The sequence below is a fragment of the Oreochromis aureus genome, linkage group 8, assembly GCF_013358895.1.
Source record: "Oreochromis aureus strain Israel breed Guangdong linkage group 8, ZZ_aureus, whole genome shotgun sequence".
In the NCBI taxonomy this organism is placed as follows: Eukaryota; Metazoa; Chordata; class Actinopteri; order Cichliformes; family Cichlidae; genus Oreochromis; species Oreochromis aureus.
This window is the reverse complement of record NC_052949.1, coordinates 8,018,140-8,162,318: the sequence shown is the minus strand read 5'-3', so window position 1 is coordinate 8,162,318 and position 144,179 is coordinate 8,018,140. Positions and strand designations below refer to the sequence as shown.

The window sequence follows — 144,179 nt, the reverse complement described above, 5'->3', positions numbered from 1 at the left end:
TTTATTCAGTTGTTACATTCTTGAGTTGATGAACATCTATTTAATCTCCACGTGGGGCCAAACTCCAAATAATGAGTGATCCATTAATGAGGTTTCCATTCCAGCTACATTCAGGACCAGACATTCTCAAGGCCATGCAGTGGGACTCTGGGTGAGGAATGGCTGCCTGGTCAAGCCCTCAGAATTACAATAAAGAGCCAAATTAATCCCCTCACCATCATTCTAGACATGCATTATCCTCCACTGTCATAAACTTGGCTGTGGACAAGATTTGCAGCTGCCTTCAGCTTTCTCTCTCCCATGGCTTTCTTTCCTATTTGTGTGCATTGCCAAGACCTTGACCAGAGCTTTTCTCATTTGAAGAATCTGAGATCTTCAGATTGATTGCCAGCGAAGGCTAGTAATAACACAAACTCTTCATCCTTGGTTTACGGAAGGAAGACAAAACTATACTCCTGATGGCAGATTTGCAGGAAAGCCAAAGTAATTAGGTGATTTTCCACTGAATTAAGATCTTTGTTGTGGAGCAAATGCTGAACTAAAGTTAGGCAACCTGGGATTAACATAGAATCTACTGTTATTAGACTGCCAAATTTATACAGAATAATTTCTTTTCCAGAGATAGTCACAAAGACTCTTTCACATGGATAAGTGATAAACTGTTCACACTGTTCAATCTTACAAACAGAAATTAAATCTAAAAAAGAATTCGCACAAAGGGCTCTTAACATTATGCTCTTATGCCAAACAATATGGCGTCATTTGAACAGAATACAGTAGATACTTTGTCTCCGAGTGATTTTGTGTTTGTTGTTTTAATGTTTTATTCACTGCTGCTGCTACCACAGCACATAGATCATATAATGGAAAAGCCCTGCTTTGCAACAATTTAGTTAGTGGGAAGCAGCAGCGGATGTGAACCAAGGTTATAAACCGGAGGACATCATCCCTTCTGATAAAGCTCTGCTGTTGCGTGTCCTTGGCCAAGTCCTGCTCCACCATCAAGGCTATGACAGAGTACAATGACCTAGGCTAACATCGTCATGGTTGAAACACTGCACCAGAACAAAAGAGAGACTAAGAAAAGCAATCAAAGAAAAAGCTTACAAAGTTTTTTTTTTTTTTCCAGAAAGACAGTACTGTTTTGCAAAGAGTCATTAAACAGAAAGACAGCAGACACAGCTATTGCGCTTTGGAAAAGATTTTATTTCCGCCTTTTTATTCTGAACGGTTCAATGAAATTTCATTTTGACTCAGAAATAATGAAAAGCGGGTGAGAGCTGGAACTGTAGAGAGAGGACAAGGAGATTGGCTTCTCGAGTGGCAGGTGATTTAAGTCTGAAGCTCACCACTCATGTATTCACTATAATGTTGATGGGATTTATTTATTTGACTATAATCAGTTATACTTCATAATTACTATGACGGCAGTGAATTTAATTTCAGAATATTTGGATTTGATGATTGACTACAGCAGGGAGAAGTCTGTAATGGATTACACTGAAGATACATCTTTTCAACCAAAACGCTCCTGGACGACTCGAGCTCAGGTGTTACAAGACAGGAGCCAAAACAAAACAGACAGACCTTTTTTTAACAATGAGACAACAGCACACTCTCAATGCCTGATTTGGTGCCATTAAGTAATGTTTCCCAGCAAAGAAAAAAAAACTTCCCCTAAGGCAGAGCGTTCTGCTGCAATTTGGCTGATTAGATGATCTAAGCTGGTATTTATGGGGGGATTTTGTTTGAACTGTTGGCTTCTATACATAAGGATGGTGGGAAAAGGAGGAAAGCGGGCAGGGGGAAAGGCACAGACATCTGCAAAGAAAGCACATAAGTGAAGAGGAATAAATTAAAAGATGGGGTAGCAACCATTATCCATTATCAGACATGAAGAGAGGGAGAATGAGAGACGTTAGGAAGGGGAAACAGCTGAAGAGAGCAAATGTAAAGGAAATAAGTGTGTCCAAATGGAAGAAGAATGAAGGTGGAGTAGGTAGAAGAGCACAGACTCCATTACAAGTCAAGACAACTGCAGCTCCTGTTACAGTTTTACCATGTGTCTGATTGCATGTTTATACAGAGACACTACACCCCCATCCGCATCACTCCCGTCTTCTCCAAATCTGTGTACCTTTCACTGTTTTCATACTTTGTATTCCTTGTGTCCCTCACTGACCCTGCTTTAGCTTCTTCCTTATGCCTTTTCTCCTCCCTCTCACCTCAGTTCCTGAACTTTTTGACTTTTAAAGTGCTATTCTGTTATAGTAGGACAGAATCCAGGATATCGATATGATGTTACGATTCATTTGCAATCCGACATCTTTGCTTTTTCCAGCTCTGCTTTCCTGCGGATAGAACATATTTCCATACCTCCCGCTCTGTGAGACCACTAGCTCTGGTGGTCTCATCAGTGTGTGTCAACTCTGCACAACCACCTCTCTGCCTGCACCAGTCCAAGTGAAACCGCAACCTTTTTATCACAGACCCATACTGTGCTTTGCACCCCTAGTCCCTCTAGACAACATTTTGTTTCCACCTTCACAGCAGCAGAGACCTTGCATAAAACAGCACGCTGTTAAAATGCTAGACACTGGATAAAAACACGCTTCTAATATTGCCCCCGCTAGCCATTTATGATGTATAAATAAGCTGCAAAACACCATTAATTAAACATGGAGTTTACAGCAGCAGCTCAGTTCTGCTGCAGGGTAATAGTTTAAGGGAAGGAGGCTGTTAAAACAGAGCCACCAACAGAGAAGACCCAAGACACAAAGGGGGCCCACACAGGCTGCGAGCTGTCTCCATGTCTGCCCCAAGGACAGCGAATCCCATCGCTAAGCAGGATTGTTTACATGCATTCCAGAATGGGATGCATCTATTTCACTGCTGGGGCAACTAGTGGGAATGAGCAAGTAAAATTCATTTTCTACTCCTTGCTACCTTACTACATCACACAGACTGTGATATAATTCTCATAATTCTTTATTTAATGTTTGGCAATACAGTTCATTTTATTTCATAAAAAATGTAACTAACACAGTTAGAGTTACTAGGGCTTTTCACACATACACTGCAATTTTGAACCTTTCTAGACACCTGTGCACACCATTGCAATTTCTCTTGTATAGTCTTTGTAATTTTTGAATGAAATTTAATTCATAGCTAACAGTCACCCTGTGCCCTGCTTTTTCTCCTGAGCCACCACCCTTGCATATACCATATGAGTATTTCTCATGGTGAGAATGTGAGAATATTCCAGAGTTCGTGCGTAAAAACATCTTAGGATAGCACACAGGAGAGCTAAGCAAAATTCAGAATGACAGACTGGATTAGTATGCGTAATGTAATTACTGTATTTGGATTTGTAATCCCTTACATTTTTCCATCTACCAATACCACCTCCCACCCTTCTCTCCTCTCCTTTCTCACACATACCTACTACTGAAAAAAAAAAAAAACCAAAAAACATCTGCACTGTGACTCATCTGGTTTGCAGGTTTGTCAGATTGTTGAGGGACATAACACTTATCTCTACTCCACATCTAAAGCTTGGTTAGCGGTGAGTCCCTGTTCATGTCCAAAATAGCTTCCAACAGGGCCGAGCTTAGAAGAGAAAGGATACCAGCCTGGCCACAACTAATCATCATGTGATGAATCATTTGAGTCGAAGCCCTTAGCTGTGGCTAAAGGATCACAGATTGCAGCTGTCATCTCTTAAGGATGCAGCATCTTCTTGATTTATATGTATTCTGAGTAAAGACTTTGCTCTTTGATCTGCTGTGCCGTGTTTCCAAATGCATATGTGGACAGAAGTAAAGAAAATAATACAGTTTATCAAATTCAATTCAATTCAATTTTATTTATATACCGCCAAATCACAACAGAAGTCGCCTCAAGGTGCTTTATATTGTACAGTAGATCGCACAATAATACATACAGAGAAAAACCCAACAATCATATGACCCCCTATGAGCAAGCACTTTGGCGACAGTGGGAAGGAAAAACTCCCTTTTAACAGGAAGAAACCTCCGGCAGAACCAGGCTCAGGGAGGGGCGGCCATCTGCTGTGACCGGTTGGGGTGAGAGAAGGAATCAACACAATACTGTGCAAAACTGGTCAGGTTATATCTTTAAGTAGTCTTCATGAAAAGTTCTCCAAGCTTCACGAAGGACATTCAAAGTTCCTCTTTGGATGCATTTTGTTCTCGTCTCTGTCAACATGTTCCCACACTGCTTCAATAATACTGAGGTCTGGGCTCTGGAGAGGCCAGTTCATGACTGATAGTGTTCCATTGTGTGTTTTTGTATCCAGGTATGTTTTTGCTGCATTGGCAGCGTGTTTGGGATCATTGTCCTGCTGAAAAATGAGGCTGTTGCGAAACAGATGCTTTCCAGATGACACTGCATGTTGGATCAAAATCTGATTTACATTACTGCCTTCATAATGCCATCAATTTTAACAAGATTCACAATGCCACTGCCTGAAATGCTGCTCCAAACCATGACAGAGCCTCCACCACATTTTACAATACTTTTAAATGCCTTTTTTATGTGTGAAGGATTCACAGCTCAATGTAAAGTGGCATAGCAAACAAACAAAAAACATTTTTGGCTAGGTACAAACCTTGGGCTGAAAATGAGTGAAAACAGCAGAAAAATCTGAAAAGCCTCAGAAAGCCTGGACAGCTATTGCTCATGACCACTTAAAAATGTGAAGACAATCTGGCTCCTTGGAAGCTAAATATAAGGACTTCTACTGTACTGTGATTGAAAAAAAAAAATACATTTGTCTTTTTTCTTCTTACTCATCTGACCGTCGTCAGGCAGTTTGCTACAATATGTCCTTTCATACCAACTGAAACAATGTTTGATTTTCAAAAGACTACAGATTCACATTGTTGTTGCATAAAGAGTTGTGGTGTGATTAAAAAATTGAGTGTAAAATACAGATAGTGTATTCTATACACTCACATTACTTCAAGTTCTTTCATAAAATACATTTCTCCCATTAGGTGCTATGTTCACCAGACAAGTACGGGTTTAAACTCTGTCAATGTCATTTGCAATGCACTTTTCTCTGTTAATGATTTAGGGACACTGTGATACATACACACCTAACCATTAATTCATAAATGAGGTAATGTGGCATGACAAGGTAAATAGCTACTCAACACAAGTTTACGCAAAACCGCTGTCTTAAGAAGCTCTGGCTATGAACCAGCCTTTGCTGCCGTACCTTTAGTCTGTACCAGCTGCAAGATGGTAGCATTGACGGAACTGAATTCTCCGAACCACTAAGTGGTAAGGTGATGCTGTGCCGCTAGCTGAAATGGAAACTGTGTGCAGGGTAAACATTTACACAGCCTTGATGAAACTTCTAGCATCCGGCACACTGCCTGAGCAATATATTCCAATCACATGCTCCACGCCTGCATGCTCCCACATGCTGTGTGCTGACACCCACTTTGGCTCAGTGTACCCCATTTATTTAACTGCAAATGGAGCAAAACCGTTCAATTGTAGCTTTGGCCATACTTTGGATGTGACAGGCCCCACAGTTAAACAAAATCTAGACTGTTCATTGCCTGAAGACAAAAATGAACTAAGATAGAGCCGAAGCCATGGAAGAATCCAAACTTTAAATGCATGCTCATGTGCATGCACGATGAAGGCTAAAATTGTCATAATTGTTTAATTGCATGGGGAGTGAAGCTCGGAGCAATCTGGCAACCACAGACAGGTGTGTAGAGGCGGGTGGCAGATTGACAAAAACAGACTTTGCAGAAACTTGTGAGCCATATTTATCACCCTTAGGCATTTTGAAAGATTAATTATAAAGATAAGCTTCTTACAATCCAGATCAGATTTGTCAGTTTATGTTAGTTGTTGGTTTGTTCTTCCCACTGATGAGAGGAGTCGAACAATGAGAACAAAACCAAATGAGAATTAAATCTTTTTCACTCTTTCCCAACTGTTTTTAAAGACAAAAAAAGATCTAAATTAAAAAGAATTATTTTCCATCTGTAGCTTGATATCTTGAAAATGAGAAAAAGAAACATGGTGCAAAGGTTGTGCCTTATTTGATTATTTTCAACATGCAGTGTCTGCTGTATCCTTTATGTGGATTCCCACCATCATTTTCTGACCTCTGAAATACAGAGACCAAACCACATTAGTAGGTTTAATTAGGGACGCAGAAAGTTGGACAGCCACCTCACATCTTTCCTCCCTGAAGTAAGACAGCAAAACACATAATCATTGTTTTAAAAAAAGGCAATAAAGCCTCTGCCATCAAATTGAATATTAACGAGGACAGATTGCTAGTTCTTCCCAAGAAGCAGAAAGTCTTACAGAACCTTGCACCAGCCAAAGCCCCTTTTCCTTTCACTTTTTTTTTGGTAAATTCACAATGACAATCTTATTAGAATGGGTGGTATAACATTCTTGTATCACTTTCAACACAGCATGGAAAGTCTGAACTGAAAGCATTCACATTAACTGACTAGCGCGCACAAGGTTGCAACCTCCTCCCACCAAAGGAACGACCAAGAAGAAAGTCCATGCATCAATGAACTCCAAAAGACCTGCACAGGCTCTCTTTAATGAAGAAGAGGATATGTGGATCCTGTACCAGAGGGTATATGAGGACATGATTTGCAACGAGCCAAACAGACGTCCACATGGCAATGTGGAAGTGGAAACGGTAGAACTAGAACAATGTCTTCTCAAGTCTTGAGTCTCTATTTCTGCTAATGCATTCCCTCTTTTACCCTCCGTGAGTATTTACCTGTAAGCAAACAAAGATGATTGGTCATGATTGGTCAACAAAGGTCTGACTACAGTGGGCTATAAATGGAAATACTTTGTTCATATTTTATGGACTATTTACAAAGACTGGCACAGCATAAGTCCAGTTCATTCATGAGCAGCTGTCACTGTTGTGGGTATGTGTGATTAAAGCCATAAATAACATTACAAAAATGGGATCATGTCTAAATGGCAGAATGCTGCATAATTTCCTTAGGGATTAATAAAGTATTCTGATTCTGAAACTTCCGTTGTAATAAATAAGACTACAACTGATATCTGTGAAATAGCTACAAGTCTCCAGTAGATTCAAAAAGTAAATTTATGAGAGACCGGCTCCAGCAGCTTACTGGAGCGGACATTAAATCAGAGAGTATCTTGATACTCGTATTGGCTGCTGTTGAAAATATACTGCAATTCAATGCAAAAAGCATGAGAAATTTCTTTGTTCTGCACAATGAGCTCTTTCCGCATTACTCACTATCTGACGACCAAGCACTGGACCAAGCTTTTATTGGCAGGCAAGACACTGAAGAGCATGCAAATTGAGGCACACTGAAAAAGGAAGTCTGGGAGAGCTAATCTGTCATAGAGCTATAGCACACGGAACAGTATAGCAGTATATTATGAGGAACAGATTGCAGAGGTGTTCTAGTTGAGCCATGATTGTAACTGTAACTGTCATGCAAAGCTTGAGTAGATGAGAGTATCAGAGGAAATGAGATAAGTGGATTTGTGCTGGAGCAAGCACACATGTGCATGTTTGGTTACATGCATGGGTGTGCATGAGTCGTGTGTTTATACATCCCTCGCTTTTGTGAGCTTGAACACAAATACCTGGATAAATGTTAACATTCTAATTAATGAATATTAAGTATATTTAAAAAGTCACTTTTTAGTGAGTATATTAACTTCCCAGATTTTTCAACAGTACTATCAGTATGTGTTTGCCACCAGGTTGAAAGCTCAGGAACCCCTCAATGAGTCTTAGTGGATGGGGCAGATTTATAGCACAGGTCCATGATGGAGGTGCTTTGCTATAACCGTATTAAACCTGGGTAGCAAGAGAAAAAGAGGGGGTTGGGCGCAATCTGATACAGGGCTTCCTCTAATCAGCCAGAGGCTCCACACTACCTCAGGCAAACAGGATGTATAAAGTCCTAAAAATCACTCTATATACAATTGGAAAAAGAAGAGGAAAAAGGTTAGAGACAGAGGAAAAGCGAAAGAGAGGGAGCACAAGAGAGTGATGGAGAAAGTGTGGAGAGAGAGGTGGTGGGGGGTGGTTAGACAGCCAGCGGCATCTAAATAAACACAAACCAGATGCAGAATATGTACAACATGTGTGTGAACAAGGCACTGGAGTGCGTAGATAGGTGCTTTTAGTAAAATGTTTAACTGCACAAGGGGTTGACAGATCTGATGGTGTGTGTGTGTGTGTGTGTGTGTGTGTGTGTGTGTGTGTGTGTGTGTGTGTGTGTGTGTGTGTGTGTGTGTGTGTGTGTGTGTGTGTGTGTGTGTTTGTTTGTTTGTTTATGAAGCCCAAATTTGCTTTTTTTTTTTTAAACTGGGTTGAGTTGCTTTTTGAGCTAAGGTTAGAACTGGGTTAAGGCTAATGTTAGGGTAATATTTGTGGCATGCAACTATGATGGTTAGGTGGTTGGTGAGTGCATAATCTTATGGCACTGCTCAAAAATACAGAACTACAAATGTGTGCTTAACAAGCATGAAAGAAAGCTGAAGCACTAACAGGAGTAAATTAAATGCTTTTCCACAGGTTGCTTACTTCTATTACCCTCCATGACAATTTACCTGTAAGCAAACAAAGCCTGCTCATATAGGATCAGTCAACAAAGATCTGAATACAGTGGACTACAAATACAAATAAATACTATAATTACAATCACTATATTGAATTGATAGGTGCGGATACACTGAGGAGTAGTGCTATATGATATTTATCCTTTGTCAAAAAAAGATGTCAATGCCAGTGGCACATCCTTCCTCAGGTACTGATGTCCTGATGGTATCTTCAATGTGGAAGGATTTAGAAATAAATGTGTGATCAGTGACTCAAAAATAACAATAACACAAAGTGCAACAGCTAGGTCAAATGTTGAAATTGTCATTTCCGGTTAGGTGCAATAATAAATTATGGATGGATGAATGATCGGAAAGTAACAGTAACTCAAAAAAAAACACTCATTGCAATTAACATATGCGGAAGAGCATCTCACAACTTGAAGGAGATGGGGCACAGCAGCAGAAGACCACACTGGGTGCCACTTCTCTCAGTTAAGAACAGAAAACTGAGGATAGATTTTGCATGGCTCCTGAAAATTCAGTCATAGATTGAAAAAAAAGTTGCCTGGTTTGATGAATGACAGTCAGATGATAGTTTATGTAAACAGCATGAACCATCCTCCCCATTTATGATGCTGGAATAACGGGTTGGTGGATCTTGGCATGCATGTGGGCCATAGTACCAACTAAGCATCTTTTAAGTGCCGCAGTCTACCTGAATATTGTTGCTTTATGACCCCATTGTGTTTACATCTTTTGATGGCTGCTTCCACCAGGATAACACACCATATCACAAAGCTCATACTATCTCAAACTAGTTTCTTGAACATGACAATGAGTTCACTGTACTCAAACAGTGTCAATGTCACCCGATCTGTAGCTTAAGGAAAAAGATTTTCTCTTTAAATCCAGATACTTAAACAGTTTAATAGTGAGAGTTAAGAAAATAACATTAACTTATTAACATTTTTGGCTCTAGCACGGAAGACCAGTCAGCTTATTTTAATGTAAAAGCCTCATCCTGCCTTCCCTTTGATGTGTGACTTTAAAAAAATCTGCTTAGAGGTCTAATGCAGGAATAGAGACAATCAAAGAAATGTTTCTAACGTCAGTCCTTGTTGTGGTTCTTGAAACTGAACCAGAGAAGATCTAAGGCCGGGTGAGAGACGGATGATGTCACTTTTTTCCTCTTTTTTTCCCCCTTGGTTTTTCTGTTTTTCATTTTCTCAGATACAACTACTGGTGAATCTTCTGTTCTTGTGCTAATTGATTTAAGTGGAACATTTGATATAGTAGACGATATAATTTTGATTGAGAGACTGCAGCACTGGGTTGGTATATCTGCTGCGACTTAGGTTAGACCTGACCAATGTGACAAAATATTTTTCTAAATTGTGGCGTTCCCCAGGGTCTATGCTAGGACCTATCCCCTTTTTTCCATTATATACGCTTTATTTTATGCAGGGGAAAAGCATTTCAATCTATTCTTTTACCAGTGATACAAATTTCACAGTACAAGTCTTTGATTCAATAAACCCTATAAACTAATTAATATTAAAAAATGAATGTATATAATTAAATAAATAGCTGGGTTGTAGAGGTGGACTGTTCTCCGTGTCTCTCCCATCTGCATGGGTTCTCTGTCTTCCTCCTATAGTCCAAATAAATGTAGACGAATGTTTGGTCAACTGGTGATTCAAGTGTGTATGTGAGTCTCTGTGTTAGCCTTACAAAGATTGGGGATGTGTCCAGGCTTACCCCGCCTCTCGCCTTATGACAGCTAGTATAGGTTCCAGCCTAATCATGACCCTGAACTGGATAAGTGGAATAAAATAGATGGAAAGCAATTACTGATGTCACTGTAAAAGTAATAACTGCTGAGGAGTTAAGGACAAATCTCCTGATGAGTGCTGCAACAATTACAGAGTCACAGCACTATGAGCAGAGGGTGTGGTGTGTGTGTTTTGTGGCACATGTGTTCACCCAACCAATAAGCCAAGCAACATGCTGGCCCCACCCTTTACCCCTCCTAAGAGGCCCATGGTAATGGCCCTCAAAAGTGTTTGAAATAGTTGGAAGGATGACACACGCAAGCAAAAGAATGGCAAAGCCAAAGCAGCATGAAATAAACTGGCTTTGAGGAGAGACAGAGAGCAGAGAGCAATTTGTTTTCCCTTCTGTGAATTACAGGCCGGAGCCAGCCACTGTCTCTAAATGGGAACCAGCTCGGTTCTGCCCAGACACCACTATTTGGGCATAGTAAGTGTTCTGAGTAGAGAAAAACACCATCCAAAACCCCACGTCTCCTTTGGGCTATGAAGCCTGACTGAAAATTCTTGGGTGTTCCTTTTAAAACAATCTCTGAAAAAGGCTTACATAAGTGTACAGTGGAAATATCTAATATGGTGTCAGACCTCTTTGGCATCTGCTTTGTTTTATCAGTATCGTGTTTGTATAATGAGCCACGTGGAATCCCAGGGTATTTTTGCTCTGTCAGACTAAAAGAGGCAGAGAGATACTTTTTTCCTGGCCATTTCTCTTTAGCATAAAAGTCTGTAGATTAATTATTATTGTCTCTCCATTAATTCACATGAATAAGAATGATCTTCTCAGATGGGTGAAGAACATTCCAGTGTGGTAAATAAACTTAAGGACTTGATGTAGAAATAGAACTATCCAGTTAAATCCTTTCATTAGCTGAGCCTTCTTTCTCAAGATATTTTTTAATGCACTGAGTCGCACGGAAAGCCACGTGAGTATGAAGAAGTGCACATTTGTGAGATTTCACCATTAGTGTAATGACTCCTGCACAATTTCAGCGTTCAGCAAGTCCACTCATTTTTGCCTCATTCAAATAATCCAATAAAAAACTTAAAGCAATTGTTTCCACTTAGGGTCAAATTCTGCTGTTGAAATCATACAAAAGTTCCTATCAGAGAACTTGATAATGTTAGGAACTTAAAAAAAACATTTTCCTTGAGCATCGCTGGCCATGGATTCGAATTCAGGCCATGGCATGTAGCTAAGGGGATGTGCACAGAAAAAATATAACCATTTTTAGAAGGGGTAGTAGGGGTAGGTAGAAAAAAAACACATATAGAAAAATACTAAATTGAATGTTTAATAAGCAGAAAGAAGCTAAAAGTGTGTCTAAAAATATTAAATATTAATACCATACCAAAAGTGCTCATCTGCAAGTGTTTTAATTGCCAAGCAGCCCGTTTTGTGGCAAAATAAAGAATGGACTAATATAATCAATCTATATAGTCCCTCATCCTGCTGACGGACTCCACCTCCACAGTCTCGGACTGCAGCTGGCAACAATAGCTCTACTTCTGTTCTGCAGCCTCAGTGAGCCTGGCATAACAGCACGTGGCCTCCTGCTCACAGGAGATCTCCAGAGCAGAACTAGGACTAAGGTCGCCAGCTGCAGTCTAAGACAGCAGACTGGATTCCATCCAGCAACGGACGAGAGAATCAATGGGGAGGCAGCTAAATTATATCAACACAACAGTGACTGGTCAGCCTGAAAAGAGGACATGAGAAGGGCAAGGGCAAACTGGTAAGCGATGACTGAACTTACAAAATAAGAGCTGGGAGAATAAAAGTAAATTGATCCCGATTGCCATCTTGGATATTGGTGTATTATAGCCCTGAAGACTTAACCTCTAATCCTTCACTGTTCTGAATATAGGCAAAGTAAAAACTCACTTGCATTATGAACTGCATTTTTTTCAGTTAAATACTCGTCATAACTACAAAGCCTCACTATTCAAAACATTTTAAGATCTACTAATATAAACAATAGCAGTAGCAATGGTTCCTATTATAATAAAATGCACACACAATAAGTGGTAGCTTATCTTATCTGTAAGTTATAAAGGTGCATGCCGCGTGAATCATTATATCCAGCATGCCTTTTTTTATCTGTATGCAAGTCTAAGGCTACGTCTACACTAATCCGGATAAATTTGAAAACGGCGTTTTCGTCTAAAAACCTTCCGTGTCCACATTATCGTTTTCACTCGTTTTCAAACAGTTGTTCATCCACACTGAAACAACTGAAAATGCCAAGATGATTCAACCTGCCTCATTTCTGTCTGCCGTTTATTTACTTTCTGGCTCTTTGAAACGTCACGGCAAAATGTTGAGGAAAAGCACCGAGTTTTGGACTGACAATGAGGTGGAGTTGTTGCTGTGAGTAACACAAAAGTACAAAGTTGCAAAAGTGAGTTAGAATTAAAGAATTTGAAGAAAAGCTATCTGGAGCATGTACAGACTGATATTAATCTTTAATAGGGCTGTCAAAATTGAGAGCAAACAAAGCAACTGCTGTATAATGCCCTCTGCTATCTTAGTTTAATTGGTCACATGACTGCATCATATGACTAAAATGCGATATCATTTTAAAAAGTCTCCGTTTACGCAGTCTACACTGCACCGCGAAAATGGCGTTCTCAAATGTGTCACTTTGGAGAGCGTTTTGAGAAAGCTCCATTATCCTTGGCCAAAAACACCGTCTCAGTGTGGCTGGAAGGCCAAAACGGAGAGAAAAAGATGCATTTTCAAACGAAAACATATTACTGTGGTCTAAGTTACAATGAGGTTTCATGGAGTTTTTCCTCACAGCTAATGCTATTAAATTTGAATTCATGCAAGGATGGCAAACGCAAATGGTCTGCATTTTGTCTTTAAGGTTAAAACCTTCATTACATAAAAGAACAGTAATTTGGCCTATGACTTTGATATATGTTAGACACTGTTGTGTCATTTCCCACATGCATGACGAAATGTGTTTGCTGTGGCTATTGGGATATGAGTATTAGATGAGTCATCGCCTGGACAGGCCAACTGAACTCCAGTTCTGCTGAGTGGGCAAATCGGTCATAGATTCTGCAAACACATACAAATCATTTAATAAAGCTTGATCAAATGCACGCCAACCAATCATGGGTGCTTTTGTCTAGACCATCATGAGAAAAATGTCCTGTGATTAAAAAGAAAATATATGTGCAGTCTTCGGTCACTGATGTCAACAAGCACAAACCACAGCAATAAAATCAAAGATATTAAAATGACTCTCTACATGCTTTTCTTTTAAATGTGCATCTTTTGCTCTTTTCTTGCCAGTGTTTCTACTTTAGGCTGTGCCATACATTATTTCAACCTGTGACAGCCAGTTGGTTCAGTTTTCTACTCACATCTTGCGCCCCTATGGCCACTTAGCTCATCTTGTCCTGTGGAAAAAGATACTTATTCAAATGGATTAATCACCAGAGGGGTCCACTTTGAAGAAGTGCACAGAGACAAAATGAAGAGGGTAGAAAGACGATTGGAGGAAAGTAGATGTGAGGGGAAGAGATGCTATGTCGTAGCCAAGGCAGCGGGGAGGATTTCAATAGCAAGCTCTTGGCACAACTACATGGCTTAAGATTCCTGGCATTGCCTACATGTCTTCAGGGGGCCATCTTTGCGTGCCCAACATGTTAAGGTGGGCCAAGACCCCTCAGAATTCAGCCCATATGCTCCCCCCATTCCCTACCCAACAACATCCTGTGCCTCCGCCAAAGCGCACAATCTGTCCCGATTACCAAGCTACCCCTTCATCTTTGATACTGGCCTCATGTAAAATATGTATGCATCTGTCTGTCCCTACACTATAATAAGTCAGCTGCACTACAAATCACACAGACCCCAAGTGTCTTTCCCTTTGCCTTCCTTCGCCTACGAAAAATTACAGCAAACGTGCCCAGGTGATTTCAGATGGCTATGATGTTAGTAGAGGGATCAACAAAGTCACCTTGTGGTGTTGCATTTTAAAAATCAGATTTACAAAAAATGAAAAATGTAGCCACAGAGCTTTTATAGGGCACTACCACATTCTAAACGGTCTTTCCATGCCCTTGCTTTTCAAAAAAGGTTTCAATGTGGGCCAGCTTTGCAACTATCAATCAGAAGGAGCGTGACATCAGAGCCCTTCCCCACCCTTGGCTACTCTGTTCCTTCCCACACCAAAGCCAGGATGAGGCAGACTTTAGCTGCTGTTTTCATGCTGCTTACCAGCTATACTGGACATTCCTGGCTTGGTGATAGGTTAAGTGCAGCTGCAGATGATCCAGTCCACAGCATGCTTCTCATGGCTTTCTATTCAGTCAGAGTGCCCTGCTAATGGTCTGCCACATGTTACCAGGAAGAGCCAGAAACACACTGCGGTGGACACATGGTAGACACACGTCTTTGAAAATAATCACTGACAGTCAAATGTGCATTCTCATTATGTATTGAGCCATTAAAACCATTCTCTGTTTCATTAAAATGCAAAGAACCAGAGAAAATCTAAAAATTTTAGTATTTATCATTAACAATGATATTTGACAGCCACATACTTTCACACGTTTTATTTTAAGACACCAAGGTACACAAAAGTAGAAACACAAGGACATAAGAAAATCCTTAAAACATACAAAAGAAATAGGAAATAAATGGCCTTATTGATTGTAATTCAAAGCAATATATAAGAAAACTCCCCACCTAAGAACCTCTGGTGACAAGTTTGTTTTTTTCATAATTAAATTCTATTCCACTGCACATTTCAGTGTGCCAAAGTAATATAAAAGCAAAGTATGACAAATATACCTTGTCAAAAAAAGGCTAATACCAGTTCTCTGCTCGTGTCTGCAAACTTGTTTACTCCTACCGAACATAGCAACGAGAGAAATGTTTGTCTTGCTTTGGAGATGATAATAGTGGCATAACAGACTCCAAGGACAACAAACAGTCAGACAAAAGCAAGTTCAAATGGGCTAATGAGTAACTACTAGTCAAACATTTGTGAAATGCACAGGCCTGGACAGGGTAGTGTGTCATGTTTTTGAGCTCGAATGCAACCACCCGGTCCTTGCTCTTTGCGTGTGCTGTGCCATGTTGACATACTTCCTTGCTTTTACATGCTTTTATTAAGCACTGAGTGGTCATTAATCACAGAAGCGCTGTTAGAAAAGCTTCAAGGAAACAGAGCACGAGGCCAAATGATGGTTTCTAACAAGCAGACACCCAGAGACATTACAAAACAGGTAGGCACACAAACTCATACAGAAATTGTTAAAGGCACTGCTTAAAAACTATCATGTGATTTTCATCCAAGTCATATTGATATGTAGCACAGATTTAATCTGTGTTTTAGTTATTGAAACATTTGTATTTTTCATGTCTTTACTGAACAAAGTAGTACAAATAATCAGTGTCTGTGCAGGCTGTAAAAAGTAATCAAACTTTTGATTGTAATTCATAGATCCTCCTTTACAAGTAAAACCTCCATTAGATGTTTTTCTGTGACTTACTGAGAATTTCCCAATGATAATGAGGATTTTTTAATTAATTCATTCATTTTTAATATATAAATTTATTAAAATATTGTCATCAATATCGTCACGCCACAACATCTCCAGTGTTTTAAGGTCAGTGCTCGAACTTTTCTTTATTAGTGGTATTCTTCCCATAAAGGTCTTCTTATTCAGTGCTTTTCGTATAGTAAACAAACAATAAGTCAAGATTTGTGCAAGTCGTAGAAGAATCTGCAGACCTTTTGCCTGTTGTCACCTCTTTTAAAATTGCATTTTGTGCTCTTTGTGCTGAGTTTTTAAGAGGAAGTAACACAGAGCGGCAACATCTGATCTTTATCTAAGACAGTAAGTGTGGGACTTCCAGTTGTAGACATTTTGGCTTGTTGTGGATTAATGAAGTCCTACTAGGTTATCAGAAGTGCTTTTGCAGGCTATGTGCACTTCTATAATGCTTATTCTAAGGTCATGTGAAAGTTGTAATTTATGATATTTCACACAATCTTTCTTGCGAAGATCAGACTTTATCAGTAACCACTTGTGGAAAAGTCCTTACCCATAAGTTCACAGATTTTTTTCCCCCCATTATCCATTATTATCCAGTGTGTTTGATAACGAAATGAAAAGCTCAACTCTTTTTATGTATTATTAATTTACTCAGATAACCTCTGTCTATTATTGTGTTTTAAAAGAAGATCAGACCACATTTTATCAGTTGTGCTAAATCCCAAGGGTTCACAATGGTTTTTCTTGCAACTGCATACACACAGTCATCTGCTGGATTATATCGCATGGGCCGAAACGATATGAATAGTGATGCAGAAAAGAAAAATGGGGAAAATATACGTCAAAGGAAAAATATGAATACCTCTGACACAGATTTAACCAGAATCGCTGAAATGACAGGTTCAGATTTAATTCTCCTTGGGGAAACCATGAAAGGTACCATTCAATGAGATGTAATCAGTCTTGACACAAGTAAGACAAAAATATAGTTTTCCTGGCCAGCCGGAGAAATTGCTAAACTTTAAAATCTTTTTAGGGAAAGAATAGAAAATGAGCTTGTCTGTTTCATTGCCAAAGCAGTCTGAACTCACACTGACGCGACAAACCATTTCAATTTGAGTGTAGACTGATTGTCAGTCAGTATGACATCACCAGTGACCAAACTTCTTATGGGCCAAAAACGATGAAGGTTGCCTTCTTCTTTTTTGTTTCATAGCTACTAAACTGTTATTCAGTGGAATATTTAATATTGAATTGTCAATTAAGATTTTATTCCCTGCTGCCACGGAAAACCACAAATCTTGAGTTCTTTCTATTATCCATCCGGCCTAGTTTGTGAGATACATAAAGACTTGTGATATACAGCATCTCTAATCTATCCATTCATCACTCAAGCCATATTTTTTAACAGTCTGCAGTAATATCTTAATATCCACTGATTGGATGACCTCTTTTAAGCAGAGGTGCTACCTTAAGGTCACTACTACATATATTGTGTGTGGGTGTGTGGGTGAGTTGTCTCTCTGAGAGTGTTGCTCTGAAATGAAACATAACTAGTTAGGGATTCCAGAGATAAAAAGTTGGAGATGATCCAAAAGAAATCCCATACTGGTTTCAGGAGTCACACCACATCAATTCAGAGCAAAAGTCTGGTTCAAAGCTGATACCTCACAGCTCATTTACCTCCACACTCATTTATCATTCAAGAAATAGATGACAGTCAGTGAGGCACAGGCACGATACTAACCCACAGATGGACACCCTTTGGCATTGAAGGCATCAAACTATATTCTTTTTCCTAACATTGAATAGTATTCGGCTGTCACCCCTTCATAATTTGACCCTGAACAGTGATACTGAAATATGTGTACACAGTCGTGTAAGAAACTGAGCATTTGTGTGGAAAGATTTTCAGTCTGTTAAACCTCTTGAAAATGAAAACACATTCACAACTGTGGAAGGGATACTTTCTAAAAAAGAAACAGAAGTTTGTTCATACTTATTGGCACAGTAGGCCACAGGAAACAGAAACAGAGAAGTTCACATTCCCGTTTGGAATTCACCCCAAAGCCCAAAGCCCATATCCATCCTTTATATTCTCCAGCCATTAAAAATCAGACTGGGAAATAAAATCCAGAAGCAGTTTTTGGGGTGGAATTTGAGAGCAAAGCTGGGTAAAAAAAGTTCCATTTTAATCATTTCTACCCTCCTGCGACAGGAAAATAAAATCTTTATCACATTTTAATAGAATAACACACACATGCACAGTATTGTAGGATGTTGGTTAGGACCTCAGGGAGCTTCTATCACATTTCAACCTGCACAGAATGATGAGAAAAAATACAAATCTGTCTACAGTTAGCATACAGAACACTGGTCAAAATGAGTATGTGGCAATACTCCTCAGACTCGGTACATTTTGGATATCAGATGACGTTTTCAATCAAAAAACAGTAAAAATAAAGCGATTTTCCAGGACAAAAGTAAAAAATACATTCTGCTTTCTGGCACGGTCATGTATGGCAAATTCGATACTCAAACAGGTTGAAGCAAATCCACGAATTGTCTGCAAATACCATTTTCCTCGGCTAGAACTCATGGCTATATAGCACATTAGTGAAATATCTCCACTGGGATAGATCAAAAGTAATCCATAAACATCATGGCTCATATTAAGTGCAAGGTGCATTAAATTGTCTTTTTTTTTTTTACTATGCTTACACACACGCACACACTACAGTTACAGTGTAGTGTGTGCGTGCTGTCTTGTGTCAGTAGGAGAAAGGGCTCCTTGGACCCTTTGCACGGCCATGACATTTCTTACTCTGAAACTGCAGGCTATATATCACTGGCACAGCTAAAACCTGCACCGTAACTCAAGAGATGATCCAACTGCATTACATCCTGGCCACCCAGCACAAATACCCCCTTTTACGATGGAAATGGAAGAAAGGAAAAGAATGATCAAACTGCCATTGGGTTTTAGAGCATGCAGCGCCTTTGATACAGGCCAGTCGACTGTAGCACAGACTGAAAGATCCCATTTTGCTCTAAGGAGAAAATAATGCAATCCAGCCACAGAAAGAAGGGAGGGATGGGAGTTCACATAAGAGTATGGAGATCTGCCACAGTGGAGAGACCCTTCCATGCTTCAGTGTGATGAAGACATGGAGATGTGGCATGGAATCTGGCAAGCGTCAGTGATGACGTGGAGGGGATGTCACGTAATTAATCTCCATTAACTCCTGTTCACCTCTCCTTTGAACTGTCACTTGACTTGAATAGAGCACGTGCGTATGCTGTGAAAGCACTGTGGATCTGTTTATATATATATATTCTGTGTGTGTGTGTGTGTGTGTGTGTGTGTGTGTGTGTGTGTGTGTGTGTGTGTGTGTGTGTGTGTGTGTGTGTGAGAAAGAGTGTGTAAGTGTAAGTGAGAGATAGTAACAGCTACCAGCCATTTGAATTTAATTACAAGATGAATGCATCTTCCATAGAAGACAGATCCTGTTTGAATTTTAAAGGTTATGCAAGACCATCAATAAAATATAATTTTGGCTAATATTTGGAAAATAATGCAGTTTAAAAAATAAAAAACCCACACATTCACAATGAAAACTGTACATTGTAGCTGGTTACACTAAATTATAACTATCCACTACCTGTAGTCTAGGAAATTTAAGCTTATCCAAGTTTCCTTCATGAGTAAAACGCAAACCTGAAATGAACCCTAATGCTTTTGTTGGACCTGAAGTGAGAGCGAATGATGGTTCCTGTGAACCCTAATGGCTTCCTTTTCCCCCAGGACCCAGTGAACAGGAGCCTAATGATCTCTGAGACCAGATGAGGCACATCAGGCTCAGGCCTCCTCTTTTAGATCACGCAAATGCGCACATCAGCATACACATAACAAAACAACCTATTAGATGCATGTGCACATGAGAATATAACAGAAAACTGCATTTAAGCATTTAGACAGAGTATTCAGACATAGGATATAACCTAAAGTCAAAGTTATACTGTAAAACTCAATTTATACACGACTATCTACCACCCAGTTGTCCTGTAAGTTATCTGAAATGATCAGGCATTTTAAGGGTCTAGTGGGTAGTGCCTCGTCTCCAGACATCTACTGTCAGACTGCCCATCCACTTTCCTGACTGTCACTCCATTCATCATCCTACTGCATGCAACACAGCTCCGCTTAGCTGCATTCTTCAGTTACAATACAGCTTTCATACTCATCTTGATGTCTGGCTTAGTCATCAGAGAACAGACAGTAGCTCCTCAGTTGTCTCAATAACCTTATCCTGTATGCAACTGCCAACCTATACATGTAAAACTATCTGTGATTAGGCATTTATCTATGAAATTAATGCTAGTGTGAATAAGTTTTACCAAATCAACGGCCCTGACCTGTGAATGAACATTTTTGATCGTCTATTATCCTAGCTGACAAAAAAAGTATATAAATGACTCAACAGAGAGGTTGGTGAGTTTCGGACCTGAGAAAATCTCACATAACAAGTAACACTTTCAAATTCTATATAATTAATTCTATCCAGTCTTCAAGTCTGACATCATTAGCCATTTCCGTGTCCAAACTCCGCTTCTGGTCCTAAAGTCAAACGAACACCGCGGCATCACTGAGAGTTATAAACTGTCTAAATTCTTTCATTTGTAATAGAATGATCCATGTAGCTGCTCTACAATTAAGTTTAACATCCAGGTATCCATGAAAACAGAATGTATGAAGTTTTACGTAGTTCGAAGTTAGCAGGGAGTTAGCTCGCTAGTTTCCATCTAAAGATGATATACCATGTTCTGAGGGATTTCTGAAAAAATTAAAACGTATAGCTCTGCTATCACTTCCAACATAAATGAAAACAGAAAACTAAACAGTGATGTTTGTAGGGTTATTGAAGTTGGACTAGCTGGTATATAATGATGTGCTACATGGTGGCTAGCTACACAGCTATGGTTAGTATAATATTAGTGCATTAGCACAGTGAAGCTGGAGGATGAACACCAAGTCCACTCAATAACAGTTAATGTGCGGGTTCCCGATGGTTAGGGACAAATGCAATCACATGACAGGATGCTGTAAACAGACCAAACTTCAGTCAGGAGAACAACTGAGATAATCCATCCACAATACGAGGTTAGGCATTAGTATACTGCTGCATGGGCTGGGCTGTAGTTACATCGTAAGGTTTTAAAAATGAGCTTTAAAATGAATAGCGCTAATAAAAATTGAGAGAGGCAGACAGTGATCACTGCCTTTTTTAGGGGCTTTTTCAGATTAAACAGAACAAGATACAAAGCATTAAAACATGTTAAAATCACAACAGCCTTAATAAACGCAGAGTAGTTTGGACCCGGAAGCAGGGTTCATACATCATCCCTTAACAACTGGATAGATGGATGTCTACTCAACTCTGGAGATGTATTTATTCATATAAATATAGAGATGTATTTATTATTTTAACTCAACAAAGGCCTAAATAGTTGCAGAAAATGGAGGGATGGCTGTTAGTGTAATCTCTTTATCACATCCTCTGTTGAAAGTTTTCATATTTACCAAATGCATACATAAGTAATTTTTTGGTGTTGCAACACACAACAGTTAAACAGCTGGCATCTGGCAAAGGTCACGCTAGTGCTCAGTCATTCCATTAATCGAAAACATGCACGTCAAATCTGATAGCTAAGTGAGCTACAGACATGTTGTCAACAAATCAGGACAGGAATGATGTAGTTTGGTGGTAGAAGTTCCAGGAAACACATTAACCATGTTATAAAGATGACTATCAGCACTGATCGTTTAATAGCTGCCACTGATCTGAAAGACACTCAACCCTGGTAGCTATAAAATAGAAAACCTTAGTAGTCAAAACACTTCTTTGGATACATTTCTGTAAAAATATGTCATCTAAAAATTATTGTAAGAGCATTATAATGATAGTGTATGTAAGAAAATCCTTTGATGAAATACCTGCTGTGGCCCTTTCTTTTTTCACACAGTAAATGGAGAAGGAAGCTAAATCCCTTACTTGTCATATTTAGGATCCTCAAAGATCTGAGAATGTGTTTTTCAGAAGGCGATTTAAAGTTACAGAAGCAAAGAGCCTCCTACGGACAAACCCAAACAAGAAGATGATTTACAGATACCCCATAGTTACGGTGAAGTTTCACATGTGGGAGAGAATAAAGAGCCTGGAGAGGAGATCGTTTCTCTCAATGCCGATCCAAAGATTAGAGAAAAAGGACTGGTTTTGAAGCCACATACATTTAGGCCCAACCTCATCAGAGCAGTCTTCAGAGAAATATCTGTGTTGGATCACCAGAAAGATAACAAGTGTAAGTTCTGACTTCTTTAAAGTTGCACCCCTCATATAATAACTATAACTACAGAAACACAAGCAGATAAAGAAGTCCTCAGCAGGTCACTGTATCCCCTAAAGTATGCGTTTTACATAGCAACACTTTTTTTTCAAATCTTATTTTACCAAAATGAATCATACATAGGACTTCAATAGTTGGGAGGTGTGTACAGGGAGTTGGGTATGAGATGAAAAACAAGAGCTGAAATGGCTGAGGGGAATCATTACCAGCTTTGACTTTAGAGGGGGGGAAAAGGGAAACCCACAAAAGAATTCAGAGGAGTTTGCTAAAGGGGCTTATCCGTAATTAAATAATTTGAAGAATATTTTTTCAAGACCAAAGGAAGCCACCTTTTAGTTCACCCCCCCATCCCTCACCCTATTCCCTCCTACACTTTTTCCCTTATTGCCACTAATCATAACTATAATCCCTCAAGTGAAGAGAGGTTTACTTCACTTAGGGAATCGCTAATATCACCATGTGAGAATCTTAAAATCTGAAAATATTTTGGCTTTTAAGGTAGTTCAGCATATCAACAACAGCATGCGGTTTGCATGTTGTTGGAAGCCTAACCCTATATAAAGATTTTTTTTTTAATGTCACAAAATGTATATCAGTAAATACACCTGCTTCTATTTATCCGAAGCAAGTCAAATAGAAGGAGAGAGACCATATAGTACATGTAGTTTATGTAACATTTTCAAATGCAAAGAAATGTCCACTAAGTAAGCGTGCAGTAGGTGTTAACAGTGGAAAGCACTTAGTCTTCATTGCCATACAGATGCACCAGAGTAATATCTGCTGACATCCCAGTCCAAACAGAGCAACAATAATAGAACAGACTTGCATTTCAAATTGAATACAGACTGCCATTTCAGCTCATCTCACCGGCCACTTTCACTTGAAGTATGGCTCACCTGTTTCACTCTTACTTCCTCCACATGTCTGGTAATTCCCAAGTCCAACTTCTTTTTATCATTACCATTTCTCTTTGCTTCTACTTGTCTGGCATTGGGGAAAATGTATCTGGCTCCAATTCCAAATGTCAGAAAAGTGAATGAATGCTGTGTGAAAGTGATGTTAACTCCATGACAACTTCTAATATCATGATTTATTGCAGCTAAACATATGTCTGGGGTACAGTCATGTGCTAGTGCCCCGGCTTTGAGTCTGTGTCAGCTTCATTTACTATATCCATTTCATGATGAAAAAAAGATCTCATACCTTATCAATTGTATTGGTGGGCACATCCACAGAGAAAATGCCTTGTCTGAAAGTGTCCACAACATTAGACAAAATCCATCAATCACTTGAGGAAAATCCTAAATTATCTGTGGGTTTGGCTGTTCCAAGCTAGTGGAACCTCAAAAATCATAATAGACACATTTAAACTTGCTCTGACAGACACGGCAGAGCTCTGTTCCTTCTTTCTAAGAATTTTCACCTTTTTTTAATAAGAAGCCATCCAGAATGCCAAAATGTACTCATTTTTGGTTTGTTATTCTCCCTTTTGTGCCAGGAAAAATAAACGTTAAATAAAGAAATCGCTTTTAAAATATATATAGTCCTGGGAACACTGACATTTGGGATATTTGAGGTACTTTTGACCACTGTGGGATTATTAAATGTCAAGAATTCATCGGTGCAATAGAGCTGTGATCATCCCAGGTAGAGTCACAAGATTTTGCAGGTATGTAGTTGGCATTCAAGTGAAGGGTAAGTATAAAGATGGATACAGCTGAGAACGTTATCCTTTTCAGTTGAGTTGCTACATGACCTCCAGCTTAATGTGACTTTTTAAGTTTGTATGTTACATAAAATAACTATCCTCCTCTGATAATTCCTCCTGTCTTTTCAACATATGCACTTTCTGACAAGCCTGATCACACCCGGCCTCCTTAGTCCCGTTGACCTTCTCTCTTCTCATGTTCATTTAGGTCCTGGAGCAATTGGCTCCTGCATGGGCTTATCAGGCCGATAAGAACCTCTGCCTCCTTTCAGGAAGCTCTGAAACTCTCAGGCCCTAAGGGCTCTGGAGAGGATAAAGACTGCCTCTCAGGGCTTATCTCCCCTTCACCCAGAGGTACAGAGAAGGAACCAAGGCTAGCCAGGTGGGCATCCCTGTAAGGCATGTCAGTATTATGCCAACCAGACCACAGCCCTCAGTCTCTATCCTCTAGGCTCCTTGCCTCCTTCCCTTCCAACACTATCTGCACTTGGCAGCTGTGGGTCATCACCAAACATGAAGCGGATATTAGTGATAAGTTAAAGTTGCCTGGCAAGCCATGAATGCACCAGTTACTCTTTGTCTGTTTTCAGCACTGCTAATAATTAAGCTATTGTTATTATAGTTTATTCGTTTGTTTGTTATTTACCGACAATTTTATTTTAATTTTCTCAATTTCTCCACACAATAAATGTGAATGGAACTTCACTGGTTTCAGCACTGAAAGGGAAAGTGGATAATGACTGAATGGATGGATAGACAAACAAGAACTTCAGTTCAAACTTTACAGTACTCAGTTAGCATGATAAATAACAAAGGTCATAACAATATTCAGTGGAAAACAAACAAAAAACCACTGTATGGCTTATTTGGAATGGTTGCCAGGAGAAATCATCTTCTCTCTAAAAATAATATAGAAGCATGGCTTAGGGTTGTAAAGCTGCTTCTGAACAAACCACAAGATTCTGCAACAGAAGACCAAAGTCTGGCCAGAATACACAGTGCCACGTTTGGTAAAAACCAAACACAGCACATCAGCACAAACACCTCATACCAAATGTGAAGAGCAGTGGTGGAGGGATGATGATTTGGGTTTGATTTGAAACCACAGGATCTGGGCACCTTGCAGTCATTGAGTCGACCACAAACTCCTTTCTATACCAAAGTATTTCAGAGTCAAATATGAGCGTCTTTGTCAAACAGATAAAGCTTGGTGCAAACTGGTTCATGCAACTGGACAATGATCCCAACCACACCTTCAAATATGCAACAGAATGGCTCAAAAAGAAAATAATCAAGTTGTTCCAAAGGTCAAAGTCCAGGCCTTAACATGATTGAATTACTGTGGCACGAACTTAAAAGAGCTGTACATGAACAAATGCTTGCAAACTTCAATGATTTAGAGCAATGTCATTAAGAAGAGCGAGCCAAAATTCCTCCACAGTGATGTGAGACTGATAAAACAATTACTTGTTGTGAAGACTTTTTTTTACATGACTGTACATCAAAACAACACCCTCTTCAGTCCTTTGAGCGAGTCCAGTTTCTGTTGTGCACTACCGTCTTTGCACATTTCCTGGATCCTTGCAAGAGAGTGAAATGGATGATTGTACTTTCACTTGAAACCTGAAAACACACAGCGATGTGTGGCGTAGCAACAACAAAAGGATAACCACTGAAGTAGATGAAGGTGTAGCAATTTCATTTTGGCTGCAAAGTCAGCAAAGCTCACTTCCAGGTTGAAACAGTGTTACTTTTGCTTTTGGGCTACTTCTCTGTCTTCTTTAATTCTACAGAATTTTTTTCCTGCAAGCTTAGCCCTAATCAGATAATGTGCTGAATATCAGATTTTACTGTATAGTGAATGTTTACACATGAGGTATCACCCATTGGTCCCCTGGAGTGACTATTTATGATTAGGAATGAAAAAGGTTCATTAGTGATCATAACCAATTGTTAGTCTTTAGGGCATGAGATGTTTTTGCACTGGTGTCGACTCAGCAGATCGAGAAAGGTAACCATGGGGCGCAAATTCATAAAATATGAAATGTATGTTTTGGGTTTCCTGAATGATACACGAGCTCTCCCTCTCTAAGAAAGTTTTAATATAAAACAGATCCAAGCACACAGGGAAATAGAGTTTCCAAACTTTGGCAGCAACTGTACTAAAATTTTTTAATTCTAATTTTTTTTTATTACACTGCAAATATGTGTGCGCTTGTGTGTGCACTGTGTGAAAATACCTGCTTATTGCAAAGCAACAAAGAAAAAAGTCATCATTCAAAAGTGCATTACAATGAAAATCCTCACTGATGTCATTCTAGAAGACAAAAAGCGTATTAGACAGATGTGTGTAAACATTTTTATGCTGCTTTGTTTTGTGCTTTTCTATAATAAATACTAAATTGTTTTGTTAATTACATTGCAAGACTGATACCCTTAATAATTTCTACTTTTGTCTGATCAACAGTCCAAAACATAGCAGAGATCAGTAATCAGCTACAGAAAAACCAAGAAAATAAGCAAATTCTTACATGGAAAAAGCTGGATCAAGTAAATCTAGGTAATATTTGCCAAAAAATAAATGTAATCCAAATAACATTTTCAGGTATTTAACTCATTTATTTTCCATTATGAGAACTAGAAATGATTATGTTAGTGAATGTCACCCCAGCTGGTCGCAGCAGATGGCCGCCCCTCCCTGAGCCTGGTTCTGCTGGAGGTTTCTTCCTGTTAAAAGGGAGTTTTTCCTTCCCACTGTCGCCAAAGTGCTTGCTCATAGGGGGTCATATGATTGTTGGGTTTTTCTCTGTATGTATTATTGTAGGGTCTACCTTACAATGTAAAGCGCCTTGAGGCGACTGTTGTTGTGATTTGTTACTGTGTAAATAAAATTGAATTGAATGTTAAAGGATAAATTGAAATTTAAACAGCCTTGTCAAAGTGCTTTACTCTAAAATTGACATTCACCATTACATGCACAAATCCATACTATGCTTTCACTGTAAAGGCCATCAATACCACATGTTAACTATCACACAGACTTATGACTGACACATTTGGGGCACTGAAAGACACTTTAGCTGACTCAAGGGGTTTAGGACCAAAACATCAACCTGCCAATTAGGTGATGACTCAGTCTACCTGTTGGGCCACAGCTGCCTGCTTTTCCACTCTCATCTTTAGTTACATTGTTTTCACATTCTGCAATACCCATTATTTGAAACAGAGCACAAATATGAGGCAAAGAGCTGATCGTGTGCCTCTTGGAAAGTCCGAATATCTTGAAATTGGTATTAATGTGATTATTTAGGGAATATCATTCATGTATTTTTGCATGACATACCCAAAATTAACACCATCTGTCTTCATATGCTCCACAAGGCATATGGGGGACACAAAACCTCACATGCAAGCAAGCAAAAATGACCACTACACAACTCTCCGTGCCCGTGCAGCCGAATACTTGCAATGTGCTACTAAACATAATGTAAAGTCAGGCAGAAAGCGATCCGCTGCTGTTTCAACCTGTGTTTACTTTGCTGCCAATCACGTTTTCACTCCGCGGTTTATCGAAACCACATAAACCTGAGAAACAGCTCAGGAGACATAATAGATCATAATGAAGTGGCCTTCTGGTTTGCATATTTCAAGGTTGGCAATGTGTATCAAACAAACTTTCTGTTCTTACTGTACATACAAGCTATAAATATATATTCAGTTCATTTGGTTTGATTTACTTAGTAACATACATACACGCTTGGAATGACATGTGAGTGCAATAAAAAAACATTTTCAGTATTTTCATTGTAAAGCTTGAACAACTTAAACTCCCTGCCAAGTTTAAAAGAACTACTTATGACAGTTATACTTATAAAGGAGTGAGTTTCAAACAAATGAATGTTTTGGCTGCTTTTTCCACCCCATCTCCATACCCATTCAGGCTCTGTTGTTTGTTTACTACAAGTGCTGCCAGGCTCTTTACATGCATCTAACCAATGACCTTTTTTTAAAAGACTTATAAACAACTGGAGGTAAAAGGACATTTTTATGGTTTGTGTTTTTGTGCTACAACAAAAAAAGTACAAAATAAAAATGAAAAAAGGCAGAAAGAAAAGAAAAAGACACTTTACATTTGCATTCAATGGAATTTTTAGGACAAGCCTGCAGGGTAGCATCAAAGCACAGTAACCAATGAAAAAACAACCGCATTATTGTACTGGGACAGAGCTCAAGAGAATGAAATCACTCAGGAATCAACCACTGCCTTTTCCATCCCTTTTATAGATGTTTTTTTCTTCATCTACCACTTTGGACTTCCCAAAAGAAAGCACAGAATACATGATAGGTTATCAGTGGGCGTGTTACAAAATAGCTGACCTCCTCACATGCGTGAGTCTTTCAGGTTCCACTTTGAGGTTACGGTGAAGGTATATCAGAATCATATGAAGGGTGGCGAGAGCGGGCGGTGTTAATGTGAAGGTCGGGCTGCACACAATGTGACACTTCAGGGATTTTGACTGACAGGTGCAGACAGGAAATGTGGCAACAAGTGGAATGCAGTTACCTCAGCTGCACTGTGGAAGGCGCAGGGGGGAGGAAAACAACCTCAGCTGTGACGAATCCATGTGCGTTTGGAGTTCAAAGGCACCGACTCGTAACGGGTGGGGGCAGTCTGTGTGTGGGTTGTATTTGTGTTTCGCCAGGTGTTCAGAAAAGATGTGGGACTGATAGCGATCTATAAAGGAAATCTCAGCAGTTTGTGTAGAACTCATTAATGCAGATTTAACCTGGAAAGAGCTTCCGTTCATTTATAGCTTTAGGTGAAATGAAAAAGGCAGATAATGTCTGTGCATTTCTTCATTTTTTATATTACATTGTAGATTCAATCCACTAATAATTAGTGTCTGCTGACAAAAAAGCTGTTAAAAAGCTATTAAAATATAACTTTAAAGTTCTGAAAAAGTGAGAATCTCAAGTCTGTACATTGAAAATAAATTAAAACTGAGCTAATCCACCAAGATCAATGTAATATCAAGACCTATTTTCTTCAAAAAATCCAATCTGGTCTCAACATATATACTGAGCTTTACCCCATTTGCACTACATTTGCAAACGTTAATATACTGTGATGTTTTGCTGGGTTTTTTCCCCACAATGTCTTTCAAACAAGAGGTTATAAATTTAATTAAATTATCAATATCACGTATATCAGCAGACGCACTCAATTTCTCCTGATATGATCAAAAGAAAAGCACACCAACTCCCGCCCTCTGATAAATCGCACCGCATAGTTCTCTGACACAGCAGTTAACTGATAGGGGGGAAAAAAACATCAAAAAATGCTTGAAAGAAATGAGAATTTGAATTATCTGTTCAGACAGTAAATTTGGATTAGGGTTTTTCCCTTTGTTTTGGTTGGCCGGTGAGTTTTGATCCTGTTACAAAACCGCAAATACCGCTCCACGTTCCAGCAAGGAGCAAACCATCGATGGGGGGGAGAAGGGAGCCAAAACCCCCAAAGGAGAGACACCTGAGCAGGGGAGGTGTGTGCCCTGGAGATCGCTCCAGTTCCAGCTAAAACACAGACTGTTTAAGAAGGAATAATAAAAATGCCTAACCTTGTTAAGAATAAGGGCAAGCATGCTCGTAACATTCACATATAGAGGCATTGGGGAATTCAGTCATTGGCTTGGTTAAGGTTGAGCTCGCATCACAACGATTGCATTCTCCACATGCAGTGCCTGCAGCTACACTGGATTGCCTTTCGTAAGTCCTCCAAATAATATAGGCTAGACGGTGTGAAATGGCAAGAATGTTCCAATCTGATTTGACATAAGGGGCAGATTGTTTCATTTCAATCGCTCTTTCTTGCCCCTCCCCTCTTTCTGTCACACACGCATAAAGACGGACATGGTGCCTGTCCTCTGAGACAGGCAGTAAAAACGGCTGGCAGTTGTTTCATTTTTTTCTTTCTTTTTTCTGTCGTTGGTTTGGAGAGTTGTGTGGCAACTCTGGCCTCAGGATCTTTGAGCAGATAATAACTGTCTGTCTAAGAGGGGTGTCTCAGACCAAATGTGTTAAATTCATTACCTGGGACCATTATTCAATTACTCCACTCTATTAGGACATCAATTATTTGCAGTAGCGCTGCACTTTTGCCAAGACAAAGATGGGCACCCAGCACATGCTGAGAATCTGTCTTCCATAAGGATAGAAGACAGATTGGGCCATGTGAATAACTAATAACGTCTGACAGAGACAAAAGGTTAAAAATGCAGATTCTTTTCCAAGCAAAAGTCACATTTTTACAAAAGTGATGGTGAAATGGCTACAGCTGCACCACATACGGCTGTTAGAGGAAATCACAAATGAGACCAAACCACAACTTGTCACACCATAACAATCAAATAAACCTAACTACACAAACGGGTAAATGAAGGGTTCCTGGAAAAAGACACAAAAATGCTGAAAACCAGATGAAAAAAGGAATGTGTACCACCGTGAAAAATCCAAATGTTTCCTGTGTAGGGAGAGGAAAAAACACAAGTGTCTTTTTTAAAACAAATTGTATGATGCTTAGACGTTTATTTATCTACAATTAGAAACAGAATATGAAGAAATAAGCGATCTGACATTAGAGTATGTCAAAAATGTCTCTGTATTGTGCTGTTGCAGTTTCTTCTCAAGTTCACATGCTATCCAGCAAAGTGCAATAGAGTATGTGACTGCAGTGTCCAGTCTGACCTTGGTCCAACATAGGAAGATGTTGTAGCTTAATATTGTGAGTATAGCCGACAATACAGGGTATGATTCTAAACCCTTGTCAGTCATTATCTATAAGGCACTAGTTTAAAATAAAAGCTAACTTAAGATGTGTACTTTAAGATTAAAACACAGAGAGAAGCCCAAGTATCATAAGATCCTTTATGAGTAATCAGTGGGGAGTAAGTACTCCCCTTTGACAGGAGTAGTCCTCAAGCAGAACCAGTAAGGGAGAGCCACTGGAGTGAGAGGAAAAAAACAGAGGACAGAAAAGAGGAAACCACAAATCACCACACAAACTATGCAAGAAAGCTGACAAAGGTTAATGTCATGTGACTTATAAATGCATGGTTAGTGAAACAAGGGGCGAGGAGGTGAGACAACCTGAGCCTATAGCCACCAGCAAGAGAGGACACTGGGGATGGAGTGGCTGGTTCCAGAAGCAAAATGAGACCAAGCGGATGATCATCTCAGATGAATGTAGGATGGTCTCCTAGGACTAGACACGACAGTGAGAAATGGCTCAGACATTTCTATTTCTTTAGCATTTTTGGAGGTTTTTTTGCTCCCAACCAATGAATCATCTCTGGCAAACGCGAATATCCCTGCCACACACACACACACACACACACAGAGTTGGGTGTTGTGATCTCAGTCAGTGGCTGAAAAGCCTCTCCTCTGGTGCCGTCCTCATGCAGGCAGGTTGATTACAATGGGGATGCCAGAAGGAAAAAAAGCGGGAGGTGGTCCAATATTTGGACTTTTTTTTTTCTCAACATGTTTGAAAAGCATGTAAGGTGTGAGTCACTGCTTTCCACTTTTTGAAGTGTTGTTGCTGGTTTGCTACCTACTGTTAAGATAATGATGCCTGCCCTTTCTATTTTCAGTGAGAATCAATAACATAGCTGATATGTGCATGATCTCTAAAAATCCTAATATAATAAAGAGTGACACGTTTAGAGTCTGCAGGAATTTTTGCGGAAAGTTTTTAACATCAGCAGAAATAAGCACATAATGCACATCAATGATCAAATGTGACAGGGCAAGAGGCAGGCTACAACCTGGACATGTTGCCGGTCTGTTGCACGGGTAACACAGAGAGACAGGCAACCACTCACACTCGCATTCACACTTAGAATGACCATTTAACCTAATCCCACTAACTGCATGTCTTTGGACTGTGGAAGGAAGCCGAAGAATCTGGAAAGAACCCAATCAGATGCAGGGAAAACATGTAAATGCCATACGGAAAGGCTCTGGCCAGATGGTGGAGTGGAACCTGCCACCTTCTTGTTGTGAGGTAATGGTGCTAGCCACTGCCCCAAATGGGTAGTAGAGAATGAAGACTACACCTTTTCTTTTACAATCTAATTTACCTTTGATTAGCGAAATTCTTCTTCGTACTTAAACTACAAAGTGTAGTTTAGTATTTAAACTAAACTACACTTTGTTAAGAAAATTCATTAATTAGCAATTCAGTGAGTAAAATTAGATTTGTTTTATGTTAATTCAGCAATTTGACGCAAAGTCCAACTTTTATGAGTCACTGCCCATTTGTTTAAATCATCCAGTTTACCTACACAGTTAATGCCAAAAAACAAGATTGCACAAAGAATCAACCACAGTAGAATCACCTAAAGATGGCTGTAAGAAATGTAGAATTCTGTTTGAATAAGTTCCACATTAACTTAAGTCCTTCTTTAAAAAAAAGAAAAGAAATCCCACTAATGTGTCTTTCAGAGACCCACAGCCATGTAGTGGACATGGACTGTAGCCAGGTGTGTGTTTAAACTAGTTGGCAGTAATAATATAAGCAACCAAATTGAAGCAAAAGGCTGGGCAAAGCCATCCCACTGTCATGGAGCCCCAGTGAACTGCAGGAAAGAAGGCTGAAGGTGGGAGGGGAGCAGATGGCCCCACTGGTGAAGGAGCCACACAATTTCATGGCGTATTTTCTGCAGATGTGTCTGTGGTAACTCATGCGAGGTTGCAGTTTGGCCACTGACAGGGGTGATGGATAGACCCCCGAGTCCCACTGTGACAAACAAAAATACTTTGCTCTTCATGCTCACTACCAGGGTTTAGTAGGGAAATACTTTCTATGAAAACAAAACAAAAAACAGTAAGCCCATCTTTTAATGTCCTGTCAACAAAAAGTGGCAGTAAGCCCAAAATAGTTTTGGGAAGAACGAACTTGAGACTATGAGGATTAAAGAATAAGACAGTGGAATGAAGACCAGCACCATAACAATGCAGGCACAGCTGCCCAGGAAAATGTTTCACTCAGCCTCAGCTGGAGGACTTGTGGACATGCTCAATTGCCTAATGAGTACATTGATCACGTTTTAAAGCAGGCCTAAATTAGATGCAGGCAACTCACTAAATAATCCATAAAGACTGATGTAAAACCGGGAAACTTGGTGGATTTACACAAAAGCCTTTACAAGATGAATGCAGTAATGTTTGTCATCGGAACACACAAAGTTATGTAGGTGTTGGAAAAGAAAATTCCTGTTCAATGTTTCCCAATATGAATTTTTATAAAATGTAACTAGCTGTTACTGTTTTAAAAAGATGTCCAAGCTCATCGCCTTTAAAAAAAATTAAGTCAAAGAAGTTGTTTACTCTGAATTTACATTACTTTAATTATGTAGTACTTCTAGAAAGTTACCTACTGACTGGTTACACGAACCCTGCTTTAATTAACACTGAAATAGCAACACTGAAGAGTTAAGTTGCAGTCCATGTGACACATTGCCAGCCAAGGCACCAGTCACACGGGCCTGGAGACCAGTTGATGGCCCCCTGCCAACTAACAGTTGACAGGGAAAAATGCATATTAACCACCCATTTGGAAAGTGGTTGCTGAAGGTTGTCACTGGGAGAAATTGGTCACAAGGAAGTTGGTGCTCCAAAAAAACCTTGTTGTGATTGCTCTTGTCACTAGACAGATTGCTTCAGTCAGCTTGTAGTTTGCGTGGAAGATAAGTGTTTACCTCACCAAACAGTAGTATCATCCATGCAAACTATTCGAGTGGCTATGGCAATCTGAAACACAATTACAAGGAGGTTTTTGGTGCAGCGCATTTTTTGTGATGAGTTAAACCTGGTGACAGCTAACAACCACCGTGCAACTGGCTGGAGAATACACATCTTTCCCTAGAAACAAGTGGTTACCAGGTGGTCACTAGGCTAGTGTCTATGCCTGTGTGACTGAGGCCTAAACCTTAATTCTCCAAAAAGCAGATTAAAAAACAACAACGCACACAAACACACACAATCGAATAATCAAATTAATCAATAATCAAAGTTAAAGCACAACATAGTTGAATGATGACATCTTATTTTTTACACAATTTTTATATCGGTCCGCTGAGTTTTGTCTGATCCAAACAACTTAAATATTGTAAATCAAACATTAAAAATATAATTAAAATATGTTTGCAAAAACTAAAGAAAAATGAATAAGAAAAGATTCAAAGACTACGGATTGAGTAAAAAATAATAATAATAATAATTTTAGTTAGCACATTGTAATTACACTGATAAAGTTGGCTCCACAAGTTTGAAAAACTAATTAGGCAATCAGGAATAAAAGTACACATGAATGATTTCCTCGTTCACCTGAAAGTACTGTGCAGTTTCCCTTGAATAGTAGGAATTTCCCTTAGGATGAGCCAATAACATGCTTGTGATGCGTGATGGATGTGATTCAACGGCTGATGAAAATGAAGCAGATGTTTTGAAACTGAAACATTCATCTTGTGTCAGGCCTTTACGACATGCCAACTTTCATCCAGTTCACTTGGAAAGACCAAAAAAAGAGAACTGTTTTGAAAGGCTGATGAAATTACATCATGTAACATGTGAAGGTAATTGCTCCCCAGAAAAGGGTGAACACACTTTATCAAATCAGACACCAGCCCTGCTAATTTGATTAATGGTCACACTGAGGGTTTTAACAGGTCTGCAGGGAGCTGTTCATGCAGTTCATTTTCTGATTAACTTGTGGAAATATATACGCAAGGCAATGTGACACAGATTTACATCCCCTTGTATGCAAAACCCAGAACTAAAGTTTAGAAGCACAAATGGCTGTTTGAGATTTTTTTGCTTTACATTCACATTGTAAACTCACTTATTTTATTATACTGCTACCAGTATAATAAAATACTGGTAGCAGTTATTTTATTATACGGAAAAGCATTATCTATGCTTTTCCGCCATAGATAATGCAGCTGCATTATCTATGGCACTTCTGTCTAGCCTGTCTTGCCAGGTGTGGTGCTTTACAGTACCACCTGTAGAAGCCCTCAGAATCCCCTTCATACCAAAAACAATCTCTGGGATTCCCCAGATTCCCATAACTAGCCCTTTTACCGGTGACTATAATTCCCTAAGGCAAAAGAGGGACAATCCTCCTATGTGGCCTAATGATACCAAACAGCATTAATGGCCAGCTTTCTTCTGGGAGCTCAAAATTCTTCTGCTTCACATGTGCAGCAGTACACAACTTCACAAATTTAAGCTCATAAAAACTAGGAAAAAGTTTATCAGGAGCCATATATATTAAAATCGATCTCTCGATAGATATCTAGATAGATAGATATAGATATAGATATAGATAGATAGATCTATCTACTTTTTCAGTTTGCTTTAGGACTGCACTATCAAGCACAACAGAAAAATTTAGGAGTTAATAAAGTTACTTCATTACACTAATTAAGGGGGGTGGGGGTCTAATTATCTAGTAAGATGTCACCCAAGTCACAAACTTTTGTGTTTGTGTCCTGGAGGCTAAGAAAACCTGGACACGGTACTGTTAATAGGTCTGGTCACAATAATAAGTGGATGTTGTGGACTTGCCATGGTGCTGTACATTACCACTGTTTTGATACCCTCTTTGAGAAGAGCAGATTGATATGAAGGATTGCTAAATTTCAAATCAGAAAAAAAACATATTTTTAGTTTAACACACAGTCAGAGGAGACATCTAATAAATGTCAGACAGATTAAAATTACAAATCAAGCCTGATGTAAAAGTATTTCTCACTGTCAGATGAGATGGATTGGATTGTGTCCCTATGTTATCAGCACAAAGACCACTTACGTAAAGTGTTCTAAAAACATAGTTTCACTGTTAAGTAACCACTAGCAGCTGTGCCGATCTCTTTGCAGGTGGCAGAACACGGCCATGCAGTAATGTAGAAAACTTTGCTTTCAAACTTCTAAATAATACGGTATTCCTGTCAATCAGAAAGACGAACTCAGTTCTTGACATTAACAAGCATGGAAAGTATTGTGAAAACTCTTGATACATATCTTATTTCTTTGTATTTTGCTTTTCAAGGAACTAAACTTGTATTTTAAGTGGTTTTGAGCAATAGGGCTTTCAGAAGGTCTTCCAAAGTTTCGGGGTGAGTCTGCCCTTGTGCTATTCTCCCCTTGAGGCCATTTATTCTCTTGGCTTCTGCTTTTCCGGCACATCTCTTGAGCCTAGTGGCCAGAGCTGTGAGCCTTTGTTTGGCAGTTTCTAGAGCCTCAGTTATGTACATCACCCTGTACCTCTTTTTCATCCAGTACCTGTCTCTCATGACACCCTTCTCCAACTCAATTACCTGACTAACATTCTCTTGTCTGATTTTGGCTTCCAGCCTTATTGTCCATGGGGGGGCTTCCTCTACTTGCATCCTTGATCCAAGTGCTTCTAGGATTACTGTGGCAGTGGCGTATATGAGCTCAGTGGCTTCAGTTACACTGGTTGTATTGATGCTGCAAAGGGCAGTGTTCACATCTGATGGGACTCGCTGAGCTGGGGGAGTGGTGCTCTTGGTTGGGTGCCTACCTTGAGTTTGTCCACAATCTTCATCCACTGCATCTGTCACTGCAGGTGGCTGGGTATCATCTAGTTCAGTTCCCCTGCTCTTTTCTAGCATTGTTGGCTCAATATTTCCACCCTGTATCTCTAACTCAGCAGATGTCATTGCACTGAACTAAAAGGTGTTTCTTGGTCAGTGTGGAGACTTCTTGAACAAACTATTTGTTCAGTAAAAACACCCCTCTGTCTTCAGAAGTTTCATTGTAAATACTACTGTTACCACCACCACCTTATAATTTTATATATCATAAAGCTGTGATTTTTTTTTAAACAAACTAACAAAATCTGCTCTGAACTTTCCATAACATAGTTTCTCCACATCAGTAAGGCTGGATAGCCCACAATTAAAGTGACCCATTAAACCCACACCCCTGCTCCAGCAGGGGTCTAATAAGGCCAGCCAGGAGAGCTGAGGTAAGAGTTCTGGGCTGTGGGGGTAAGATGATGGGGGTCGAAAGGGGGAGACAGCCAGACAGGAGACAGAGACATGCTGTAATCACCAAGAGAAGGCAATGACGACTGTTTCCTCCATTGAGTCTGAAATGATGCAAGAGAAGGAGGGGGAGGATTAAGATGGGAGAATGACAAAGTTTGCTCATGACTTTGGTTGACAGATAAGAGAAGGAGAGACTCAGTAGAACAAGAAGGAAGGGGAAATGTGCAGAAAAGGTTAAAAAAAAAAAAAAAGGAAGACTTACTAATACTAATCAGTGGTCAAAAGGTTCTGTGCAAGAAAGCCAAACTTCCTCCAAGGTTTATCTCAATGCCAGGATTTAAAGTTCAGGGACTGGGAAGAGCAAAGACTTTGAGGAGTTCATAAAAGGACAGTCTGGGAAGATTAGGCGGATCAAAAAAAGTCTGTGTTGCTACCTTACGTAACTCTTAAAATGCAAAGTAAATTTAAATTAAACTGAGTTTATGCTTATTTTCTGAAATCAAACTATTTTCAAAATTTGAAAAAGGAAAACTTCAAAAACAAAAAAAAGCTTACCTATTTCCAGTTATCCAACAGCAGAGAGGATTACTGATACAGGTTTAACATTAAAAAGAGCTTGTAGTGTTCCACTTAATTCTGTAGCTGTTGGCTCACAGATTGCACTACATGGCTAAATGTGCGGGGGGCAAAGATTAGCCCGTGTCCCTCTGCTTTTCCATCTGCACCGTGTTACTTCCTACATGTACTGGCAGGTTGGCATTTGAACCTGTTTACCCTCAGCGAGTTTCATTATCCATATTCTTTGTTCACATTAAATAATTGAATAATCAAAAGAGGGAGAGTTTTTCAACACTGATAATTACAGATAACGTGCTCTGGTTATTATTTCAGAAGATGTCTCATTATGCTGTTAATCTTCATTAATATAAAAATGGAATTGTTTATTTGAAACACATTTTGAGCCTCTGGCTGTTTTTGATCAGTTCTCATTCAGTATACAGGCACGTATGCTTATTTTAATTTGAGTGTAAATGATCCAAGGATAAAACACCAGTGCTGGGAAATTTTATCTTTGTCAAAACATATACCAAAACAAGTGCCAAAAGAGCAAAATTTAAGATCTCTTTTCATTTTTCCCCTCACAGGAATCAAATTCTTTCCCATTACGGTCCCAGTAATCCTTTAGATGATGCAAGCAGAAAGTTAGGTTAAGTTCTGCTATTCTGACCCCCTGTTTGTGTTGAAACCACAAATATAAGGAAATCCATCAACCAAATTACTGTTTATATTATTACACAAGATTATGAAGATATACCCAGAGTTTGCAGAATTTGCAGGTTAAAGTAAAAAAATATCTAATGATTTGTTAGAAGTCTGTTGCTAGGCAAAAATAAAACAAGTTGAAGTTGCCATTATGTTCTCTGGAGTGAGTAAATAAGTATATTTTGGTCCAGTAAGCCCATAGGTGCCTGCAGGCCTGGCCAGATGGCTGTCCACCTTTCAGTAATTTCAGGTTGTGACAGGAAATACTTGCCTGTAGCCAGGTTGTGATCAGTGTCAGTGCGCAGGCCTAACCAGCTGCTCATCACACAGCTGCCTGTCAGGAAACGCCTGACCAATGAGCTGGATAGGTTCTGTTACACCCCACTTTTTTTTTGTTTTGTTTTTTTTGGTCGATTTGGAAGTTTCTCTGTTTTTTCCTTCCTCTTCCCTCTGTTTGTTTCTCATGATTTGCCAACAGGGATCAATAAACTAATATTGGAAGTTAGAAAAACAAACCTATTAAGTTTAAATAAGGACACTGGACACTTAGGAAAGCTGCAAAATATTAAATTCCTATTAAATAATGTGTGAGAATGTACATTAAAGCCAGAAAATAGTCTATGATTTGTTACTTATCATTATCAGTAATGGTCATTTTATGTGAGGAACACAAATACTAAAGTGCTGCATTCACACGAAATCTGGCAGTGGGCTGTGCGCTGATGTAGGCGAGTTTATTTGTGCTTTAAAACTAACAACCGTCAAACACCATATATAGCAGCACGGCGGCTCAGTGGTTAGCAGTCCTGCTTTACAGCAGTATACTGTTGGGTTTCAAAGTGGGCTGGGCCATTCTGTGCGGAGGTGTTTTCACTGTGCTTGCACATGTTTTTCCTCTTGGGAGTGCCAGTTTCTCCCAGAAAATTTGAACATGTCAGTTTAAAATTTCCTATTTTTAGTGAGAAATAATTTATGCATATTTAATGATTATGTGAATGTTTCATGAGATGTATCAACACAATCAGGGACAGGATTTATCGCAGTATGCTAATCTTGGACAAGTGTATGTATGTATGTGTATACTATCATCTGCAATCTTATTAAAGGCGATACTTTCTGCAGTTGCCTCTTGTTTGCTTTTGTTTGATTTGATAAAGGGAATACATGAGAGGCAAAGTGTAAGAACCAGGCCTACTTTAATTAATGAAATTGACTTGCCTCCAGTGAATAATAACATAAAAACGGCTTTATCTAAAAGGAACTGGAAACATGTTAATGGGAAATGCTTTAACTGGCCCTTAAATCAAGAGGATTAGCAGCCATATGTGAGGTTCTCTAATCTCATTTGGAAGGGCCCTAGGCCCACTCTGCTGGTATGCCTTACATTAGCCTCCTCAAACGCTTTCTGCCAGCAAAATGACATACAGGTTTTGGCTTAGCAGATACTCAGCGTGCTTCTTTTAGCCCAAATGTCAAAGAAGTTCAAATAAGAAACTCCTTACGCAGACAGAGAGAAAAGAGCTTCCTTTATTTGCTCCTACTCCATGTTAGGCTTACATCACCTGCCCCCAGTGTCAGACACAACTGAGAGAAGCATTTAAATATTCATAGTATACACATATTAATAGGCAATGTATTTTCTGCTCAAATTAACTGCAACTCATCTTGAAGGGTCCGCTCATGCAGAAGTAACAGCATGCTCTATATAAATATTTCAGCGAGCCTCACTTTCTCTTCAACTTCAAACTTTGCATGGAAATTTACAGAGAAGCCAACAAATTTCACTGACAGGTCTGAATGCAGATGAGGCAATGATGCATCAAAGTAAAGGATGGTATAAGGATACATTTCACACACTCATCAGAACCTTCAAAACAAGGATGGGTATCATTAGTATTTAACTGATGGTGATACTCAAAAGTTCTGTGGATACACTAAAGGGACATAAAGAGAAGTGATTTTCAGCAAAGTTGTTACCATGAAAGTCAATGACAGTAGGTGACTTCAAGTGACAACAAACAAACAGTGGATGGGTCCCGAGTTAAACTGAAGTGACTGAAGCAACTACTCTGTCACTTCCTGGATGACCATCAGTTAGTAGTTGTTGTTGCTGTTATATACAGTGTTTCACCCTCCATTGAGAGTTTTGAAATCAGCATACCGGGAGCAGGCTGTTCTTGGCAGGTATCATGGGCTCCAACTGCCCGGTCAGCTGATAGCTGGTAAGACAAGCTGGCTAATGAGACCTGACATCTCTAAAAACACTGGAGCACTTTTGCAAATAGGCTGTATTTTGACACATCAAGCAGATATCTAAAGACTATGCCACTACATTTTCAGCTAAAAATTAATGATAAATATTTAAGTCAACAGGTATTTAATTATTTTTTAGATTTTAATTAATTATGACACATTTCATGATCTATTTGCTTATTTAATTTTGGCACTTTTGGCCCTCCACATGAAATGAAGACTTAAAGAAATGTTACAAATCAATGCCAACTTTGTCTCATGTTATCAACCACAGAATTCTAACCTTGGTTTGAGGTCAGTTCAGTCACATTTTCTTCAAACACCTTTCATGTTAGAGTTCTGAGGCTGCACTGAAGAGGTCATAATACTACTTGAGTAAAGCGATCTGACAATTTAGAACAGTCTGCACCGCTAGCCATGACCAGAGTGTACACACAGTTACACAACATCGAGTGCCATCACCTCACACAGTCAGCTTCCTTGTTATTAGAATGTCAGAAATGTGAAAAAATTAGCTAAGTTTTAAGAAATTAATCTTGTGTAAATACCAGCAGAAGCACCTTTTCATCGAGGCTTGTATTAATTCTTAGGTATGGTCGAGTCTACAGCTGGTAACAATTCAACACAATTTAGACACTAACGCGAACTTACAAAGAACTAAACTAATTTTATGCTGAACTCTAAGAGGTTGAAAGCAGTATCTTTGCATTCTTGCCTAGAAGAAGATAATGTGACGTATTCTAGCAGCTACAAAACCAATTACACTAGTAGCAAGTACATTTAGGAATTTAGCCTGACAGGTGTATGGCTTTCTCATCCAGATGCATTTTACAGCTGTTGGGAGCCTGACTAGTAATTGGAAGCACACATTATATTCTACTGATGAGAAAAATGCATTAGTAAAATGCAAGGCATCATTAATGCAATCAGCTCAAAGGGAACAAGTTAAGGGTCAGAGTTGAGCTCTTAAAGCTAAATACCAGCACTCTTCCTTTTTCAAATGAACTCACAAACGTTCATACGAAAATAAGCCCATGAACGGATTTGAAGAAAACTTAAAAGCCACGGAGCAATGAGCTCTTCAGTAAGGAACTGATTAGCATTAAGTTCTGTCTATCAACACTCAAATAAATCTAAATGTATTCCCCTTGAACATGAACTGCTTACTCTATTAGTTCCAAGATGTTAAATGAGGTGGAAAATCAGAACCATGCAAAAGTTAAAAAAAAAAATATTTGGGGTTTCCTTTCTTTCTTTCTTTCTTTTTTTTTCTTACTCATGATAATTTAGCTAAAGGCAGTCAGAAATGACCAGTTAATTCCAACGTCTGTGATGGCAAAGTAATTTGTATATGGAAAGTCACAGCGTAGTTAATTCCAATCACCATAAAATAACTTTTTGTGCAACCCTTAGTGATCAATCACACAGCCAGATAGTCATGAGCCACATGAAAGTCGCCTTCACATTTAATGACTGATCTGATTTTAGCTGCTGAAAACACTGTAAATTGACTATGTTTGAAGATGGGCCACATTTTGCGATGGTTTCCTGCTTCTGGCTTCAGATTGCTCTAATAGATGAGATTAGATTTCACCCCACTGTAATGGTGCTTGCAAGGGGGAGATAGCAGAAAAGAACCGGATAAAACTAAAAAGAAAGCATAGAAAGCAACTAAAGATGAGGCATGATAAATGCAGTGAAAGAAGACTAAAGATAATCCAGAAATTATTCAAATAACACAATGTTCCATCGTAAGGTCTTTCTAACTCATAGGTTTTGCCATCTTTCCTGCAAGAGAAAGAAACTGTGAAGAAAATTACTTGTTTAAAGACAATGCCATGCAAAAGTCTTAAGCTACACTTATATTTTTCAACTAAAATGAGAAATAATTGCAGTGATATACTGAAATCTGCAACTATACACAGCATAAAAGGCAAAAAAGCATGAAGATCAAAAAGTGGTATGACCACCTTTATCCTACATCATTGCTTTAACTCTCTGAGATTCTCCGAGTTCTTTAAGTAGTCTTTAGGAATAGTTCTCCAGGTTCTTTAAATACATTCCATAGCTCTTCTTTGGATTTTGGCTGTCTTTGGTTCCATTTTCTGTGTAGATGATTCCACATTGCATCAATCTCGAGGTCCTGGATCTGGGGAGGCCAATCCATGACTAACAGTATATGCGTGATTTTCTATCCAGGTATGCTTTTACCACAATAGCACTGTGTTTGGGTGTGTGGATAATGTGGATAAAAAGATTTTTAGCTGAATAGCAGCCCCAAACCATGACAGCCTCCACCATATGTTTCCAGATGACTGTAAACACTCAGTGCTTCACTTCTGACCTCCTTTGTTAAACCATTTAAGCCAAACATTTCAAATTTGGCTTCATCACTCCATGAAACCTGTTGCTATTGACTTTCAGTTCAGTTCTTATGCAATATGGCATACCTCAGCCTTTTCTCCCTCTTTCCCTTCCTTAAAAATAGCTTCTTGACAGCTATTCTTCCCTGAGGCCATTTTTGATAAGACTTTGGTGAACAATAAATGGATCAACTGAAGAGCCAGATGCATCTTGGGTCCTGTGTCAGATCTTTGCCGTATTTTTCTTTCCTATTTCTTAAGGCCAAGATCTGTCAACTTTTCAGCTAACAGCTCTTTGGGAATCATCTTGTTGGTGCAATAATACTATTTTATGCCTCTCAAACTGTGTTATCCTTGGTGTTTTTTTCAACTAAAGAAATAAGAAAAGAAATCAGCCATTTTCACAACATCTTTGTATCTTTAGTAACAAAGTACCTAAAGCTGCAATTTCAAAATTGGTTCTTTGCAAAGTTATATATTATGCATAGACACAAAACGTATTCATCCCTTCAGTTAGGTGCCCTATTATGTTTGAATGATTCAAAGGTCAGTCTTAAGTAGTTTAGCAAACAAAAGAAAGGAGAACATTTTCTGACAATGGTCAGGTACAAGGACTGGACTGAAAATGAGTGAAAAAGCAGCCAAGCCTACAATATGTGAGAGGTGGCTCAAGACTTTTGCACAGCACTTTCATTCATCTTTACACTGTGATACTGAATACTAGAAAAAGCTTTTTTCCCCCTTTTTTAGACTTAAGATGTCTTAAATTCTGCTTAACTTGTAACTTATGGAAGGCAGAGGAACAAGAACATGAGGAAAAGCAGTTTTTTTTAAAAAAAAAAGGAAAGTATTGTCTGTATGACATACGGGGGATGTTAAAGTTTGACAAAACAGGAAACACTGACTTAAGGAATTCACAGAATACAAAGAGGGTACAGTGAAACACTGGGCCGGGACCTAAACGTCTGAGCCCCAGGGGAGCGCGGATCGGGGGGATGTTCATCAGGTGTTTTATCCATTATGAGAGCTGGAAGACTGGAAAGGTGAAACGGCAGGAATTATAGCATGACTTGCAAATCGGTTGGTATTCCCATCAGGAGTGACGGACATAGTGTGGGAGAAAATCCAGTGGGGCTGAGTGGATCTTTTGTGTTCACATGCAATCACTTAAACATGGAATCCAAATAGAAAGTCCCTGCATTTAAAAATGTTACTTAATGTTTCCTGTTTCCAGTATAATACCAATCATAATATTATGTTACCGACCAAATGAGGGAGTGATAGTATTGTGAAATACTAAATCAACTGGTTTTGAAATTTAGAGTATTTTTACTGATTCTGCACAAACCTACATGGCTTGATAGATGCCAACAATTCATAAATGATTAATCACAGGCAACATTTCTTAAGACTACTCTTTATTTCAAATTAAGTGTTTTCAAGTGTTTAAGTGTTTTTCAAGGAAAAATAGGAAGAAATATTTTTGAGGAAATGATGAGTCATTTCATGATATTCTATCATGCATTTCTGGGTTTGAATGTTTAATCTCACTCTGCATAGCTTCTCTAACACAGTTTCAGGATGTGAAATGATGGTAATTTTATGAACAAAGGGGAAAACAACCAGTTTATGGTGTTAAAAGTACACTTGGACACTTGGTAGATAAAAACAAGAATTCCCACACACACACAACAATGTTTAAAATGAAAATCCTCCATTCATTGTGAAACAAACCATCATGACCAAGATCATCTCCAATACTAAATCTGTTCCCACAACCCCCCCACATCACTGACCACTGTCCATTTTGTTGCATACCAAGAAAGAGTAGGTCACTGATGGCCACTGTCCATTCAAGACACTCCGACCCCACCCCACCCCCCATTGGCTCCACTGGCCAGGACAAGGCTGGCCACAGCCTATTGTGAACCCATTGTAATGGTCTCCAGAGAGGCATGAGATCTGTGTGGCCAACTCTCAGTGATTGATGCTGGCCTGACCTCAGCAGTGCCCTGTCCAAGATGTTCCGGAGGACAATATCCTCAATTTGTCCCTTTAACTATCCTTATCTCTCACCACCATAGGCCACAGACTGAATAGTGAACATTCAATCATCACCAAGTTTTGGGCTGTATTTTTGCTGTCTTCTTCCTTCTTTCATTTCTATTTTGTCCTTTTTTTTTTTTTCACGTCCCCTTTCATAGTTGTTCCTCCTGTTTTCTGTTCATCTTCCTTCATCATATTCTTTTCCCTGGGTTTTATAATTCATTCTTCCCTTTCTGCTCCTCTTTTCCTCGTGTTCTTTGATCTATCGTGTTAGGGCTTTTATTTCTTCCTCCTCTCCTTTATCGTTACATCTTTTGCTTTGTGCTTTTTCTTCCTCTCCTACCAACTTCCCTCAATCCCAATCTGTTCCATTCTTTGCCCTTTCCATTTTTGTCATATTCTGTTATTCATTGTTCCCATTTCTCCATTCTTCTTTTCCTTAACCTTATTTCTTTTCAACTCATTTCTTCTTCCTGTCTTTTTCCTTCTGCTCATTGTCCATGTTGCTTTTCATCACCTTGTATCTTCCATCTTTTTTTCTTGTTCTTTAGCCTCCTCTTCTTTTTAATCAATGGGACTGCAGTGTTATTTTGCTTTTGTATCACCTTTGTGTCATTATTCCTTTTCCTCCCCTTGTAAATCACATATTCCCACCATCCTTTCACTGTTCTTGTGTTCTTATAAATCCACTTAATATCCATTGTCCTATCAGTTTGAGTGATACATTGCATCCTTTTACCAAAGTGAACTTCTTCCTCCAGGGCTTTTTTTGGTAATATGTAATTTCCTTGTAATTTCTAAGACTCTTAACCTCTACACCCCCCACCTGAGGAAGTCCTTAAGGAGAAGCTTCCATCACCTCCTATCTGCTCTGTCTCCTGTCCTGGAGAGAACTGTCACCACTCTTCCCCTTCAGCCACTAATGCCTTTTTCTCTGCGTGCTTAAAGGGGTGACAACACCTCTCCCAGGTCCTGTCATCGGGGCTACTCCACAGGGTACTGCACGGCTCCTTTCTAACTCCATACATGGCTGCAAAGTGATGGAGAAACCCCCGGGCTGTCAACCAGCTTGTAGTTTACTTCTCCCCCATTTCTCTTTGCATCCTCGTTTTCTCACTCCATCTCTCTCTTGCACCCTGTCATACACTCTAGCACCTTTATCAAGGGACACTTCAAAAAATAAACACGAGCTCTTTCCCTTGCCCTCATCGTGTTTCTCTGCGCGTGAAAGAACGAACTTACTAAAGCCACTGAGGATATTCTGGATGGGTTGTGTAAGGGTTTGAGTGGAAAAAACATTCAACAAAAAGATACAGCTCTAATCTTTACAAATTGAACTGAATCAATATGGGGGGTTTTCTGCAATAAAAAAGCAGCATATATATTCATAAACCTATTTTCAGCCAGCCATTTATTACGTTATATTATTTTTGATCTCTTGTGTTTTGCCTGTCCTTTTGTTCTCCTAACAGAAATGACTAGAAAGCCTTCATGTTGGGCCTGTATAACATCCATATCCATCAAAGATCAAGTGGGAGCTCAGGTTTGACATGACAGATTGAACCACTGACACACAAAGCATCGACTGTGTTCCCTCACTTGACCTTCTATTGGACAAAGGTCTGAGCAACGTCACTCAGGCAAGTCTCTATGGGTCACACAAGCCCACTGACATCACAGATCACACACGGTACAGCAAGCTGAGCCCAAATACTTTTTTTCTACATATATTATTTTGTGTTTAGCTTTCCTACAGCTTTTTGGTTGATCATTTCACGCATATACGCAATATATGTGACAATAACAAGGTAATGTGATTGGATGTGTGCGAGGTGTTTTTTGAAGGGAAGTGAGCAAATTAGTAGATGGTGTTCTCTTTCATCAGCTTCCTTTCTGTGTCTCACATCAGACCTCTGTGGTCAGGGTGTCACCCAGTTTGTCACAAGGGGCAGAAGATTTATTTAATTTAAAGATTTATTCAGCATGTCCTGCAGCTTGTTGAGCTCCTTCCTTCCTTCTATCTCTCAGCAACTGTCTTTGTTTGTTTATAACCTGGAGTAGGAAGCTTTCTTTGCTTCTACCAGTGACCTCTTTGCTATCCAATGTAATTGATACACTAAAAACAAGACTTAAAGAATTGTACCTTTTATCTAAATATGCAGGTATTACAGCTTTTGAAAAATATTGGTTCAAGACAAAAATTGACTCAGTCTGCTGTTTGGCCAAATCAGTATATGATGGGGTTTCTTCACCCCTCTCATTCTGCACTATAGGTTCTGTCCCCTATGCAAATATAGCTGTATATTGATTAGATATGTATCTTTCAAGCTGTTAGGAGTCCAGGCTGAAGCTTGCAGGAGCACAAGGCCCCTTGAGGCAAGCCCCCATCCCTTAGGTCAGAGATTGAATCTCTGGTATCTGAAGATGCAAATACAAGCGCATGCACTCACAAGCCTGTTGATCATCAAGATACTGCTGATAAGCAAATATACCATAGTCCATATGTTATGTAAACTCATTACTGAGCAAGTGTTGTAGTAATTTTTGACACTGTATAAACTTTTGAGAATTTGATACAGATTCAGACTGTTGCACATCTAAGATACACATGTGGGGCGTGGTGTTACAGCTTTGAGAGGGAGGCTGGCTCAGTGAACACATGTAGAGAAGTAGGAAAAGCAAGCACATCCTTAGATGAGGCAACCGAGGGGCCTCGACTGTGCTATGGAGATGCAAATGACCCACGAGACAAAGGTACGCTCAATAAAACAAAGTGTAAAATTGAATAAATATGCAAGTGTGTTGCGTGTGAGACAATACACAGGGATGGGCATCATCTGACCTTTCATGCCAAGTCACATGGGAGGAAGCCCTGTGGTCTTTTGACACAACCGCGGCATCTTTAGGGGATTCCTTTGCTGAGTAAAAATAATCAACTCGCCTGCAAATCCTCCGATCTCATATCTACCCACGAAATTATGTCCGGAAGACAACAAAGGGGTAACCGAGTTGGGGAGACGTACAAAGAGGGGCACATGCATCTTCAAGTCCCAACTCAGTGTGACATCCTTTCTAATGATCAGCATGGCAGATGGCACGAGACAGACACATATGTGCCCCGTGCGTCTCAGGCTTGTGTCACCCGCTGCACCAGCGCTCTGTCTTGGCTTCTGAAATTATCCACAGGATTACCCCCCATTAAGTCTTTTACTGTCCTATCATATCTTGCAATCTAGCCTAGACTTTAAACGCCTCTAGTGTCATTAAGCCATGAATGACAGCTGGCAAGGCCATGTATCTCAGGGCCTTGGAAATTATAAACCAACTATAGAAAATGGCAGAAATTCAATGCATGAAACCAACTGAAAAAATAATTGTGTTTAATAGATTAATCAGACAATTAATCAACAATTTTGGATAATATACCAATCCATCATTTATCAAGCAACTGGCTGTTTCTGTTAAATGTCATCACAATAGGAATATACTTGTGTTTGGAACTGTTGCCTGGAAGAAATAAGCAACTGGAAGACATCACTTTAGGTTTTGAGTAATTGTAATGGGTTTTTAATAAGCTTTAACCTGAAGTAGACATGTTTTGCTTTATGTTGAAATGTAGTAGCTGTAACCAATTAAAAAACCCTTACTTCTTCCTGTGTTTGGCAGATCTCATCTGTCCAGGTCCTGCTTATGTTGTCCTCCCTGTTGATTTATTGGTATGCGCTTTGAGTTGGCTGATAAACAAGTGATCTTACATTTGCCCGAATTCTGCAAACTATATAAACATCAAAATGGATAAATTTAAAGCCAATGCATGACTATTTAATCTTCAATGACCATTACAATTAGTATGAACTCTTTCAAAGAACAATAACAAAAATGTTGTAGCAGAACAAAAATGGGTTACTTGTACAGCGCTGCACAAAATGTCTTGAGCCTCCCCTTATTTCTTTATATTTTTCAAGGAAAATGGGAAATGGGTGAGGTGATTTATTGAAATGTGTGCAAACATACATGGAAACATAGCACATAAGGTAAAAGCAAAGTTTAGACATTTCTAATGAGCTCAAAAATAAAAAAAAATTGTCATGATCACCTTTATTCTTTAGCACAACATGAACCGTTTTAGGCCAGCTTTCTTGTAAGTTCTTTAAGTAGTCCTAAGGAATAGTTATCCAGGCTTCTTGAAAGACATTCTGCCTTTTGTTCCATTTTTTGTCTTAACAATCCCACTCTAATGTTGATTTCTGGACTCTGGAGAAGCCAGTTGACTCACGATGTTCCTTTTACTTTAATGGCAGTCAGTTTGGGATCACTGTCATGCTAAAAAAAATTAATTACCAATCAAATACTTTCCAGATGGTACTGCATCTTTTTTTTACAGTTGACTGCGGACTGTTGTACCTCATGCCCAACCTCCTCTGTACAAACTGCTGACAATTTGGGACCATAAGACCTGTTGTCATTGATTTTCAGTCCAGTTCATGTGTAATTTGGCATGTCTCTGTTTTTCCTCCCCGTTTCACTTCCTTTAGAATGGCTTCTTGGCAGGAACCCTTCTACTGAAACCATCTCTGATGAGGTTTTGTTGAACAGTAGATGGATCAACCTAAAGGCCAGTGAAAATACATCGCTCAGGTCCTGTGTCAGTTTTTTGTGAATTTTTTTCCGTTTTCCAAAGGACACGGCTTTCAGATACTATTCGTAGGCCTGTCACTTCTTTTGTCCTCCACACGTCCAGTTTTCTCTGTTTATTTAAGGACACATTTCTCAGCACACCATACTGAGGTAAGTTTTTGGCTAACAGCTCTAAGGGAATCACTTTGTTGCAAAAATACTTTTTTGTACCACCAAATTTTGTTATCATTGGTATTTTTCAGAGATTCGACTTAAAGCGAGGAGAACAAATATAGGTTTTTGCAAAAGGACAAGTTGTTTGTTATTTGTAGACTCATTACTTGTCCATCCCATGAATTATAGGCTTTTTTTATACTTGAATGATTCAATGTTAAGTGGCTTAACAGAACAACCCAAAATATAGACATTTCAGTGAAAATTCTCAGATGCAAGGACTACAAGGATACAAGGATTGAAAATAAATTAAAAAAAATAAAAACAGAGATATGTCCAAAGAAAATGTTTCAAAAACCTACAAAAGCTGCAACAACAGAAAAAAAGTATTAATTAATTATAGATTTGAAGAAGGTGAATTTGAAACTAGAGCTGCAAATAAGTATAAAGTATAGAGGTGAACTGTTTGCTTTCTGTTTACTCTAGGTCACACAAAAGCAGGCAGACAGTAGAAATGGCAAGGGATTGAGTTATTTTATATTTTTATGAAGCTGCTTCGTTCTTTTTATTTCTTCAAAGTTAAACCCAGTAAAAAAGAAGGAGTAAGTGAAGGAAGGATTTCATCTTAGGAGAAGATTTAAATGTGGAATGAGTAGAAGGAATGTTTTCAATACAGCGTGTGAGAAAGAATAAGTTACAGTACAGGGACAGTGGATACACCAAACCAAAAGCCAGACCCTGCACCTGTCCCTTCTCCGCTGGGGTCCCTCTGCCACCAAGGAAAAGCAGACGGTTCCTATGAAGCATGAGGCTAAAGCCTGCCAAACCCCCGCAAAAATCCCACCCCCCCATCCCACATACACACTCACACACACTGAGTGGCAGCTCCGTCTGGGTCAACAGTGCACCCCTTGACATTCCAACAGTGAGAGAGATACGGGGGTGTCATCTCACCTGGTTTTGGCTGTGTGGCATAGTGAAGGACAGTAGGGGAGCAGTGCGGCTGTCCACAATATTTGTTTAGCTGTTCCCCGTGTCAGCGATGTCTTAATTTACCCCAATGTTTTGCAAAATGTTTTTGCCAGGCCACTGCTAACACTGGGACACTGAAATATGAAGGATTATTTTTCTTGTCTTTGGCCTAGCATTTCTGAAAACCACAGTTTCCCCAAGAAGGACACTCCATCAAAGACGTCCTTGCAATTGTAAAGAAAGCGATACGGAAAATTTAAGAGGATTTTCTGTTCCATGAAGTTTCACAAGTTTCACAAAATTCAGCCCCATATTTTTTGGATGATCTTGCTCCCCAAAGGACAAACAAACACCACTGAAAACAATATGTTGTTATTCAGTGATTTATTTTTTTACCCATTAAGTTGTAAGAATGCAATGTAAAAAGCCCACAGCGATTCTTCCAGATACAAAGAACTTCTTTCTTTACTAAAACAGTAAAGCTGAAATAGCCACATGATACATGAAAGTTTGATGTAACGGACACATGATTTTCAGGTCACATGCTCCTAGCTGAAAGCACTGTGAGCCTTGGTATATACAAGCAAGTAGCATTTCAAAATAAAATTACCATATTGTAATTGTATGCCTCCGCCAGCCAGTCGAGTTACAGTCTACACTTTAATTTAGTTTAGTTCAATTATATTAATACAGCACCAAATCACAACAACAGTCGCCTCAAGCGTTTATATTGTAGGGTAGACCTTACAATAATATAACTGAGAAAACCCCAACAATCATATGACCCCCTGTAAGCAAGCGCTTTGACAACAGTGGGAAAGAAAAACTCCCTTTTAACAGGAAGAAACCTCCAGCAGAACCAGGCTCAGGGAGGGGCGGCAATCTGGCGCAGCTGGTTGTGGTGAGGGGAGGAAGACCTCTTTGTACACCAAATATTAACGACCTAATATACCATTAAAATATGGTCGCAATCTTCCCCTTCTGTTCCTAAGCTATGACTCTCAACAATAGTCAGAAAAGTACAGCAAACCTTTTATCACTTCCTCCTTGAATCCTAATCCACATTTGCGTGAACTTTTATCAGAATTAGCAAATGATGTTTGTGATATGGCCAAATTCCGTTCTCACCATCCTGATGAATTACATTTGTGTCTGTTTATTTTATATTTTATTTCACTTTACCCTTCTTATTTGATAAGCACCACTACAAAATCTTGTTATACTGTATCAAGCCAGTGTATCATAAGCATAATGCATAGACGGGTGCCAACAAATATATACTTCTTTCATCACCATATAAATCTTGCCTATCGCGTCCTTCACAGTGGACAACAGTGTGTATACCTACACAGTAGACTGCTGGTTTAGCTCTATGTTATGTATCATCATTAAGGCATTCAGTTCTGTCATGGCACTTTCCCATTATTAGCATAAATCACTTGGTTGAGCTAATTTTCATATAATTGATGCTTGTCATGGCATAACGCTGATTTTTTTTTTATGACACAGCTTTTCGTATAAGATCTCTCTGCCAGCCCCCTCCCCCCAAATTGTAGGCATGAGCACTACCATGTTCCTCATCTTGTCACACTGAGCTTTCACTCTGAAAGCTGAGCAGACACAGAAAGGCACTGACGTGCGAAAGCCTGAGTTTATACCCAACACCATGCCCCTAAGTGACCCCCACGAAGGCGCCGTCCAGGTTTAATGCCAACTGACCGTATTCGCCTGTGCATGTATTGATCTATTTATTTATTTACTTCCAACTCGATTCCTCTTCTCGCCTTCTTCGTTCGCTCTCATCTCATCTGCTCCAGGTCCAAGCACCCAGGGATCTCTCTCCCGGTTTAATAATTCATGAATGTTCGGGCTGCTGCCGTAATCCTGACTGACACTAAAAGTCTGTCTAGATTTAGTGTCATGAAAATTTCATCCGCAAATGTACATTCGAGCTCTGTCTTTCGCCTCCTTCTCTTCTTCTCCAACGGGCCACTTTTGCTTTTACTGTCTCTCTCTACTCTCTCTCTCACTCTACTGGCAATGGTTGCGAAGCTAGCCTCATTCTCTCACTCACATGCACACTTGTAGGAGCATAAACATATACCGGCATGCACAAAGTGACTGGTGACACACAAACACACGCACACATATATTTACAGAGGAATAAATAGAACCCCAGGCAGAAAAAAAGTCAGCACACTGACAGGCCACTCTGCTCCATCTTGATGGGGCTATTTACTGCGTTACATCTGGACTCATTTGTTCATCTCGCTAGCAGCTGAGGAGAGGCGTGGGCCCCACGAGTACAAAGTGACTTAGAACCTTGAGTGGATATTTCAGTGTCAACATTCCCAGTGGAAATCAACATCCTAACTGTCGGTGTCATGTTTAAGCCAGTGAGCGACACTGAAACACAATCCTATCATGCCTGACTCATGAATTACCAGCCCTGTCTGTTCACCAGCATACACTGACAAAGCTTGATGTGATACAGGGAATTTTTAATATCACACTCTTGGTTTTAAATACCTTCTATCATAACAAGCTAGGTCCTGCATTGAGTCCCGAAATCATGTATATTTAGCTTTATTCCTTCTCTATCGCTGGACACTAGAAAGAATGCAGGTTAAAAGACCTTCACACTGACTTTACTTTTCAACCCTGGAGACTGGCCATTCTTTATGGCTGACATAAGAACCCAGCAAAATCCTTAAGAACGGGACCAGCGGGGCAACAATCACTCACTCAGGCAGGTTAGAAATAAATCTCCTTCTTGGATAGTTAACCTTAAGAAAAACTAAACTGAGCTTAAAATTATGATCCAAACTGCAAAAACTGCTCACCAGCATGAATATTTTTCATGTCAAACTCAAACCCAAATGTTGTGTTTCAGTTTATTTATGCAGGTCTATTTCGTTTTAACATTACTATGATAAGACAGAGAGCACATACACAACACAGGCTTGTATGCTGTAATGTTTCACATTTTGCCTTCACCTCAGAATAAGGCATTTAGCCAAAGCCAGATAAATGTATGTATGCATGTATGGATGGATGGATAAAGCATTTAGATTACGCTTGACTTATCTGAATTTTCATTCCCTGCACTCCAGCAGCTAAGTAAGTCATCATAACCAAAAGACACAATGACAGTAACTAATGAATAAAAGTAGGCCTCATATTGTATAATACTTCCCCTAAACCCAATAAAGTTGAGGTCTAGGCTCTGTGGAGACCCATCTAGGACTGATAAGTGTTATATTGGGTCTGTGTGTGTTTTCTGATCAGGCATTCATCTACTGTATTGGCAGTGTGTTTGTGATCACTGTCATGCAGAACAAAAGCATTGCCAGTCAGTTGTTTTCCAGATGATATTGCGTAGTGGTTCAAACTCTGGTTGAAACACCACAGGCTGATATGCAGCCCCAAACCATCACAGAACCTCTACTGTGTTTAACAGGTGGCTGTACAAACTCACTGTTGCACCTCCTTCCTAATCTCCTTTGTACATACCGACAATGATTCGAATGATCCAAACATTTTCCATTACGGTTCATTTAATTTGGATTCATCACTCATAAGGTTCAACTGATTTTCAGTTCAGTTCTGCAGTAATTTGGCACATTTCAACTTTTTCTCCTTATTTCCCTTGCTTAAGAATGGCTTCTTCACAGCCATTCTCAAAGACTGAGACCATTTCTGATGAAGGGGAAGATGCATCTCTCAGGTTCTGTATCAGGTCTTTTCTTAAGGACATGACTTTCAGATACTGCCTATCCACAAAAGATTTTTAGACATGACACTTCTTCCTTCTTCCTAATTTTTTAAGGACACACTACACACCAGTCTGCGATATGTCAAGTTTGTACAAAAACCACTATGTTATGCGACTTGGACTGTGTTACCATTGTCATTTTGTATAGATCCAACTAAAGAAATGGGAACAAATTATATGTTTTTCCTCAACAGGCTGCCAGTAACAAGGTGGAGAATTTAAAAATTAAAAATTAGTTCTTTGCCAAGTTGTCTGTTTTGTGGTTCATCTGCTTTCATGGTTAAATGATTTATAGCTCAGCGTTAAGGGGTTCAACAATAAAAACATCCCTCAGGTACAATCACTGGACTGAAAATGAGTGAAAAAGCTCAAGACCATGAAAGAAATTACAAGAAAGTCTGGCTCTTTGGAAGAAAAATATGAAGAAATGAGAGGTGGCTCAAGACTTTTACCCAGTATTGCAACATGATGTGTGGTGCTGTTCTCTGTATGGATAGACTGCCAAAGGATTCTGTGCTCACGTTTTTTTATTAGGTAATTATTTAGACTGATGTTAGTACTACTTAACAAGTATCTCTTTCTATTTAATGCATCCATGCTGTCTATGTACACTCTAGCAATACATGATGACTAAGCACCCCCTCTCTTATAATCGCCTCTAGCTCTAAAATAAAGTCATCTTCTAGATTAAGCATGGTGACTGCAAAAATGCTCAAAACCGAACTCCACATGACACTGACATTACAGTGGTTCTGTCTGTCTTTTATAAACAGTCGATGCGCTGCATTCAGGATTTGTGCCAAGGTCACCAGAATTTCCACAGACTACTTGTGCCTGAATAGGAAATGCATCAATAAGCAAACAAACAAAACGTAGTTTTAAGATTAAGTGTTTCACCTAAACAAGTAATTACAGTTATATACTAGGGGAATTTTAAATAAAGTCTACAAAATCAAAGAAAATATGTTTAAAGTCACCATTATAGCAATGTCTGTCAAACACAATATGAGCAATATTACTTTTCTTTATTGTGCCAGTAGGATTTGGCATGAACCCAGTTCTCGTGGAGCTATACACTCTCCTACACACCCTTCCTCTTTGGCACAGACCGAACCAGGGAAAGGTGTTTGAGAAAAAAAGAAGTCTTCAAGGAGGCAGTGTGTTGAAAAATCCTGTCCATTCCTGGAGGGAGGGAAAATCCTTCACAAAAGTACATAGTCACACACACACAGTGCCTCAAACCGGCTATTTGAACGAGAGATGAGATTAAAAAACCTCAACACGGTTGTTATAATTTATGACTGAGCTTTTACACTGTTTGCCCGGAGCTATTTTTATATTTCACAGAAGAATCAACTCTTTTCTCTTTTTCCAATGAAAATACACTTGATGGTTTTAGAGTAATCAGCTGATAAGATGCCGGGAGCTTAGCCCCTTGTGGTATCAGTTAATTCTCTCTTTTTACTAAGAAAGAGTTTGAGCCCACGGACGAGTCGATAAACTTTCCGTGCTCATCAACAGCCATTCAGCGCCGGTTAAGAGTCAACCATTGCTGCAATATTAATAGCCCTCTTATCAGAGAGACAGGAAGGGCCCTTTAATTGGCTGCCAGTGTAATTTTGCTTCGTAAAACTCGCCAGAATGAACAAGAAAAAAAAATAACAGAAGAGCAGAAAAGATGGACAGATAACCCTGCCATGACAGTAATGTTTGTAATTACCACCCACCTCTGCATCAATTGCTTCCATCTTCCTCTCCACCTGATGCCTACCCCCCATCCTCCCCACTCTCACATGCTTCAAGAGGGATAAGTCAACCTGAAGAGTGCAGTAACCAGTGTGGAAAAGCACCACTCGCACTAATGGACAGAATATGGTACCAAGGAGGGAAAATGTTCTGAAGAGTCTCTCCTCTAAACTCTCAACCCCATTTCCCATTCCTCCTCTTTTTACTAACGTCCTCACTTTCTTCCAGAGTGATTTTTGCCAACACTCTGGATGAAAAGAAGAAAAAAAAAGCATAAGGCACCTCTACAGTGTCTTCTCACCACTTACACCTTTGTAAGCCGTATGCACTCTCTAGCAGCTGTAAAATATGCATGGCAACATATATTTGCTCGTTGGTTGGGTTTCCAGGGTTTCTTTAATGCACGTTACAATTCCACCATGTGACACCTATAAAAACATAAAAAGAAAGAGGAAAAAAAACACCCCCACCCTTTATCTACCCTTCACCTTTTTAGCCTTGCTGAAGGACAATTGAATGGAAGCCATTATATCACCAGTCTGGCTGTTTGCTTTTATTGGCGCTTATTAAAAAGCACATGAACTTTAGCAGCACTGAGGTTAGCATGGTCTCCCTGGTGTCCTTTCCAAGTTTGCTCCCAGACTCTCACTTGTCACTTTCATTTTTATATTATGTATATATAGACTGTGTAATTCCAACTTTTTTCCTTATTTACATGATTCCTGTGATCTTAAAAAACCACATTAAAATTTTATCAGGCTACTAAAAATGTGACTAGGACCTCCGCATTTATACCGCATGACCTGCATTCCATTGGGAAAAGCTGATGCTTCTTGCTGCTGGTTTCGTAACATCACTTATAACTGTAATGCTGAAGGCATCGAAAAGTAGTGGTGGAAATGTGTGTTTTCCAGCAAAGCCATAGAGCAGATTTTTGGGTCTCATTCGTGTATTGTTTTTGTTTTTCATTATTAGGATTTGAATGAATTCTCTATTTAAAATACATATTAGAGACGAGATAAGCAAGCAAAGGCCAAACAGGTTGCGAACATACTCATTCTCATGTTCAAGAAACCAGTTTAAGATGGGCGTTGTGACTGTCACTGTCATTATAAAGGGATGGCCATGGTCTGCAGCAATATTCAGGTTTTTTAAGGGTTCAAAGTGTGCCAAAAAATTATCCCCCACATCAACAGCCAGCCAGAAAGGTTTCTATAAGGCAGGAAAAATCCATGCTGTCATGTTGTTTATGGGAGTAACATGTGCCTAAAAGTGGTCCAGTCTATCCTTATATGCTATAGAAGAAGAAAGATGGCCATAAGCACGGGTAAAACTGCACTCTGCATGACAAAAGGTCCATATTAGTGCAGCTAGTGTAATAGTGCCAACCTGACTTGTTGTTATTTCTACTATGATTTACATAGGAAAGTGTCCCCTTTCATATTTTTCTCATGCAACATAATTATAAGAATTATATATAAATCAAGTAAACATTATGTTGCAAGTGAAAAATGTGAAAGGAGCCACACTCGTGAGTAAATCACGGTATGAGACATAAATCTTTGAGACATGCAGTATGTATAAAACATAAACACTGACTGCGAGCTTTGTTTCAGTTTCTTTTCCATATGGGAACTTTCCAAGTTATAAAACTGAAACAAACTTTAACATCACCGCAATAGTTTAATATTAATACAGCAAACGCTAGCGGACATTTCTGACTCTGAATGCAGCGTTACCGCAAACCAGTATCAGTTTCTTTTCTCCCTAAGATGTTACACTATTCCTTTGTGCCGGTTTCCTTTTGCGTATCAGCTGTCGCACTTACACATGCACAATGGCATGATTTGATTCTCTGTGATGAAGATACAATCAAATGCATAATCCCCATTCCGTTTCTGTGTGTATATCTTTGAACAACCATGAAGAACTTATTGCCCTGAGGATAAAAAAATGAAACGTTTGAACATGGGTTCAAAACTGGAGTAGGTGAATTTAGTCTGGTGAACTATCCATGACTCTGGCGGTTTGATCAGAATGGTAACTAATGATATAGGGGGAGGAAGAATTGCCTTTTATCTGTGCACTTCACATATAGCCTACAAGTGTCTGCTCAGAAACGCTGCCTGCAGTTTCAATGCAATTATAATGACAGGAAGCAGCAGTGGAAAGATGGGGGATGGAAAAAAGAAGAAATACAGTCTAGCATGTAATGAAGTGATTGCATGTTTCAAATTACTTGTTGATGGCAAGTAACGTGTGTGTGATGGAGCAAAACATGTATTAGAATTCAGTACCATGGGAAGAATCAGTGGGCACATGTGTGAACAAGGCGCTACACACAGGTACGACTGCTTATGGGTGGGAGACTGCTCAATGACTTGAGCTAATGTGTTCATTTCATTTCCGTGTTCCTGGTGCATTGATGGCATGCAGCCAAAAATTACACCCCGAGTATATGTGTTGTTTGGAGACACAATGACAAGCACACACACACATACACACTCCGGGTCTCTGGCCCCCATTTGTGCGAGATGATGCTCAGTGGGCAATCTCTGCAGACAGATGTCAGCGCCTTATTAAAGAGGATGCCCACCAGCCCCTGGGGCTGAGAGACAGCTATGAATAAATTTATTACACTAATGTAGCGACCCTAAAACTGTAAGTGACGTTCAAACGCTGCAGTGATGCAGGCAATTGTTGTAATAGCCATTAAGGAAAGGTTGAATATATGCAGGAAAAATTGCTCGTGATACGTCTCCATTCTTCTCTCACTGAGCATCTTGCCACACACGCTTGCACTGCGTCTGCTTCGTCCGCACGTCTCCGAAGGAAAACCTCAAATGGGGCCCATTTCCATGCCAGGATTGGGAACGCATGGCGGCAAAGGAGTTTCCACCACCTCCATCACCAGCTAACCACCTCAAACAGCCTCTTCTGCCATGTAGAAACGCTGGGCGGTAGGCTGGGCCACTCATCAGGGCTTGATTAGGGCTGTGAGTGGGCTGTTGGTCATGGACCGGCAGAAGGAAGTGGAAAGCCAATGGCTTCCAGACTAAAGAGCGGTAGCTATTCACTTTGCTTTTGTGGAAGTACCACCATTGAAGTCTGAATGTGACATCACCTAAACAGAGATGAAATGCTCTCCTTGAGGCAGAGGTTGTGGTGATGCCATTGCAGCCACATGTGAAAACGATATTGTGCGCACATGCACGTGCCCACATAGCCATGCCCACATTTTTCCTCCGTTCTTTGATGCACACACATACCCATCATTGCAACCGCAGTCGGCTTTGACAAAGAAGAGAATTATCTTTCATAAGATATAAATCAGCCAAGATTTCCACTTCCAAAATCTCCTTTCATATTATTTCGATTTTCTTTGACACTTGACAAACTGAGTAATTCCTGATGACAGAATGATAACCATTAGATATAAGAGCCACTGAAGCTTAAGTGATGTCCTGATCGCTTTCGATTTTCTTTGCTCTAAACACAAACAAATCAACACCACACTTCTGACTTTGTCTCTTCGCCTCCCCACTTTCTCACACACAGCATCCTTCTCTCCCACACATTATCATGCTAACAGCTGGGCTAGGACCCCTAGTGATAAACTCTGAGGTATTGCCTCATCTGTCAGCGAATGCTTTAACCATTACAAGGACCCATTTTCCCCCTAATGTTAATAATCATGTATTAGATGGAATGATGATACTCATTCATAGACTTCGGACAGTCTAGTCTGGCAATGAAAGTTTTTTTTTTTCCTACTTTTCTCCCTCATCAGATAGAAAATTGAAGCCATCCGTCTGTTGAGATGGAGGCTTCCAGCAGGGACAGACCAATAGTCCCTGATGATAACGTGGGTTGCTGGATCCTCCCTCTGTGTGCATTATTGATGGCCATCAGTCGGCGTGTGTCTGACCACATTTAAGTGTCTCAGCAGGGGGGTGGTGCAGTAATCAAAATACACATACACACAGCACTGTCTCCTGCTTGATAACACCCTCTCACGTAGTTCATCATGTAGTGTGCACAACGGATTGGAACTGGCACTCGCAAGTGTTCTGTTCATGCAAACAAATACACACAAGGGATGCGCCGCACCAGTGTGTACCGTAGACTGGTAAACAGTCTCATTGCTTTGGATGGTAACCTATTTTTCTTTACTTTCTGCATCTTATAATCTCAGCAAATCTCACCAAAAAAAGGTCATGTGTCCCCGTGAACCATCACGCAATCATATGCAAGAGAATCTGACAAGACTACATAATTAATACGAGACTTCTTGTGGCATTTAATTAGCACTTCCCACTTAAAATGGCTTTTGTTTTAATTAATTAATGTATTTTTCTCATGTAATCCACATCTACCCTGTGGTGTTTTTAATCAGAAGCTTGATGATGCAGAGGGCGAGGTGCAACGCAACAAGCAAAACCATGTGGAGGACATATGTATGCCCCCGCCCCAGACACGCCAGGCATGTTAAACAGAGGAGCAGCATGACATTAAGCGGGAAAAGAGGCAGGCACAACAATGTCAAGATGTATTAGAGAAGTCTGTTATATCTGCTGTCACTGCATATTACACAAAGCCCAAAGATATTCAATTTGCAATGATCTAAAACAGAAAAGCAGCACTTTGAGAAAATTAAACAGCAAATGTTTCTCTTTTTTGCACAACGGCTGAAAGAATTATCTATATCTCTGCAGGTCTGTCAATCCTATAATCAAGTAATGCTTTCAACTGAAATTACCCAACAAACTCAACTCTTCTTAAGTCAGTCATTTTTCTTCAGTACACAACATTTTTTATTTCGATTTAAAATCCGCTAGGTAGGGAAAAATGTCTATACCTGACTGGTTAGTCTGTGGTTGATGGAGGTTGCCATCTCTAAGCAAAGATGCATACAGTGCTGCACCAAAAACCAGATGTCAGATGTCAGCTTTTCTCCCATCCACACTCACCAGCTAATCACAAACTGCAGCTGTTTTCTCCAAACATAAAAATTGCGCCATTTAAAAATGTATTGATTTGTATTCCAAGGCGAATGACCTCTGTTTGCAAAAAACTTCTTTAGGTTTCACCACTGCTCAGTGAGTAGTTGGTGAACTAGAGCTCCTGGCATTATTTCAGTCTGCCAAATTCATAAATATTATATGTTTAGGATTTACAAGTTGTAAAATGTGTGTTTTGTTTCATGCATTCCTTATTTTTTTCATTTGGGTACCATTTACCCACACACAGTCTACAGAGACAAAAGAAAATTCATATGCAGTGCTTTTGTTTGTTTGTTTTTTAGGATCACATTATACAGATACAGAAAGCAGCACCAACTACTGCATAAGCAGCAAGTCTGCATCATGTATAAATCTACAACCTAACATAAAAACAGCATTACTTATGGACTTGAGTGGTACACTAGAGCTAACATGGGGTAATGGCTATAAAGTGTTTTAAAGGTAACAAAGCAAAAGCAGCTTTCTGAGCTTTGCAACCGACTCTGAGCAGGAGTCAGAATGGACTGCAAAAGACTGTAAAATCAAACACAATCAGAAAATCCAGATGCCATGAAAAATAAGAAAAACACTAGCAGTACTGATCACTGGTACTGAGGCAGCTCTCACAGGTGTATCAGCACCAGTCAAAACATCTGTCTTACATACAGTTGTTTTATTCATTCTCTTTAATCAGTGGAACCCACCTGCCTTCTACTCTGCCTTTACATTTCCTAATTCAAAAAAAAGGGGAAAAAAAAGAAATAACTCCCCTCTTGGCAATCTTGAGACAGACAGGTGCATGAGGCAGCTTGTTGCTTCCTGTGTCTGCTGGTAATAGAGATACATCTTTAGAGCCAGCAGGGGATTAATGTGACCTGAAGGGTGGGTTTAAACTTGTATAGTATACTGTTCTTTGTTACATGATAGAGCAAAGATGAACCTGCATTCATTAATGAATGTGGTAGCAAACATAAATCCATAATGCTATGTCCATCCCAATCTCTTACTCTTCAGTCACTGTATTTTGATTAGTTTTGCAAAATTGTGCATTACATTTGTTGTGATTCTAGGGTTTCCAGTGAGTCAATATCCAACTTCACTGTATTGGTTATGAAAAAGAGTGTAAGCCAAAGCCAAAATCTGATTGGGACTTTAAAGTCAACAAAGGTAAATGATAACTGATAATCTGAGAAAATCAATCCCAAAAAGCGAAGGAACCCAATCCAACCACCTCTTTTTTCTTTTTTTTTTAAATGGTCATTACCTGCATGTAAACTAGCACTGACTTCTTCTGTGCAAGGGCTAATCTCCCTTCATACCTGTGATATACCTCTTGATCCCTCAGTTTCCTCTCACTGTAACATCTCTGGGGCTGAGCCTGTTGCAGCATGTCTGACATCTGTCAGACAGAGGAAACAGTGGACGAGGAGGAGGGGCGCTAGCTGAGGGGAGCAAAGCCTTGATCATCGCCGGCCTCAGATGTAGCACTGTATTTGGCATTTTGCAGACCTTATATCCAATTGAAATCCACTCTCTGTTTTCTGAAAGAGTTAATAAACCATCAGATGTCATTATGAGTAAAATTGAGATTGAAGCTTAGTATCCAGCACAGAAAAGAAAAATTAATAAAATAAATAACTGCAAAATCCCAGTGACAACTGAGTGAAGTATATTTTTCAGTAGGTCACTTTTGATCTCTACTGCGGTTTTGTAGACTGTGGGGAATTCCACTGAGACAGTGCAGCCTTTTTAGATGTAAGCACACTCTTCTTTATCTTCTTCTCCTGCTTAATTCCACTGACACGTGTGGATGTGTGTCTAAATTTACTGTATGCTATTTCTATTTTTATTGCTCAATGTCACGTATTCTTGTTTCTAACCCAATGAAATATTTACTATAAAAAGCTAAATTAATTCAGGCTATGCAACATCACAGTCAATTATAACCGTATAGCCAAAAATGGTAAACAGCAGCATGGTAACAATAGAGGAATATATCAGCAATTTAAAATGCAGCATCATTAAAGGTTTTCCACAGTCCATTAAAACTGGATCCAGGTCCAGTGTTTGTATTAATGGTGCAATAGCTTAAAACATTAAAACAATCTGAAATCGTCTTCATGATATGCGGAATAAATAGCAATATATAGAGGTTAGCATGCTAACCGGCAAGCCCCCAGCCTACTTTGTACATCAAATGGGCTAGTCGGCTAGTGTAATGTCCAGTTTATCTTTGGGCCACCATGAAAGAAACTGTATAACGAACAGTAGCTCAAGCTATTGGCAAGAGACCATTGGAAAACAGAATTAGCAGGGCAACTGACTACCTAAAGACTTAGCCTAGCTTCCCACACCCATGCTTCCCCGCAGAGGAAGGCAGAGGACCTGAGGCCTGGTCAGTGCAGATAGCCAAAATAAGGCCACTTTTTTAGCATTATCCAGGTTTGTTGGCTTTGGCTTCTGATTTTTACACAAACCTTTAAAAACAATTATCCCCACACAGGATGTAAAACAAGGTCTGATACTCAAAAACAGCCTCTCAGTGGTTGGCACTGTTAAATCGGCACTATTAAATGTCAAAGAATATGAGGATGTTACCCAGCTCAACTCAAGTTCTGGCTTTGGTCACTGATAAAGGAAACCTGCGAAGACCTGCCACTGGATTCATATTTCTGGAAAGCTAAATATAATTCTACACGTAGACCAGTGTCTCAAGGCCTTAGTTAAGAAAAGCCTCCAAATATCCAAATAGTCATATACCAGTAGAGCTAAGTGACAAAAACAGTTTTCTCATAGTAAATAGCCATCTTGGGTGAGTCGAAACCCAAATTAAATATCAGGATGCAGGTCCATGATAAGGTACGGTAAAGGACAATGTCTAAGATCCACCAAGTTTCCATTTCCTTTCTTTTTCAAAGAGCTGCTCCATGCTGCGAGCAAGGCAGACAACTAAATTTTTAATACCCCCCACCCAGCTCCTCTGCCATGTTTCTAGCCATTCTGACAAGGTTGTTTGGATATTGTGCATTTGTTTTGCAGCAGCTTGAAGCTAATATGATCAAACACACCACACAGTAAACTGCTTTGGAGGTATAGTGTCAAGGGACAGGAAGGGTGGGGGGAAAGAGGGAGTTGAATCTGGAGGAGGTGATGAATGGGAAGAGTCAACAGGGGTTCGTGTGTCTAGTGCTGCCAGGTGTCTGTTCCCATCCCAAAACCCAAAGCAGCAGCCGCCTGTACCCATAACAGCCCAGGAGGCACCCTCGATGACAATAAGAGATCATCTGCAAACTCAACAATTACCCCCTGTCATTCTGCTGAGCTTCTCCGTTAATTACACAAACCATTTCCTTCAAGATGGCTCGCTTGGCTGCTAGCCCAGAAATCTATCATTCTTGTATCTGCATCAGTCGGATCCATGAACAGGTTAATCAGGTTAGTCACGAGTTAATACAGGTGGCTTAGATTCAGGGGACAACCTGGGTGTACGCCAAAAGTACATGCTCCACTTAAACCTGCCCGGCTGGGGCTTTTTCAAAGTATTTTTTTCCGTCACTCACACCACATCCTGTTTGCCTTCCTCTCTAGCATGTCTTTCAGTGCTCCAGCTGAGCAATTACCCAGCTCCAGACTTGTAAATATCAACGATGATTTTCTGATGAGAAGCAAGTCACTACCTGCTTCAGGACAGGGAAATGGGCTTGGTATGAAAACCACATGCTGCTTAGCTTCAATTGCTTACTGATGGCTCTGTTTGTACTCCATCATATTGGCCTATGACATGGACTTCTGTTTACTTGGTGTGATACGTTTTCCATTGAGGTTCGGAGGCTTAATAGAAACGCAATGCTAGAAGCATACACCACTCCCACAGTGGTATTAGCTGATATTTATGACTGATAATGTCTGAGTCACATCTTTACCATTGGTTGGACACCATCACGCTGCCATACATTAATGTCAGTTCAGCCACCGCACATATTTTTGATCTGTGGATGAGTCTTCATATGTAACCCTACTAATACAAGGCCTCACTTGTCTTATTGAAAGTCAAGTTTTTATACAGTGAAGTAATGCAGAACCGCCCACGATACACATTTTTATATCCGTCTTTATCGTCCCAAGAGGATGTCTGTGACTGACAGGAAAGAGACACTGCTTGCCCACCTTTTTATTTGCCACTACATCACAGCGAGCATTCGGCAGGGATTTCTGCTATGTTCCACTCATTACAGCCCACGTGTTCCTCGAGGGACTGGAAATCATGACGAGGCCCATTTGGTGTGTTCAGCAAATACAAATTGGTATGGGAAGTGTAATTGCATTGAAAAATGTTCTTTTCCATCTGAGGCTGTACCAGTGGAATGAATTCAGACTTAAGATTTACTGTTGCATTTTGGTAAATTTACTGAAATATTTCAAACTATTAACGCTCCCATATTTGAATAAGTAGTATTTTTAGTTGTGTTGCAGCAGGGGTCTGTTGTTGCGCTGAGCAACCAAACTGGAACACAACAAATAACAGGATGTGTCAGTCATATATAGAGCATCTATACCCCTGATACCACAAAGAGAAAACAATGATTCACACCTAATTTTAACTTTAAAAATGTAGTGGTAAAGTAATGCTAAATATCTCAGATTTGGCCCCAAAGCCGCAGAATCTTTTTTTAACAATTTAACTTGCAAAGCCATTTAAATTTCTTATTTTATGTGTAAAACATATTTTGGTCAATGCTAAAAGTAACTGGTTTAATTTTTTTTTAATTAAAACAGTATTTTGCAGAGGTATAATCTTCAATTTCATATTACTTGCTATTAACTTAAATTTAAATACGTGCTTACCTATATAAGGTAAGCACGTATTTAAATGCAAAACTCTGACAACAACTTGATGACAAAACAGAAGGCTACACTATACCACACTGCCATATCGGCATGATATTTTATCTGTTAGAAGCAACCTGCAGACTTTGGTGGTTAAAACTTAACCCAGTTTGAAATTGTTAAGAAGTACAAGTCTTTCAATGGTAACTTGAGCCTCAAAAGTGAATCAGTCCGCATTGACTCTAATGGTAAAATGCTCAGCTTTACAGCATGAATAAACTGTGGAAGCCCATTTCCACCACTTAAAAAAATTTCGAGTTACTTTTCTCGAAATTTCGACTTATTAACTCAAAATTTTGAGAAAAATAACTCAAAATTTCGAGTTAGCGCTGCCAATCAGTAATCTACGTGAATCACGTCATTTCCTTGTTACCCGGAAGCTGAAGCCCTCAGCTACAAATGCTACAGCTAAGCTACCAGTATTACAGCCAATCATGAATGCACAAATTGCTCAGTATTTTCAGGTGGCTTCACAAATGATGAAATCCTTCTGTTACTAGCTGAATCACCTGACGTTACGATCAGCAAACGTACTCTCAAAAGTGCCAATTTGTTGCTATACATTGGTAGCTCACAATCTACCCAGCTGGATATATATATATATACATATATATATATATATTTTAGTGGTGGAAACAGGCTTCCATAATAAACAGCTATTACCACATCTGTGCGGATGCCCTTTGGACATTTTTCATTACGATTGCCTTATAAATAACATGGCTTGCTGTGTGGTTAATTGGAACTGAAATCCATCCATTAAGTCTGCGTTCCAGGCACTAATTAGTGGGCATCCAAGCTTGCTACTGTTACTGACAATTTACCCTTTTCTTTTCTCTCCAAAAAAGTGATGGTCCAAAAGTCTTAAGATAACGGCCTCACAAACCGCTTGGTGATGGCACAATTGTCCATCTTTTGCTTGCACTATATGGTCGGAATATGTAGAGGCTTATAAATTGTGAAGATTTTGGAAGACCAAGTAAATTCAGTCACAGTTTGCCACAGATGCCACATTCCTTTCCTCTGGACAGGTATGTAAACACATCACCTCTGATATTGTGAATGAGAGCCCTGTTGATACAAGGAGGTGTTTCACAGCCTTGTAAATAACCTGCCCTGGAGGTATATCTCATTATGAGCCGTGAGGAAACACTGCCTGCTTTTACAGGGACTGAGGGTGTGGGTAGCGAGAAAGGGCATTTCCGATAAGGCAAGCAGACCCACTGCTACCAGCAGCCAAACCTCCCACACAGCTATGGGTCACATGAAACCACACATGCCCCCCACTTCTATAACCACAGCGCCACGCTGAGAAGGAAACAGAAAAAGAAAAAATTTGCCAGGATGCCCCACTCCCCGCATCCACCCAACCCCACTTTCCCACCCCTTCCACAGAAAGTCATCCTACAACACTCAGTCTCACACCAAATGCAATCAGTGAGTTTGACAGGTCTTTATTTCAGTTTTTGTGTGTTTTATAAGAAGAGTAAATAAGAATTGAAAGGCACTAAGAAACAGCCCTTGCCCATGCTGTTCACTGAAATGTAACCGTGTTTAAAGCTGGATTTTGATGTACTTTGTACTCCTACTTAGGCATAAATTAATATTTAAAACATGGGTGATTAAGTAAATAAAATTATAAGTAATTGATATATGAATACAGGGAACAAAAAATACAGAGAATGCAGAGAATGAAGAAAGTTATAAGCTCCCTGACAAAACTAGTTTGAATACAGAATCTGCTGAAAGCATTAGGGGTATGTACTGTGGTACAGATGTTTTCCTGCCTTCATATCTGATGCGCGCGAGAAAGTTTGGTTAAATCTGTAACCCCTGCACATGCAATAGTGTTTTTGGCCTAGACACCTTACCCCAAGTAGCTCCTGATGGCAGGGCAGCACCTTTTTTTGCACATGTGTGTAAATGAGTGAATGAAAAACATTACAGAGAGCTTGGCAGGCTAGAAGGTACAGTACTGTAAAAGTGCAGGTAATTTACCATCTACTGTATCTCATAATCATAGGCTTGCCATCACCAAAACATTGGAATATGATATGTATTCCACAAAGACAGGACCTTCCATTCTATGGAGTATAAGAGCAGCAGCAGTTTTTCTGTATTTTACATTTGTAAGTATACGTGTCTGAAGCAAACATAAAGTGCTGATAAGAAGCAGAGGACAAGCCTAGGGTTTACAATTAAGCGAATGAAGAATAATAAAGTAATGCCACTTGAGTTTAACACTATTTGTGTTATGTTTAGTTTATATCTAGCATGCACAAGATAAACTGAGTTTCTCATCAAACTTTCACATTTCGGTAAAATGCCAAAGAGCTGAGTGCAATTGCAGAAGTCTGTTTAGTCTATTTGAACACATTGCCGTAAGCTAAAAAAAAACAAAACAAAACAAAGAACCCCCTGAATCTACAAACAACGTCCACGCATTGCATCCATGCGGTAGTGACAACGCATTCAACTAGAAATATGCGTGACTGACCTACCTGAGAGACGTGAAGAACCGGTCTTTGACTTTTCAGCAGATTACGCATTTTTGCATCCTGATCCAAAGCTGCAATATAATGACCGGACAACAGCTACTTCCGGCCCAAAGCCGATGTATATGGAAGCCCAAGAAAGCCAGTAACTAACAAATGCGCTCATTCCTTCCACAAACTCTCCATAATTGAACTGTTAGGGGAACAGTTTGATAATAAAGTCCTGCATTATTAAAAGTGTGTTTCATATACTTTTTAGCAAATGGCCACCTAATGTCTGCTGGCAGTTGTTGTGGGGTACCAAAACTCAAAGTGGCGCCATTAAATTAAAGGGTCAGTTCACAGAAACTGCAAATATGAAATATCTCCTTTCACCACATAAAGTAAAGCTGAACAGATGTGAATATTCTTTTAAAAATCTGATATGTGTGGTTACTCTAAATATGCACTACAGACTTTATTTTGAATTGTAAATGTAAACAACTGAAATTCAGGCAATCATCGATTATTGCGGCAGCGACCAAGAAATATTAGACACAAATCTATGAAGAATATAAAGTAAGTGTCACACCAGGAGGCTTGTCCTCACTACATCTTAAAATGCCTAGATTTATCCCCGCGCAGTTTGTTTAAAATATTCTCAAGAACATCTTACACAAAGAACTGAAGAGCATCTGCAGGTTGTTTACATTGCTGTATAGTAATAGCAGGCAGTGTATTGTGTTTGCTGCTGTACAGGAAATAACTTCTTATGAATGCCATCACATAGTCCAGCCATGCTAAGCAAAGAAACCATTTCATTTATACTCTGTATTTCTATACAAAGAACTGCAGTAATGAATGTAACTTTGAGCATGCCTGTACACCTCCAATTTTTATACATAGACAGCAATAATTTAATAAAGAGGGTTTAATATATTTTGTGTAATTCATATTTATGTGTTGATCTCCTATAACTATACCTCATATTGTTGCAGTGCTCTGTTTTCTTATTTTGATTCGTTCTAGTTGCACATGGAAACGACATTACAATCCTGTGTAAGTTCTCAACATATTACAGAACTGACGACAAAGTTGGATTTGAGTTTTCACAAGTGTAGCTGGCTAAGCCATATACTCAGAACATATCATGACTGGCTGAAGCTGACTCATGAAAAAGAAACTGTAAAAATAAAATAAAAATAAGAAAATACTGAATAAATAACATAGCTTGATGAATTACTCCATTTAAAACTATATACACAGATAAAACCACATGATGCAAAAGATGTAGTATGTAGTAGAATATGTAGTATTCATGAAAGTACTTTATGTAGATTGTGTAGTCCTCGAATAGAATCAAGGATACAAGTCAAGCACCAGAGGATTTGGTAAAATATATATTTTTTATTTATTTCTTCATACAAAGAAATATTATGAATGTTCAGTATTTAATCATCTAGAAACATCTGCTCCATGTTGCTCTTGCATTGTGTAAAATTAATTCCTTTGATGTACATACCACAAAATACTTGATTTACATGTCTTTTTCATTTTTGTACATACAGATCTGCTAGACTAAATACATATTATATGTGGATAAGACAAACATTTCTAACATTTTTAGATCTGAAAACAGGCTGAATAAAACTCAACCATAACAGATGCAGCAACATGGGAGTAAACCCATGGGTGCAAGGGTTTTATTTTTTTTTTTCTTGTTTCTTTTTTTTTCAGATATCCCCTCGGTAAAAATGAACAGAAGTCAAATGCAGTACTCCCATCAGCTTACAGGAAAATGTCCGACTTTTCTTCAACAACGTGACAGCTTGCTGAAAGAGGTCACCATAAATGCTTTTAATAATCAAACATTGCACTAAGTAGAGAAGAGGCGATGAAGGCTTTCTTCAAACACGTTCTCACTAGGAGTACCATCGCTCAGGCAGAATAAAAACAAGCCTAAATCACCCCTGCTAGTGACCATTGGTTTGAGGTGAAACCAGGTAGCTGGTTTCAAATGGAAAATAAGAGAAATAGCAGAATAAGTCGTTGCCTGTTTTAACGCAAGCAGGCTAACTGTGTTGGATCCAACAGTTGAAGAGGCACAACATTTTCTTATTTTAATAAGGACAATCAGATTTGACTTTTCACTAAATGGCAGTCTGACTTGAATGAGTTTTCTTGTGTGGATAGGTATCTACATTCAGTCTGAGCTCTGCATAAACGCATTAAAACCCTTCTCTGGGCGCTAATAATTCATTTCCATCATGCCTGCATTTTCATAACTGCTGCCACACTGAGCATGCATAGCTTAGTATAGCACAGCGTAGCGTAGCATAGCTTGAAAGCAGCCCCGTGCCCTTATGATGGTGCACCATCCGCTGCAAAGACATCACTTCAAAGATGATCACCACACATTTTCTCACTCTTGCATATCAAGAATTCAAGTAGAAATACAAAAACTAAGAAGCAATGCCGGGGACAAAAGCAGATCGCGACTAAGCCGTGTGAAACATGATATCGACATAAAGTTTTTTTTGGCAACGGGTGTTAAGATTGAAGAGATGAGACTTGAGAAGAGTGAATAAGGCATAAAGTATAACGGCCATGGATGATGGCACATGAGGTTTTCTGATGACACAAGAGGTTAGACACCGAAACCCTGCCTGAGGCAATTCTTGCTGTGCTATGAGTGCTTCACAAAAACCTTTCCTGTTCCTTTGATCTGTTTAGTCTGGGATCTAAGATGGGGCCTGGTGGACTTCTGTTTGAAGAAGTGCCATTTCAGTGAGGCGAAACCTTGCCGTCGTCTCTCTGTCATCTTTTCTATCTTTATGCTCGATTTCTGGCAGATATGCCTCTGCTACCTCACGCAAAGAAGAAGAAAAGAAAATAGGACACTCTCTCCCTGTGACCCGCTGTGCACCAACTCTTCTTTTCCTCAACAAATCAAATGCCTCTCAGGGAAATTTGATTGAGACTTTGTGTGACCTTTGAACTGAGTAGATAGGGCAAAAGCCTGGCTACCAGCCAACACTACTTCAAATGCGGAGTTAGAGAGCAGAGGCTCGATCGATCTGCCAGTTACCTTTACTTGATTAGCATAACGTTAACATGGGCCCTTATGTGGTCCGGGATAGGATTTAACATTTGATGGATGGGCCATTCATTAGAGCAGGCAGCAGGAGCACTGAGAATGAAAGGGCAGCTGTATACTTTAAGCATGAGTGACACAATGAGTATCAATTAGGTCTATTGATCTACCTGTTATTGAGTGGAATGGGACAAGAGATGTGCTGCTTAGGGCCAATGACAGAGCAGGACAATTGCACCATGAAAAACCTAAAAGGATGTAAAACACCTTAAAAAAGAATCGCTTTCAGAAAAGGTATGAAGAGGATGAAGGTAAAGTGTGTGATGTAAGTATACATGAAGATTCTCCACTTCTCCGTGAGCACTCTGTACCCGTAATATGGTGCCTCTACACTTTCCGCCCTAGTTTCTGCTTCAATCTTCGCTGATTATCTGCATTATGAAGCACCAGTAAATCCACTGAGTTTACAGGACCACAAGGGAGGAGCATGAGAATTCAAAATAAAAATGAGGAATGTTAAAAACAACATGTGGGTCAGATGTTATGTACAAATATGGTTAGGCAGCTTAGTGAATTAATTGCTTAGAAATAAAAATAAATTATTATAAAATAGATTTTCTGTACATTTTACATATATATAGCAATATCTCCACATCTTGCCTTTGAATTACAGAGGAAAAAAGACAACTTCTCAACAAATTAAAAAAGAAAAAAAAAGTCATTTTCACATCAATCCCAGCCAAAGTTATGTCCTGTCATCTGGTAGAACTTCATGTTGAAGGGTCTGTAGAAGTCTCGTAGTCTCTGCACCACCTCAGGGTCAATGTTTGGATGGGTTCGCCCTTTGGTTTTTCCAAGGCAGTGGGGCTTGCTGCTGCCTTCTGCTTTCTTCAGGCACGGGAATCCCTTGGTCTGATTGAAATAAAAATGTTTGTCTGTGATGATCCTCTTGAGCCCGAGAAAGTCTTGCACACGGCCCAGCTCTCCAGCTGGATCGCTGATCAAACGCTCGCCGCTCACAAACAGGATCTGCTCCATGGGGAAGTACTGCAGCCAGTTGTCCAGGTGCTTGGCGTAGATGCCAATCTGGATGGCGCTCCATGACGTGTCAATGAGCCCTGTAGTCCTGTTTTTAAAGGTGAGGCTCTCAAACGAGGGAATGTCAGGCTTCTTAGACAGCGTCTGTGTGTAGTCGGAGATAGCTCTAGTGACAGGATCCCTCACTACGACGATCAGCTTGGTATCCCGGGACATGGCGGAGATTCGGGCAGGAGCTTCCCTGGTCACAAAGTAGCTTGGAGTTTTCTCCATTGTGATTTGGCCCTCTAGGGTCTTGGGCATCAGCTCCCTGCAGAGAAAAAAGAAAGCAGGCCCAAAATGAAGGTTAGGAGAAGGGTAAGATGCAGTAAGTTCTTGCATAATGTAATCAAGTTGATGGAGTGTACTGTGCTCTGCAATCAATGACTCACTAAGCCTGTAAAGCCTTATTATAGGGCTTGAAAACCTATTAGTGCAGGCAGCTCTCCAACATCAACAAGCTCACTCACTCATGAGATATCTCACTTCTGAGAAAAAACAGAAAACCTTTATTTACTCCAGAATCAAACAACTAGAGGAATTTCTAAACGTGACCAATCCTCTCGTTAACCATATTAGGTTTTCTAAGCCTTGCACAGACTCGCATGGATGAGAAGACAAATGCAACACCTAGATCACCTAGATGGTGCAAGATTTCATTTCATTTCATTGTGAATAATTCTGATGAGCCTTACAGTGTATTTTCTTTCCAAATTAACTCACAGCATGTGCAGATTCCATTATCTGATGTGTCGTCCCTGAGTTGCCTTTCCCCAAACCTCACTGCTGGATATAATGTTTCAAAGTGGTCACATTTAATCAAAATCCCTTGATATGCCCAATGGAGCAAACAGGCACAAAAAATTTGCCTTGCCGATTCAGGTATAGATGGCCACGGTTCTCTACCACCCTACTGGACCCCCAGTAAATGCAGCACCGCTGAAAGATGATGATGCTTGTTTCAGAAAGGGTTTTTTTGACAAGAATGGCTTTGGTTTAGTGCGAAGACTGGAGAATGGGCTTTAAACATATATGTTACATGCAGACATATAATCAAGAGGTACATGGGAACAACTGGTTTTGAAGGAAAAGTGAACGCACTCCGCTCTCTCCGCATCGGATTTCAGAACTAGTGGCCAAACTCAGAGTCTAGATTATGGTGGAGGCGATAAGAGCGGTTTGACTGACATTGGGATGTGGATCGCTTTTCCCTGTTTGGCCCACAGACCAGGGAGAAAAACTAGCCTGTGTAATGTACATGAGATCAAATATGTTTCTGTTTTTTGCTGGATGGAAAGGATTCAAAGGACTGTTACACACACACGCACACACACAAAATCAGCTGAAATTCAAGACATAAAAAATCCCAACAAAGAATGAAGAAAAAGCAGTTGAAATCATTCAAAGGAAGGGAGAGATAACTGAGGATAACTGAGGGCATTGATCTATCAGGGAAAACACTCTCACAGATAAGGTTCCTGTTAGGCTGTTGTAGCCTGAAGCTCGCCTTTGTTGTTAAGGCCAGACACTGATAGCCCATTGTGTGTAGACAGTACTATGGTAGCAGCTCCCATTCAAACACTTTGTCACCTGTAAACATTTTGTGTAGGATTACAAAGGCTGAACACATTCTGTACATTTAGACATTTGTAATGCTTGATTCTTCCCCAGACCTCCATCTGCTCCTCAGGAATATACTCTAAAGGCTGGAATCTAGTTCATGTCCATTTAGCTCGTGGTTAATTCATGTAACATCAGCTCTGTCGTCAATGCACATATCAGTGTGCACAAGGTTGAAAAGTGGGGAGGGAAAAGTAAAAAAAAATACCCAGGGTAATGTTAGGTAATCACTAAAATGTCTCATGGAAATGTTGTTGGCATTTGTGTAATTTTAATGCATTGCTTGTGATCTAATTATGATGATATCATCTTGATTGCTGACACATCAGTAGGGTGAACGGGGCAAACGAGAGGGAAAAGCGAGCTTATTTCCAAAAGCACATTAATAGCCTGTTGAAATCAAAACGTGCACGCCAGCAAGCCATTTCTGGATGTATAAATGCAAACAGCACATGAGCACACGCTACGTTTTTGTAAAGCACCTCTTGAATGTCCTCAAGGAGTATAAACCAAACATGCTTGAGTCAAACTGCATGCCATTCTTCATTCTCTCGATGCACAATGCTGATACTGCCTGCAAGCTTTTTGTCATTCCTTGTGCTAACATACAAAAAGAGTTCAGAGCCAAACAGAAGAGGCAAATGGCTCCCGAGCTAATCCGATTTCAACACGACAATGTGGCATGGAGATAGGGAGGAGGCCTGAGTTACAATGTGCATAGTGATAGATTATGCTGATCCAAGCTCAGGGAATCCTAAAAAAAAATCAAGTGTTGGGGGTTGAAGGAGCATAAAAGTAGGGGATGGTCAGAAAGTGGCGAGGAAACCCCTAAAAGGCGCCAAATCCACAAGAAGAGGGCCCCCCTAATAAAAAATCTCCACCTCAGACTTTGCCCACTCTCTCTGCCAAAGAAGCCGGGGGGAAAAAAGGCAGGAAAGGAGAAAAGAGAGAAAAGGAGGGGAATTTAAGTGGGACAAGTAGCTCTTGGAGAAACAATGCCTATTATGCTCTCTTTTGATTTATGAGGTGCTGCTTTTAAAGATTCCGTCAGCAAACAGGCAATTCTGTGACACCAGGCTCCTCTTTTTTCCTCCTTTTCTTTGAAAGTGAGCCTTTGTCCCTGAGCGGAGGGGTGAGCAGGGCAGTGGTCAGGGCACAGGGGCGGGGATGGGGGCAGGGTAGAGAGGGGGCAGAAAGTGGAGGGTGGGTGCTTACTGGAGCCTGAGTGGAGCACTTCGCCATCCTTCTCAACCTCAAGAGAAGCTGTTTGGAGAGCTCTTAAGTGAAACGTGTGCCAAAATTGCCCTGCAAACATCACCCTGTCCCCTTTAGATAACAGCAACTCTTGTCTTTTATAGGAAACAATAACACTCCAAATAACTTATTGGACCTCATATAGTATATCACAAAGAATTCTTTGCTTGGTGGCACTTTGAAATTGTTATATACATATATATATTTATGTGTGTGTGTGTGTGGACATCGTTTTTCATTAAGAATAATTCCAAGTTGACAGGTAAGCCAAAAACAGTGATAAGACAGAAAGCAGAAGCCGCTGTCACATGACAGCATCAAAGAAGGGCCAGCCGAGCGGCCCTTTGGCCTGCGTTTTAAAAAGCCCTCATCCCATCGGAGCTCAGAATGAGGGTTATTTCGATCTGATGTTTCTGCCTCCCTCCTGTCACATTTGATTCAATGATAACGGGCTGCCACTGAGCTGTCTGTGTCACAGCATCCCTGACAAAATGACTGGTTTGCTCATAGACAAAAGGGAAAAAGCTATTTGGCGTGCGTCTGTCGATTTTATATTTGATACAAAAGGTTTTCAATTGTCTCACATGTCTGGATGTTGAAAGCATTTGAATCTCAAATTAGGGTTTGTTTATTTGAATACAGACAAATTGGAGGGCATTCTGTATCGACCATAAAAAGGGAGGGTGTGGCTTTACTCGCGTGGGCATTTAAAGCTAATGCACTCTGATTTCTATGGCTTGAATACCCTGGAGTGAGTATTATCATCCCATGGGAGGTAACAACACCCAAAACAACAGTATACACTGTACAGTGCTCTAAGCATGTTTAAGTACAGGCTCAATTAACCTGTCAGAATACACCAGTGGAAGAAAATCAAACAAATCGGGCACTTCAGAGAAATCAAGCACTTAACTTTGTGCTGAATTTTCTTTGCATTCACTCATTCTTTTCCAGTGATCTAAGAAGGTTCACTAGACCCTTGGCAATCAGGCCTTGAAGTCCGATAGCAAAGTGACACTTCACGAGTGGAAAGCAGGAGAGGGAGGAAATGAGGGAAGAGGTACTGAAAGGCTCCCTTTCTTTTCCAAGGGGCTCCTTCCGAGACCCTCTCATGAACCAATGCGCTGAACGTACAAGCATTTTCAGGAAATACAAAGACACATCTTTATTCCTTACTTGATGATAAGGATCTCGAAAGCCATTTGTTCGTTCACAGTCCAAAGTGTTCCTATTTCCATCTTTTCAATCCTGGAGACAACAAGCATTTCAGCCTGATTTGCAAATGCAGGACATTACATGTGCATCATGAACGCATATGAAAGAATTCATGGATGAGGGTTTTGTTCATAGTAGCCTGCATGCTATGAAACAGCAGTAAGCAACATGTTTACACGACACGCGCACTACAGATGCTACTAAGGGAGGCAAGCATGCACGGCTCTGCTGGTTCACAGAATATTTTCAAAGTAGCATTTAAGTACATACAGAAGCCAGACATTTTGAAATACACTCCACCGTGCCTGGAGTCTGACATTATATTTACCACAGAGCATGGCTTTGGCTGTAAATTAAAAGAATAAAGAAGATGGTTTATGGCCACTCCAATGCAGAGAGGGAGGAGTGCTCTGAATGGAGTCGCAGAAGCTTCATCTGGTCTCTCTTTCAAGCACTCGAAGAGGAGTCCAGGTGTTAGTATGTGGCCACTTAGAGCTTTTTGACAGCTCATTTCCTGGCTGAGAAGAGCCAGACACCCCTGCTTAAAGATGAGATCTTGCAGGAGTGTAGGCTGAAAGGTGTCTGCGTGCATCTTTATCTTACAGTTTGATGGTGATATGTCTTTGGGAACCCCAAAAAATATACATTCTTTTAGCCATACTGTTGAGTAAGTCTCCATATGTGCATGTACATTTCACACATGCTTGCAAATTAATACCTAAAAAGGCACCAAAGTCATGCTACAGCCTCAAATTAACAGCCTGGCTCCAGTGCATAATGGTTTCACTGTAAAGAGAAGGTGGCTGAGTGGAAGCCCCTCCAAATCTTCTGTCTGCTGTAGGGATTAATAATGCAGGCTAGCCTGGTATCACACACTCAGACCTTGAGAGCAGGACCCTGCATGGGATGGGGCATATCTTGCAGCTAAAAGGAGGAGTGCTGCTTGAAAGCAAAATTCCTCCTCCGAATTGCTGGGAATGCTGTTGTCAAGAGTGCCTGTCAGTATTAATGGAGTTACTGCAGACCACTTTCCACCCCTATCTCTGTTCCTCTACTAAAAAGCAATTCTGTTTAGAAAGTCCCACCGTCTCACCAACAATAGTACCCATGGTCTTGACTCAAGGTCATACCTAGAACATTTATCGCAGCATTTCTGCTAACAAGGTCTTATCAAGAACAGAAGGAAGGACAAAAAGGAAGTAGCCAAAGATTTCACAGCCGGGTCTAAAAGGTCAGGGTGTAATTAAGAGGCTAGCATTTTAATCTTTCTCAGAGCAGCACAGATTGCAGAGGACAAACTGGTCAGAGCTCTGTGACACTTTGACACAGAAATTCTGGGCTTGAAGTCCTGATTTGGCTGATAAATGTAACTCCTAGGCCCTGAACTCCATCAAGACATTGCGCTATGTCAAAGCAGCCTGGGAATATCCTGACCCTCCAAGTAAACAAAACAGTTAACCCAACCGTCGCAACCCGTCCATCCATCATTTTAAGCTGAAGTCAGGGAGTTGCACTTCACTGATGTGGAGCTTTTTTTTCTCTTCATTTTAGCGCCTCTTACAGAAGGAATGTGTGTGTAAAACAGTGTGTAGGAGTGGGAGCATGAATGACAGAGACAATGTGAATCGACAAGAGAGGGAAAGACAGAAAGTGGGGAAGAAGGGGAATCAGGCCTTGCGGTTTGCAGACCATGCACACTGGTTTGGGCTCATACCCAGCCTGGTTTTGGAGGCAACATCAGACACTAGTAAAGCAGAATAAATAAATAGAGAACAAACCACCACATATAATGCCATGGGCTTCATGTTTACCCCCCTCTGTAATGTCCTGAAAATACTTAAGTGAGGTTGAGACATTCTTCTCTGATGCTGTCGTGGTTACCTTATGATGGGTAGCGCTGCAAAGGCGTGACAAGCACAAATTATTCAATTTTAAAACTAACTATAAGTTTTCCTACTCGGAAAATCTGTTTTCAAGTGCATTTGTTGCTATTTGGCACCTTCGGAAAACAACACTGGAATGTGTGGAGCCGCAGGGATTATTCAGGCCTGGAACCACACCGGCCTGTGGCCATAGGCGGCTGCCTAGAATTACTGAGTGTTAATAACCCTGCAGCGAAGCGAGGGAGCCCACCATGTGGCATAAATAAAACAGAGGAGTTGGTGAAAGGCATGGCGGAGAGAAGAAAGTAGCAGCAACTCCTCCGCCGCTTTGAATGTGTAACTCTTCACAAGTGCTGTCCTATTTTTCCTCCTTCAGGCTTTTAAAAGCGTCGGCCAAGAAGAAAAAAAGTAAAAAGCTTTAATTGGCCAACCTTAAAGAAGTGAAAGATCCCATCATCTGAGCATCACTTAAGACTACATCTCATCACTTTGTTTGACATGTGATACGAGATGATTCACCTGACACCGCCACGGCGATCAAGCTACTCGCTGCGTGTGCGTCAGCCATCAGACGGACACGCTGTGAAAGCCTCCACTTTGTGATACTAGCCAAAATTTGTTTAGCACTAGTAATCCTCTTTAATCAATGTGTTTGCTTGGGGTGTTTGCTGAAGGTGTTACCCCGGAGCTAGCCACGCATTCCACCACTCCATCAGTATCAGGGCGCGACTGGATGACAGCTGGGATGAAATAAACCGATGAACCGTGAAAGAAAAAACAACGGGGCAAACAACAACGGGGAGCTGCAGGTGAAGACTCGGTTTGTGCATAGGAGCAAGTGTTTGCGTACTCTGTGTGTGTCTAAGCATATCTGGGTGTTGATGTGTGGGTGTGCAGTCAGAATCAGCCATTCTGACTGCTTTCCTGACGCTTGACATGCACCAAGAGGCACATGACTCCTTGATCTAGCTACAGCAGAGATGAATAAAAGATGAAACAGACTCAAGAAGAACTTACATGCCACCACCCCCACTCCCTAGGCGCACACGCAGTCACACACAGAGAGACAGAGGGAGCGAGCAAGCTACTTTGCATCCTGTTTGAATTGGCTGTCATCCGTAACTGCCTGCACACCTTTTTGAAGACAGGTGAACTACAAAGTGTGTGTGCAAGAAAGAGGGGATTTCCTCTCTACTGTATGTCACTCACCGAGCCCAAAACCATCTCTGCGTGTGTTTGGGCTCTATCATTTTGCTTCTATTACTCACACTGCAGCTGTTGCTGCAGGTTAATGGTTTACAAATTCCTAAAGACAGCCTGCCTCCCAAGCAAACATATAATTAGCTATACTGAGTAGGGATAGCATGACAATTAACCTACTCCTTTCCGAGATGGAAACAGTGGCAGCAGCAGTTTTTATCCTTTAATCTCTCCCTTTTCCTTGGTCTGAAGCTTAGATTTTTTATATAAATATACAATAACATCTCCAAGCAATAACTCTGTCTTCAGCATTATAGAACTAAGTTATGTTTTGCTGCATTGCTTCCTATAAATTCCATTCAGAGGCATTTTTCGCTAAGGAGGTGGGCAAACAGAGCTCTCAATACAAAGAAGAGCAGGGTTTCCATCCAGATTCCAACTGGTGGTTATGTTTTATGCTTTGCTACGGTTAGAGAAATACCATGGTTTTAGATACATGTCAATAAACATCTTATATGTCAAGTCACCTTCCTGAATTCTGCAAGTGCTGCCCGTGTCTAAAAATAGCCATGCAATTAATAATTTTGCAGTATTTAGGAGAAAAAAAAGGATGTTGCGATTAAACACATTTGTGATAAGCTCACTTTGATGTATTTCTGGCTTCCAAATGCCAGCGCACATCCATAATTTAACAGACACGCCAAAACACAGAATGCTCTAAATTTTCCGATTTGGAAACTATCTTTAGTCTTATTTCGATGGCACTCTTCACACAAAGATAGAAATCATGAGGCTTTTCATCTTTTTTTTCAGCAAATAAAATGTAGTCCACCTTTCATAAATAAACATCACTAAGATTCTTAATATCTGGCTTCCTGTTGGGGTTTTTTGGTGTTAAATTAGCACATAACCTCTACAGTAATAATAATATAACTTACAGATAGTGGTGGAGTAGGTTTTGCTTCCAAAGTAACTGAGTGCAGTTTTCAGCTTGAGATCAGTTAAACAAGGAAGAGAAAAACTGCACATGGTGGAAAAATAATTGGCATTGAGTAGAGTTTGGCCAGGTTGTCTTAGAGGTGAGCTGAAGTGTTCTTACAGCTCTTACGAGAGAGCCCAACAGCACTGGGAGTACATCTAAATGGAGAGAGTGACTAGTGTCGAGCAGCCAAGGTGGAGGGAGACAGCTCGAGGTTTCTAATGAGCTCTGCTCTTTTACTGCCAGGCTAATGGAAACCTCGGGAGACCTTCCTTGCGTTCTCTTTCTGTGTGTGTTGTATGTATGTGTGTGTGTGAGTGTAAGAGAGAAAGCGTGTCCTCCTTTCTCCCACAGGCAGGCTTGCTCTCCAACACCCTAATGGCTACCTCTGGGACTTAATACCTGGGACAAGTGAAGCTGTAAAGGTCTACTGTCATCACTTTTTTTCCGTTCCTCCCACTCCTAAACTACTTTTCCTTTTCTTTGGAAAGGACATAAGACTCACCTGATTAACCTACCTTTAGAAGAGTAACAGTAAATAATTAACAAAATGGTATACGGGTGTCTGTCTCCAGCAGCCTCTAGGGGAACCTTTTTAATGTGCCAGAAAGTGTTTATTTAGCAGCAATGACTGACCATTAACTCTGGAGGGAGGATGTCTGGTTCTGTTCTGACATGTAAAACAACATCCAAATTATCACCTCGTTAAAAAGGGTCTAATTCACACGTAGCACAGAGGGAGGGTTTGTATACCGCTTTCTCCATCATAAGCTTCCTTTCTCCTTGCTCCAAGACCACTTCATTTGAATTCTTTGCATTTTATTGTTGGTGGGCTTGAATTACTCTGGCATTATAAACACAGAGATTTTACCTCAACGCCATTCAAGCCTCTTTTTATGATGCCATTGTTTATTTACATTGACACAAGCCAGTGTAATGCCGCCCCGGTGTGTGATTTTGCATAGCATGCTGGCATTGTGTAACCAGAGGAGTTTGACATCTAACAAAGCAGCACCAGTCCTGACTTTTACACAGATGTTACTACATGCACTGCAATGCTTAAGTCACTCCAACATAGCCCCCAATCCAACCTTCCTTTTATACAGAACTGCAAAAAAAACAGTGCCACAAAATGTGTCTTTTAAAAATGTGTTTGTGTGGGTTTATTTGTGTTTGTTTGAATGGCTTTGTCTTCTTATTCTTTGCATCATCCATTTGAGTCGGATGTTGACAGCAACTTCCTGTCAGCCTCCTCTTTTATCCTCTCATTCAGCAGGAGGTTGCTGTCTGTTGCAGCTATATTGTCTTCACTGGTGTGGCTAGTGCTCTCTGCACACCAACAGGAGAAGGATGGGGGATGCAAACCACCCCGGCACAGCGCTGCCACTCCCTTCTCCACAGGTCTCCCCTTTCACTATTAACCGGTTGTAATTTGGAGATAAAAGCTGTCTTTTTTCCCTGCTTCTCCACCTCCCCCAGGGTCACTCTGTATTCTTGACCGGGCGACGCCAGCTTAGGCAAAGAGGAGAGGGCTTCCCTCGCCCCTCTACACTGACCAAAGCCTCCTCTGGTAGTGGGTCACGTCTGGTCAGCGAGGCCTGCAGTGAGCCCCACCCAGAATTGTAAAAACCAAATATGACATGTGACACCATTCTTGCACATCAGCAACACAAGTGCGCAGCTGGAAAACTGGAAAAGAAGGAAGAGATTTGAGGATGATGTTTGGGGGAAGAACTGGGAGGCACCGATGAGAAACAGGGTGCCACTGACGAATAATCCACCCATATGGGAACTGAAGGTGGAAGTTTAGCCAACACGGAGGCACAGTTTCAAACTGCTTGTTTTCACGTTGGCCACTGCTATTGAGGATTTGAGCAGAGGATGTGAACCTGCTGTCAGCTGTACGGTTGGCTGGCCGGGCGCTCATTCCCAGAGGAACTGTGGAGTTCCAGGAATCAGGAAACAATCAGAGGGCCAAAGTATCTAATCATGAATCTGGCATTGTCTTCACTGCAGCTCCATCTGAATGAGAGCCACTTAAACTTTCAGTACTTGATTTTTATCAAAAGCAGTTTAAAAATAATGTTTTTTTAAAATCCTCCTGTACATAACTCAGTAGGTTTTCTGCTGTCGTACGATTGTTTATGAAGCGTTGTAAGATCCCCTGTGGGGCTTGTAGCTTCCAGCAGCTTTCTGTAGCTCCGCAGATGGTCAACACACAGACCCTGTCAGCAAGCAGACGTGGGTCTGACCTCAGTCAAAGGCTCTTAACCCACCTCTACACATTACCTCCAATCAAGCCTGACCAATCAATACTGGCTATCCCAGAGGAGTCAGGCCATGGAGACATTTGTGTATGATGTCTGACAGTTTCAGTCTTCTGTGACATCAACTGAAGATTATTTGTGGTTTCACAGCTGAGCCTATTAAAATAACGCTGTATGCATTGAATGAACAACACTTCCACATACCCACTGACTTTCCTTAAAACATCCCATGTATGCAAACATTAGCACTCGATGTTTTGTTGGTCAAATGATGTTCTATAGAACCAGGTGGCCCTTTTGGCCATTGAGAGGAAGAAAGGAGGGTGAGGTCAGTGGCAACAGAAAGTGGATGGGTCACCTACATGGAAATAGGAGCTCCCCTGTGGCGAGCAGATAAAGGACGTGCACCCATCCAGAACCGTCTCTGACATGGTCAAGAGATGCAGTCTGACTCCAACTCAAGAAGCAGCAGTGGGGGTAGAGATAAATAACGGCTTTCAAACAGTGCAGACTTCCGCAAGCATCCCAAGTCTGATAGAGGAACTTGGTTTCTTTTCTTTTTTTTAAAAAGGAAGGTCCATTTTCAACAATGCTCCACTTGTCCTTTTGTGGTGCTGTAAGTAGCTTTTACTGACACTGCTTTTTAAGTCCGTTTACCTCCACGGTGTTTTATCACAGACTCGATACAAAGGTTGACCAGCGAGACATCCTGCTCAGGGAAGGCACCCATTCAGACAGAACAATCTCTACAGAACTGGAATCACCTTTGATTGCAAATCACATGAAGTGTGCAAGCCAACTGTTATATTACTTTACTTTGACACACCACTTCTTTAAACTCACAACCAGAAGCAAACCTTTTTTAAAATTCTCATGCAGAGAACAAACAGCTGACAGCCTCTGATAGTTTCTAATTAAAACGAGCTTAGTAATAGCACAAGTTAACACCACAATATGAAAACCTAAGACACATACCACCATATGACCGTAAACTATGTTACTGCACCCTGCCCGACATGTGTACAGCTTCTCGTTTAATGCTAAAGCCACTCCGAGGGAGGAGCGACAGCGTCAACAGTGCCTGGCCCTGACAGTGAGCTAAGACCAGAGCCCGCGACACGACAGCAAAACCACAGCACAGTAATTACATATCAAAGCGCCTTCATAGCAAATACGGCTAAATGGGATATGAAGAGAGCAATATGCACCACAGACTGACAGGGCAAGATGAGGACTGTAGTCAACAAGAGTTAGGAATAAATAAAATACTGCAAGTTGAAGAAAACAAAGTCGGTGTGCAGGAGAGAGGCCTTCAGCTAATGTGCATGAGTTGAAGCATGTTCCAAGGTGACATACAAGATCATACAAACTGGGGGAAAAAACTGATTTAAGCTATTCGCAGTTTCTTAAAAACTTCATTACAAATTTCTATAAACTCTCAAAAAAGCTAAATCACTGCAATTTTTTATGATCGTTCCTCTCACTTCTCTCTGATTGTTTTATTCCATAAAGTGAAACACAGTTACAAATGTTTGCTTGCTAAATATCTTTGTTACATACCAGTCTGTGAAAAATCATACAAAAATGAAAGTGGTTAATTAAAAAAAAAGCACTTGCACTGTTTTCCCTGTGCATATTCTTTGGGAGCTATTACACTTTTTTATTTTATGAATTACCTTACTGCAATTACGCCATTAATGTGTGTGCTATAGAGAAGCATACATGTTTTTAAAATTATTATCAGATAACACCGGTTTCGCTTACACTACTCCAGGGAACAGGTGCAAATAGAAAATAAAGAACCAATGTTCCTCTTCACATTCAGTCACAGTGGCCTGCTTAATTCTGAGTCACTCTTTCTGTGTGTGTGTGCGTGTGTGTTCGTCGGGGCTAGTTCATGCATGACCTCACTGCGAAAATGTGTACCTCCTGATACAAGGACCCCTCGTTCAAAAGCATGAATCATGTGTTTGTCTTTGGCACAACTAAAAACTGTCAAAGAACATCAGAAATCCACAAAAGGACTTGTTATCTCCACCTCCTTTCACTTTGAAACTTCTCTTCCCGCTGCCTCCCCGAGTCTTTTCTGCTCTCTCTATCTCTCTCTGCGGCTGCATTTACTTGGTGGAATTCCAACGCTAAATGCGTGCCCATTGGGGGAGGCGAGGATGGTGCAAGCTAGTTACAATAGTGCATGACAGGGAGATTGTGCAAATCAACAAACAATGAGAGGTACGTTACACAACTCAGACACAAACACACACACACACACATAACTGTCTCCATAAATGACCATGATCTCTGATCACATTCCCACAGAAAATATTTCAATGCCACACAATTTTGCTTCTGTCTGGAAAATGTCAGTATTCCCCTCCCAAACTGCCAAATCATCTCCAGTATTTTATTCTAATGGGACAGTGAGTGGGATCAGCAATGAATTAAGTATAATTTCCCTTGTCTGTCCATCCTCACCCTCGAAAAAGAAACCCTTTTTTTCAGTACAGGGACTGCTTACACCAGCTGTTTCACTGTAATGTGCACTCCTCACTGCAATTCTTTAAAAGAAGTATTTCATAACAGGTTTTGCTGTTACCAATCTGAATGAACTTGAACAAAAAGTTCATGGATTTTTGTTTAACATAAACGCTGTTTAGGTGTGCCTCCAAAGCATAAAATGTCTTTATCACAAAAAAATAAAACAAATAAAAATAATGTGGAGTGTACACTGCTCCAGTGTTGTCGAATAGCTTTTGTTTCCAATGCAAAATAATCAACAAATAATAAAATTCTATCACAAAACCTTGAGTCCTGACTTCTTTACATGGTTTTGAAAAAGTATTGAATTTCATGGTCTAAAAGCTGACTGTACTTTTCCACATTTCCCCATACAAGAAAAGTTGGGCATGCAGTCGCTGGAAGTCAGTTAAATAACAACCTTCCCAAACCAGTTAATCTGGCTGCAGTAAATCAATGCTTCTATCAAAGCAAGCGCATGAAAAACAAATCACAAAGACGTGATCATAATTTAAAGTTTAAAATCTTTTGATGAACTCTGCTTTTTTTTAAATATTCATACAAAACTTTTAAAAAATAAATAAATAAAGATGGTAATTAACCACTTTGGGTAAATGTTTTTGAAAGCGTGATTATAACGTTAACAATAACTGGTCATTTCTCACATTGTATCTGTAGTAAATGATAATAAATCAATAAAATCAGATGACCATTGGTAAATGAACAGCTGGAACTTTACCTGCATTATAAAAATAGCTTACAAAAAATACCTGAGCACTGATAAAAATAAGATAAGTAAAATATAACTAAAAAGAAACAAAAATAAAGTGTAAAACTCAGGTAAATATTAGAATATATTTTTAAAAGTCTGTCTGTGCTGTGACCTGCCAAGTATGGTCATTAAGCTCAATAGTCCCTTAGCTCCTCATATTAACACTTAAGTGACCAGGATAATCTCAGACTGTGGACCTCTGAAGATGTTAAATGGCTTTTGTTCTATAAAGAACCCTTCATTGTATTTTACATGCCATTTTCTTGCCTTTAAGCCCATTGACATAACAATAGTTCAACCCCTGTCAGAGCAACAAACACTATTAGGTAAAATATTCCACGGGACAAACATGTAATAATATTGAGATTTTTTAATTTTTCAAACCTGATCTAACAAATCAACAAATTTTACCTTTTTTTAACTGGGTCTTAACACAGTGAGGTTGGTCAGATTTGCTTGAATTGCGCTTCAAGCCTCTTTTCATAAGGCGTTGTAGCTGAGTAGTCTGAAATTTGTCCGTATTTGCTCACTATAAGCGAAGGATTAAGGTCGGTCAGGACCTGACTGTACCCCGTACAAACGTAATAAATGAGAAATAATTTAATTAAAACCTCTCCTTGGTCGTAAAATAACACGACTCGATCAAAGAAACTGGAAAAGTAGGTTTGAATGTGACATACAAGCCTGAGTACGCATCCCCGTGGAGGTGCAATATTGCAGTGTGTCCAACAGAGATCACTGCACATCGCAGAAACACGCCAATCTCACCGTAATCTCTACCCGGCTACATAATGCGCTTTCAATTCTTCGATTCTTTCAAAACAAAATTACGCACGCGATGGAAAGAAAAAAATCAGTAAGCCATTAATCCTCAAAATTAACTGTTAATTAAAAATGCCTAATCTGTGCTGCCGACATCCAAAAGGACGTAAACAGACAGAACAAAGCGGAGGTAACCTGTGTGTTTATTTAAAGGTTTAAGTTGTGAAATAAACTCAAAACCTGCTGGATAATTGTTAGAATTTGGTGTGCTTTTAAGGGGCTCCAAATAAGTGACATATAAATCAATTTTGGGTAAATAGATTAAGCTGTGTTTAAAAAAGAAAAATGGCTTAAATGTTGTTGGATTGAAAAATGAACAAGCTTACAAAAAATTGTGTGCAACCTCTAAATCTGAGGCACTTTAAGGAAAATCTACAGCCGTTCGGACCCTTGTTTGTCTGGCTTACTGAATAAATTCAGCATCGCTGTTCTGCACTGCATTGCAAATTCTTTCGTACAGTTTCTTAACCCGGAAAAGTGTATTCGCCCTGCATCCAGATAAATAAACGCCCGGTGATTAGTTTTACCTGTACCACTCCAGCCCGTTGTCATAGTTGCGGTCGAAGAAGTGAGGCTCCGCTCCCACGGCTCTGATGTCAGGATGGACCCGGAGAAACTCCAGCAGAGCCCGGGTCCCTCCTTTCTTCACCCCGATGATGATCGCCTGCGGCAGCTTCTTGCTCCCGGAGCCGTTGGAGAAGCTGGACATGGCGCTGGGCTCCGGGGCTCTTTGGTGCTCCCCGTGCATCTCGTCCCAGTCTTCGGCTCTGTCAGAGTCCAGCTCGTTATTGAGCAGGTCTCTGGACGCAGCGGTCCTGATGGACGGTTCCTCATAGTCACTCTCTATATCCTCCCAGGGCTGCGGTTTGGCCAGCAGTCTGGACACCAGGTCCGTCCTGCTGCTCTCTGTCCTCTTGCCCACCGCAGAACCAGTCTCCTTGCCCCGGTAACTCTCCACGACCAAACTTGGCATGGTGGAACAGTAGCCCACGCAGGAGTACAGCATGTATACCCAGATTAAAAACATGATGCTGAGCAGTATTAGTTTCTTCTTCACGGGGCTGGACCAGAAGGCATACAGGTTGTGGAAAAACAGGCTATATTCCATAAGCCTTTCGGTTGAAAACCATATCCCAGCGGCGCATATTGCCTAACTCACTCCCGGTGGCACCTTTGCAATCCTTGCAAAATTAAGCACATGCTCATGAAAAAAACCTAAAAATAAATAAACCCTACAAATAAAACAAACAAACAAACTAGCCTAAATAAAAGCGGAGGGATCGGTGTATCCAGGAATGAGAAGGCATGGAGGAAACGATAATCACAAGGGTGCTTAAATTTGGGGAAAGTGTTGAGTTGCGACAGGCGCAGCACAGCCCCTCGCTAGCCTCATCTCAGGTTTGCTCGAGCTCCTGGGTGAGCGCGAGACCTTATACAGAGACGCGCGCGAGAATGACGGCGGCAACGGCCAATAGCCGCGAGGGACATAAATATGCAAGGCTTATGTTGATACAAGCGAGCCAATCAGGTGGGAGCATGGGCGAGTCCGGCCGTGGGATCCTGGGTATGGAAATGAGGCGTGTGTGCGGGACTCTGCTGAGAGTTTGGAAAACTTTCACACCGGGCAAAGAGTTCAATTAGCTGAAGTTTTAAATGTTTCACTCAAGTTAACAGAACATCGTTCACACAGTTTTTTTTTTCCATCTATTTTCAAAATGTTTTTTTTTCCAATTACGAATTCCAAAGCTAATGTTGTCAGAAGTGCTAAAAAATGGTACAAGGTGGTGAAAAAATGTCTATAGGCTACATAAACAATGCAAAATAATCTCAGTTCACAAACCACATCATTTGAATGACACTGACTGTGAGTGAATGCGAAGAAATGAGGAGGGCACAGTGCTGGCGGTTAGAACTGGAAACAGGAAGCGTTACTTCATTATTTAGCTGAGATTTTGTACATATTATCAAAAATTACAAATTATCCCCCCCATAAAGAGCAATAGAACATATTAACAATGACATACTAAATAATAATAATAATGACAATAATGATAATAATAATAATAATAATAATAATAATAATAATAGTAATAGTTAGCCTATAATTCCCAGGTATTTTAATTTCCTTTGTATTAAACGTGTGTCTTAATTGGATTTTTTTTCGCGCATTACAATAACTTTGCTTAGTTCTCAAAACTAAGTTCAACTTAGTTTTGCAATTTTTTTCAGTACTCAGCACGTTAATTAAGGATGCAAAGCAGGAAACAATACTTCGATAATCCAACATGATGGAGGCAGTGCTCTCCCGGGCCTTTGTTATTCTAATATCCTGTTTCTGACAAAAGCTTGAGAAGCAGAAAATCACGATTTTAATCTGCATTTATTAATCTTTTTTTCGTGTGTTTATTTATTTATTTTACTTTTAAAGAAAGTATGCCATGAAGGTGTCTTTATTAGTTTATTAATGAAAAAAAGTATTCCTCGCATTAATGTAGGCAAATTTTTAAAATATAGTTTGTTTGGAGAGGTTTTTTGGTCATAGTTCAGCCATCTTCCAAACCCAGGCATGCTTTTTATTTTATTTATTTATTTTTTATTATGATTTCTTTTTTCTATCTGAGAACTTCCAAAGCTCAGCAAACTCAGAAAATAAAACGCATCGAGTATCGGAAACATGCATTAAATTTTCATTTTAGAGAGAAAGAGAGGAGAACAGGGACACCGAGTGCTTTTCTTCTGATTGGAGATGACTCAAAACAGATCGGTAATTTAAACCTCGCGGTATTTTAGCCCCTTTTATGAAACAGCCAACCCACTGATAAACTATTATGGGTTTTTTTTTAATGATTTGTGCAGCCTTCTTTTTCATGCGTGTTATTACACATGAACAAGCACGATTCATTTTTCCCCCTAAAGTTTTGGCTGCAAGAGTCAAAGCCACGTCGCAATAACGGCCTGAATTGTTATAAGAACAGAAGATAATATAATCATCCCGAGCCTGCAACGTCACGCATAAACAGAGCATTTCTAAGAGCAGATCTACTCTTTTTTTAAATATATAAATATGAGTAATTTTCCTGGTGGAAAAATATGGGATTGCAGTAAAAGGACCTGTTGCTTGTGCTGATGCTCCACGGCGAGTTTATCGTAGCCTACTGAATATTTTCTCCCCATGGCATCAGAGTCACTTTTTACTCTAATAGCATATTCCTGCGGGGACTTTTTGGGTGTAGTTTTACTGCGCTGGATGTATAGTTTCACTCTAAATATTTCTTTAGGATTAATGCAGCTATTTGGATTCTGTTTTGTAACAACCAACCTTTGAAAAGAGGCCAGAGGTCATCCTTCATCCTGAGATTTCTGCGCTTGGTTTGAAGAGTCCTGGAATCCGAGCTGCTGTACAGCGTTTCCCTCCTCCTCTGATCCGAGTCTCAGTCTGGATATTAAAGCTTTCTGCACCGGGCTGGACTGCAGATTGCTGCTCAGGGAGTCTCCCCTGTTTACAGATGCATATTTCGCTCTTCACTTTGTTGACTCTGGCATGAAAGCTCCCACTCGCGCTGAACTGGCAAATCACATGAATGATTTAATGGCCGATATCAGCAATGGGGAAGAAGAGAGACCTCCATGTTTTTATGCATGGAGAGGAGTGAAATAAGGGAGAAGAGTACTCATAAAATATTGTTGACTTATAAAATAACAATAGACACAGCCTTTTTGAAGTTTTTCTTCATTCTACATTTGAGTAAATGTGATAAATCTAAAGTTTAAAATGCCCGGTAACATAGGAGTCAGCTTTTATGTACTCTATTATGTAATATAGGAGTCAGCTTTTATGTACTCTATTATGTAATATAGGAGTCAGCTTTTATGTAAAGTATTATTACTAACAGGAGCTTGTGGTGTCCTTGGAAATCAAATACTTAAAGAGCTGCTCTAGCTTCGCTTTAGACATCTTAGTTCTCCTGCTTTGAACAGTCTTTTCTTTTTTTTATGTCTACTGTAAGTTTTACCACAATAAAGTCTGCTTAAAACCGCCCTTCATTAAAGCTACAGCAATTAAACCCTACAGAACTTACATTATTGGATACAATAGAATATTTGAAATTATATTTAAGGTGACACACAGGAATGAAAAAAAAGAGCCAGGCACATATATAATTTTGTTGAGAAAATGTTAAAAACCCCCAATAAAGTTCCAGAAAGTTCAGGAGAAAGTTAAAGAGATGAAGTCTTTAAAAATCTAGCTAGTAGGTTTATTTTAATTTTCTGCAATTTTAAATAGCTTCTATACATTTCCTCCTGAGAATAAACTTTCCCTAGATTTTCAGTGGTAATTACTATGATTTAAACAAAACATTTTTCTTTTCTTTTACCTTAAATCTGAAAAGAAACTCAAAAACTGCTCTATACTCGGAGCAACGCCTGGACATAATAACACAAAAAGCAATTAAGACTTCAACTATCTTGCCTGATGGTACAAGGCGAGGTTCACCACTCGATCTCTATAAGAACACGTGTAAACCACAACAGGCCATCACTTTGAGCCGTGAGGTTTGGTAAAGACATTCAATCTCCACACAGGTTGTGTGCCCCCGCACCCCACTCCAACTGTAGCAGCTGGCTCAATCGCTCTCCTTCAGCCCTCTGATATGAAACTCTGTATCCGGTCAGACGCTTTACGAGGATGTCGAGCCGTTTCAGGTCTCTCGGCCACGGCTAAATCCTACAGCCCCCTTTTATGGCAGGAGGATGGCAGCGAGGGGAAGGGGGCACTTGTTTCACCGACTGCGGTGATGGAAATGTAACCAAATACCAAAACTAGGGGTAAAAGGCGGAAGGGGAGCACATGCTGACTGACAGGTGCAGAGGTGGTCTGCTAAATGGAGCTCATTGGAGGGATGGCGATTTGTTCTGAAAATGAGCATATCCACTAAGGCTTTAATTGAAACCTAAATCCATACATCATGGAGGCAGCAACACCTAACGAGGTGTGCTAGCAGTTCGTGTGTGTTCTTTAAATATGTATAGAGAAACCAACTGCATGCACAGTTATTAACACACAGTAAATGATGACACAAAAGACAGAATCGCGATCATGACGTGTTTATTGTCGGAGAGCATTTGCCCTTGTTCCTTACAGGGGTGAAAGCATTCCCTTTGTTTTGGTGCAGGCAAACCATGTGGAATTAAAGCATCGTGTTAACGAATCGAGACCCATCAGTGTAAAAGCAAAACGCAACAAGGCCTATTAACCGTCAAGTATCAGGGATCAAGTGAAAGTCGAGCAACAGTCGACATAACTGCTATGCTGCAGCTGCCGGATAAACTTTGATTCGTCCTGTTTTTATACACGCTGACTGAGAATAAAGCATTTCGTTTGATGATTTGATTTTTGCATTTGTACAATGCATTGCAATTTATACTCTGCAGTATTTCAACATCAGTCATGTAAAAGAGAGATCAACTAGTGGGCCCCGTTATAAATAAATACAGAATATATATATACAGTACACACACATTCAAATGATTAGAACCTGATGTAATAATTCAGTGTGTTTTCTGTAATTCAGCTACCGCTTCCAGCTCATTTCCTGATATGAAGTCAGCACCGATCACATTCCTGTCCAACTGGAGTAAGACACTAAAGGAGTATTGTGGTTAAAATGAGGGTCCCACAGCTGTCTTTGATGTGTTGGGTTATCTATGAAATTAGCTGGCTGGAAATGTGAGGGGTAAAGAGGCCGGAGGTAGAGCGGCGCCCTCCTGATTTCTGCTATACTTTTTACAAGTGAGTGCCAACAGCAGCAGCATGGGCAGGTGCCAGAGGCTGCAAAAGAACAGCTTTCGGGCGCTGCTGCGGTCTCCCTTGTGGTAGAACCGGAAGGCCAGGTAGCTGATGTACAGGTTGATGGGTAAGGAGATGATGGGGAAGGTCCAGGTGGTGACATCCAGCACGGGCGCTAAGGTTGACAGACCGATCAGACCGAGGCTGTGCCGCAGGGCCACCCGCTTGCACATGGCAGGGTGGGTGACGGACATCATTCGATAGCCACCACGGGAGTAGTCTTCCCTCAAGTTCCAGCTGAGGGCGTTGAAGTGGGGAAACTGCCAGCTGTACAGGAAACCACCCAGCAACAAAGCACCTAGACGGAGTGATGGGGGGGGTGAGAGAGACATGAATGTTTAACTGATGCGGTGCTTATTTAATTCACACTCAGATTACTCAACTGTGGCCAAGGTGTAAAATAAAACCACATATTTTTAATCTTAAAAAAGCGATAAGAGACAGTACTTCCATGCACTTTATTAGGTACACCTACATATACTTCCAAAACACCGGGTGCCACTCCTGTCAGCTAAGAACCGGAAACTGAGACTACAGTTCAAACGGGCTCATCAAAACTGGACATTAGAAGATCGGAAAATCTTGCCTGGTCTGATGAGTCCCAATTACTGTTGTGACATTTAGATGATTGGTTCACAATTTGGCATGAAACCATAAATCCGCCCTTATTTCAACTACACTGGTGGTGGTGGTGTCATCATGGTGTGGGGGATATTTGCTTGACACACTTTGAGCCCCTTAGTACCAACTGAGAATGGTTTAAATGCTATGGCCTACCTTAGTATGATTGCTGAGCATGTCTAAAGGTCTAAAAGCAAAAATGGGTCCAAGCTAGTACTGTATTATTTTTTAATGTATTTTGCTTAAAATATATAAAAAAATAAATACAATTCTCATTTACAAGAAAACAAACATTCAGGCCTACTTCTAAAATAGAAACGACGCGAACGGTTAATAAAAGAGGACAAAAGTAAAATAAGTGGTTTCTTTTTCTGCTTAGAGGCAGCTTTTCTCATAAGTATTTTTCCATTTCGTCGTAATTAGTGAGTCAAACCAGAAGAAGAACCATAAAAAACAGACCTGTGGGTCTTTGTGCTTTCTCAGCACAAAACACAGCACAATACATTTTTACTAAATTCTCTCTATGAGGTTATGTCCCGTAATAAAAGAGAGCAACACACCTTTGGTATGAGTACGAACGGAAACGAGTGCACTTTTCTTTGAGAGGTCACGTAACCACTTAAATAACTCTGGCCTCTTTATTACTTCACGATGAATAACTTTAAACTAAAAGTAAAAACAGAAAAAACCCCAATAAGTAGGACAAATGTGAAGACGAACATTTCTAAGACAACAGAGCAGCAACATCACGCCACATCTCACACAGATGTCATAACCGAACACTTGATGTGTCACCAAACATGCTGAATAACCTGCCTCGGGTTCCATCTTTCCAACAACTTCATTTAGTACCAAATTCATTTGACACTTTGCATTTAAACTCCACACGAACAAAAGCACTAATAATGCTACAGGGGCCCTGGGCATTATGTAAATCGAGCTTTATGTGCTTTAAAATCAGGCCCAGTCTCACACTAAAATAAGTTAGCACAAGAGCACAGCCACATGATCAAATTACCTACTGCAACAAATAATTATTTTCATCAAGATTTATGTAGTTCATGTAATGTTATTAGTATTATGAAGGAAAACTAGCAAAAAGGTATATTTCAGAAGCTCAAATCTGTTGTTTCGGGGCATTCTGGTTTAAAGCTGAGATGGATTTAAGTGAAGCTATAATTTTGTAATTGACAGCACTACTAAAAAAACATAGAAGACGGCAGTCCGGGAAGCCATGTCTGTGTACTTTATACGCAGCCTTTTGTCCTACAGACTGGCTGAAGACACGAAACAGCACGCGCCTTTAGTTTGGAATAACATGCTGGGTTTGTATCGCATCACAGTTTGGCACAAGTGAAAAGTGAACAGTGACGTTATGACAGTAATACTGAGGCGCAGTATGGGTTTCATTGTGCAGTAAGCCTGCAATTAATCTTTTAATAATCCCTCGATTAATTATTTAGTTATATCAAATATCCCATAATAGTGGGGGGGAGTGCATTATACTTGAGATGTTTTCAAATGACTTGTTCCATCCTGTTCAACTGTCTAAAACCAGAACATATTTGATTTACAATGATATAAAACAGAGATCTGCAGTAAATCGAAATCACATTTGAAGAGCTGTGTGTGCAGCAGATATTTGGCATGTGTGTTTGATAAATCTATTCAAGCTGCAGGTTTTCCTACAACTAACTTCAAAATGTCTACACTAGTATCAAAAATACAGATGCAAACCTTTGACCCCGACTAAGTGACGGGATCAGAAGACTCGCTTATGCTGTCAGAGCATGTCGGACGACAAATCAATACGTGATGAAATATCTGCAGAGAGGAGTGGTCTCTACCGGGCTTGCAACGTGTCCCTTCATTCGGGGACATAACAGTGTAATTTTGAATATTACAACTATGTGAATCATATTGTCTGGGCTTCAGAGTCTCCAGATTTCACCCCAACTGAACACCTATGGGAAAGGTTGGAATTACAGTACCTTAAAAAAATGATAATATGGGTGTTATTTAAGAAGGGTAAATATGTAAGAAGTTCAGAACAGTACAATGCTACATTCATACCTGGCTCCAGACAACCTGTGGCCGCAGTCCAGCCCATCACAGGAGGTATCGCCCCCACAACTGCTCCCACCCACGTGTTGGTGATGCTGAGTCTCTTGAGCGGTGTGTAGCAACAGGTGTAGAGAAAGATGTTGAGGGCGCCCAGGAAGCCTGTCAAGGGGTTTACTGCCAGCGTGAGCAGAGCGACTCCTGGGACTCCACAGGCCAGAGCAAAGGACACTGCGTGGAGGGGGCTGATATAAGGAAGGGAGAGAAACAGAGAGGGAGTCAGCTATATCGACTAGACAAAGAAAGACTACACAAGGTTTTTTTCAAGCTCAGGTGAAAGCATGGGAACAATGTGCTGATAATGTTTCCTAGGTCTTTCTAACAGACACCAGATAAGACAATAATAGCTTCAAATGTTCAGTACAGACACACGCAGACCCGTGGGGGCCAGCAGTCAGCAGCCGAGCATGGCTGAGTCTCAAAACGGGAGGCGTGGAGGACACTCATCTGATAAGAGTTTGTCAGGGATAAAAGTAGCGCCGCAAGATGAAGAGCATGTGCACGCACCAGAGATCAAAACTAGCTGAAGGAAACCACTGTGGCTCAGGCTTTTAGCTGGATGAAGGCTTCCTCCTCCTCTTCCTCCACCCCTCATCTTTAACTGAAAGCAGCGATGGCAAAGTCTGGTTCAAATTCACCAGTAAATGCTTCATAAATTAAAGAGGGAGGAGATTAAAATCTTGACCAAACGCAGGCCTTTTTCTTCAGAAAGCAAACGGGGCTTTTATTTTGGTGGTGTGGCCATACAGGGGGATTGGAGCATTAATGTGATTAGTGGTGTTATGTCTTTTTTATGTGGGCTGAGATGGGGCCGTGCAGGCTGGCTTTGGGCAGCTGACAGCCTGGCTCTGGGCTGGCTCAGTGGGGGTCAAAGAAGGGAGTGCGTCACATGGCCTGAGGTGGGTTTAGTGTCCTGTGCTTACAGCTCGACACAGCCACAGTCATAACGTCAGGCTCTTAATGTCAATACAGAAAGCCCAACAGGTTTCCTTTTGGTTAGACCACAATCAAGGTCATGGATCCAAATGTAAAACACCCATAAGGTTGAAGAAACAAGATGAATCTACTTAAAGCCCTATAATCTGTGAAGCACTCAAACGGTCAAAGAGCGCAAAGTAAACTGTGGAAAGCAAACCTTCTGCATTCAAGCCTGACCAGAAATAAAGCAGCTTGAAGGACTGGTGTAAAACTGGAAACTGAATACAGATTTATGGAACCTTCTAAGGCTCAACACCACTCACATATTACTAAAAAATATTTCAAGATTTATTTTGAGCAAATACTGAATACATAAAAAAACAGCCTACTGATCCACTGACATGAAATCTGCCACAAAAATCTCAAGAAAACATTCAAAAGCTGTTTTTCTTATTCATTTTGTTGAAATTTTAGCCCGTCACTGTCCACACCGACAGTCCAAAACTGAATATTTAGTTGTAATGCACAAATGTGCGACCATTGAAAAAAACACTCACCCACACTCTGGTGACTACGTCAGTTTTCAGTTAGCTTTTTGCTGGTTACCTCAGTACTAGCATTTAAATAACCTGTCATCTCTCCATACTGTTTCCTCCTCCATTGCAACAGATATAAAGGTTCTGCTACCTTCACGGGCCTCCAGTAAATGAGAATGAAAAATATTTTAACTCCCTTCAAGTTACATACCATAAAATAAAGTTTAGATTCACAGTTTGATTGCTGAAATAGTTACCTTTATTACAAAAATTCAGGGTGTTGGTACAAACTGACCTTATGCACTGATGGCTTTCCATAAATAGTAAGTCAGAACACAAAGTTACATACCTTTTATGATTAACATAACAGTTTGATTGCTCTAATTACCTGTATTTACCTTTACATATTACAGGGCAAATTACATTCAGGGTAGAGTTACATCACATAACATCAACTGTGAACACCTTATGGATTTAAGTCCATGGGAATTATGAGTATCCACTCCCAAATTCCCACACGGGCTACATTAGTATCGGTTCATGGTATCGGTTACAGTACGGCACACATTTTACAGTATCGGCCCGATACCCGATACCAGTATCGGTATCGGTGCATCCCTACTTCAGTTAGCTTGCTATTACTAGCATTTAAATAAATGTAATACTTTTCCTGTTAAGTGATATAAAAGTTCTGTAAATATGATTAAAATACTCAAAGTTTAGTTCACGTTACTGAAATAGTTGTTTGAAAAAAATCTGTTGGTAAAACTGAGATGCACTGATGGCTTTATAAAAGCTAGTAAGTAGTCTAAGATCCAGTAAAACTTCTTTGAAATCCCACTCTGACTTAAGTATGTGCTGATTTCCACACTGTAACCATCTCTGGCTGTAACAGTTGCAATTTGAATTGCTCTCCTTAGAGAGACTCAAAATGATCTACTGCCTCACCACATCTGGAAGCCTCAAATTTGACAAGACCACAACTAAGAGAGGGTGACTGCCATTCACATTTCCCAAAAGAAAAAAAAAAGGTGGGAAAGATGATATACTAGTATTGTCCTGATGTAACACAACAAACTACATCCAACATTGACATCACACTAGGCGGAGCAGGTTTTGCAGTAAGGACAAACAAAGCTGGGTAACACAATTTAACTCATACAAAGCGCTGTCCTAAAGGCAACACAGAGATGTGTAAAATGTAGCCTCCTGATGGCTTGTTTGACAGGACAGTCCAGACTGCCATCTGCTCTCTGTCTCCACACAAGATTGTATGTGTGAATGAAGAGAAAGGAGATGTGCTAGAAACAATGAGCAAGAGATGCAGCTATTTTGTGAATCTCGGAGACAGACGTACACCTCCTCTTGTCAGCCAAGGGCTAAAAGCCAGAGAAGAGAGGCTGTGTTTAGACAGAGGGAGAGCATTTCCAATAACCACCTCAGCAGCACGAGTACACTTTTAAACAGCATGTCAATGGAGAATTCCTTAAACTGGGATGAGATAGCTGTGGTGTGGGTGAAGAACCAGTCATGGTAATAACAGGATCTTTAGTTAAACAAAAAAAAACGATCGTGTGGACATTCAGTCTATATTTAGAGAACTGCACATCAACAGGTTGCTTTATTTCTTGGGGAGCTGTTCATCCTGTAAGAATGAACGGCAAATGAGGCAATTTCCTGGCAATGATAATGGTTGAAGAAGACCTGGAGTCGGTTTGGGTTTATGCATCAGTGAAAATCCATGTGTTTGCCTGCTGCTTAAAGGTGCTAGTCTTTCAAAAGGGGCAAGCAGAGACCAGCATATCCAGTCACTGAGTAAGATTTGTAGGAGCGTGGCAATCTACATAGTTCACTGAACACCAAAACAGAGGTTATCTGATATCTAAAGAGCAGAGGTAGCACAGTGAGGGTGGTCAGGTAACCTACACCTCATCTCAACCTCATCACCCCTCCTTTCCAACCTGCTGACAAGTTCAAATTACACCTGACAGGTGGAGAGCAGAGGCTCATCAGTACTGGCATGCATTTCTGTTCCTGGCAGCTACGGTCTCTCTACATAACAGCTATTGCTCTGGTTCAACACCACAATAACTCAAAAAGGAAAGCTGGAACTGAAAGGTGTAAATTAATATGTGCTACTGTTTTATTTAAGCAGTAATCATCATATCGCCTGCAAGTGCGCAGAGGCTCTAGATCACGTTTCACCCCAGGAAAAGTATCCAGCTAAGGCACAAGGTAAGGATCAGGTCAGTGAGCAAGAAAACAGGAACACACTTTGTCATTCACCCAGTGAGATGTACAAAAGTTAGCCTGGATGGCTGAGCAGCTGTCACACAGTGTCGCTGCACTGAACTCAACCCAAACACGTGGTGAGCTGCTGCACTTCACTCCTCATACGCATTCTCTGGCAATTTGTTTTACAGGCTTTCTAAAGGGATAAAAAGTAACGATGGCAGTTCTATACCAAATCAATCATACAGTGTTTAATATGCAGAAAGGAAAATATTACCTGATCTGTCCTCTGACGAGCGGACGGTTCTTTGTTCTGTTCATGTTGGAGTCAAAGGGCACCTCGAAGTACTGTGGAGACAGAAGAACGAGTGGGTTAGTGCAGGAAAGTGACAGTCAAGTTCCAGATACAAGACACCAGACAAGAAGAAACAAGGAGGAGCTGTCCTGTGAGACATTATATTCTGTACGGCATGCAGCGGAGAATATTTATCAGTCTATAAAATGAGAACTTCTGCAAAATGTTTAAGGTAAATTCTTGCACACTTTCTGCACTGCAATTCAAAAGATGCACAGTTTGTCAAATTAAAATGAGTTTTCAATATATTGTTGAGATGCAAAGGTTGGGCTGAGACCCAGACAAACATGTTTATATTTGTTTTTTAATTTAAACATTGTGCAGATGCAAAAGGAGAAAAAAAGCTTAAACCAGAAATGTACATAATATAGTGTGCCTCATAGAGGAAACATGGGAGACTTTCACTATTACTGCCAATGTGAGCCTTTCTACTGCAGCATAGGAACAGAACCGATGTGATGGGACCCGCTTTATGTACGGTCACAGCAACTCTCTGAATCCAAAGCTCACACTGCATTTTAAGAGTAAATGGACTGGAGGTGGAAGGTGGAGGCAGTGAGCTAGCTGTTGGGTGGGAGGTGGTAGTGGTGGGAGTGTTCTGGGATACAACTATGTGAAAAACTACTTATACTCCTGTTTTATGATCTGCTCTGGAGGAGTAAGCTTCAAAGTGCTCCCATGAGATTGGCAATGTGTGACTAAAACGCAAACATATGGGGTGCTTAAATGCAGGAACTGGCTAATCTGTGTGTGCGCGTATGTGTGTGCAAGTGAGAAAATGAACATACGTGTGTGTTTCTTGTCTGATACAGCCTCGGACTAACGAAGAAAGCAGATAAAGCATGTAAACTATGGAATATCGAGGTCCATCTCTCCTGATATATGCTTCACATAAAATATCTAATAAACAGATAATCCACTTTTCTCATCTTAAACCCCAGTTACCAAATTTACTGCACTCATTAAAATCATATCATAAAAAAAAAATTGGAGGAATGTGCCGCCCTTGGTATCATATAGATTTTCATTTCTCAAATCATTAGGGAGTGGGCCACACCATCAATCTCTGATACAGAAGATCTCTCATAATAGACGACTGTAATTTGGAGTAAAAAGCACTGATGGAAAGATCAAACATGCTTGATAACAATGTGGTCCCCTCACATCAGTTTGCACTATGTTTGGTGTTGGGAGGCACACTAAGCCATTCAGATGAGGGCTGTGAAATACTACACACATTTCAAATAGTACAATATAATACAAGAATTTCATTTCGGCTGTTGTCACATGATACAGCTATCCTTTAGTCACAATTTTACATCCCATCTCAAGATAAAAGAACAAAACTGGAACTGAGGGTAAAGTTTAGTTCCTTATTTGGATGCAGTTACTGCTAAAATTGCAATGCAATAAAACTGTCCAATAAAAATGCTTAACAGTCAAGAACAAGTTTCTTACACTTGTATTAGGCCTAGTCTGAGGCTTAAAAAAAGGACTTGGACTAGGCTTAATCCATGTCTGGGAAACTGAGCCTATAATTAATAATAATCCATCTTCATCCACTCAAAAGAAAACTTCTGTCTTCTGTTTTCCATCTTTGGTTCAGCTTTACTGGTCTGCTTGGTTTTGGACTGTACTAGGCTAAGGCACAGCTGCGTATGCCGCTGTAGGACCCGAAGGCCCAGGCCAAGGTGTTAATTCTATTTCCTGGGTCAGGAAATGCGTCAGGAGGTCAGGGGCCGCATGAGAGAGAAATGCACTTTGCGGCCAGGCTAGAACATAACAGTGCTGAAGCTGGCCTCAGGCAGGCCCAGGGCCAAGCTCACTGCAACACTGCTCATATAAAAAGGACCCACTTAGTTTCCAATAACATCATCCCACATGGTTTAAAAAAAGAAAAAAAGCCCAAATTCTGTGCACAACTGGACTCTGTCTTTTGTTCAGCCACAGGCGTAACAACACACCTGTACTGTACATATGAAGAGAAGTAAATTATATCTCTCCCGTTGCTTGGATCATGCTGCCATGTGCATTTGCAGAGACTGATATGTAAATGTCACTCGGCCGATCCTGCTCCGTGAGCTGTGTTGTCATTTCACAGTTTGTCCAGTCCTGCTCGTGTTCCTCCCTCTCTGCCTTTTAAGTCGAATTGCCTCATCTGGTTCGCATTAGCGGCCTTCACAACCCATGTCATTATTTCCGCCCAACATCGCCATGTGTTACAGTGGTGGCATTAAAATAATTGGGCCAGTTGTGTTTTGTGTGTGTGCGCGTGTGCTGCTCCAGGTAGGTCCAGAGTTTGTAATGATTTGTAATTGTTGACAGGTCTTCGACTACACCGAGACCTTGATTGTGTAATTAACTGACTGGGGATGACAGTTATAGCATTTAGAAACCATTTCAAACTCCACTTTAAGACCAGAGTAGGGTTTATATTTAAAAATAAAAATGTGTTTAGTGGTGAGATATATAAAAATACCCTGCTTTGAATAAAAATTTATGCCCCCCAGATTTCAAAAAAAGTAAAAAGAAGAGAGTATTGATTGTTGTGACAAGGTTTGGAAAGGACTTTGATAGCCTCTTTTTATTTTTGGTATGAGCAATATGCTAATGCATAAAGTACATTTTGAGTTGTGATGCATGTGGACAATGCCTCAGAAGAAGATATAAACAGATCTTTGAGTTTTGGGGGATTTTTTTGTTTGTTTTTAACCTCATGCAGCTCTGCTCACATCACTCACTGATACACTATGACGTCTAATTGAAACGGATGGCTTCTGTTTATTTTAAGAGCGCCACTGTTCACTCATCATTCATTTACTGACAATGCTGAACAGTGTAGGAAAATAGGCCATTTATAATAATCTGCATAGCTGCAACAAACAAACTCCATCTTTAGCTCCAGCTAAAGAAATGACTAAACTGACAACATTTCCAACCCTATGGATCAGCTTAGGGATATACTATAAAAGACTGGTGTAGGACCGGAAGCTATGGACATGAGTGCTGCTTTCAATTATGAACGCACACGCACACACAAAACCCCTAACTGTAGGGACAATTATCTGCCAGATGATGAGGATGGAAAGCAGGAGAGACCAAAGAGAAAAAAGGCAAAGGAGAGGGGGTGTTCAGCTGCCAGATCCTTTGAGCTATCAAAGACAGAACGTGATCCACCGCCAACCACCAGGGCTCAATTGATAACAGGCTTGGGGGAGGCATTTCCTATTCTTGTGTAGAAGTGTATCTGTTTGATGACTGTAATTTAAACACTCAGGCAGCATAATTTAAGGCCATAGTTTAACAAAATGCACGGAAAAAAATTCTTTCATGAAGTTGGCCTGTAAAACAATTAATTAAGAAGAATGAACAACAGAGGACAAATTTAGATGTTAACTGACCGCTTACACATCTCTGATCTGAAAGCAAAAACAACAATAGGAAGTGCAGCGATGGTCAAGAGAGGAGTGCTACAGTAAGTGCACGCTGTTTACTCAGGAGGCAAAAGTGTGCCTAAACACAGACACGGGGGAGAAAGACACAGCTAAGCAGCTGTATGGCTTTGGCTCACAGAAACATCAGCTGGCCATCAACAGCGTCTTCCTCTCTTGTTCTGGCGAAGAAAACCCAGGTGCACGGGTAAGCCCAACAATCGCAAGTCATCACTTGTCAGACTGTCACCTGTTTGCGCACTGCAGTTGAATAGCAGAGTCAAACATCCACAGGGGTGGGTGGTGCTCTGCTGCATGCGAGCCAAGTCTACTTTAAAAAAAAAAAAAAAAAAAGCATCAGAGCTCTCAAAAGCCCTTTCAGCACAAACTGTGAACTGTCTCTGATCAGCCACTTGACAAACAAGCAGCCAAAGATTTACATAGATTAAGCTTTCCTCAGAAGTCAATTCAATGTTTCTGGCAGACGTTCGCGATGTTTGGAAGTCAAATGAAAGAAAAGAAAAAGAACAAAACAGACAGGGCATGCGACCTGACTAGTCACAACACTAAACAATGGTATGGAAGATCAAGGTTATTTCAAGGGGTTTCTACTTCCAGCGAATGAGCTGTGCTGTCACAAAAAATGCAACTGATCTCTTCAGAGGCAAATAAAGTGGCTTGGAACTATTTGAGTAATGCTCTAATTTTACACTGCTTCCCTGAAAAACCTGTTATACACTGCCAAAGTGCTTATTAGTCGTGCAAAGATGAAACCTTTGTGAATTTCTGTGAGGACAGCAAAGCCTCGATACAGATGGGTTGTTGGTGGTTTATAACTGGTTGGAAAAAAAGGTAAATGAAATGATTCTTATATATAGCACTTTTCTACTCTACTTGAGCACTCCAGGTGCTTTATACGACATGCCATTCACCATTCACACAAGCACTTCTATCTAAGCGCTTTCTTTCCAACATTCACACACATTCATACTCGGAGTTCAGTGTCTTGCCCAAGGATACTTTATGCATGCAGACTGGAACAGCCAAGGATCAAACCACCAACCTTCCGATTAGTAGATAACCTGCTCTACTTCCTGAGCCACAGCCCGAGGTGGCAAAGGAGACACACTAGAAGAGAAGACTGTCCTAATATGAATTCAGCTACACATGTTCAGCTAGAGAAAAGATTCTTTTCCAGAAAATGTAAATGCAAGATTTTCTTTAATGTTTAAAAAAAAAAAAGCAAAAAAAACTGCTTGAGAAGCGGAGCACTTTTAATGTTTGCGTCACCTTGAGGGCATCTCCCTTACTCCATTTCTGTATATAGCAGTATTTAGATCACGCTATCTGCAGTGAAAGGGAAAGATAAAAATGTCTTCCAGAGTCTGGAATGCTGCATATGAACAGCTGGCAGATGTGTCTGAGGCTCTTCATGTGATCAATGGCACTAGACGAGCTTGTCTGATTAAAAATAAAACGCCCTGATTGCTTTCCCTCGTTACATGTATGTGTTCAGAATTAGACAATTAGCTTTAGCCTTCCAAAAGCATGCAACTACCCCAAATGAAACATCCCATACTTCTTAGCCTTCTGAAATCGAGCCGCACTCAGTGCTGCTGTATGCCGTAGTCTCTTCCCACGCACCACTTTACAGACTGCAGTACTCTGTCTGGCCAAAGCGTGGATCACGTCTCCCTTTCAGCTGTGTGCTGAACCCACACCTCTTCCAGCTCTCTTTATAGTGGTCTGTGTGGAGCTGTTGGCAGCGGTTCAGCTGGCACAGCATCCCTCTTGATTAATGGGCCGAGTGTGGGACAGTGAAGCGCTAAACTGTCCCCATGTTAATCAGCCAATTAATGCCGAGCAGAGCTGCATTACCTCTGCCCTGCCGATAATCAGTCCCGTTGCCTGTGAAGATATGGGCAGGATCTGGGAAATCTTACTGCAGGGCAGAGGCATGCTGTACTCAGTGCCTGGAGCATGAAGAAGGATGGAGTGTTGCAACTTTAACAAAAAAAAAAAAAAAAAGCAAAAAGAAAATGCAGGGGATTTTTCATACATGTTTTTCTTCTAATTCATTTGATCAAAGGAGGCTTTGACAGCTGCTGCTTTGCCTCCAGAAGGAAAGTTTTTGCTGCACAACTAAAGATGAATGAGTGTTATCCATTTCTGTTGTGCGCAGGAGACCGGTTTAAGCTGCTAGGACCCAGCCTTGTGGGAATATGGGTTTAGAAGTGATGCCATAGTTCATCTTACTTTCCCTGCGTGTCATAAACTATCAATATTTTCATCTTTTACACTGTATTATGACTAGGCCACAGTGCCTCCTAGTGTGAAGGAGGGCTCAGATTACAAGACTGACTCTTGCTGGGAGACGGTGAAGAGGAGAAAATCTTTGGGATTAAAGCATCTGCTCTCACAAACAGATTTCAGAAAGAGTGCATAGCACCCAAGATCAGTAAACTTGCGATTTTAGTGATACATTCAGATCATTAAAATATTATACAATGTAAAATCTTTAAACTTGGACTTACGGCTCTATCATTTGATGAATTTCCGAGTAGTTTTCCAAGTAGAAAGGGGTTGGTATAATTTCTCACAGAACTAGACATTGACCATGCTGGGTGAGACCCTTACTTTCACTCTACAGTACACATAACTATGCAAACAAGAGGAATGCCTTTGGAAAGCTGGCCAGCCATATCTCTAGTCTCAGCCTGATAAGTTAACATTCTTACTAATGAGAGTATTTCAGTCCAGTTTCTGATTACCATTAACTGTGGGCACACTTGACTGCTTTCTATTCAGTCTCACAAAGTGTGGGAAAATATATCAGTGAAAGCTGAATTCATAGAACTGGGCTGTGGGTGTGTGTGTGTGTGGTCACTTGTTTAAAAAGAAATAAACAGTCCTTTCCGCCATCAGTGTGCATTTGGAAGTAACTGTGAGGGTGTGACTGACATGACATGCAGTTTGAAAGCCTCTCAACAGTTCGGGTGCAGTTGAAAAAGAGACATGTGCATGACCATGTGTATGTTTGAGAGAATGTGAGTGTTTAGATTTTTCGTCCGCAGCTGTGTCTGACCACAGGAAGACTGGAATGAGTGTGGATGGGTGTTCGTGTGCGTGTGTCTGCTTCGATATGGCTCTGATATGGCTCGATCTGGAAGAATTGCATGCTGGGAAAATAGACGTGATAGGGAACGGATACATATGAAAGCCCTCGCTCTTCTCTAAAACCTGACAGAAGCCATCACCGCCTCTGGTAGATTTGTATTTGTGGCAGTGACCTGTGGTAAAATCCATTCTTCATCTCTAGACAGGTTCATTCAACAAGCCTTTCAAATCAAAATGAGGACACGAGAAGAAGACAAGGCAAGGTATAGACCTTTATTTACAGCCGTACTTCCCTACTCACCCATAGCATTCTCTTTTAAGGACATGAAATTTCAGTTCAGGTGGAAGATGATACGGGTTTTAAAGAAAAACTTAAAACCGTTCACATTTGTGAAGAAAAGGCAGGATGTATATATATTTTTTAGTCTTTTATACATTTCTTTTTATCTTTGTTGGAATAGAACTTTGGACAGAAGACAAGAAAGGCGAGAGGAAGAGCAGGGGAAAGACAGGGCCGGGCTGGAACCCGGGCCTCTACATTCACCTTACAGTATATAGGTTGACAGCTATATCTAGCGCCAATGTGTTTAGCATAACCCAACTTAGAGCTGGGCGTTTAAACGATAACGATATGTATTGCGAAATAACTTTTTCTCGATAGAAAAATTAAACTATTGCGATAGGCCTCATCTCTCTTGTCCTCTTAAAAAAAAAAAAAAAAAAGGAACAGCCAATCCAAATTAAGTAGCGCAGAGCCGAACCAATCACAGCCGCAGCGTCACGTCACATGACTTGTTACGTACAGCACAAGCGCCAAGGCGCACATGCAGTGTTGCCAACTTAGCGACTTTGTCGCTATATTTAGCGAGTTTTCAGACCCCCTAGCGACTTTTTTTCTAAAAGAAGTCGCTAAAAAAAGACGTGAAAGCGCCGTATCGCTTTTACTCTCAACAAGCAGCGGTGCTTTATCGCAGTCAGTTCTTCTTTACTCTTATGCTGTTTTGTGGATCACAAGGTTTAAAACTACTTATAAACACACACACACAAACTCCACCAGAGTGCTTATTTCGGGTCACTTTTGCGGTCCAAGCCCGGGTAAAGGAGCAGGGCTGGAATTGTGACATTAAAAAAAACAATAATTACTAAAGCGAAATTTAATTTATAGTTCTAAATAAACTCTAAATGCATTTAGGACGTTTTTACTCACTTTATGTCTCTTCCACGATGTTATTTCTCTCTCCAGCAACATTGGTTACAATTATATTAGCATGACCAATTATGCAAATTAGGTGATGACGTCATTTAGCGACTTCTAGCGACTTTTAGGACAACCAATAGCGATTTTCCTTACTGAGGAGTTGGCAACACTGCGCACATGTGTATTTGTTTTTGCAGCCGGGCCGCCCAGGTAATGAAGGAAATGAGTTTGCCGACTAGAGAAAAATCAACCGAGAGCGTGAGCGAAGGTTACCGAAGAAAAAACAGATGATGGTTCCAATGCTGAAGAGATTGTCAAGCGGAAGGGCCACAGAAGTTCAGAGTGTGAAGGTATTTCGGCTATTTCAAGTCTGACAAAAACAGAGTAGTGCGCACTGTAAATTGTGCGAAAGCAAGTCTGGATATACAATAAAAGCGGTGCATGCTCAATCTCTGACTGAAAGCGCTAATTCGTCATTCGGCTTTTGTCAGACTAAAGTAACTGTTAAAACTGTTTGAAAAGCTAAGCTATACAACAAGGAGAGATTGATGCTACGTCCACACATACCGGGTATTTTTGAAAACGCAGGTTTTTCTATGCGTTTGCACCTTTCGTCCACACGTAAGCGGCGTTTTCAGTCACTGAAAGCGGAGATTTCTAAAAACGCCTGCCAGGGTGGATATTTTCGAAAACTCCGTTTTGCATTTACGTGTGGACAAAAAACGGAGAAAACGCAGCGTCAAAGGTGTGCGCCTTTTTGACGTCACACTGTGCGCCACGTTATTGTTTCGGTGAAATGAATTTCTACAATACTGTTACTGTTAATTGTACTCTCTGCAGTGTTTAAATGCTTATATACACACATAGTTACTGTCCCTCCACACATACGACTCGGTTCTGTTTCTATGCCCCATCTTTGTTTACTATTTCCTACCGAGGCTTCTAGACTTCTGATTGGCCAACATTTCTACACGGTTAGGAATATATCGCCACCTGTTGCTTTGGCATGTTCCTAGCAGCGTTTTCCTTCATTTCTGCGTTTACGTGTGGACGGGATTATTTTTTAAAAGAAAACGGAAAATCTCCGTTTTCAAAAATACCGATATGCGTGTGGGACGTAGCCTGAGAATTTCCTTTTAGTTCTCAGTTTATTTGATATTGACAAAAGTTAGTCAATTTTGTCTGTTCTTCTGTAAAACGACCTAAGATTTATTTTTAGAATTAAAATTTTGTTTCTAAGTGGAATTGACAATTTAGTGGTCTGTTTTGTTTGTTTTATTTTGAAACTTAAACGCTTTAGCGGCTGCCTTTTGTGTAGTTTACAATATTTGCCTTTATCTGAAACTGAAGTCTCATGTTCCTTAAGTACATCTACCCTGTTGAACTTATTATGGGAAATAAATATTTTAATTAAAACAAGCTGCTAATTATTTCACATTTTACTTGTGAGCAACGGCACATTTAAATCTTACAAATATAGTTATTTGGCTTATATCGTGATATATATCGTTATCGCCTGAAATGAAAAAAACATATCGTGATATGAAAAAATCTTATATCGCCCAGCTCTAACCCAACTGCTACATATGTGCTTATAAACCACAAAAAGTTGCGGTTTTCAGTCTTAGATAACACGTGGCATGCCCCCCCCTTTTCAGTTTGACATTTCTAAAGCGACAGGAAACACAATAGGAAAAAGCTGAACTATGTGTATTTGGAGGCAGAACATATGCAGATACACGCAATGCAAGGGATCTGACAGTAAACAGTGGCAAGAAGCAGCGGGACTAAATTATTTATCCATGAGTGACAATCTTGTTTGCTGGAGCAAATAGGAGGAGAGCGTGTAAACAGGGTAACAAAGTTCCTGTCAGAGTCTGTCCTCCTCCACTACCAGGGCTTTACCCCCAAGACCCATCCCTTCTCACTGTGTCTCTGTATCTGTGCCTCCTCATCTCCCTCACTATCCTCTCAAGTGGAAAAGCAACCAGTTAGCATCTTGATGGGTTAGAAGTAAGCTGTCAACTATCTGTCCTGTGAAAGCAACAAATGTTCTTCCTGTCAGGATGTGGCACAACACAACTTGTAGAGTGTATGAGCTCCAGCACAGGTTCTCAAGGAAAAGTTAAAATCATGACTGCAAAAATGTGTCTAATTGTCTAACTGTCATTGAATTATCAGAAAATGTCAATTTACAGCGTTTTATTTTTACTAGGAAAAGGGGTTTAACATGTCAACTGGTACAAAATATTAAAAAACCCTAGAATGAATGCTACATAAACACTTGGCTGCAACAACGACAAAGCTGGCTAACCAAAGAGACAGTATATCTGCTCACCAGCATTTAATTTTAGTCTTTTAAACACATCTAAATGCTGTTTTTTTTCCAAAATTTCTGTCGGTATGTCCATGTGGTGCAGCCAGTCACTGGTTAGGTGTCATACAGTAAAAGCCAGATATCAAACTACTGTGTCTGACTCAATAATTGATTTGAATTTGAAAAAACACAATAGCGCCAAAGGGCACAGAGTATGGATAATAAATTAAGCTGTGTTCAACATAAACACTTTTTTCCAACTCTGCTCCAATCTATCTCAATGATCATGTAGTTTATCTACAGACCAAGTTAGTTAAGCTACTTGTTAAATTACTTCTGCAATCATTGTGTGAAACAACTGAGGAATGAATGCGATCAGCTAAAACGCTTGCTAATCTTCTCATTTAAACCATGGGTGGTACACTGAAGTATTTTACTGGTACTTTAATGTAAAAACAGTCTCTCAGAAAAAATTACTTGCTATTTTCAAGGTTAGTTTACTTCATAGGTGAACTGATAAATGGAAACTCCATCACTAGCCGAGAAGGGCCAGTAGATGGCCAATCAGTTAGCCCAGTATTCCTTTTTTACTAGCCCTGGGCCACTATACCATTGGTTAAGTTAAAAACTGTAAGTCAATACTGATCATTAAAACCATAATGTTGAATAATAGTATTAATAAAATCCCAATGACACCTTTAAAAAAAGTGCCATTATGATTGTATGCTGGTGAAAATCAGACCCATATTTCCCCTACTCACCCTGTCTCATGGTAAGCAATTATCACCCCTATTACCGGGTATCATTAGTACCAATGCCAGCCTATAGATGTTAAATGTTTAATTCACCGGATCTGATACATTTTGCATGTAATGCACACACACATATAGGGTATAACCACCTAAGGGTACTTTTTTAGATGTCTATCATTCTGAAACTCATTACAGCTGAGTGGGTGTAAAATGAATGGGAACACAGCAGCTGCTACGTCCTTCTGCTTGAATGAGTCGCTACAAGGTTATATTAATGGTGCAGCCTTTACAGTTAAAAGCCCTTTTTTATGCATTCACATCTTTTGCTTTGGAAGCATGTAGGCACGCATAATCAGACACAGATAGACTCTTTGCTGAATTAAATCTGAACGATCACATGAGCTCTCTTATAACACAAACCGCCATGAGCATTAATTTAGGGGAACGTCTATGACAACAAAGCCTTAATTACAGAAGCCCCTTCAAAGCAGAGTTATGTTATGGTGGCTACATTGAGCGATTACACAAGTTTTGTTTGTGGGATGAAAAAGCGATGCTTACGGGCGAGACTAGAAAAAGAGAAAATGGTTATTGCGATGTACAGCAACGAGCAATCAAGTGATATTATAGTGTAGAGATGAAAAAAAGCAAGTTTGATTTCACCATCCCTTTGTGATTCCCAGGTGAGGGGAAAACAAAAAGCGTTGCCTCATATAAGGTGTTGAAAGAAATGAATGGAGATGTCAAAGCCTGAGCAAATATGTACGTACACACCCAGGGACGCACACTTTGAACTGTATTGTAAGCAGTAATCAGCAGTTACTACATGACAGAGTCTGCTAGGCTGCCGTGTCATCAAATGCCCAAAGATCCTTTTAACTATCACACACCCAACACAGAATAATAGCTTCCTCGGGTGAGAGGAATGACGGGTGGAGGATAAAGAGGTGAACTGACGCGTCTCTAAAATGTGATATCCAAGCACAAGCATGACAGACTTACTAAGTCTTGTGTCTGCCCTTACAGTGCTACCACCCACATAAATCGTAGCATTTGCTGCGTGGCATGAGATACATGCCCCCAAAAAGCCACTTCAACTGCTTGTTAATGCAAACATCTAACCAACTTAATGTATTTAGTCATATAGACATAGTTCAGACAACTGTATGAAGGTCAAACAGAGCATTTTGTCCCTCGCAAACATGCTCAAGGTGTGGAGACTATGGTCAGTAAGAAGGTGAAAATGCATTGTGGATGCCAGAGGTCAGAGGAGATTGGCCAAACTGTTTCAAGCTGATAGGATGGCAACAGACACTCAAACAATCACTTGTTTCCTTGGAGCAGATCGGCTACAGCAGCAGAAGACCACAGCAGGCGCCACTCCTGCAGCGAAGAACAGGAAATTGAGGCCACGATTTGCACAGCTTACCAGAATTGAACAATAGGAAACCACTGCCTGGTCTGATGACTTCTGCGGTGACATTCAGATGTCAGGGTGAGAATTTGGTGTAAACAACATGAAAGCATAGATCCATCCTGCTTTTATCAATGGTTCAGGCTGGTGTTGGAGGTTTAATGGCATGTGGGATATTTTCTTTAAACGCTTTAAGCTCCTTAGTACCAACTGAGTATCATTTAAACGCCATAGCATTGTTACTGATCACATCCATCCCTTTACGATCACAGCGTACGTACTGGAATAACAGCCTCCAGCAGGATAATGCACCAAGCTCAAATCATGTCAAACTGGTTTCTTGAACATGACGAGTTCACTGTACTCAAATGACCCCCAGAGTCACCAGATCTCAATCGAACTTTGGGATGCGGTGGAACAGGAGATCTGTGCATCCAGAACATCTGTAGCAACTGCGGGATGCCATCATATCAATATGAACACAATTCTCTGGAGAATGTTTGCTGCACCTTGCTGAGTCTGTGCTAAAACTAAGACAGTTTCAAGGCTAAAGTAGCTCCATCCCAGCAGTAAGTAAGCAAGAAGTGGTGGGTGATTGTATAACACTGTCAATAACTATGGATTTTAAAGTATACACAAGCGCTAATGAAGTTTATATACTCAAAGGCTTTCCAAATTATCAGGTCTTTTTCTCTTTTGTTTCTTGCCCCACATTTTGTCAAGTTTTAGCATGGTAATAACTGTAATGACAAAGTAGACCTGGAGGATATTTCTGCTTTTAAATGAGACCATTATGAGCAAAACTAAAAGGGCATCCACGATCACATAAAACAACCTTTTTATATGCAAAATATCAGCTGTGGCATTTTTCAGCTGTTTAGTTTATCCTTTGTGATTACATAATGAAGTACTGAAGACTTTGGGTGAATATGGCCAGAATAACAGTCATTGTAGACCGGGCATGAGACCTTTTTAAATTTCAAATATGTGCAGGAGCTGAAAGCACACAAAACAATTATTCAAACTACAGAATAGTAATAAAAGACAGCTAGTCTATATCTGGGGTTCCTGATAATAATGCGATGTCTTCATAATGCTTAGCAGACAGAGTGCACTATGCAACAGCAAAGCAAAAAGATCTCTGAGGACTTTCCTCCAATAGATGCAATAGTTTCTTTGCTGACAGTGAGAAGCAGAGCAAAAGCTGTATAGGAAACGGTCCAACGTGGGTCAACTCAGGGTTTTGTAGACCCTGTCTGCGATGACTTGGCTATCTTTCGGTGTCAATCTGCATGACACAGCTTCATTTATCTTAAATGAAATATAATAAATGTCTCTTTGTGAAAACGGCTGGAAATGTAACCCTCCGTGTGGCATTTAAAAGGAAAAAAAATTGCACTCTTCATCACATTTAGAGAAAAATGCAAAAAAGCTGGAGAATGTAAAACAATACCATAAGCATAGGGGAAAATCTTGGTGCATGTTGGGAACCATTTTGTTTTCCAGCAACGATGCCCTTGCCCCAAAAGCTTCTCGGTTTGAATCAAATTAGCATGCAGTGTTGGCTCACGGGCACGCCATAAACAGGGCTGCTTTTGTTAATTATCCATGGATCTCAGCATTACAAAGAGTGTTCCTACTTGCCTTTGGCTAAGTTACGTTCAAATAGAGAGGGAAAACTTGCATTTAAAGGTGAAAAAATAGAACACACAAATACATAAATGTGATGTATTAAGAAAACTGATACTCTAAATATGCGTTTCCCAGCCTCCTTACTTTAATTAGCCTTCCAAAACAACAATTATTTTTTTCTTAGCTGTAAAACCAGAAAGAATCATACACAAAGCAGTTTTTAAAAGAATTATTTCTCGGCCTCATGTCTAAATAAGACCAAAAGCCTGTAATATATTAATATAAAGAGCATAAATATCAGTAAGCTTTGGAGTTGTCTTTATATCCACATGTTCAATTATCCCTCCAGCAACTAAACACAGTAAGGAAAAGAAAGAAGAACAGAAACTCAACTGAAAACAGCAGGTCATTCCATCAAATTTATTATTCACTTCTCTGTCACAGTTTTGAAAGGGCTGCAGTACATATCACCACACAGTATGTTCTCATCTGACTAACATTAGCCTCACAAAAGATGTTCCACATCACTGCAAAGCCATTGCTTTTTCTGTCATGATACTTTCACTTGGTTCATGCAATAATGGGTAATTTTGAGCTCAGCTTAACAAAAAACACTTGGTCTGGGGATAGTTGTCTTCCAGTGACATTACATTCAATAAATAGGCATGCAACTCTCTGGCCCCCAACTTGCAAATGTTCAGCAATGCAGAGAGGGTCATTTCTAAAAATGAGGAGCCCGCCAGGACTGTCCTCAATCTATTTCAGTGAGGTGAAACAGAGGAATGGTCTCGTATGGCAGATGTATAAGACCTCTAAAAATCAGGTGTGGTTTTTGATTTTTATGAATGCACATGACACTATCTGTAGTAGCACCAACACAATAAACAGATCTGAAGGGCTTCTTTCAGTTTCTTCTTTTCAGATATCACAGATACTACTATCTGCTAAAAAAACCTCTCTCAACTGCAAGCATTAATAGCAACTGAGAAATTAAACACAACAGATGGAGTGTTACAGTTGGTGTTAAAAATATTTACTCTCGTGTTAGGTCTGTCACTGCTAAATGAATCCAAAAGTATGTGTGTGTGCTTGAGGAGTGGAAAAAGGCTCATTGGTGCCAGACAGTGTTGAGGTGTGTGTGTGTGTGTGTGTGTGTGTGTGGGTCTGTCTGTGTCGGCATCTCGCCATGTTGGTCATTGAAGCCCATAATCACAGTGTTTTGTTCAAAACTAAAGGATAATCAGGAAGGTGGAGAGGAGGTGCTCCACCTGCCCATCAGTCGGTTATCCCGTAGAGTCAAGTCAACTATTGTGGAGACGTGTGTTTAAACTAACAGGCTGTGGCACTGAAAGCCCTTCAGATGTGAGTCTTTGTGCATCACCCAAGTGTGATCTGGACAAAAGGCGACGTGTTGTTGTCGCTTCTGCTAAGAATCTCTTTCTTTCATAGGTTGTTCACAAGAAGAAGTGAAGAAGTGAAATACATTATATATCAGTGTATGTTTGTAAGTTTTACTCTGAAGTTTAACTGTGATGTAGAAACTCATGAGAATTTAACCCACTAAGAAGTCATTTAACTAAAATTTGATCAATACTCTGGGCAGAGAAATGATTCTTGGGAAAATGGAAAAGTGCCCATAAAATGACATAAAATTAACTATTGACTTGTGAATTGTTTAGGGATGGATGACGAATGCTTGACCAATGTGTAAACTCACCGGTCTGTCAACCAGAGTTTTGGTTTTTAATATTGAATTAAGTCATATTTGATTCAAGCAGGAAAACAAAACAAAACAGACAACTTGAAGAAACCTGATACTAACAAAGACATTTCTTTAGCTGCCCTCAGTACTTCTTTAAATTCACTCTTGGACTGATCTCCTTTAATGAGGCAGCTTTCAACTGACTCAAAAATGTAGTTTTTTAGGGATTCACATCAATAGAAAAGCACCTAAGATTAACACCCCACAAGTGCTTCATTAGAGTAAGGCTGTTGCCTGCCAAAGCTCTTATAAATGAACCTTTCCTACATTTCATTTACTTCATTAAGTTTGGTTTGCCTACTTACCAATTAATTCTCTCTACAGCGGATGAAAGATACACAAGAAGAACAGAAAATGTAACAACCACATCATAACTAACATTTTTTTAAGCTTCCAGCTAAATGTAACTTTAAAATGAGAAATACGGAGTATATTAGGCTTTTGTAATAACACAGACCAGGGCTCGCAAAATCGCTAGCCCGACGTCCCGGGGCTAGCGAATTTTCCAGTCGGGCTACCAAAATCTATCTCAGCCCTGCCCGTCGGGCTATCATAGGAAGGAAAAATATATGTCATTGCTTTTGCATTCTTTCGGAAATGTAGCTGGGTAATTGTGTCATTGGCATCGATGAGCCACTGTCAATATGTGACATATTGAAATCGCGTTTGAATTTGCGCTTGTTTTTTGCTTTCACTTTGCGATCGCGCGAACTGTGTATAGAGAGCGGCAGTACTGATTGGTGAGTGACGATTAATTGCGCACCAATTCCTCTGACATCGTCTTATCACTCATTAGCTTACTATTCAAACCTGACAAGTGAAATCTCCCACAGCAAGCTTAAACATGTGAGAGGTTGATTGCGCAGAGAATCGCTGACCGTTATGTGAGTACGTGTGTAAAAGCAGCAGGATATATATTTTAGCTCTGCTGAGCCAAATAAGACAAGTCAGGGTGAAGAAGTGACAGCCAAAGAAAAGCCGACCACAAAACGGAAAAGTTATGACAAATCAGACTATGAGGGAAAAAGAAAGTGCAGCTTTATGGTTTCATGGACAAAAGAATTTCTGTGGCTGGAATATGACAAGCTAAATAACCAGGGGTGCACATAAGTGGTCCGCAGGTGCGCATTCGCTGTCAAAATAAAAAACGCGCACCAGATAAGAAGTTGCAACGCGCACCTCCAGATTTTCTGGAGGAGGACAGATATTTGTTTAGAACTCCTAAAGATGTCGAAGAAGCTCCTTTAAGCAATTACTTTGGTGTTCCTCCACCTCCAGAGAAATGTCAGGAGTCTGAACCGCAAAAGAAGCGCGTATTCTCGGAAAAGTGGTTGCAGGAGGTGAGCTGGCTTCAAACAAATGATGAACGCACAGAGATGTGGTGCAGAATATGCCGTGAAAATCCCACTCTAGTGGACAAAAACAGTGCCTTTTATATGTACGCAAACGCGCGTTGCAACTTCTTATCTGGTGCGCGTCTTTTATTTTGACAGCAAATGCGCACCTGCGGACCACTTATGTGCACCCCTGGAAATAACATAATGTTCTGCCGGGTGTGTTGTTAGTTTTCCCTCGATTTCTGAGTCGACAAGCGCCTTTGTTACTGGGACCAGTAATTTTAAGAAAGACCCCCATTAGAACCCATGAGAAATGCAATATTGCTCAGTCTGCAATATCTTTCCCAGAACAAACACCAATTGCAAAGAACATGCTAAAAATAAACCTGAAAAATCTGTTTAGAACAGCGTGCTATGTTGCAAAGAGTGAACTACCACTGGCAAAATGTAGCAGTCTTTGCAAACTTCAAAGCAAATGGCCTAGATCTTGGTTCCACTTATCTCTTACCCGTGACTTCAGTGGAAATTTCAAATTCAGGACCTGACACAGACTGATTCATGTTCTACACAGTTCTTACAAGTTCATAGAAATTTCTGTTCAATTAGAACCAAGTATTTGAGTTGATGATTGTAATTTTTATACAATGTTTAATTTGTGTTTCAACAATGTTTTGATTAATGTTTTGTTTCCGTTACAATATTATACTTTAATATATAATATTGTAACGGAAACAAAACATCAATCAAAAAATTGCTCTCTTTTTTATTCGGGCTACTTAAATTTATTTTGGGCTACCACAAACTGAAGAGTCCCTGCCCGAATGGCTACCAGGGATTTTGAAATTTTGCGAGCCCTGCAGACAACTTCTTGGCCACACGCACACAGCACAGTCAGGTAATGGGATATAAGCTTTTGAATAAAGGTACTGTTGGATCTGCAACGCCGGCAAATTCTTCTAAAAGAAAGGAACAAACTCACAAACAAACCATTGTGACATTACTAGACACCAGAATTTTATCAATCCTTGTATCTAAGCCTAACAAATACTTAGCCTGGCAGCAGTATATGCTGGTGCCTGATCTCGTTCATTATCTCTGGGGCATATAATAGATGGGTTTAGCCTTCGTGACTTTATCAGAGGATAGCATCTGTTTCCCATCTGAGGCTACAAGAGATCCATTTGTACAGTTTGAAATGGACTGGCACCCCACAGTTGACAAAGACAAAAGGCTTTAAAGAAATTAACTATTAAACAGGGCTGTCTAGTTAAATATTCATTTTAATCCAGTGCTAACAGAGAGATACCCATCTAGTCCTTTTTGTACCATCTTGCAAGGCAATTAAAAAGGAATTTTCATTCTTTCTCTCGGGCTGAATTAACAGCTTGGAGGGGACCGTCGAAAGGAAAAGCCAAAAAGTATGTATGTCAAAGATCAGCTTTTTCTTTTGTTTTAAATGCACTGGTGGAAAACAAGATCTTACGAATGGCAGCTGTGGTTTATCTGTGGGGGGTGTCTTTCCGCTGTTGTTAAAATGCACACTTAGCAAAAGCCTCAATGCATTTGACCTCAGACTTAGTAAAAGCAGTTAACAAAATGTTACAAACTAAATCATTTAACAGACAATAAATGAACATTCAGCCCATACAATAAATACAATGAATCTACAACTGCAGTAAAACACGTAGTTTTGACTCAAATTCACTTTTCATGTTTGTATTATGATTGTATAACTATTATTGTTGTTGTTTTTAGCAGATGACGATATAAACACAGAGTCACAATTCTGAACTGATGCAGAAAAGGACAACAACATCATCACAGGATGTGAGAGATTAAGGCTCCTCTTCACCTGTATCGTCAAAGCTATCAAGCAGATCTAATGACCGACAGCTGAGTGTGTCACTGTTTGAGTCATACTGTCGACAGAGGAAGATCCTTTGGTCTATCCACCCATCACAAAACCTGCTACATGGCACAGACAGAAGAGCGATGCTTTTTCTGTGTCGACACAGCAAAACTAATAAAGGTTATACCAAGTGGAGTCTACTGAACCACAGTTGCATGTTTACATATATGGATGAATGTTTAGGCCTCTTGTAATTATCAAAAATAAATGGACAGAAATCAGCTTAACAACCGAGGGTAACCCTGGGAAAAAAACAGGTTCGGCTGCTTTCTATTTCCGATCCTCGAAACTGGAGGGATGGAACAACAATCCTTGCAATTTCACCCGACGTGCTACACTGTGTTTTAGGAGTATTCCACTTGCAGCTCAGGGCTCGCAAAATTTCAAAATCTCTGGTAGCCCTTCGGGCAGGGACTCTTCAGTTTTTGGTAGCCCCAAATAAATTTAAGTAGCCCGAATAAAAAAATAGAGCAATTTTTTGATTGATGTTTTGTTTCCGTTACAATGTATAATATTGTAACGGAAACAAAACATTAATCAAAAAATTGTTGAAACCCAAATTACAACATTGTATAAAAATTACAATCATCAACTCAAATACTTGGTTCTAATTGAACAGAAATTTCTATGAACTTGTAAGAACTGTGTGAATCAGTCTGTGTCAGATCCTGAATCTGAAATTTCCACTGAAGTCAAGGGTAAGAGGCAAGTGGAACCAAGATCTAGGCCATTTGCTTTTTGAAGTTTGCAAAGACTACTAAATTTTGCCAGTGGTAGTTCACTCTTTGCAACATAGTACGCTGTTCTAAACAGATTTTTCAGGTTTATTTTTGGTATATTCTTTGCAATTGGTGTTTGTTCTGGGAAAGACATTGCAGACTGAGCAATAATGCATTTCTTGCATTTCTCATGGGTTCTAATGGGGGTCTTTCTTAAAATTACTGGTCCCAGTAACAAAGGCGCTTGTCGACTCAGAAATCGAGGGAAAAGCAACAACACACCCGGCAGAACATTATGTTATTTACAGGGGTGCACATAAGTGGTCCGCATGTGCACATTCGCTGTCAAAATAAAAGACGCGCACCAGATAAGAAGTTGCAACGCGTGTTTGCGTACATATAAAAGGCACTGTTTTTGTCCGCTAGAGTGGGATTTTCACGGCACATTCTGCACCACATCTCTGTGCGTTCATCATTTGTTTGAAGCCAGCTCACCTCCTGCAACCACTTTTCAGAGAATACGCGCTTCTTTTGTGGTTCGGACTTCTTCTGACATTTCTTTGGAGGTGGAGGAACACCAAAGTAATTGCTTAAAGGAGCTTCTTCGACATCTTTAAGAGTTCTAAACAAATGTTTGTCCTTCTCCAGAAAATCTTATGTACTCAAACGCGCGTTGCAACTTCTTATCTTGTGCGCGTTTTTTATTTTGACAGCGAATGCGCACCTGCGGACCACTTATGTGCAGCCCTGGTTATTTAGCTCGTCATATTCCAGCCACAGAAATTCTTTTGTCCATGAAACTATAAAGCTGCACTTTCTTTTTGCCTTATAGTCTCATTTGTCATAACTTTTCCGTTTTGTGGTAGGCTTTTCTTTGGCTGTCACTTCTTCACCCTGACCTGTCTTATTTGGCTCAGCAGAACTAAAATATATATCCTGCTGCTTTTACACACACACTCACATAGCGCTCAGCGATTCTCTGCGCGATCAACCTCTCACATGTTTAAGCTTGCTGCGGGAGATTTCACTTGTCATGTTTGCACAGTAAGCTAACGACTGATAAGACGATGTCAGAGGAATTGGTGCGCAAATGATCGTCACTCACCAATCAGTGCTGCCGCTCTCTATACACAGTTCGCGCGATCGCAAAGTGAAAGCGAAAAACAAGCGCAAATTCAAACGCGATTTCAGTATGTCACATATTGACAGTGGCTCATCGATGCCAATGACATAATTACTCAGCTACATTTCCGAAAGAATGCAAAAGCATTGACACATATTTTTCCTTCCTATGACGGGCAGGGCTGAGATAGATTTTGGTAGCCCGACTGGAAAAATCGGTAGCCCCGGGACGTCGGGCTAGCGATTTTGCGAGCCCTGCAGCTATACATTTTGTCTTCTTAAAAATAGGAGGCTTTTTCCTTTCTTGCTTTCTTTTCTTCTTTTAAATACGTGTCACATCATTCTGCACAGGGCAAATTAGGAAGACAGGAAGTCAGACACAGAAGCACAATAAAAAAAAAAAATCTGGTCAATTTTCAAAATAAAAGACCACCTGCAGACTATATGCTTTGCTTGAGCAATGCTCACTGTGTGATTTTGAGATATTTTTATATATTTAAGTATAGCCCATGGCAAGAGTGGTCTAATAACATGTCTAGCAAATATCTTAAAATTACATTTAAAAAAAATTCCCCAATCATTATACCCAGCAGGCAGTCGGACAATGTATCAGTTGAAATCCTGGTATTACAACAACATACAGCCCTTCTGACACACAGACTCTGTGTCCAGTTATGTTGGCTACAGCGATCCTCCCAAAGAAAATGCAAGAATGTACTGGGATATAAAGGACAAGAGGACAACTTTAGTTTGTTCTAAAGTTTATAACTGCCTGATAGTTGTTATTTAGGGACTCATATCTACTGATTTTACATAACTACAGTAATTTGTCTGACTGCTTTCTGAACACTACAATAGCGGGACTATGCACAGAAAAGAGCTACATGCTCTGCAAAATACTTCCAAGGTGGATGCAATTATAGATTAGGAGCCAGCATTTTAAACTTACCCATTGAGTGAATACACTGTAATAATTGCATTTTTTTATGCTGAGGTTATCTGAATTTAACTAAGTGCAATTTCAGGACTTTAACCAGGACCAGCTTGAAAATATTAAATCAGAGTAGTTCAAAAACTCAGATTACATTATGGATTACATTAGATATACCACAAAGCAAGACTTAATATGTATAATGCAAGGGAAATTCCTGGTTTGATTCAGATCACATTACAGGTGACAGCATACCAATCTGACATCCAAAGCTTTTGATAAACATGATTAAAACGATGACTGCCACTTCAAACAAAACACAGATGCTAGCTACAGAATAAGACTGCATGTAAGAACGCGTTTGAAATAGAGGACTGTGTTGGAGTTCTTTCAAAGTTAAAAGCATGCGCTTCTGCTTGTTATGGAGGGTTAAAATGATGACGCCTCATTGTGTAAACAGATTATTTAGAATCAATTCCTGTTATTCTGCTGATTAAAAGGTACATTTAGAAACATGAAAAGGGTCAGAATAAGCTCTCACCACTGTCATATTACCTATTTATTTATATTTTGATAGTAAAACAGGAAATAGGTGCAGCCTTTTCTCAAAACATCTGAAAACTTGCATGGAAATACAGTATGTAAGGTAAAACAGAGTGTGACATACGACTGTGTTTTCAATACAGTTTAAACTCTCATAATTTCTTTAAGCAGCCTTCAGGAACAGTTCTGTAGACTTCCTGAAGGACATTCAAAGCTCTTCTTTGGATGATGGCTGCCTTTAATTCCATAATGAGAGGTCTGGCAAAGGTGGAGGCCAATCAACGACTGATGGTGTTTTTATATCCGGTTCAGTTTTTACTGCACTGGCAGTGAGACTACCATGCTGAAGCTGTTGTCAGGCAGACACTTTCCAGATGGTACTGCACAGCGGATCAAAATGATTGTACTTTTCTGCACTGAGAATTCCATCAATTTTGACAAGATTCCCAACACCACTGCAATGCAGCTCCAAACCATGACAGAGCCTCTACTATGTGTTACAGATGGCTACTGTGCCTCTACAGACCTCTTTTGTAGATGTAGATGACAATTTGAACCAAAAATCTCAAATTTGGAATAATCATTTCATAAGATATGTTGCCATTGATTTTCAAGCCAGTTCTCGTGTAATAGATCAACTGACGGGACAGATTCATCCCGCAGGTCCTGTGTCAGGATTTCTTTCTTCAAATGCAGTTCATCTAGTGCTCTGGGAATTACCTTGCTTGTGCAAAAAAGTATTATTTTATGCTGGTCAGACTGTGTTATCCTCTAAAACTGGTCAGGTACAAGGATGGACTAAAATGAGCAGCAAATGTCCAAAGAAAATTTCTGGAAGAACTTCAGAAAGACAACAACGACAAATGCCAAGAAAGTCTGACTCCTTGGAAGGAAAATATAAAGAAATGAGGTGTGGCTCAAAACCTTTAACCAGTATTGTATTTTAAAAATTTTAGGAAAAAGCAAACCAAACACACCGCTACATGGAAATGGAAATAGACTGGAATTTATATAGTTTTCTTTTAGCCTTTCTGACCAACTCAAAGTGATTTGGACCGTATTTAACCACATATTCATACACAGCTGTATTATATACACTGGTAACACATGATTCACTGCACAGCCTGTGACTGTGTTCAGTCATGCACCAATCTACTCTAAAAGGGCTGGCCAAGATGCATCGAGAAGGAAGCATGCAGCGAGGGTAAATAATGCATGCCTACACAGGACATGAGAGAAGGATGTAGCTTCAAGTGTGTGCAGTGGATGGGCAGGGGGCTTGTGGGGGCTCGCTTGTGCGTGCCAGCCTCAGACAGCTCACCACAGAGCAGACGCGCAGAAACGAAAACTCTGTGCCTTCTTAACAAAGACAGAAATGACACCAGTCAGCCGCAGAGAAAGCCAGCTTGAATTTTCATCAAAACAAACACACAAAGTGACGATGCTGCCAAAATAGCTGAGCAGTAATTATTTGACAGTAAAAGGCCATATCGGGTTATATTATTTACACTGCCGGGGACTTCAGACCACCCCTCGGTATTTTAGGCTCTAGCCTCAAACTCTCATCTGACCCAATTATCCAATTAGCTGAAGTAGTGGCCAGACTAGAAGCCGATGACAGCTGGAACACCTGCAGTTGCTGCTCTCGGTGTGGGGTCCAGGAGTTACGTGACCCCGGCAATAAGCATATTTTAACTAATCTGAGCTACAGTGTAAACACCACAGACACTCTGCTCAAGAGGAAGCTGCACACAAACCTTTAACTTTAACTGGAAGGTCAAACAATTACATCCCTTTGCTCTCGGACCACACTGTAAGACAGACATGACAACATTAAGCCTTTTGACTGTGGCAGGAAACTCTAGACGACGAAATGCCATTGTTACGTGACTTCCAGAGCTTACACCCTTCCGTCAGTTTCCTAAATAGAGTAACATCTTAAAAAGAAACCACAACATTTCAGTTTGCCCTACGGGCACTTCCAAGTGGGACAAAAACCAGCCTTGCTTTTGATAGCTCAACTGAAGCTCTCTCTGCCTCTCGCAAACGCCAAAGCATTTCTTTCTCCCTCGAGGCACTTTCCTCCTTTCCTCAAGGTGGTTCAACAACTCTGTGGTCATACTGCTGTGCCTCTTCAGATGCTGAACATTAAGGGATTAGGGCGGAGTGGTAGAATCCATCGGAAGTGATCTTCACAAGAGTTTTTATCTGCTTTGATTTGTCTGTCAAGCTTTTGTTTGATTTACTTTTTGTATATTAAAAAAGTGCTTTGATCACACTTAACCACACTATTAGTGAAGCCCCAGTATTTTTAAGATGAAAAGATTTTTTTTAAAAGTCAGGAGATCAGAAGATGGGATGTTTGTCTTCTCCATTCCTTGATTTTCTGGATTATCAAAAACAAATGCATAACCAAGGTGTTGAGCTCAACTGCAGCCAGGTGAGGTTACGTCTTAGAAAGAGGTGTAAAGTATGACCACAGTGACAGTGCAGCTGGCAATTATATAACAAACAACATCCCGGCTGCTTCTGTGCGTATAATTACATTCTCCTCCAAACAAAGCAAAACAAACAACAACTGTTGGATTGTCTGTAGAATGCCACGTACTTTTTATACCAGCCGAGCCGAGGGAAACAAACACAAACCACACTAAACAGGTTTGCTTTTCTGACAGTGTTTCTTCTTTTAAATCACCTTTTAAGGTTTCCGCTTGCATGACTTTCAACCTACTTCAAAGTCACCTTCCCTTCAAGACAGGTGGTTAATTTGTCTGAAAAAATAAGCTCATCTCAAACTCCTTCCAATTAAGACTATGATGACATGCAAAATGTGCCCACAGAGAACAAGGGATAAAGAAGGAGAATGAATCCAACTTGTGTGAGGGATCCGGCTCACATACCAGCATCTAGCCACAAAAAAGGATGTCTTGGGCTCAAAGTAAACACTGATGGATTTCAGGCTTAAATACTCAAGGCCATTTGTGAAAACAGAGAGGAGTAATATTGCCACCGGGATCTCCTTACACGACATTGTGTATTTATCTTCAAAAACCATGTGAAGCATTCCCAAAATACTATACGTTCTTGCACGTGACACTTTTACCCACATTAATAAAGCAAAATGAACTGGGAAATCTGTTACGACATTTATATCAGCCCCTTTCACATTCCCGAATTCAAGAGTTATCAGTTTAAATAAACAATTATTTTGTGTTTTTGTAAGTGTATACTGCAGGAAAAATATACTATACGTCTAGAGTTTTAACAGAATATTTGACTATTTGGCCAATTAGATTGATGGGTAGGAATTCAGCTTTCTGTTGTGAGATCAGTTTATCATAAGGGAATGTTACAGGCAGTCAGAAGCAGTGTTTTCCATTCAAAATAAAGGACAAAAAGGGAGTACCTGCTATGTGTTGCGGAAGTAAATACAAGGAATGCACATTCAAGGTCATGCTGAAACAGCTGAAAACCACAATAAAAGCAATTACCTGGAATGCATGACACTTCTGAGACAGTTTGATCCTTCCATACAGAGATATACACCCCACACCTCTCATCTATCAGTCAGAAGCCACTCAGTAGGGAATCCTAGGAAGGAAGGACTGCAGCCACCTGAACCTGTGCAGCCGTCAAGCTTACAAGAGGTATTCTTGCTCCACTCACTGAACATAGTGCTTGACAATTTTCCCTGTCATCCTTGAATGCATCTCTACACCCTCTACATCTCTGCAAACCTGTAGTAATGGGACTAAGGACTGTAACATTATGCAAGGAAATCAATGCTCTCACTCAAGCAGTGGCACACAAAGACACAGGGATCAACTACAGTGATGCCACTGTTTTTGATCATCAGGTTCTTGTGTGAAGTTAACCAGACAAAAGTCCCTGAGCCACCTTTTGAATATACATGAATAGTAAGTCAGTTGTTCTTTGGAGTCAAAGGAGCTCAAAAGGAGATTGAAAACAGAATGATCTCTGAACTTGAAAAGCATTTTCATGGTGTGAATAATGAATAGGCCTGAATGTTTAATGTACGCTAACTGGTAGCTTCATTAGTGGCCTGTTCATCTGCTTGTTAACGTGAATATGTAATCAGCCAATTTCACAGTACCAACCCAATGCACTTAGTTCAAACTAAGCATGAGAACGAAGGAGATGAGGGACTTTGAAAGTGGTATAGTTGTTGGTGCACAGATACAGTAACAGTAACTCAAATAACCCCTGACACAAGCAAGAAGATAAGAGCAGCAAGAAGAAGAGGCTACAGGAGCAGAATGCCACAAAGGGTGCTACTTCAATAATCAGTAAGTCAATAAGAAAAAGAAAACTGAAGCTACAATTGCCACAAGCTCAGCAGAAGTAAGGAAAAACATCACCTGGTCTGATGAGCCTTTCTGCTACAATATTCAGTGGTTCATACTGGCAGTGTATAGTGCATATTTATATTTTCTTGGCACACAAATGAGGATTGTGTAAATGCCATCGCCTGCCTGACTATTGCTGGTGACCATGTCCTTCCCTTTATCTTATGATGGCAGTTTCCAGCAGTATGATATGTCATGTCACAAAGCTCAAATCATCCCAGCTGAAAGATCTGCAGCAGCTGTGTGATGCTATCAGGTCAACAGGCGTCCAAATCTCTGGGAAAAGTTTTCAGCACCTTGTTGAATCTGTGCCACAAAGAATTCAGGGAGTTCTGAATGCAAAAGACTTTGAGTGCCTTGAGGTCCTACCTGAACATTAAGCCAACCAGAGATATGGCTGTGGTGTCAACGTAGAATGAGAAAAAAGTGACTCATCCAGTAAAAGTAAATGACAGATTTTGCAGATCCTCCCAGAAGAAGGGCGTGAATTTGGATCCAACTGCATTTTCTCGGGTCTAGGGTTTAAAAATGACAATACTAGGCTGCTCCTCAAAATTGTGACTTTTATTCTTTGCTCTTCCAATTTTTTTACAATAGAAACCTTAATTATATGTATTTTCAGGTCTTAACACACATTTATTCAATTTGCAAGTAGATCGAGGCACTGAAAGGCAAATACCGCAGTTTCAGTGAAATATGAAGCCAAGTTGTATCCAGGCCGAGTTAGTGGAGTAAATGAAGATTGACAGGACGGATGTCAAGGAGGGCAAACAAATACAGGGACTCGCGTGGCACGAACAGTGGCTGCCGCCTCTTGCATCACTCAACGCTATGAATGTCTAGGAGCTCAGGCCTGGGCTCAACTATTTGGCGTGGAAAGAGGGAGACATTTTTCAAATGCCTCAAGGATATTTACACACCTGCTTAGTGTGAGGTGTACCGAGGAGTCGGTTCTGTTTCAGAGACAATACGATTTTAACCCTAGCAATGGACTGATTGACTCTATTCAGGCCCTGGTCCCAGCAACAAAACCGTGTAAACATCTGCACATTCATATTCATAGACATCTGCACCTAAATGGCACAATGCAAGTTTACGTTCAAGATTATCAGTGTTATTACAAACTCGTTGACTTCCTGGCATTTCACTGTTGCAAAACAGTTAACACATGACTGAATCAGACTGCTAGGAAGCCAGGGTGGGGGTAGAGGAGTCTGTTTCAAGGCCATGAACCTGCAGTGTAATCAAGGTCTTTGTCAAATTATAGGCCAAGAACACCACTAACCACAGTTCAATCTAGGGCTGAAGAAGAGGTCACCCATTATGTGAATATTATTAAGTCAGAGAGAATTCCAATGTACAACATCAACATTAGAGAGCAAGAGAAGGCCCTACTTACTCTAGGCATTCTAAGTGTCTAAGTACACTAGCTCCCCTTTGTTTAAACCTTCAAAAAAGCTTTCAGCATGGAACTAATAATAGCATTACAGTTAGCTCAATGCATTTTTGAGATGCGTAGCTAAACAGGAATGTAGGCTGGGTAAATAAGGGGATGTGCTGGTCCGTTTAGCATTTTTTGGAACATCTCTTAAAACAACTTAAAAAGAAAACGGTGGATGTGGGTCTCGGTCAACAGGCACATTCATGTTTTCATAACATGTCTACAAAAAAACTATATTACACAACTTCAAGGCCAACGAATATCAGGCCAGTTCTGAGACGGGTCACTTTTGTTCCAAAAGGAAATTGGTACTAAAAATCAAAGTGTTCAAGACCACAAACATCTGCAATGTTTACTGCGATTGTTGAAGCAGTTAAAACAGCCCATGTGTTTAATATTACTTGCTTTCTGGGACTTCTGTATTTGCAGGAAATTTAGCTGAGATTAACACAGGAGTAACAGCTGCTTGTTAAACTGCATCCTCAATGACAATTTATTGACAAGTTGTTGATTAAAATTCACTGCCAAACTATGAAAGCTGATACAAAGTTTGTTTAAGCTCAAATTATTTTAATGCATATATGGTGACTAGAATTTCTTAGTTTGTGTAAAAACCACATGCTAATATGTACGAAGGTATATATAGGTTTGAAAGAAGACAACAAACCTGGTTAATTGAATTGGCAGCACAAGAGGCAAGGCCTGTTCCCAAAGATGACACAAAAAACATGACTGAATCAAAGGGCACCGGCGCCATTGCAAAGCCAGCAGCTGCAGTTGTAACCACCAGAGCTGAAATAATAAAAGTGAAAAAAAGAAAAGAAAAAACATAATCCATTATAGTTTCTTTGAGTATTATCTCCCCCAAATAATAGGTAAAACATTTAATATCCCTAGAAGTTTGATTCAGTGTAAACAAAAAGAAAGCAGATAGTAGGACAAGAGAAACTGCAACACATTAGATTTCACCTTAGGCCCCTTTTCATGCACTTTATCTAAAAACTAATAGAATGACTTTACGTTCTTGTATTAAAACTACTGACTTCCAATTGCTCCAAAGTTCCACTTGAATATGTAAAGTGATGGATTTATTGTTATAACCCATTGCGATACAGAGGGAAATGAATTACAGTGAATCTCATGAAGACTATCAGTCCCACTGACTCACTCACTGAATGACTGGCATGAATCCCTGTTTATCATATTACTAAGCACAACAACATAGTCATGTCTATGTGCACATTTAACCCATCCACAGTAATCTTGTACATTTTTCTATTCATTTGACTGGTGTTCTTTACTTACTCAGTTTTTACACAATGTCAGTGATTCTGTATGCATGTCGGGTAAATGTTTGCATGTTATTTCCTTTAGTTCATCATCAATTCTAGCTTTGCACAATTCACAGTAAATAATCCCTTTATCTTCTTATACTGGGCCTTGGTGGAGCCAGTCAAACCATTTTAGTTCAGCTTTCTCCTGATTGGCTGCCCCTATCAAACAGAAGGTCTCAAAACCAGATAGGTGAGGTTGCTGTGCTCAAAACCAGAGTTGTGTGCCTGAGATGACTACATAAAAATATCCCTCCTCCCTAATATGAATCCAACAGCTTTTTAAAGCTTTTAGAACAGCCTAAAGATTGAGTCAACTAATATTGTAATAATAAAATATATAAGTAAGTGTTGAATACTCTACCTGTTAGTTTAATTTTTGAAAGTCTTGCGTAGATATCCGGTAAGTCAGCCCTATCAACCTTCAGCTGCTTCCACTGTCTATCTAGACGTGCCTGTTTTTCTTCTTCTGTCTCAACCTGGACATGTGGAGGCTCATCTGGAGTTCCAGTCATATGGGAAACGGAAACATTCTGCGCTGCTGCATTTTCTGCAGTGGACTTCAAGATGGAGAGTTTATCTTGAGGCTTATGGGTTGCATCCTCTGCCTGTGGGCCAGTGTCTGTAGCTGCAGGACTGATGGTTGGTACTTGCTCCACTTGCCTTTCAACGCTGTCATCTCTCTCATCCACAATAGTCAGGACAGGTGCTTGTTTGGGGATGGCTCGCTGGTGAAGCTCACTCGTGTTCTTTGAAACATACTGGGGGGAAAAAAACAAAAGCAATGAGACTCATTGGATAAACATTTTCTAATGGCAAAAAAGAGGCAAAAGAAGAAACTCTGCTAGCCTCTCAATACTGGGATAAATCAGCATTAATGATAAGCAAAAATGTTTAATAATTGATTTTACGAGATACAAGACGTTCGAAGATGACAAGATGATACCTGACGTTTGAGGAAGTTAAAATGTTGATACGTCAGCCAGTTTGAAGGATCTCTTCTGTGCAACTGAATAAGGCTGCGAGCAATCTGGTTACATCGAGGAACATTTCGAGCTAGTTTCTGTTTCACACTTACACCAACAAAACCTACAAGAAACGCAAGACATTAAAATTATTAAAAGTCACAGTTTGGTTAGATTTTCTTGGTCATTAAAAACTAAAACATGCTTTAATCAAAATATTTCCTACATTTGTTGCCCAGACACATGTTGCTGCTCATTTCAGCATTTTAGTATCCAAGAGAACACCACAGTCAGTTTACTATTGGACAATCCCATTGCTCTTATTTGAAAATTTAAATTGAGGGTAACCAGCTAGCCCTTCCCACCTCATGTGTCTTTCTCTGGCAAGATAACCTGCTCAGTGTGGTGGTGATCTTTGTCATTCAGCTACCTGTGGTCATATTCGCTTGTCTGGTGGCTGTAAAGATAAGCTCTGCTGCAAGCTGTAGGACCACTAAATAGCATTTGCAGCAGGCAGAGACCTGGTTTATATGTTTAACCAAGGCTGCAGAGCAGAAAACAACCTTGTTGCTACATGCAGTTCAAGAAAGTGGATTTGGAAATTAGCTGGGAAACTGCTTAACTGCTACTTATTTTTTTACTATTTGTTTTAAGAAAGGATGGGTGTTCATCTTTTTGTGCTCACACCCTACTGCCACAAATACTGTGAGAAATGCTAGAAACCATGAGGAAAACGCATATTTACTCTATGGACAGGGGGGAAAATGACAATATAAAATGAATGGATGGACAGATAGATAAAATAAAACACAATCAGCAGCCTTTGACCTGGTTTTCATACCACTGATGCAATGCCACAACTCAGAGGTACAAATATTTCGTTATGCTACTAGACTTCCTAAAAATCAATCCGACCTTAGTGAACACTTTCACTCTTTTCCACTTCTTCACTACGCAATCACGTATTGTATTGAAATTAACTAAAACAAACGGGATGTGTAGTCTCATATACTTCTCTGTCAGTCTAATCGTTTCACTACATATTGTGATGTTTGTGATTTTTATTACATGTTATTTTCATACACATACAAAAGACGACACACAGCTCGAACACAGCAAATCCTACTGTGGATAAAACGTTAACCTAAATTGCTGTTGACAGTGTCCTTAGACCGACCTGTGAAGCATCGAAGTTATGTTTCAATCCAATACTGACTCTTCTCTAGGATAAACTTTCAGGATTTTGACACCGCAGGTGCAATAATAGCCACAGTCGCTATTTAGCCTTTTTTTCCCTTTGCAGATGCGACCGACTTCTGCCTGGGGCGCATACTCTCCATAAACAAGGTCAATGCTAGCCTATTGCCTACAGCTCAGATGCATCTTGTTAGCTATATGCTAAGCTAGTGAGCTAGCTTATGCCTTAGCATCAAGAGCTGATATAAACCGCCGCAGATTAAAATGGCGCTGAAAATAACGTCCCTTTGAACCAGATACAAATTTTATTGCATGTTACCTGACAGCCTGCTACATGGTGTTTTATACATGATCTCGAATCATAAAACCGGTCCCCGTTACGACCCCTTCACATGCTGCGAGCCGCCATTTTGACCTCCTTAGATAAAAACAAGTACTTCCGGGGGACGAGATGTTAAACAGGAAAGTGAGATTGGACGAACCGCAGGCATGTAAGAGGTTAGTATTAAGACAGCAACAACCTCACCTAAAACTGGTGTAGTTATTATAACAAATAATATTTAACATATATTAGTTGTAACATATTTTTAAACTCAGGCTGAAATATATATATAGATATATATATATATGAATAAAGAGAGCAAAACATCCCATTGATATTCTGACACCTGCATTACTTAAGCAAGTAAGGTTTCATGTCATGGGCGATTCTAGGTTCAAACTTCTTGTTGGGCTCAGCTTCCAGTCATAATGTCATGCATGCAGTGCCTTGTAATCAATATCAATGAAATATTCTGCTTGCAAATGTAATCAACTCTTTTAATATTTGCAAAGCTCAATTCAGTTGAATACATATCACAATGTTACACTCAAAGGCAACCTAATTAGTTGGATGACCTCTTTTAGTGTCTAAGAATAATTCAGAATGAATAATCAGACGTTTCAATCTAATCTCCACGTTTTATGGTGGAGCCTTTGGTTATCAATCCTGCAAAGGCTCAGTCATTAAAGAAGTATAAAGAAATAACTATTTAGAAAAAACAGATCAGATGAGAAACATGCACATTATTTCAGTCTCTTAATCACATAGAGGCAGTCCACCAAATCATCAAGCACATAAAAAGTAGCTTTATTCAGTACAGACACTAGAAAATCACCCTGCCACTCCATAAATCTGTACACAAAGCAAACTAGTAATAGAGTTTTATCATATTGAAGTTTTTGCATTCATACTCACCCTCTTTTTATTCTGCAGACTCAGCACAGAGCATCATGTACCCCAATTTCACTAGTGGATAATAGATTTGTAGTTGTTACATTGTCACATTATGTAGGTTTAGGCAAATAGAAAGGCATGTTATCCAAAAACTTAACATAATGTGCTGTGGAAACTGAAATAGGAAGAATAGACCGAGGTATGCTAGGTCTTACAAAGTAATGAATCCAGATCTGAAACTTGGGGGTCTTGTTTAAAATGATGGAATTATAAACGGGAAAAAGTACCATCAGATTTTGAATCCCGATGAACAACACCATGTGGCAAGTGTCTGAGTGGCAGTGACTTATTTTTTGTCAGCATGATATTGATCCCAAACTCAGTGCCAATCCAGTAAAACCATATCTGGAAACACACTGGGGAATACTATTAGTCATGGATTGGCCACCCCAGTACCCAGATCTGAGTGGTGTTGAAGCAGTGTGGAATCATCATGACAGAAAATGGAACAAAAAAACTTTAAAAAACTTAAAAAACTGCCAAATGTACTCTTCGCTGCCCTTATTTTTCAAATTGGCTTTAGTCAATACTTTTTAATAAAACAGTTTTAATCACAGAGGACACTGATTGGTCAGCTGATTGTAGAGCTCATATTCAATGTAAAGAAAAAACATTCATTGTTGCTTAACAGTTGTGCACTATAAGTAGTTGTGAACTATACAAGACTGGGTCATTATTTGGAGTACATCGACTCATCTGACAAGCATGTTTTCTGTTATGAATGGCCTTGATGCGAGTATTCTTTACAGTTGCTATATTGGTGAAGGACTGAAATCCTACTGCAATCCAAACTAAGCATCCAATTCTCCTGATTCATCCCAATCATTTCACTGTACGGCCAACTCCTCTTTCCCTCCCAAGATTATACAGTGTAATCTTCATGCACCATCAAGATGCAATGGCTGATAAATGCCAACAATACACACAAGGCCATTCAAGTACCAGCATGAGAGCACCTTTATTACGGGATATAACCGTTATGTTCTGTTCTTCAATATTTCCTTCCACAATGACCCATCCTGCAGCTTTACATTTGGTTTCGTTGTGAGGGGTGAAGACGAGGTTATTGCTTGATATTATGGCCTATAATTTACATCTAGGTACAGTTATACAACTCTAGTTTTCCATGCCCGCTTTATAAGAACACAGATGCTTTAGGTATAGAGCTACCGAGTTTATGGCAAAGCAGGGCACTGCATCCAAATTCAATCTTTGGAGCAGCAATGTCACAGATGCCACCAGTGAATAGTGTTATTAATAGAATATAAGGGACTAATATTAACAAATAGGCAGACAAGACAAGCTGCTCTTCTGGACTGGAACTGAATAATATTTTTCATTGCACCTGAGAATATTAAAGATCTATCAGTTAGTACAAACTCACAGATACAGGGGAGTAACTGCCAAGGAGCCAGCTCGCCTAGCCTTCTGCCTAATCATTAGTCTGGCAGCTAAATTTGGCATTTCTTAAAGGTAAATACAGGCTTTGCTTTAAGATACTAAAAAAAGAGACTGATAAGGTTTTATAAAACTTTGGATGTTGTTCTCTTAAAGGCAGGAAGCTCCACTTGTTTAGATAATTGCACAGTGCACTCCAGTGAGTAAAGACAAAGCTAATCATGCTTTTAACACCTTCTGTCCATAAGGCAGACCAAAAGACAGGATCTTAAGAACAGATGGACAAAGTGGAGTAGAATAGTCCTGAAACAATAGGTTTCTAAGGGTTTTTTCAACCTACTGGGGACTTTCAAAGGATTTCTACTGTTATTCTAGCCCTGATGGTGGTCTCAGTATGAGGGCTTTTGTCATGCTGCTTTCACTGCTTTTTGAAAAAAAAGAATGAAGTGGCTGTAAACACCTTCTCCAGGGAGAAACAAGAAAACAAAAGGAGTCAAGGCTTGCATTGTCAGGGTGACATAGTTTGTCAGAGTGCAGGCTGATGTCAGCCAGAGAACATTAGGCTTCAAAGAAAGTACTACACCCACTGCAACAGGGTTTAGTCCTGCAATGCTATGCAGACTATAATTCCTGATTGAATCAGCTGCAATTACAGCTTTTAGGCTCTGACCTTTTAGGCCAGGGATAGAGTACAATTCAGCCCCTCACCTACATGGAAGGAAAACAATTTGGAGTCATCTGTTAACTTTGTTTGGCTGGTGTCTGATCATCTGCAACCAGAAACATTAAAAATGCTATGGTGGTTGCACTACTGTAAGGGTAAAGAACACAGGATATGCTTTCAATACTTACGAACATGAAAATTGACAGATTAATTGGAAAAAAGAAAATTAATAGGCATTACTAACAAAGGGCCAGTTGCTCCTTACAAATAGGCCTGCTGGGAAAAAAATGTGGCCCTGGTTTTACATGTTTCACACTGGCGCACGCACTGACCACATATAATGAAACACTCTCCTCCCAAGCCTCAATAAATGGCCTAGTCCAATAACAGAGGTCTCCCAGACCTGTCATCACCTCAGTTCATCTGCTTGGATTTATAAGCACTGTCCCAGAGGTTTTAGTGCCATCACTAATCCCACAGGAATAGCCATCTGAATGACTGTGGAGTCAGACCTAAAAAAACTGAAAAAGGCAGACAGTGCTACATAACTCCAAGCAGAAACAGATGCGGAGATGCTTTTGTGTTTATAATTGATTTTCAAGGGCAACATTTTGTTGTCATAGTTGGTCTAATGAGCTCCTGGCTGGCGCCCAGTTGCTCGTCAACCAAACAGTGTAAGACGTACCAGCCATTCACTGCCCTACCCCCAGTGGGATGGCACCATGCTGGAATACTGACATCACCCATGGAATTTCCCTTTGGGACAGACACTTGTTACATTTTAAAATACACGGTGACTTGGTCTGAGTTGGTGAAGCATCCAAAACCTCCTCAGACGAACCGGTGTTCATCCTCAGCTGCCTGCCGGATGCCTGCCCTCTTTCCATGAACAACAGGTATTCTCAAGCCCTATGGCCACCAGTGTTTACGTTTGAAATCGCGGGTGTCTTTGTGGGCCTCCATGGTTAAGCTTCTAATTGGCCATGGCTCATCAATCACACAGAGCAACCCCGTTCACCCAAAATCTCATCCAAACAGCTCAGAGGAATGAGACCCATGGAATGGACTCTATGTCTCCCAAAGGCCTAAAAGTAGGCTTAGGGAGGGGCAAGTGGTTTGTGAGAAAACCACGCTTTTTCCAAGCTCATGTCAAGCAGTGTATGTGTCTGTCCTTTGTCTTTCCTGACATGCACACATTCCTTCCTCAACAATAAACTAAATCTTATTATATATTTACATTTGATTTCAATCAAAACAGATGGCAATGTCTGTGGCTTTACTTTTTTCTTCCTTGCTATCTTCTATTGAACTTGGGCCGAATTGTTAACCAGGTGTCGACCAAAGAATTTTGTTTTTTCACCTAATTATTTTAGAGCAATAGCAGTGCTTGAAAAGTTAAAAGCCCAGTAACAGAGCATCCAGCTACTTGATGCTTGGTAGTTTAGCGGTTCATCATGTCTGGGACCACAGTCCATAAGCACACTCCAGACAGGGTCAAATGGGTCATCTCCCTAGCCAATGTGCAGCAGTTATTTGGTTTGGCTGAACTCTCAAAGTCCATGATTTGGCCACAGTGTAATGCAGAGCCCACAAATTTGTCAAGAGGAAAAAAAAAGGCCTACAGTGTATGTGGTTTATGGGGTCACAGCAGAGCCTCCACATTTCTTCACAACCACAGACAACATGCGCAACACTCAGTGTGTTTTTTCCATTAGTCCTGGTGTGTTATTTATTTATTCCTCCATTTCCCTTTTCCTTTTTCCCCACTAATACTTTTCATTCATTCATTCACCACAACAAGCTGTCTTTCCTAATGTTCGTCCCTGGGAACAGATGAAGGTCATGGTGATTTGCTGAAGATCAAGTCTGATAAGGACCGCAAACAAATCTGTGGTTCCCCTTGCCCTTTCAAAAACACAAACATACTAAACACCCCTGTAGCTGGTCCATGTCCAATTCTCTTCAGTAACCAAGAGTAATCAGCCGTGTCATCCTTGTCGTAAATCTCCGGGCAGCAGCGGCTCCCAGCCCAGACGGGGATAGGCCTTGTTCAGTCGCACTTGCCTTCGCATCATAAATCCATGCCCGTCTTTGCGGGATCAGTTTCCTGCTTTGTGTGTATGTCCCAGCAGAGGAGTATATGGGGGCAGGCAGATATTTCAAGACCACCGTCTCCTGAAGGAGTCCATTTGCAAAATGGACTGTCTCTTCCTCCCTGCTGATATAATGCAGGGGTTTAAATGCTATTTTTTAACATCAGATGAAGACTTGAATCTTAGTCCTAGACTTGAATCCGTTTCTGAAGTATAATTCTTTGCATTAGAAAATACAGTATAATATAACGTAATGCCAACTCATTGAGAAGACTGACATCTGTACAATGATTGGACACAAAAACAAGGAATACCATAAAAATATGTCTCAAATGTATTTTATATATTCAGGGCTGTGAAAAAGTATTTGTTCCCCTCTGTTTTCTTTTCCTTTCTTTTTTTTGCATATCTGTCACTTAAATGTTTCATCAAACTAAATTTAGCATTTAACAATGATAACCCAAACCAATGCAAGATGAAGTTTTTAGATGATTTCATTTATTAAAGGAACAAAGCTATCCAAACCTATCTGGCTCTATGTGAAAAAGTTAACTAAACCTAATAACTGGTTGTGCGAGCCTTGCAAGTAAGAACTGGAATCAAGTGTTTGTGATAGTTTGCAATGGGTCTTTTTCAAATCACTGTGGAGGAATTTTGAGCTGCTTTCTTGTGCAAAATTGTTGTCATTCCTCCCCCCCACATTCTTCCCTTACGAATGCCTATCTGAATTAAAATCTTGGTTCAGCTCTAATTTTCTTAAGCTCAATGAGGGTAAAACTGAAATCCTCCTTATTGGCACTAAATCCAACCTATTGAAGACAAATCATTTCTCGCTCACTATTGATAACTCCACAGTTTTCCCTTGAGCCTTGGTGTCATCCTAGACAGTTCACTATCCTTTAAATCTCACATCAATAATCTCATCCTTTCTGCCTATTTCCATCTATGCAACATTAACAGATTACGTCTTTCCCTTTCCACCCAGTCTACGTCCATTCTTGTCCACAGTCTCGTTACCTCCCACCTTGACTACTGTAATTCTCTCTTGCATGGTCTCCCCCAAAAATCCCTTCATAAGCTTCAACTGGTTCAAAACTACCAGAACCCGCTCCTACTAGTACATCACCCCTGTTCTTCAGGAACTACACTGGCTCCCAGTGAAATTCCAGATAATATACAGACTTCTTCTGCTTACCTTCAAGGCCATTCATAACCTTGCTCCTCTTTATCTTTCTGATCTGTTAAGCACTATCTCTTCTGCCCGCTCACTTCGATCCTCTTCTTCTATCCAGCTTGCTGTGCCTTCTTTCCGCCTCACCATTGTGGGAAGCAGACCTTTTAGCTGCTCTGCTCCTAGGTTGTGGAACTCTCTACACCCAGATATAAGAAACATTGGTTCTCTCCCCATAGTTTAAATCTCAACTCAAACCCCATCTGTTTAAATCTGCATGTTCACTGTGACCCCACTGTTTGTTAATTTTATCTTGTGCTTTTGTTTTTATTGTTCTTCACTTTGTCATTGTTCTATTATGTCAGGGGTGGGCAATTCAAGGCCCCGAGGGCCAGTGTCCTGCAGGTTTTAGATATCACCCTGGGTCAACACACCTCAATCAAATGAGTAGTTCATTACCAGGCCTCTGGAGAACTACAAGACATGTTGAGGAGGTAATTAAGCCATTTGAATCAGCTGTGTTGGACCAGTGACACATCTAAAACCTGCAGGATACCGGCCCTCGAGGCCTGGAGTTGCCCACCCCTGTATTATGTGTTTCGTTCTATTGTTAAGTGTCCTTGGTTGTCTTGAAAGGTGCATTATAAATAAAATTCATTATTATTATTAGTAGTAGTAGTAATTCTGCCTCATTAAAGGGGTTTCAAGCATGAATCGTCTGGTTAAGGTCATCTCAAAGCATCTCAATCTGATTTAAGTCTGGACATTGATGAGGTCACGCCAAAATCTTTTTTTGAGCCAATTGAAAGATGGACTTGTTGGTGTATTTTGGATCATTGTCCTCCTGCATAAGAATAGAATAGAATAGAATAATCCTTTAATTGTCCCACAAGGGGAAATTTGGTTGTATCAGCAGCAGATAAACACACATAAGCACTTGAGCTTTTGGGCTGGACATTCGCTGTTCCATCAATTGTGGCAAATCATCCAAGTTCTTAAGCAATAAAGCAGTCTATCACATTACAGCTGTTTACTTTTTCACCTAGGGGCAGCTAAGTTTGGATATTTTTTCCCTTCATAAATGAAATCATTATTTGAAAATTGCATTTTGTATTTACTTGGGTTATATTTATCTAATATTAACATTTATTTGATGATCTGAAACATGCAAGTGTGACAAATATGCAAAAAGCATAAGAAATAAGAAGGGGGCAAATACTTCTTCACACCACTATATCATTCAGCATATTCCTTCTGAATTGTTCAAGACGGTCATGCTCATGTCTTCATTTTTTCTCTCTCTCTCTTTTCAGATCATGCAAAGTGACTTTATCAAAATCTCTCTGCCATAAAAATGGCTTAAAATTTCAGTGTTTAACCTTTCGTATGTCTTTGTCATACACTTTCTGTAATGACTGTCACCCACTCTTATTCTCTGAGAAAACGTTCTTTTCTCAGTGGAGACGAGCTAGTTTTACACACACTATGTGATAGCCTCAAGGCCAAAGAAGGACCTTCCTTTCTGCAGGTCAGCGTGCATGGCTGGGTGTATGACAGAGTCTTGGCAGCTGTGGTCTAAGTGGTTTTGTAAGGCAGAGAAATACTGAACATCCCTAGATGCCTTTCTTATCTTGTGGGGACAAAGTTGTTTCACACATTACACTTTCACTCTCAACTACTCCTGTGGTGGTCTAAATGTCACTTACCCAACCCCTAACATTATCCTTACATGAATATAGCATTTGATTGGATTATACTCTTAATTGCAGTCATCGCAATCAAATGCAATATTATTAAAATTACCCAATTAAATCCTAATTATAACTCTTTAATGTGTTGAACTGAAGCCTCGGTTAAGATGTCTTGTGATCTGTCTGTGCTGCAAACAGAGTTAGAGCTCTTGTATCAGATTCCAATCGGGATTACGGTCCACTGCAATATTCTATTACTATTATTTGTAAGTAATTTGAACAACAATGGAAGGGCGATTCTCTTTCCATAGCTGCTTTCATTACTAACATACCCTCCAACATGACTCCCCCTCCCTTTTTCGGAAAGTGCCACAATGACAAAGTGCATAAGAAAAGCATGGTGGCAGAAAACGAGGGAATCCTATCAGTGCATGAATTTAATTACCACTCAGATGGGACCACATAATGAGGAAAAGGTGGATGTGCGAGAGACTTGCATAATTCATTTCGCCTTTCTCATTTAAACCTGCCCTGGCCTCCTCGCCCCTCCTCTGTATTTCCTACACGGTGCCACATTTCTCTGATCGATGATCAATAATTTCTTTTCACCCAAAAAGATTTGCATAGAGGGAATTATCTGTTCTCTGTGTACTATTGGGGGGGAACTTGCACGATACTTTGGAATACAGGTGGCTGAAATCAGCTTCAGTGTTATGCCCTCTCTCCCCCACTTGGCCTAATTTGTCATCTGCTGTTGAAATAAATGGCAGAGGAGCACCATAGCCTGCCCACCAGAGTCCAGATTACAGTGGACTACCTTACTATTTACAACAGAGTGCAATAGCAGACAGAAAACCATTTTACAATTGCACAGAACTGCCAATAGTGACCAACAAGAGAACATTTATGGAATGTAAATAGTAAAATTAAGTAAATTTTTTACACATTAGTCTAAATGTACTTGATGACACCTGGCCAAATTTATTAATTTATATCTGCTTCCTCTTGGTTCTGTACTGAGAAAGCACGGCATTGCTTTCCACTTTTATGCTGAGGACTGTCAGATCTATGTCCCTCTAAAGAAAAAAGGCAGATACCTTACACAGCCATTACTTCAGTGTCTCGACGACATTAAGGCTTGGATGTCTGTTAACTTTTTAAAATTCAATGATAAAAAGACAGAGGTAATGGTTTTTGGTAGCCCCACTGAGACCCCCAATGTGGATGTAGATCCCTTGGCCCAGTAAGTTAAGCCAACTGTCACAAACCTGGGGGTCAAAGTGGACTGTGATCTGAAGTTTGAAAATCAGATTAAGGCAGTGGTAAAATCTAGCTTCTTTCACCTCAGGCAGCTGGCAAAAATAAAGCCAATTCTTTCACGGCAGCACTTTGAGACAGTGATCCACGCCTTTGTTAGCACTCGGCTGGATTACTGTAATGCACTTTATATTGGGGTCAGTGCATCATATATTAGAGGGTGCAAAATGCCGCAGCTCGTCTTTTAACTGGCACTCGAAAGTTTGAGCACATTTCCCCTGTTTTAGCTTCACTTCACTGGCTGCCTATTTCTTTTAGGATTCATTTTAAAATTCTTTTATTTGCTTTTAAAGCTCTCCATGGCCTCGCCCCATCTTATCTCTCTGAGCTGCTACAGCCTTATACACCCACCCGCTCTCTCAGGTCAGCTGATCAGCTGCTCCTGAATGTACCCAGGACTGGGCGTAAACTTAGAGGAGATCGTGCTTTTGCTGCAGCAGCTCCAAAACTGTGGAACGAGCTTCCTTTAGAGATTAGACAGGACAGTTCTTTACCTGTTTTTAAGTCACTCTTGAAAACCCACCTCTTTACCCTGGCCTTTGACACCACGTGAGATGTTGGTTTTTATTTTTATTTTTATTTCAGTTGTTTTTAGGTGATTCGATGCTGTTTTATCTTGTTTTTATTTTAATATAGGGCTGTTTTAATTTTATTTATTATGTGTTTTATTTATTTATCTTTGCTGTTTTCTGTTATTCTATTGTTTTAATGTATTTTCTGTACAGCACTTTGTTCCTGTGCTGGGTATTTTAAAGTGCTTTATAAATAAAACTGGATTGGAAACTGGATATTAAGTTGGGTTTTTGAGCATGCAGCTCTGTGGAGCTTCTTGACATTTCAGAAAGTAAATTCACCCAATTGAAGATATGAACATGTGTGTCTTCTCTAGTTTACAGGAGCAGTGTCTGCATTTCTGATTATTTACCTCCCCAGCTAATGTGATCCATGCCCAGAAAAATATAGCTTTCCATCCATCCATCCATCCATCCATGCTCTTCCTCTTATCCCTGTCAGGGTTGCGGAGGAGCTTTCCATCCAAACACTGATATAGTTTGTGAGATTAAAAGTCTTGGTGCTGAGAATTTAAGGTTCTGGCTCTGGTTGACAAAATGAACTGTTGTTATCTTTACAATAAAGCAAACAACGCAGTGGGGTTTTAGTAGCATTTGCTGCATTGTCCAAGTCACCAAATAGTTTAGGTTGCCATTGCTTCCCTAAAACATTTCATGATTTTTCCAGGGGTCCCGGACCCTAGCCAGAAATTTCTTCCACTCAACCATGTCTGGTTCTTGACCCTTAGAGAGATTCTGTAAGTTGAAAGGGTGTTTTTTAATCCAAACCAGTTTGGATGGAGACGAAAGCAAAATGGAATTCTCAAAATAGCAATCACAGAAAGGATTCAATTCCTATGTCTTGATATGAGATTCATTTAGTCTGTGCATCAATTTTCTACTGTAAATTTGCAATCGGAAGAAAACTGGAGATATTAGCCACTGCTATAGTGTCAGATGCCGATACAGAGAGAGAGAGAGGAATGTTCTAGCCACCAAAAAGAGACACATTGTCAATAAACCACTCAAATAAGCGAGCACCAAGCTTGAGCAGTGTCCCTGGACTATAAGTATGCAGTTTTTGGATTTACAAACAATATATTCCCAGAGCAACTTCCGTTTTTATACTGTCAAGCTTTAACACTATATCTCCTTAACTTCCTGTTCTTTCGAAAGCTCAGTGGGTTCATCTAATTTACAGACTTTTAAAGAGTTTTTACAGTCGCCTGATATTAAGAGGTACATGTCTCCAGCCTAAAGACATTTTACAGGGTGTTCAGTGGAGTATATTTTCTGTGAGCCTGTTTGATTGTGCATCTTAAAGGGAAATGTGTGTATACACAAGGGTGTGTGTGTGTGTTTGAGTGTGTAGAAAGACGGGGATGGCTGTTTGAAACTTGATCTGAGGGCCAGTTGGATTCATGAAGGGTCTCTTTTATGTCCCCTTCCCATCCGGTGTCTTGACTTGAATTGCCCTGCCTGAATCAAGTGCTTCCTTATGTCAAACGCTTGCTCTGCTACTTAAAAACATGAAACAGTTTTAAACTATTAAACGTTTTTTCTGCAAATGGGCGAAAAAAAATGATGTGCATGTATGTGTCACGGTGTCAGTCAAACACTTTAGACGCTCTGTCGTTTTGTTTTTACTCCTTCCTCCCTAAATCTCCCCCATCTGACAGTCACCAGTCACAGATGTAGATTTAAGAGAAATCCATATGAAATTGCTTAATACCTTTAGATTCTGTATCGGCATCGGCATAACGAATCACACTGATTTATTTTTTCATTCCCAACTTGATTCTGCTCCTTTTTAGACCATTTGTGCCAGGTGGAATAGTCATTATATAGTTACTTGGGCGGAAGGAAGACAAGAGGATTAGATGGACATTCCGTACTCAGGAATCCCAGGAAACTTTATAGGACTTGAGAGCTGTTGCGATAGGTCTGCTGTGCTGTAAATATATGTTAAACCATCAGCATTCCTGAAAAAACAATGCCCAGAAAACAAGTTGTGAGTTATGTAAGGAAAAGAAAAGAATGGCTGTGAATCCAAATGGTTTTCAGCCTTATCCAGAATTCTGTATCCCAACAAATCACAAGAGGTGACGTAGACAGCACACATTCATTTAAACTGTATTTTTCTTACGTAAATGTGCCCAGGAAAGTCGTTGCATGCTCCACTTTATGACATGAAAAACAGGTTGTCTGTGCGCAGTTAAAAATGTCTGTTATCCAGATTCAGGTGTACGCACACTTTGAAGGGCCTATAAATACTGTCGGACTAATTTGATTTAAACTAAAATGGAAAACATGTTTTGACCCCTCAATGAAAACCATGTGTGTGCTCGATGTGGTAGCCAGGTTGAGAAGCAATCTTTTTCTGTGTGTTTTTTTTTTCTAATGCCTCCAGTGGCACTTCATTTCCAGCTGTATACATTTTTAGCACAATACAGACACTTGATAATCTAGGCTTCCTCC

At 40.1% G+C, this 144,179-nt stretch overlaps 2 protein-coding genes across 2 annotated transcripts; both read right to left on the bottom strand.

Moving 5' to 3' along the window:
- Positions 1-70,108: 70,108 nt before the first annotated feature.
- Positions 70,109-88,814, bottom strand: hs3st3b1b (heparan sulfate (glucosamine) 3-O-sulfotransferase 3B1b). The gene is made up of 2 exons (XM_031760150.2): positions 87,952-88,814; positions 70,109-73,166 (listed from the first exon to the last, which is right to left on the bottom strand). The coding sequence occupies exons 1-2, from the start codon at positions 88,530-88,532 to the stop codon at positions 72,548-72,550; spliced, it is 1,200 nt and encodes a 399-aa protein (XP_031616010.1). The 5' UTR covers positions 88,533-88,814; the 3' UTR covers positions 70,109-72,547.
- Positions 88,815-92,514: 3,700 nt separating this feature from the next.
- LOC116336309 (protoheme IX farnesyltransferase, mitochondrial) lies at positions 92,515-131,980 on the bottom strand. Its single transcript, XM_031760158.2, has 7 exons — positions 131,860-131,980; positions 130,325-130,467; positions 129,743-130,139; positions 128,715-128,839; positions 99,978-100,048; positions 95,967-96,199; positions 92,515-93,570 (listed from the first exon to the last, which is right to left on the bottom strand). The coding sequence occupies exons 1-7, from the start codon at positions 131,888-131,890 to the stop codon at positions 93,137-93,139; spliced, it is 1,434 nt and encodes a 477-aa protein (XP_031616018.1). The 5' UTR covers positions 131,891-131,980; the 3' UTR covers positions 92,515-93,136.
- Between the last annotated feature and the right edge of the window lie 12,199 nt (positions 131,981-144,179).

Bases quoted from the DNA above. Each gene is read 5' to 3' on its own strand.
- hs3st3b1b (XM_031760150.2), bottom strand. From the start codon at position 88,532: ATGGAATATAGCCTGTTTTTCCACAACCTGTATGCCTTCTGGTCCAGC. The intron at 73,167-87,951 runs GTAAAACTAATC...TTTTCTCTGCAG, and splicing joins AACGGGCTGGAGTGGTACAG to GGAGCTGATGCCCAAGACCC.
- LOC116336309 (XM_031760158.2), bottom strand. From the start codon at position 131,890: ATGTATAAAACACCATGTAGCAGGCTGTCAG. The intron at 128,840-129,742 runs GTAGAGTATTCA...TTATTATTTCAG, and splicing joins TTCAAAAATTAAACTAACAG to CTCTGGTGGTTACAACTGCA. The intron at 96,200-99,977 runs GTAATATTTTCC...TCCTTATATCAG, and splicing joins CTCGTCAGAGGACAGATCAG to CCCCCTCCACGCAGTGTCCT.